This window comes from Mercenaria mercenaria, chromosome 13 (assembly GCF_021730395.1).
Source record: "Mercenaria mercenaria strain notata chromosome 13, MADL_Memer_1, whole genome shotgun sequence".
Taxonomy (NCBI): domain Eukaryota; kingdom Metazoa; phylum Mollusca; class Bivalvia; order Venerida; family Veneridae; genus Mercenaria; species Mercenaria mercenaria.
Window position 1 is genome coordinate 66094579 of NC_069373.1, and position 144179 is coordinate 66238757.

Genomic DNA, 144179 nt, shown 5'->3' on the forward strand with positions numbered 1-144179 from the left:
TTTCATGATTTGTTAGAAAACTCTATTTGAATATAAACTGTAAGAATGATACATAATTTCAGTTAAGATACATGACGATTTTAATAAGGAAATGTACGAGTATTGCTGTTGCGGACATTGCATTTGCTTAGTAATATGTAGAGTCGTACTTTATCTTCCGAAATACCAACAAAATCATATGGCACATGCCTTTTAAGATTTATGGTCGAAGTTATGAAGATATTAAACAAATTTACAGTCGAATCGTTCGTTTGAACTCATGGTACAAGCAAAATGTGTTGGAGCTATCGGTAGTTCGCGCCATCGAAAATATACATTTTATAGGAATGTTGCTAGGACAGCCGGTGAGTTCGAGCTATATATGAAATTGCATATAATGTAATAAGCAAATGAATACAGTAAAGTATGTGGATTAGTATAATATTATTATGCATGTGTTATCAGCGATTTATACGGATTCCGATCATATAGACCCGCGATAACTTGAAATTTCAACTTGTCGTGCCGTAAATTTTATCGCAAAAAAGTCGAAAACTTGAAGTTTTAAGCGAAACTTGTCGCGCAAATTTCGACTTCTCGAACTAAAACTTAGCATGAAAAGTAGAAATTATCACAGCTTATTTCAACCTCAAGCGCTAAGATATTTTCTCAAACAGTTGCAAAGTTGAAGTTTATGATGCGACAAAAATCAAGAAAACGTCGACATGTCGACTAAATTTTTATGGCGAAAAGTAGAAATATCTTAATCTTAATTTTTCTGTTTGTGTCAGATCTTGTTCGCGTAACAAAGCTAAATTGGAATCACGGTAGGATAAAAGTACCACCCGAAAAAAATGGGCCAGCCGAAGTTTGTATATAATCTGGTTCCCTGCTCTATAGCGGTGTTCCCTTCAAAGTTTTCAAAGTTCGCAAGGGACCAGTCTATGTATTTGGCCTACCGCAAATAGACTAAAACTTTATAGTGTCACAATGCTCATCACGTGGTTTGCAATACATGTATAATAACTTTGTTCTTCGAAAAACACGGTTATGAAGACCTTAACTTGTTCTCGGCGAGCAAAACTAAAATTCTTAACAAATCCTAAACTTATCATGTGACTATTCCACCGGATATAGTCTTCGTTTTAAATCTGTAAATCTGAATACTTTTATAAAAATGTCATTAAGTCATGAAATTGATATTATTTACTCATTCAGTATCTTCGGCGTTTAGTTTCGACAAAAATTGCCATGAAGTCGGCCCTACCAAACAGCCTACGGTCCCAAACAGTCACGGAGTTTATCTTAGAATACAAGAATTGTGGGTAAACCGGATGAATATCCCATGCACATCCTGTCTTAGTATTCGTATCCGTTACGGCAAAATGTCCTGCATCGTTGTCACACCCACCGTAATTACGGTTTATGTAAAAACGTCTGTCAACATCCCACCTTCCTTCTCCAGCTATTGAGAAAAGATTATATGTGCCATGCCTTGTCAGGTCGGAGTAGCTGGAAGACAGGACCTGTTCAGGTTCAAACCAGTTGATCGCATCAGTTCCTTTTCCACCGAAGATCACGTGAGCCAGTTCGCGGTATTGGTCATAAAAGGCAAATTTGACGGACACAATATCTGTTCTTGTCCAGGCCGAAAGAAATGTGTCGTCACGGTAGTGCGGACCATGAGTGCGCTGCAGGGTTGCAGGTTTGACACTGGTTGTACCAGTACCTGTTTTGATAAAACAGAATTTAATGAGATGATCTGGCAAAGAACACCAATCAACATGATCATCTATCTACAATGGTACCATTATTGAATCGCCTTATCGTACGTGCAAAACTCAACATACGTACTGAGTCAATTATATGTTGTTTATTCGAGTGGCTACATAGAACACAGTTGCTTGAATGCTTTAAACATAAGCTAATGTAGGTACGGTAAGGGGAGGGGCGGGGGTAATGCAGGTGGGGATTATGGGATTCTTATTGAGACAATATTAAGAAACTAAAGTAATAAAATGAAAGTGGGAGGGATGATGTGGGAACTGGGTGGGCAAGTAATGTAGACAAGGGTGCGGGGGAGCAGATGGATACTAAGAGCTAAGATAAAAACAAAGTGGGGAAAACACTTCTTTTTTGAATGTAGTGGTTGGTGTAATGTGGCGGTTTGATGTGATGGGGTGGGTCGGGCGGTGAGTGTGAGTAACGTACGCGATGGGATAAGGGATACTGAGAAACCATATCAGGAAACACAAGAAATTAAAAGAAAAAATATTTATTTGCCTTTGGGCTAGGGTGTGATTGGGCTGGAGCATAAAGTAAGCGCCACTGTATTCCTCCTTCGTCTGCGGTAATAAAAAGTATATTATTCAAACTGATTTATATTAAAACATGTCTAAGTATAAAAAAAGTGTGACGATTTTATCAAAATAACGTCAAAAGTTGTGAAACTTAGATCACACTATTGGAATTAAGATAGCAAAGACAACTGTAAAGTATCTTTGACTTATGGTGTGAAGGTACTGACAAACAAACTTGCTGACATTTGCTAACAGACTTTTGTTGAAAAAAATGTCTTGGTACAAAATGGGACATAGTTTTATCAAAATGGGAGCAAGGCTTGTTGAACGTATTTGATTCATTTGGTCTTATAATGGCGAAGGGAGGTGTGCAGTCACATTCATTTCTGATTTCCCGTTGACAGTAGCGGAAAATAGCAAAGTAAAAAAAGGGCCTCAAAAGGACAGCAAACGTTATGGAACGAATGATATTACCACGGCAAAGCAGTGCGTGAAGATTCGTTCAGTTGTGATATGTAGTTACTGAGACATCATGTACATAATTTTGTTGGGAAAAAATGGCTATGCACGGAAATGGGGTAAATTTTATCAAAAGGAATACCAGAGTTATGGAACTAAAGTCATTTAGATGATATCGTCTGTTGACCGTCAGATGGTGCAATCAACCTTCTTTTATCATAATTATGCTGACGTACGAAGTTGTCATAGGGATGGCATGTGCGGAGTTTCATTTATTTGTGATGAATAAGTAAGCTCTGTGCTTGCTGAGAATCGTTAAAAATGTGTGTACACACGACGCCGACGATGTACTATCTGTAAGCATTTTATCCATTTTTAATATGTACTTTATTATCTTTTTGTGTGAATGTGATTGTCAGTAGGTATAAATAAAACAAAATCAATCGCTCAGATACTGTATGTTTGTATTAAAGTCGGAATCAAAATGTTCGAAAAATAAGGGAAAGTTTTAAGAGCAATATAAATTTTAATGGAAACAGTATTTCATATATATGCATAATATAAATAATATATTTAATGTATAACGCATGTATAATAGAATAACAACTCTGAGTTTGGTAGTGGACTGCAATTAACTTAGGTCAGAAAGGTCGGTTATTGTATTCAGAATAGATAACCGTCTTTATCAATTCAAACTTGCATGCATTTTTAAAGTTAAACTGTGATGTTAATAAAAGAGAACAGATATTTTTACAGAAATGTATCGCCAAGGAATTAGTATGTTGAAATACTGGTAGATAAAAGATAAGTAGCAAATAAAGTAATAGATGATATTACATGAGTGTCTTTTCATATTGAATTTATTAAACGAGTTGAATAAAATAAGAAAATGCGAGGCTCTGCCAACCATTTTATCAATTGTTTTCAACGAGCTTAATAAATTCAATGTGGAAAGTCACAAATGTAATATTCTTTTTATCACATGCTAGCCTTTCCTGACGAAACATCAAAAATTCTACTTTCTTTTACTATATAAACAAGTCAATTTGACCAACGTCTCATGTACTATAAATATCGTCGACGTCAAAGCTTTATTACACTAGTGTATTATCATTTTTATTTAATGGCTTTATTACACTCCCGCGACGTCAAACATGTGATGAAGTAAATCATTACATGTCTGTATTCTATTGTTTCTCTGATTGGGTGAAAACTGTTCGAAAAGTAATGAGTACATATCATATGAACTTATCTTGGGTTATAAACAGTACGAAAATAAAAATAGATCGAAGTAGGTGCTTGGAAAACCAATATCAACCTGATTTGGTCTAAATTTATTCCTTATTTCTTTATTAAAGTTACAATTGTAATAACAAGACTGACTATACATTTATTCATGTAATAAAACAATTATTGACTTTTTCATAGGTTGATATCAAGATTTATCAACCTATGAAAAAGTCGATAATTGTATAATAACAATTTTCACGGTTTCCAGAAAAGCAGAAACTATATTTCACAACAAAATATACTGTAACCAAATATAATTGTAAATATACATGTATGTAAATACCTTTAACCCAAGCGTCATACACATTTTGATTGTTGCCAGAATTAGCTAGGAAAACCATACGCCATCTTTTCTCTTCTAGATCCTTTGTTCTTAGGACACTTTGAGCGCTAAAAGCACAAAAGAAATTTCACACTAAAGGTATATTAAATCCAAATTTCATATTTAAAAAACATGAACATTGCTTCATATAGTTTATGTAAATATAAAATCATCACATTGCATTAGGTTCTGTATACCTTTGTGCTTGATATTAGAAAAAAGGGAGGTATTTACAAAATGCGATAGAATTACCAATAGTCCATGAGCCAGTCCCAGAAATTTTGGCTAGCGGTACCATCCGAGGGGATTAAAGCTCAATGCTATTTTTGGATAGGTAAACATCTGACAATTCAGAAACTGTGTGATAGCATTGCAGTGGTGGTAGCTTTTTGTGCGTTATTAGCCATGTAGTAACACCACCCCAAAATAGACTTTCATCAAACTTCCGTTATACATAAGTAGACTTTCTATTTCAAACTAATGGTTCTCTCTTATTTTGAAATATATTTACTTGGAAACTGATAGACAAACAGCTCAGTTTATGTATTTAATAGAACTGTAATTAAAATATTGCCTCTTTAGCGTTTAGTGGTTGCAATTACAGACAAACATAGACCAGTGCTTAAACATAATTAAAGAACACAAATATTGTTTCATAATATGCAGTTAGAAAGGTATTTTGGTCATTCTTGAACTAATATGACATGTTTAAATACATAGAGTATAAGGTAGTAGAATTCTACATATCACAAAACCAAGTTGTCTGTCATTGGCTGTTTTGGCGCTTGTAATTTACGGCATATAAATGTGCGTTACCTTTTGTTTGAAATTAATTAATACTTCTATACATGATATAGAATAGAAAAGTATGAATATCGTTAAATCAAAGCAATTTCTGAACTACTTTTGATATGTTAAATTAACAATTAGACAGTTATTCGCAGACCAATAATTTTTAATATCAAAGCCTCCTTGTTGTTATTGTAATTTACGTGAAAATACACGTGTAGACGGAAAACACAAAATATGCTGTTTAAACATGATATTTTACTGTCTGATCTGCCAAAAAGGTGCAAATTCATGCCTACTTCTGTATCAATGTTCTTATGCTTAAACAGTAAACATTTTTTTGGCTGAATAATACCAAATGGTACTTTTATACAGCCAAATACGTTACCATAAAATCAAGATTTTCATAATATTTCATATAAACATGTTAAAGTCGTTGTTATTTAGTATTATGTTTAGAAAAGAAATATTTTAACTAATCAATAAAATCATTCTTCAGTTAGATATCAAATGCCATGTTAATTCATTGAATGTAAAAGTATAATTTACGTTACAATATGTTACCTTAATCGGTAATATGCTACCGTTATTATTTTCAGTCTTTATCTTTCTGTATCATGTCATGTTTATTCTTTGTTTTCAATAAACCACATTTTCTATCACGGTATTCAACATACTAGAACATTCTTAGTTATGACTCTTCATTACTGTCTGAATCTTAAGATATCGTCAATATTGGTACGCGAATAATCTTCATCAGTTGCACTGGTTTCGTTTATGTCAACAAATTCATCAGGAACGATCTTTTTGTCATTCAAGTTGTTCACTAAGTGTTGTTCATCATCAAAGTCCCAGCAATTTATAACAACACCTGGAAGATAAAGACTATTCTCATGGGCATGTAGTCAAATATACACCTTTAAGAAAAGATCAAGGTTGTTTGATTTTGATATGGGTGGACGGATAGCTCAGTGGTTTGCATATTGGCCTTCCAATCCTGAGGTCGGGGGTTTGATCCCCGGCAGCTACTCGGGAATTTTCAGAAACGCTTTTCAGTGTTTCCCACCCAACTAGAGGTGTACTGGTCAGGAACCCAGGCGATCCTTGCGTGTGTCAGTGATAAACACTAGGCACGTTAAAAAACCGGGCTGTCTATTCGCAACGAGCTAGGCTAAGTTAGCCGGACAAGCCTGTATCTGATTTCTGATCTCTCTGTCATGGAGGCTTTGTCTCACTCTGTCCCTCTAGTCAGATCGCTCTGTGTCTGTTCTAGTAGAGGATGAATTATGCGCCCTTTTACATTTGAACTATGTAAAGCGCCTTTGAACGTGAAATTGATCATGAATATAGTATAATAGTAATAATAAATTATGAATAAGAGTAAAACTACAGACATAGAAAAACATGAAGAGATTGTATCAAATTTGAGTATATTATGACAAAGATTTCCTATTGCTTTTACAATAGTTACGCAGATATGAATAAGTAGCTGAAAGTTGACTGGACTGATATGGTGGCATCAGGGTCATGTCTATGCCGTCAGAACCATTAAGGATGCTGTCTTGGTTGCCATTCTTGTTGACAAACATTTCGTATCTAACCTTGTTGATGTTCCGATATTTTGGGCGACCATTATACTGCAAATATAAATGACTCTCCGTCTCCAAAACGTTGTCAAATCACACATGTTGACGTCCCAACATTTAGCTGTCTGAACATAACTGAGTTTTGTTGTCATCATTACTCATGAAATATTTCCAATTCTGTGGCTGTTTTGGTATTTTTGACCAGAAAACAGAAGTGTTAGTGCAGTTCCACGTCGTTTTCTTTCGACAGACTAGATTCTTTTGGAAAAGTATGTATCTGTAATGAAATCTACTATCAAAGCATCGTCATCAATGATGTACATTTGTAAGATACGTTTTCAATAGAATGGTATGGTAGCATATTTCTGCATTCACTTAAGCAGATAGTTTTCGCGAACAGTTTACGTGAAAATTTAAAAACTTTTCACGAAAAGAATCTCTTATTCTAAGTGGAAAAAATCACGATGGTGCGAACTACTGCATACGATAACAGATACCGAAATAACAGAAATAATAAAGGGAGTTAAAAAAATATGTTAATTTTGTAACCCATATGAAAGTCATAATAAAATATCTATACGTTTTAGACACTTCTAGGGGTGGTGGTTGGGGATTGAGGTTGATATAACACGCTTCATTCCGTAGAGGGGACTATTTTGGTTATCTTTATGCAGTTCAGTTCACTATTTTGACACACTGTCTCGTTAACAAGATAATATTTTCACGAAAACTTTCTCCTGCTTTCACGAAAGTTAATTCAATTTTTTGCGAAAAGTATTGGGGTTTTTTTCGGGAAAGTTCATAGAATGTTCATGAAAACTTTATGATTCTCGTATGCAGAAATATGCCACCATAGAATGGCTTGTTGTAGCTCGATACTTTCTTCAACGTAGTATAATAGTTTTGGCTTTGTCGGTCTTTGTCAGGAAATTTTTTAACTACATCATGTGTGTTCAACAACTAATATCACGAATAGTCCAAAACACATTTCTTTCAGCCCTTATCTGAGCCATTCCATTCTGCGAGCTGGTCACTTTCTTTGATTTTTTAAAGTATAGGCCGCTAGTGCCAATTTCTGCTTTGAATGGATACATGCCTTTTTCTACATCTGTCATCACTTTTTTACATCCGCATAATCGGCTTTGATCTGCGTAGGTTCAACTTCTTTGTGTGTGGATTTGCCTTCTGAAGTCATGTCTGTTTTCTGTTGTGTAGCTTCAACATATTTAGCTCGCATGTTCTGTGTCAAACAACACCTGTAGTATGATAAATATTGCCATCTGAAGCTTATGATGCTTCCCTTTTTCTTGGCATGAAGTTTGATAGTCTGTTCTATAGTAATTTACACATTCTCTGATGCTGTTGCGGCTGATCTAGACACACTGAAGCGAAGCCACGAACCCTCAAAAGCTTTTCTGCACAAGGGTGGGTTAATTCAAGATTTATTATTAGGAACAGATAGCGGAGCGGTGGTCTAGTGAATAATGTGTCGGCTCAATCCAGGAATCGTAGGTTCGAGAGCCCCACTGCGGTCACAACCATGTCTTTTCTAATGACACCAGTACTGGTTTTCCAGGAAGCGGTTTCGAGAGATACCAATATGCTTGAAGCTTTCATCACAATCGAGCTAAAACAAATTAGTATAAACTAACGGACAAGCAGGTAGATACATTGCATCGTTCAGATGATTGGACGCAAATAATAATGGGTACAACTTGTACATCTAGGTCGTTGACATTTGTGGCCTGTATTAATGCCAGTACATAATGAATAATATCAATAAAGTATAAACAGAAGTGTGCCCTTTTCTGTGATCTCTCTCTCTCTCTCTCTCTCTCTGTGACACTTTTGAAGTGTTGACTTGAATTGTCAGCAATTTCCTTTACTTGTTTACATAAACATCGGTTGGAAGTCAAATAATTAAGGTTGAATATATGTGTCATCTGTTAATAAGTAAGTGTCAGGAGATTTTTAACATTTAAACTAAGAATGATTCTGTCCCTATGTAGCCATGGTGTTCCAATGAGTATCTATTTGTTTTCTACCTGTTTAAGGCGCATTTCTAAAATGTATTTCAGTATACATACATGTATAATTATGTTCTTGAACATTTATAATTGATTTGTACAGATGTTATTGTCACGTAAAACCCGCACAACTATTGAAATGAGATGGTGATTCACTGTATTCTAGTAAATATATAGTTCAACAACACAAATTATGTATAGTTATTATAAAATGTTATAATTTTTTCCCGATCTGTGCAGGACATATTTTTCCCTTCAAAAATTTCAGTTTTGTACATTTTGGTAACATAAAACTTATACGGAGATTACATCATGGGAAAGTTCCTACCACTGCAGAAAAAATAGTTATAAGAAACACTATTCAGTCTGTACTTTCAATTATATTGAAGAATCATAAACATCTTGGTCATTGGGTTATTAGTACAAGTAAAATATCTATAATGTTGGTAATAAAATCACTGTTACGTAAATTACACTAATTAAAATGTTAACGGGTACGTGAAAGATGTATTGTTTAAAAGCACATTCAATTCATTGTTATACATGTATAAGAGTGTTAATAAACTACAGACTGCACTTTTTCTTAATCATTGTGTGGCACAATTTCATCGTCTTAAATGTTTTTAGGAAACATATTAAATGTCACGTAAGTTACAAAAGCCCTAACGTTTAAACGGCATTCATGTAGGAATAAAAAGCATTCGGTATGTACTTTCCGAAAGTCATAATGTTGAATATTCCTTGATTCCTTAGGGAAGGCAGGGGGAAATGGTACCTCAAGGCGTAACATTTATCGGAATAAAATCTAATTATGAGCTATAATTATGCTTATTAGTTGTCCATGCCATTAAGTTGTTCTTCATAATCATTATTTTAATTAACATTTATTCAAAGAAGCAAACCAAAAAATGTTTAAAATTAAGGGAAAATTTTGTTTGTTTTTAAATATTTGTTACAAATACATCAATTATTCAAACTGAAAAACATGTTTCATAATTCCTATGTCTACATTGGATATATTTTAGCTCAGCTGAACTTGTATCTAAGTGTAGGCATATAACAGGATGATATCACACCAAAAGCTACCATCGATACATTGCTATCACACATTATCTTACTCCAGGCTTGTATGTCTTTCCAAAAATCGCTATAAGAATTAATCCCTCCAGATGGTACCAACAAACCCTATGGCTCATGTACTATTTTAAAATAAACATATGAACCGCACCTCGAGAAAGCCAACATAGTGCATTGGCGACCAGCATGGATCCAAACTGTTCGCTTAGGCTTTCTCTTATTGCAACAGGATTTGAAAGCGAACATTATGGATCCTGACCAGACTGTGGTGTTTTACTTATATTCAAGGGCAGTAATCTAAGAGAAATGCATGGTTATGTGGGTAAAGAAAATTGAAATTTGAATCACTATTCCATCGCCTCTATGTGGTTGAAACCGTTCAGTGACGCATAATTCTTTATTTTGAGGTAGCAACCCAGCTGGCTCACCAAAGATTACCAAGCCTGTAGTAATGCCTACAGGGACACCCCGAGGCCTTTTCTACAATTCAAAGCTTTAAAATAGCCGTAATACAAAATTGAACCTGTGTGTCATAAAACCAAACAAAACAGAACAACATGGCCCAGTTTTTAAAGACAAACCTATATTTTACATGTATGTTTAAAGTTTTACGTCAAACTAACATATTTTGGGACATATGACAACTTAAAAGCTTTAATTGTGGAAGAGAAAGACCCCAGGTGCCTTTTCTTGGCATAATTTAATGATCTGGCGACTATCTGATAGAACCATTGACCTTCTGCAAGCCAGCCGGACAGCTCAGATGATGACATTTGCAGAGCTCGAAACTACACGGTCAAGTGCTTTGATGCCAACAACTTTAACCAGTTGTCCGCGGGGGTACCTTATTAAGTGTTCTAGATGACCAGTTATGTTGTCAAAAATATTTTATTTTTTTTAAACTGAATTGAACTTTAACGATTCTGATCTATATAATGTAATATTCAATAGGTTTATTATTAGAAACTTACTTGTAAAATAGTGTTATATCAGTGTAAAAATGTCAAGATAATTGCTGAAAGTATTGAGATAGCTATCTTGCTAATAAATGGCAGCTGTGGGCACTTATGCAAAACATTATCAAGATACTAATGTAAATTATCGCAATAAAATTTCCAGGAAACTTTCGACTATTGAGAAAGTATTTTCAGAAAACTTTACTTATCAAGATAACGTTTTTAAGAATCGCGATTGCTACCCAGCTATCACGAGGCAGAAATATGCCTCCATGGAGAACAAAAATGCTAGTCATTTAAGGTCTCGAGCAAGAAAAGGGATGCGCTAAACACAGCAATCTTAACAAGATTATCGAGCTGCAATTTAATCTATCAATCTTTATCCGGGTCTGAATACCGTAATGCAAAACGAATTTACGCAGTTTGAATTAATATTTAGTTTCGTGTTCGCAAGGTCATGCATTAAACATTAAATATTACGATGGTTTCAAAAACGATAACAACTACAGCTATTATACCCTTATTGTGCGGATATGCGCTCCATTCATTGCCTACGTGCGTAGTAGCTTTGCACACGGCTCGAATACGCGAAATGTTCACACCTGTAGCAGTTGGGTTTAGGTTGATAGGTTACTTTGTCGATACACAATATTCATACGCGGATGTTGCCCAATAAAATACATCTTTGGTGTCGGTGTTTATTGTGACTCAGTGTTTCAATGGGGCAAATATATTAAAACATAATTATGTGTCTTCTATTACTGTTGATTTAAACGTGTGTCTAATGCACGGACAGCTGGAATGTGTTCTTGAATTAAGATTGAGTATCTCTAGCAATTCCTTCAACGTTCTAACTATCTGAAAATTCAAGCTGCATAATTCATTTTGTTATAAATCTTTGTACTGAAATAATTTGATGAAAAAAATACTGAGAACTGAAAATTAAGCTTTTTAAGATCTTAGTTAAAATCATTAATGAATACCGGAATTGTATCGTGCCAGAGCGATCGAGCTGTTATTTAAATTCGCAAATTCTTTTGAAACTTATGATGTTCATTTCGTATGAACAGCAAAAGGCAATGCGCGAAAGTTACGTCAACGCTTCTAGTGATAACGGGCCGCTGTTTGATGAACTATAATGGTAAAATTAATATACTCATAAAATGTAGTATAAATGTGAAAAAAATATATTAACGCTGAAATATACCAGGAGAACGCATTCCTTGCCGACTAATTTTAAACATTTTCAAGGGAAGGCCCCACAATCCCGGGATATGGAAACCCTCTCCCTCACATACCACACACTTGCAGCATCGCTGCTTTGTTCATAGCTATGCTGCTCATATCTTGCGCACAGTTCAAAATTATCACAGTACACCCCTGGACACTGTCCTATTTATTTTTTCAGAATTTTTGCTATAAGTTTTTCGACAAACTGTTCTTTTACTTGTAAAGAGTTTTCTACTTTTAAAGTGCTGATGTTTAAATGAAAAGGAAATCTAAGAAAATATCTTGATTTTCATTATAGGTATCTTATTGCATGCAGGGACTTTTGCTACAATCGTCCCAAATTTTTAATGCACCATCTTTTAATAATGGATACTATGTTTAAGTTGAATGTTTTAAACTTGTATTTGAATGAATATACTACTTCTTCTAAAAATGACCGTGATTTTCCATTAAATAATTGGATGTATTAGGAAAGAATATTTTCTACCTTAAGTTGCGTTTGAAAACCAAGTTTTTTGTGTTAGATAAACAGTACCTAACTCAGACTTCATATAAACATTATAAATACATGTACAAGCTTGTACCATTTAGAGAGTTCAATTTGTGCATATTTGTCAGAAAAACTTGGTTATTCGAAATCTTATTAATTGACTATATAACAGTATACTTATTCAAATATGGCAGCCTTTTTGAAATACGAGGTGACCACCACATTGAAAGCCGAAAAAACTGTTACAAGTGGAATTCGTAATACATGGAACACATAAGCTATCATAAAAACATAACTTTTAAAATATAGGAAATATATTCACAGGATTACAATTCGCCATAGACTAAATTGGATCATTATGTCTTTAAAATGAGTTTTGGTTCGCTTCACTCGCGTATAAGCACTATAATTATCAGAGTGGGGAGTGGGATGATGGAGCCGTCAGTGTAATGTTGCTGTAAATGAGAAAATTAAGGGGTAAACTGATGCACTTTTTTTTACAATTTTCCGGCAAGAACATCCATACCTGTCTACCGCGCTAGTGTCAGGGGTTAGGACGGGTGGCGGGGTGCAGTTTCGTATTTTGGCCAAAGGTCGATTTTCTGAATAAAATGAGTAGATTGATTTTATTGAATTTATAGACATTTATATTCAACTGGTTATTTATGCTAATTATATTCATAAAATTCCCGCGAATGAGAATTTTTTGTGTAAAATAGATGAATGCATAATTCAAGTTTTACGGTCTCCATCGGCCGGGGCTGAAATATTTGCCTAAGGCCCAAAAAGCGGTCTAAACTGGAACGGTCATCAATTCAGGTAGATTCAGTTCAAAGTTGCGAGAAAAGTAAACGGTTATAAGACACTTTTCCAATTTTAACATTTACTTGCAATTCTTACGTTTTGTCTCTTACTACAAAAAAAATATTTGCAGGTAAACTGGGACAGAATTTAGCAGCTCGGTAATTTGAACCATTTTAGTATCCTAATTTAATGTCCTTAAACCAACATGAACGACGTAATGAGCAGATTGAAAACGACATGAAATAAAGTGCTAGATATATGAAAGAGATTATCTCTGCTTTTGTCTGATTAATTTAAATCTGCTTTTCCCCAAACAAATATCAAAATTATTTTTATGATTTTTTTTCGCACTGGTATCAATAAGTTTTCTTTTATTAATTTTTCTATCCCTTGCACTCATGATCTCTGGATATACCCATCTGTACCTAATGGACGAACCCAAACACGTACAGCAACATCACCTCTCGTGGCACTCAAATAAACAATATACAGATAAATGTTTATATTTTCAATGTATTTTGTATGCCGACCTTTCAAATTCCTTAGCATTCGAATATGGTTTAGTAATATAAGAAGTATTTTCCAACAAGTATACTCAAGGATTGAATATTATTTCTCGTGCGTTTATTCAGGTACTAATGTTGCATCAATGTTGCTTATATAACATTCTAAAACGACCCGATTTGTATTTCTATCAAACAAAGAAGACTGAACGTCTGTGTTATTATGCAGCACACATTCGGTGTCTGTACGTCACGGTTATTACGCGGTATATTCTTTTTCTTAAATGGAATATATTTTTTTATTACATGAGTAATTTTTTCATATTGAATTTATTGAACGAGTTGAATGAAATAATAAAATGTGAGGCTCTGCTAACGCAAATGTAATACCCTTTTTATCAAAGTAAATGTTTTGACAGAAAATGTATGAGTGTTTTAAATTTTTCATTTTTTTTTTTTTAAAAAAAAAAAAAAAAAAAAAGAATAACATGGTTAGAATTTTGAAAGAATTAAAGCTCATATTTGTTTATATTCGTTGTACAATTCGATTTGTTGAATAAACCTCCGACAGAACGTATGAACACTACAAATGTGAAAATACTGAAATACCATTAACTAACTTTAACGACTTGCAAATGTAATGAGAAAATAGTTCTTACCTGTTCGAATACTGAACAATCGCAAAAAACAAAATGAAACAAAACAGGTTTGCGTATTCCCGTGCCATCCTTACAATGAAGTATGGAATGCACATTGATCAACGGCAATGAAGAGTTTCCTTTTATACATCATAGGCTGTTCCCACGCATTCATGTAACAAGAAACCTATGCTAAAATTAGATAAATTTTCAAAACGCATTCATTAAATCAGCTAGAATACAGTAAATTAAAAAAAAAATGAATAGTTGTGTGTTAATTTTGTTACAGTAAAACCTCAATGATACACGGTCTGATAAGGATAACTTATATGGCCGTCTTTCTTAAAGTTTCATTGAGTTTGGTTCATGAAGACAAGATTTATGGCCCTTTGCAATTATACATATAGTACACATCGAGGGCTCAACGCGAACCTAGTCTAAGTGTATATAGAAATAGAAGCAGATAGACTAGTTTTCCGTTGAGCCCTCGACATATAGCACTTTTATTCGATTATTGTCCGTCCGGAATCGTTTGTAGAATTTCAATAAAGCATGATAGTAATGTTAAATTATATACAGAAACCAAAATGGGATTTGAAAAAAAGTCGAATTGAAATGGATGTTCGTGTGGGCAGGTAGGTTGTTTTAGAGTGATTTTTGTGCGGGAAAAAGGGAAAAAATGACTGGGAAAAAGACCCCCCCCCCCCCCTATAAAATGGGGGGGGGGGGGGGCGGGGGTAATGTTATGGGTGTACGTTCATTTTAGTACACGCTTTTTGCTTCAAATAAACCTTCATCAGCGGTAATATACTTTGGATGTCCATGAATGAATGGTATGACTGAAAATTTCAACCAAACCTGGAAAATCTACTTAGATCACATCGAAACCTTTGCAAAAGATTACATAAAACTGTGCTCATAATAAGGTATGACAAGTGTGCATGAGACATGTGTAGGAGTAAACACAGTGGGACACCACTTTGGTCTACATGCACAATAGGAGAGACATAACTATGCCCAGTAACTGGCTTTTCCAAGGCGGTGCTCACTGTGTGCATTTTTTTCAGGAGAAGTTTGGCATGCCGCAGGGCGATATTTCGAGACCAGATTTATAACTTTTATGTATTAAAGAAATGCAGTATATAAGCGTCAGGTAGAAGTTCATCTTACATTCATTCATAAGTTCAAGATGGAAAATAACTCTGTAGTATTCGACACAATGGCGAATTCCTTTAATGCTGAGCTGAAGGAGGCAGTCCGACACATCACAAAGTATCATCAATGAAGCAAACGTAGTAGACTACATCTTGGAATTCGGAAGAAACTTGGATGGAATTATTCACAGCCTACATCAAGAACAGGACAAGTTTGACCCTAGACTTCTCAAACATACCCGACAGTGAATATTTGATTGATGTGGAGTGTGCCTTACGTGATTTTCTGACTGCAAAGAAGTGTCTGTATGTGAAGTACGAGGACATAACAAAATAAGGACAGACTTGGATATGAGGTTATCTGTAGGGAAAGTACATGCTTAAAAATACATGAGTACTTATCATTCTGATATAGAACTCGAGGTGGTTTGTAGCACAGTTTGGACCCAAATTCGGATTGTACTTGTAATATCAAGACGGAACCCAAAATGATGATGGAGTGATCAAGTCTACGTAAAACATTCTAACTTTATTCTGTGATCACCACGTTCATAAAAAACTGGAGATAGAAAAATGTATTTGTAATTACTTACACGATCTTTGAAACATAAACATTTAATAAAGTGTAATAGTGTACTATATCAACATTGTTTTGTTTCGTTGTTTTTTTTGTTTGTTTGTATTTCAATGAACAATTTCCCACTTAACTTTTATTTCAGAAAAGGTAATGCTTGATCTATCTCTGAAACACTAGCAGTAACACAAGAACTATTTATTTGATTTACAGATAAAAACCTAGGGGTTTGCACTGCAGCTGATAGTCAACATTGCGCACAATTTTGACGAGAAACAGCCCATATTAATAACAGTTCCATGAGACATTTTATATTTTGTATGCTTAAGGCATAAACAATGTACCTGTAACACTTTACAGTCGATAAAACAGACTATTCTCCGAAACAAGCATTTTTTTGCAACCAAAACACGGTGCATTTGATCTAAAGCGTTGTGCACATTTATGATACAAAACAGCTTTTCCAATAACTACACAGGTTCAAACATTCTGTAAAATACACCAGGCATTGTTGATTTAGTGTGTGCAAGGCTTTTAGCACCAAAAAAAACAGTAAAACAGAGAAGTATGCGAAACAACTGTGACGTTCTTGATCAATTTACAGCGTACACATACTGACAGTGCGTGGCAGTCACAACTGCATTGAACAAAGTGAAAGTAAAAAGTTCTCTCTGAGTTTTGGAGCTTTATGGAATAATTTGGAGGATTTGGAAGTAACAAAATGAAAAGGTAGGTGGATTTTATGTCAGTGAATGACATTATCTTGCTTTGATAAGTTTGTAGGGGGAAATAAAACTTTATTTTGACTTTTTTCGCGCAACGGCATGTGTGCAGAATGATGCAATTTCTGTAAAATTTTTTGGGGCTCATATTTTGTTAACGCATGGATGTAAAAAATATTCTTTTTTAGGACAGGAAAGCCTGTTCGCTAGCGTAATGAATGCATGCAAAAATCATGTTCTGAAACACTTGGTTATGTATTTTTTTACTCTGAAAAATTGTTGAAATTCATGTGAAATGCTCGCGAAAAGGGATGGTTTTAAAACGTAAATATCTTTTATTCATTTCCCTTCAATGAAAATTCATGATTGATGCTCTCTTTCGAAAGCTAAACCCTTTCTTGTTTCGATGTAATTTGGCATAATTTACACGACTGTGGTATATTATTTTTTTTGCTCAGAAGTGACTTACCGTTTTGTAAAACATAACATTTAAGGGCGCCATTTGCAAAGTTGCAATTTTCGACCCTCGTAGTTTTCTATTGCATAGATGTAAAAAACATTTCTTTAGGACAAGAAAGTCGGGTTCACTAGCGAAATGAATGCGTGCAAAAATCTTGTTCTGAAGCACTAGGTTATATATATTTTTTTAACTCTGAAAAATTGTTGAAATTCATGCAAAATGATCGCGAAAATGAGTGATTTTGAAACGTAAATATCTTATTCATTTCTCATGTAAATTCATGATGTTGGTCTCATTCGATAGCTAAACCCTTTCTTGTTTTGATGTTAAAAGGGTCAGGAATTTACAAAAGTGTGGAAATATGTGATTTTTTAGCTCAGAAGTGTTCATACCGTATTGTCAACATAACGGAAATGCGCCATTTGCAAAGTTGCAAGTTTCAGCCCTCGTAGTTTTCTATTGCATGGATGTAAAAAATATATCTTTTAGGACAAGAAAGCCTGTTTGCCAGCGTAATGAATGCATGTAAAGATTTCATTCTGGAACCTTTGGTTTAGAAATTTTTTGGGAAAAATAAAAAATTGTCAAAATTTGTGTAAAATGCTCGCGAAAAAAAAGTGATTTTGAAACGTTAATTTTCTTATTCATTTTTCAATGTAAAATTCATGATGTTGGTCTCATTCGATAGCTAAACCCTTTCTTGTTTTGCTGTTAATTTGTCACAGTTTACAAAATTGGAGAAGGACCTGATTTTTTGCTCAGAAAATGACACACCCACGGTAAACAACAATGGCCGCGCCGTTACAACAAAGGTGCAGGTTTGGGAGAAAATTTTTTGCAAAAAGTAATAAGATATGAAACTGAAAATTTAATACAATGAGGTTTAAAAGTATTGGCTTTTAAAATGAGACCATTTTCATCTTTCTGCGATCAGTAATAAGTTCAAAACATTGGTTTGAAATGCCCCTGTCATTCACCATTTCTCGTCTTTTTTTTGCATTTTCAGGGGAATAGGTTCACGTAAGGTCGCTACGTCATCACTCACGTCATTTAGGAGCTGGACATAACAATAACAATATGGCTTTCAACGGTCAAAAGTATTTCTGTGAAATAAAACAATTTTATTGTGTTTGTAGACGGAGGATCGGAAAAAAACTTTATGAGAAAATACATCTCAGAATGTCTGCTGTTGAAAACTACCAAGGAAGGAGGCGGATGCATGATACAGGAGCTGAAAAAAAGGTAGGTGTATGTTTTCATCTGTCACTGCTCAGTATGTTGATTGTGATTTGAACTTTTGAAGTGGCTAAGCTTTCTTAGATGCTCAGTTGTACCTAATAAATATACTTATAGACCAGATTCTGTCGCATTTCATGTATATAAAAAATTAATAAGCACTTTGACTGAATAAATCTTCAAAAAAGCAATGATAGAATGATGTTTTGCTTATATTTTTTTCAGAGCAACATGTCCAGGCCAAGATGCTAAATTTTTTACAACAGCGATTTTTTTCCTTCTTTAATAGGGTCCGTAAAACGGACCCTTTCCCAATTGAAAATAATGACCATTTTTCCCAATTTCATACCAAATTATTCCCAAAAATGACCTACACCCGACATCATGAAATTCGCTGATTATAGAAAATATGTTCCGAATTTTAATCGAGTGTTCGTAATTTTGACCAAAGGGCAAATATTCAGTTAAAATTCAGAACATGTTCTCTGTCATCACAAGCGCGAATTTAATCAATCGCACCATGCATTGTTTTCGGTAACCGGTTTCCACGATCTTTTTCTGTAGAACCAGTGACAAACTGTGCGAACAATGAGTCACAACAGCAAATAAAATGTTCAAAGGCTAACAAAACCCAAGCTTGCTGGCTGCAAAGCCTTGGGGAAGTTCAGATTCTCAGGGCATCTTCACAGCTGTTCTGACTGAGGAAACGTCCGTTGAATGGTCGACATCGGTGTCGTTTTCTGTCAGAGTCAGGAGGAACTTTACAGTAAGTGTAACTCCGGTTGAATTTGTGCCAGAGAGTGTGGCCTTTAAAACAACCATCGTATCTCAGAGTCAGGCCACTGTTTCATGTTGTGATGATCAGACACTAGCTTAGTGTAACTCAATTAAAAATCAGGAAAGGGGTTATTGTAATTTTGTTACAAAAAATTTCCCCAATTAGGATGAAAACGACGCTATTTTTCCCAAATCGTCCGGACGCGGACGCTTTCCCAAAATGGCAAAAAAAATCGCTGTACAAGCATACTGAAGAAGTGTGATGCATACTGAAGTGATGTGTGTGTGTTCCACAGCAATAAATTATGGAAAGAAAAGCAGGTATTTATTTTTACAAAATAATCTCTATTGAATTTTAGCAAACATAATGCCTTTTCAGCTTCATCACAGTGTAAGGTTGTAGAAAGTTGGTAATAAATTTAGGCAAGTGTAAGGCAGATATGAACTAGTTCAGCTTTCAGAAATGTTCAGAAAATATTTCTAGACTTAATTTTATCACATTCATTGTGTGTAAAAATACATAAGCACTTTTGCAGAATGAGTTATCAAGAAGCACTGATTTTCTAATGTTTTGCTTATTGTTTTTTCAGAGCACTACAGTGATTTGCACAGGCCAAGATGTCTCAAGTTGTACATTCAAACAGAAGTGATGGGTGACGGGCTTTTACTAGCAACTTGTGAAAAAAAATCGGGTTTAGATCTAGCTATTCATTTAACAAAATATTGAATAAAAAAAAATACAATACATTTCAGCTTGATGCTTGAACTTTTTGTTATATTTTCTGTCAGTATCAAGTGTCATTTTACATTTGATTTGTGTGATTCACAAAAAAAAATATGAACAGTGAGTTACAGATGCAATGATAGATTTTCCTCAGCATATTTCTTGAGAGAGAGAAAAAAAATAGATTTTCATTTCAACAAGCATAATTTCATTTCAGCTTCATATGTTTGCATTGAATTACTTTGTTAGAAAATTTGAAATGCTATTCAGTCTTATAATTTTTCTGTTACAGGTAGCTAGAGCAGAGACCAGATGCTGTGATTGATGCAAACAGGGAGAGACGTTTTACAATTGATATGATAGACTCGGATATTTACATGTATTGTTTTGTATGATGAACTTTGTGCGTGCAAGTGGCTATGCCCGTAAAAGAGGCACACTTTTGCTTATTGTGTTTGTTATCTTTTTAAAAATATATAAAGTAATGGTAGTCTCCGAGATGTTGTTTGTCTGTATTATAAGAGTCTAGTAGCCTGTCCGCAGTCAATATTTTGCCAGCTTGTTTGCTAAGTACACTGTCCCTATGAAACATTAAGAAACACTGGCATTCACCAGTGTGAGTAAACATGTTCACTCATGCTGGTAGTGCCTTTGCTTATTATGTGTACTTGGTAGACAGGTATGGTCTATCACATCTCGGAGATCAAGCAAGGGTCGTTGGCAAAGATAAAATGAGACGTGTTATACTACTTAACAATACTTCTGAGATACTATGTAAGGTAGATACTCCTTCAAAATTTCAACACTTTGAACAACAAAACTTGATTTCTGACTGATCATTTTTCTTGAACGTCTCATTTTATCTTTGCCACTGTGCCCTTTTATATATCCAACCATAGGCTACTGCATCGAAATTGCAGTCAAATCTCTGGTACTCTTGGTATAATGAAAATATTATAGCACTTACAAAGTATAATCTCAATGCGATAACTTGAACATTATGTAAAACCCTTACAAAATCCTAGAGATGTCTCTTATCAAAGTTAAACCCAAGTAAGCTGTAATGCAAAAACATTGCAAGATCGTATCAAGCTATCGGAATGTCAAAATATGACCATAAGGCTATATCAGAGATTTGAAATGCTTTTCGATGCAATTTGTATGATGTTGGAAATTTATCCTACATCCAACCATTATCCTACATGATGGTATAATTGTATCCTAGTCCTTACCTGATGTTGAGCATTTTTTCCTCCCTTATTTGGATTTCTGATCGGCATGGGTTAAGTGTTAATGCTGGTTGTTATGACCCGACTATATTTGGCGAGGCAGCGAAGCCGGTATACGGAATTGCTTAACCCGACGCTGCGAGGATTCATGGACAGGGATTAAATGCTCTTGCCCCGCCAAAGGGAAGGAATGTTTCTCATTGCAGAGTTGGTGCAGCTGTTCTGCGCAGGCGCTGAATTATTATCCATTGGAGCGCACGGCAAAATTACTCATTTTTTTGCATGTCCGCACGCATTTAGTGTATCAAATGCATAATATACTGACTAGAGGTTAGGGTTAGTATCACCATGGTTACAAAATAAATACATTTAAGATGTTTTCTTTCAAATTTAGTTAATCCAGTATATACCGGAGTCTGTAATATATCACAGGTGCACCAACTCTGTATTTAGTCACAGCCAAAGGGAAGCACGACGTTCCTCTAATGAGATGTGAGAATACACTCTTTGGTTGCCTAACTGTCCGGACGCCGCAGTTAGATGTACGGGGAAGGGCATCGAATGTCTATCCATGTTACCGATCCCTAACTTCTAGGTTTGATCAGGCAATGAAATCGTATTACCCCTATTATAATGTTGGAATTTGTCCTGATGCGTCACAGGATAGTAATTATTTTCTCACTATCCTGTTGCTAAATCAGTAGGAAAACAAACAACATGATAATGGAATTTTGTCCCGATGCATTTTTTCTCCTACAATCCGTGAAATTGCCATCAATGCAAAAGGTCACTATGCTTTTTCCTAATACCCCCCGGCAGGATTAAAAAAAACATAATGCATAACATGATGTTGAACATTTTCTCCTACATTGTTTTCTCAAACGTACGTTGTCTTTAGCCTGGTTAGGGGAAACTTCTCCTGGATGTCTAAGTAATTATATCCTTGTATGCCCATTGCCTTTGCATTACAGGACAAATTTGACAAAACAGTCGAGCTGATACATGATAGCGTCAGATATGATTTTGTCCTATTACAACATGATGATACATTTGGAATGTCAAAGCATTGAACCCAGCCTTTAAGGTCTGGTAGGAGAAACTTCTCCTGAATGTCAAAGCAATTGTGTCCTTGTATGCCCATTGCCTTTGGTCAATACTGTATGCTTGAGACATTTCATACGTCGTCAAGTCTCACAATAGAGAACATGACCGCCCTTTTCTGCTCTATCGAACTTGTGCATTCCAAGGGCGACCTTAGTCAGATTGATTTTGTCCTCCTATCTCAACGTGATGATACATTAGGAATGTCAAAGCATTGTATCCTTGATAGACATTCAAGGTTTTATGGTATTACTAGCAATGCTGATGCTCATAGCTTAGTAGTAAGTACAAGCAAAACGATCTTGTAGGGAAACCTCTCTGAATGTCAAAGCAATTTTATCCTTGTATGCCCATTGCCTTTGGTCAATAGAGAACATGGGCCGCCCTTTTCCGCCCTATCGAACTTGTGCTCTCAAGGGCGACCCTAGTCAGATATGATTTTGCCCTCCTATTTCAACATGATGATACATTAGGAATATCAAAACATTGTATGCTTGTATGTACGGACAGATTTCCAGTTTACATTATATGTAGAATTTCATGTTTGCTCAAACAGCATCAGTGACACTATACGATTCTGTTGATGTGGGAGGACGATCCCCCTAAGGTGGTCCATACACGTTGTTTTTAAGTATTTAATGAAAACTTGGCTTTGGGACCTAGGACTATGTCAATCTTTGCCAGATCAAACCATTTCATGTTGTCACACAGCTAGCGAGAGCAATGCAAAAACACGTCCGCTCTCGACGGCTGTACAATTGGTCATGTGACCACTTACAACTTGAGGAAAAAATGCTTGACGCTGATTGGCTAGTTACTTTTTGTGTAGACTCGTCCTGTGGGACAAAACTAATTTGAAAGCTATCAGCCAATCAAATCGTTCGTGACGTCACAGTTTGTTATTTTTCGGCAGGCGAGCCTTTAAAAGCGGCTGCACAAGCTCAGTTGTTCAGGCGGATTTCACCAAAATTTCAAGGTGTTTCCGCATCGTTTGTTTTAATTTTTTTTGTTAAAATGTTCAAGTATGGATTTGAAAGTGTTATTGTGGTATGTGCAGTACAAGACAGATGAAGAATGCCTGGGGTGAGTACTATGGCAAAGTCGCGTCGCTCTCGAAATGCAATGTTAGGACTTGGTTAGGACATAAGATGGCAACGCACATTTGCATAGCCCATGCCAGGTCTTGGTTCGGCTAGAACTTTATCCGGGTTTCGATCAATTGAGAAAAGTCCCGGGGTTCGGCGTAACCACTTAGGTGAGGATTGTCTTTCTATACCCACAACGGAAAGGGCGGTTGAGCTCCTGTCCCGCAATAGTGGTGAATAGCTTAAGACAGCCGGAGTTCTCCTTTGCTTGAAATGACACTCGAGTTGATATTTTACTCTCGAGGTCGTCTGAGTGTTCTACTGTTTGAGTCTTGCATCATTTTTGATGCTGCGTTCCCATATTGCGGTAGGCCACGGTCACCTGTTGATCGTTCAGTGCTTTTGCAGATCGCCAGAAATGCGATTAGGCAATTAACGAACCACATTTTTTCTTCATCTTTTTTGCAGTTAGGAGCAATGACAAATTGTTTGAAACGGGGAGCGACGGGACCTTAGCAACCTTAGTTAAGATATATGCTAGTTTGTCTTAGTGTTAGTTGTTAAGTCTTAAAGTTGTGCACAACTTATTGTTGCTAAGAATGTGTTTCTCTCCATAGGGCTTTGTCACTTTTATCATTGGTTGTGGAGTCGGCAAGGGGCATTTTCGAAACCTTCCTTGTTTAGTTTAATTTAAGAAACGACTCTTGCTTTTCCACACTGCACATGATAACATAAGTGACATCAAAAATTTTTGAACTTGGCAAACATAAGCTCTTACTTGTAACTGAAAAAAATTAAAGCTTCAAATTTAATGTTGTATCAAGTGTACAGCTTTATTTGGCATTTAACAGTGCTATAAAACGATGCAAACTTTTCCTCTCTTCTCTTGCTCTTCAAAACAACAAAATCAAATTACTAATGCTAATGGACGAACGGCAAACCGATATCGCTAGAGTTTTGGGGTAAGTTTAGCAAAACAAAAAAGGGGCAGCCAAAGGTATGGAGGTGTCGTTAGACCAACTTTATGCTATGGTAGGGTGATGTGCAGTAGCATAGGAACCGTCTTTGGCCATCACGAGGCGTTACAAGCTTGGTAAAGTAGGAATCTCCCCGTCTAGTGACAGGATTGGTCTTTTGATGTCCGCTAAGATTGGGCTAGTGGGTATACAAAAGCTCTGTATGCCAAAGGGTGCCCACTTATGACAAGCTTGCAACGCCATCCTAGTACAAAAACTTAATTTTTAAGGCCGACTCTGGTGTATGTCATGTCAAAATTTCGAAACTTTGGCAAACACAAATCTCTTTTATATTTTCAAACAATCAAAATCAAAAACACTAATGGACCGAACGGCAACCGAAAGTTCTCATTCATATTGACTTTTGATAGATTGGCGCGGGTAAACTGTCAATGCTGGCTTCGGCCCGACTCCGCACTTTGTAGGCAATGAAGCCGGTGCGGGGAATTAGTTTGCCCGTCATTGCAATGATTGTCTGCAAGATATAACATGCCAGTGCCACGTTCATTGGAAGGGCTACGCTTCTGTATTGAGACGCCCACATACACCTTTGAATAGCCATGTCGTTCAAGCGCTGCGGCAAGTATCGGGGACTGGCATGACAATGTCTTGTGGAGATACTGATCTTGTCAGTTTGAAAGAGAATTTGGCTTTTACTTCTTCCTATATTTTATTCTTTAACATACTATTTGGCATTAAAACGATCAGCGTGGGTCAAGCGTTAATGATGGCTAAAGCCCGACTCTGTGCTCCAAAGGGAATGACGCTAGTACAGGGAAATTACTTGGCTCACCATTGCTATGTTTTCTGTAAGATATAACAAAGCCGTGCCACGTTCATTGGAGGGGACACTTCTCTATTCAGACGTCCGAATACACTGAATGCCTTGTCGTCCCAGTGCCGCGGGAAGTATTGGGGACTGGCATTTACAATGTCTTGTCGAGAACTGATCGTTCAAAATTTCAAAATACTTCTTCTCTCTGTTTCTTCTATCATTTGGCACTCTATCCCAAATTTCTTTTAATGCTACCTTGTTTCGAGGCCCTGTGATCTAGAGATTCTACGCATACCACTTTGGATTCTCAGATGACAGTTTGGTCTCGAGACAAGCCAGTGACAAGTCTGGATAAATGCAGAGTCGAAAGAAATTTGGTACTGTACATTTTTCTAAATGTGATATTGCAATGCTGAACGAATACGTCGGTTTATACCTCAGGCCGATGTCTGATTAGCTTACTGTTGAAAAACGAAATGTCAGTTCATATTTGAGAATCGGACACGATATTTTCACATGCCGAAGACCCTTGATGCCTAGTTTAGACAAACTTAAAAACAAAGTAATCACTGCTTTTTTAGGTGATTAGCAAACAGGCTTTTTTTTTCTTACCCCGACGAAATTGATATAACACATACAAGGCTCATTATTCATGCCAACGTTTTCTCTAGTATGAGTTGACATTGCCTATTATATTTTTCAAGGCGTGAACGTATCTATAATGAAAAAAGTTTAATCTAAGGATTCGTGACGCGTCTTTGTACACCTGTACAAAACATGTGACATTACCGGTCTGGATTAGGACATTGTTTCAAAATCTGTCTAACCTAAGTGGGATTGCTATGTTTACATTACTATATGACAAAGTAAGACACGGCACGTTTACATGTTCTAAATAGTATAGATAGCAGAAATCCAGTATTGTTGCTCATTTACAGTTTGGATACTGAAGAGACAACATGACTCTAGAAACCCTAAATCAAGCATTTATGGAAGTAGAAGCTAAAGCAGTATATCCGATATCTGTTAGGATATCTGAAAGAGGAGATGAACTGGAGCAAGTCTCCAATAATCAACGTATGAAGCAGTATATTGAACAGAAAGTCCAAGAAGAGTTGCCGAAACCAAATTGGTGGATTCCAGGCATAGGAAAATCAGTAGATGGTGAAACTGAAGCAGACCATGAATATGTTCAAGAATACAAGAAGCAAGAGCACAGAAATAAATATACTAAGAAGACTGTGCGTATAGTAGATCCAAGAGAAGGAATGTCGTATACTTCCAATAGAAGAAAGTTCTATATATTCAAAGCAATGGTGGATCCAGCAGATCAAGACTTGAAGTTAATGACAGAAGATTGTCTACAAAGCTTAGTAGACTCACAAGAAATATTATATATCTGTTACCCCCTGTAATAGATGATATGATACACGGATAGGTACAGTTTGTCTGTCGATATAGAGAGACTACACTCCACAAAAAGATATGAATTTTTAGAGTTTGGCAAAGAGATTCATATCATACCAAGTACAAAAATTATTGGCAAAAAGCTGCCCAGACATCAAACAGACTTTATAGAGAAAGGAAGACCATGGGCTCCTGCAAATCAGTATAGTACATTGTCAAAAGAAGCAATATCTGTTGCTGATAAACCTAAGAAGAGGATAATCGAAATCTATGAAGATGACGATGAAGAGACTATCAACAAGAAGTTGAGAGATCTAAATGATAATCTGAACCATAGGAAGATTATTATCAAGCAGAATCTAGATGGTAAGATGGACGTAGAAAGACCAGAATAACTTACAAAGTATTATTTTCTTATCCCAGAGAAGAAATGTGAAACGTCACCTCATGAAATCAAGGATACTCCTAAACCTAAAAAGAGACCAACTCTTAAGAAGAAGAGACTAAAATTAGATGAACCAATTCCAGATCCAGATGAAGTATCAACTAATCCCCCCATCATTTATCAAGGATTGGGGGAAGACATTCAAAGTATCAGAAGAAGACATGGCTACCAGGGAAATATGAGAAGCCATCCAAATTTTTTTGAAATGAATTGTAAAATATATTGAAATAATAAAAGTATCAATCGGTTTTAAATCTCACTTTTACACTCGATCTTATTTTGCCATTGCAAAGCAGCACTTGCCCCTTTGTTTTTATCTGATCAACACAATTTTCGAAAAATGTGTGACCGCAAGGCACCAGGTTTATGATCTTTCTGTGCGGACAAGCAATAATGCACAGCATCATTTCGTCCCTTGCCTCTTGTTTTGGCTTCGGACAGTTTTTTCTTCTGATGAGCCAACAGTAGCTTTTTCCCTTTTCCCAAGCCGTTTTCGCTCAATGTACTGCTGGTAACTTTTGATGGAAGGCCTCGTGTAAGGTTTCCGCTTGTGTAATCCCGGGAATGCCTCTTATCGGACTTTTCGATTTCGTAGTCATGGTCGGATTGATGATATCTGGCAACTCCTTCACTTTCGTCCGTCGCTAATCATGATGGTTTCCTGTTAGTGGTGAGTTGTTTTTCTTCGCTTTGTCCATTTGTCTGAAACAGAAAAAATAAATGAACGTCGTTGAACCGTTTACAAAAATTTTTAAACATTGTCAATTCAACAAGTTTGAGTCGGTATTTGCTTAAAACGAAAACGTCTAAGTATCGGTTCAATTTTTCAAATTCGAACTCTCAAATCTCAAAGGGATCAACTCACCAAATTTTCTTCCCTCAACAAGTATTGGTTCTCTAACAGAAATCTCGCAGCAGCTATTACGTCCGACATTTTCTGTTTCGTTCGTTCGCCTCCCCAATTTCGTCCTCCCACAAATTTCAGTTTGGGAGGTGGTTGACATGCTACTCTGAATAAGGAAGGGTCTCGTCGCGATCCAAGTTAATACAAGTTACACCGTTTATCGATGTTTTCGATCAATTTTTCTGGGCTCTTCTTAGGGCCTCTTCGTTGTAAAACCAAAAAATGTTTCCATTTCTTTTGACGGCTCCCTTTCGTCTTTAAATTGACACAGAAAAATTGCGGCCCCTTCTGTTCATCTTTTTGAACAAAAATGAATTAAAAAAACCTTCCGCGCACCCCTAAAATCAAGCTGGAAAGTTTTTTAACCAATGAGAATTTTCGCATTTAAACCCACCCTACTTTTTTTTGACAATCAAAAGCGAGGATTAAAAAATTTTTTATTTTTTGGGGGGTACGAGGAAATCGACCCTTGAGCTTCATTCTATCAATGAAAATCATACTATCAACTATTAAAAAATTTCCGAAGTAATTTTAAAATTTTTTCAGCATTGAACCTGAGACAGAGGTTCAAACTCCGGGACAGCTGTTATCCATCCCCCAAGACATTAAGACAAGACAGAAAAAGACACTGTTGCCTCATGAATGCCCGGGATAAACCTTGAGGAAAAAATTATGGCTTCCTCCAAGAATATAATGGGACTTTTACATATGTTTTTTTTCGGGCGACTTGGGCAGACCCCGGCAATGAACTTCGAATCTTTGTAAAACCATGAACCCGATTTGCAATGGTTTTAGGGACTACATCTGTTCAATTTTTTGGAAAGAAGGGGAATTCCTTAACTTTGGGTAAAAAGCGGGGGTTTGTACTGCAGTGGCAATGGGTTTCATGTTCTCATTTTTGATCATGGAATAACAGACGGTTCATCAGGACGTTGATTGTAAAAAAAAAACTACAGACCTTCCCCACGTTCTTTTTTTCATCAAACCCACGAAAAAATCGACCAGTTTTAGAGAAAAAATTTTGCGCAATTGGGTGCCTAACTGCAAATAAAAGTTTAAACAACGTGGAAATTTGTTTTTTTTTTTGTATTTTAAAACCCCAAAAAAAACGACTTCACACAATTTGCTCAATGCTCAATGCTGACAGTCGATGCCTTTAGTTTTTTTTTAAAAAACAAACCCCAACCTACCTACCTAACTTTTGCAGTCCCCCTGGGGGGCAAGCCCCCACAAACCGTTTTGGTTTTGGAAAATTCGGCCCCGCAAATTTTTGTTTTTATTGCTTTAGAAAAAGATTTTGGCCCTTTTTTCCTAAAAACATAAACATTTCTGTTTTTTTTTGTCCGGCCCCTTGATTCTTTTTCCCTAAGTTTTAGGAAAAGCGATTTTCTGATTGTACGAAAAAACGGGGAAAACACCCTCTACGGTAACATGCGATATACACCGAATGAGATATACTATGGGTTTTAAAAAAGTGGGGGCTTTACACGTGCCAAACGTCTGACTTCGGTATTTTTTGAACAACCCCCTTTTTAACTTTTGGCTTAAAAAAGCGTTTTCACATAAAATTGTTTTTTAAAACCCAACTCTTCACATCAGAAAAATGTGAAAAAAGTAGGGATAAAGCATGTTTTTTTTTTGTGTTATAAAAACTGCAAAAACCCCCAGGGATTGGTTGGTGCCCGGCCCGTTTTGGGGAGGGGGACCAACGATCCCCAAAAAGGTTTTATGTGGATGTTTTTTAACACGAAATGAAAAATCGCTAACGCTATTCCCAGCAAAAACCCGTAAAAAAAATAAATGAAAAAACAAAATCACTAAAAATCCCCTTAATTTCCACGAAATGCGCGGGGGAATTCCGAGTTTTTTTTTACGTTATCCCCTTTTTTTTTTTGAATTACCCCTTTTTGGGGGGGCCCAAGACCCGTTTTTTCGCTTTGCCACAGAACCGCTAGATAAAAGGTGGTTAAACCCAAAGCGAGGGGCGAGAACTCTCTGTTAACCACGTTTTCCTCCTGTTAAAAAACACTCCGAAAAGGGGGGCCCCGTTTTTATGCTAGAAAAGGGGTTTTTTTTTATTTCCAAAAATGTACCTTTGAATGAATAAAAACCTCTTTTTCCCGACAAAGCGAGGGGGCCTGAAAAAGGACCCCGGGTTGAGGGCATTGCCTTATTTCTTTATTTTTTACCATTAGGGTATACGTAAACCTAATGGGGTTTTTAGGGGTCCTTTTTTTTTTGAGATTTTTGGACTAAGCTTACTACATAGCTTTTTTTGGGGTAAGTTAAGGCATGGTTCTAGTCACTGGGGGGTTTTGTCAATGCTGCTTTCTAAAAAAGAATTTTTTGTTTAATAACTTTAGTAAAAAAAGATATTGCGATCAAATTTGGAATTTAGGGAAGCTTGCATAGGCCAGGTTTTTTTATTTTTTTATTGTTTGGATCAAGGCAAAGGGTTATTTTTTTATTAAAAAAAGGTTTTTTCCCCAAACTTCATTTGGAATGATTTCGCAGCAAACCCATAAATACTGTAGGCACTTCATAGAACCAATGTTTTTTTTTTCATTTTTTGGGCAGTTTTTTAAGGTAGGCATTAAAAACTAAATTAGGAAAAAGGTTAAAAGACGCAGTTCAAGGGGGAAATTGGAGCCCCTTTTAAAAAGAGAATTCGCTACTTTTGTGCTTTTTTTTTAGGCAGATAAGCTTCTTAGAGGTGAAAAAACCCTTTACTCGTTCGGGAGAACTAATTCACTGAAATTTGCTTGTATCTTGCATATTGCAAAACAATTTAATGTTTTTTTATTTTATAAATGAACTCCTTTTTCAACGTTAGTTTTTTTTGCAGTCTCAGTTTTTAAATTTAAATTCTGATTTTTTAAGAACTAAACATGCCCCGCCTGTGTAAAAAAGGGTTTTTCCTACCCCAGGGGCTGTGGAAAAGAAAAACCCCAGCGTTTTTTTCAGGATTTTTTTTTCCAAGAAGTCCCCAGGGTTGGGAAAAAAAGCTGTCTTACCAGGCAGGGCATGTTAGCCCATTAAAAGTTCAAAATAAATCGGGTGACAAAAAAAATTTTTGGTATTTCTTTTGGATTTTGTTTATATTTAACTATCACGTCTAATAGTGGCCCGACAATTGACGTAACCTAGGGCACGCTATTTTAAGGGATAGACGAAAAAATCATCCCCCGGGGCTGCCCGCACAAATTTTTTCTACTTCCCCCCCGGGTAGACAAAAAAAAATTTCATTAATGCAACCTGTTTCTTCCATTCTGCGTTACGTTTTAAGGGAACCTCAGTGTCTTTCCCCAAAAACTTGACGATACATTATGACCTTATCGAATTTAAGGCTTTGAATTTTTAAAAATTTTTTTGTAAAAGATGTTTGTTTTTTTTGCAAAAATTTATTAATGGGTTTTTTTGTTTGGCCCCTTTTTTGCAAATAAACCTTTTTTTTTTTCATGGATCCCTTTGAAATTTAAAAAAGGGGCGCGACAGAAATTATTTGTATTTAGTCGTGCGCTAGTTTTTTTTTCCTTTGTATTTTTTTAAAGCATTTGGGAATGAAAAACGGGGGAACTTCGTTTTTGGATTTTTTCCAGTTTTTCAGAAATGTTCCACGCGTTTTAAGTTAATATTAACGACTGTTTTTGACGCCCAGGGGATAAAAAATTTGTAAAAAAAAGCAACGTATTGGCTTGGGTTTATTCGAGTAAACGTCACCAGAGTCCCTTTTATTTTAGTTTTTTTTTTTGTCGGCTGCCTTTGTGGAATTTACAAAAATAAAAAAATTTGATATTTTCTGTAAAAAAAAAAGAAAGAAAAATAAAAAATAAAGAATGTAAAAACCCCATTCGTATCCTTAAACCCAAAAAAATTGAATGTGTTAGAAAAAAAAAAAATTGAATACATTAGAAATTTGACCCACTGGATACTGGAATGGAAAAATATTAAAATTTTTTTGAAGTTTTTCAAAAATTTCAATTAGTTATACTAATTACATTCCCTTTATTTAATACTAGATCCTGCAAGAAAGAGAAAGATTTTTAGTAGTTACCATAGATTTCAATTTTCTTTTCCTATTTTTTAACTAGGGGTTTCAATGGTCCAAAACTCCAAAAACCGCATTTTGCTTTTAAAAAAAACGCATCTTGCGGTTTTTTTAAAAACCCCAAAAATTGGGGGCCCCAAAACTAAAAATGCCCGGGGTGGAACATTTTTAAACCCTTTGTGCGTGAAAATCAAACCGCATCATGCGGTTTTTTTTTCCCCGCCCTTTAAACCCGGGTGCAGTATAGTACGGTAGATATTGTTTTTCTTCGCCAGTGAGAAAGCCGTTTTTTCTTTTAGGGGGATTTGCTTAAAAAAAGGAAAAAAAAAAAAAAAGCCCAGCTAATATCAAATAATGACAAATTAAAGAATGGACATCGGAAACTTCCGATTTTTATTTTTTCAAAAAATCAGCATTGTTAAAGGTTCAAAAAAATACAAAAATGGTAAAAAATAAAATTTTAAAAAAAGGCATTATAAATATATTAGGATATGTAAAAAACCCAGTACGGGGAATTTGTATATTTTTGTTAAGCCTTCTGTAAACTTCTACCATTTTAAAACCAAAAGAGGTTTTCAGATAATTTTTTTAGTTCTATTATTTTGACAGGTTGCTTTCTGAAATTTTCATCGCATCTCTTGAAATGTAAAAAGGCCTATTTGTTAAAGCATAGGTTTCTTTTCCAATGACTGGTTGCTGAAAAATTTTTGGGGGAAATTTTCGGTAAATGTAGTTTGAAAGGGGAATTAGGCTACCAGTAATGAGGTTAACCCCGGGGAAAGGGGCAAATGTTTTTAGATAATGAATGAAATCAATGTCTGCGTAGTTCCTCCCTGTCCTGTTGTGTAAGGAGTTTTTGTTTGTTGGGGCATCTCCCGGTACGAAACCCGGGAATTTGGATGGGTGGAATAACTACTGAAACCCGAAATACAGGTTAGATCTAGAAATTACAAAAAAAATATTAGAAGTTTTTTATTTTGTATTTCCGAAGTTGGCCCGATTTTGAAAATGTTTAGATAAAAAAAAAATTGTGTTTGTTTTTTTTAAATTCCTTTTTAAGGAATGTATGAGGGTGAGAGATAACAGACGGTAAAAGGGGCGGGTTTCCCCTTCGAATCACAGGTAGAAAAAGAAAAGACCACGTGAGAGCTCCCCCCTAGCTATGAATATAAAAGGTGTAAGAACAGAAAATAATGGAGGTTAAAGCGTCCTAAGAGTCGTCAAAAGATACAGGATACAATCAAGCTAACTAACACGAGGGGGGAGCTCGAGTGTGGTTTTAAAATAAGAAATGTGCCGGGGGAAGTTGCACCAATTTTCTACGAAAAACAAAAAAAGAAAATTTAAACGTTCTTTTAACGTTCAGGAGATATTACTATGATAAAAATGAGGTTTTTTCGCGTTGGCCAAAAAATTTGAACTGTTTAATGGTGAAATTCATTTTGAGGAAAAGTTTAAACACCATTTTTTTTTTCAATGAAATCATTTTACAGGAAAACGTAAGAAAAAAAGACCCAGATGAAAATGAAATATACAAAATGCAAAATTTTTTTAAACTTTTTGAAAGATTTGATTTTAATGCCGATGTTTTAAGTTTTTTTTTTTGGTTTCAAAAAACCCAATTTTATGATGGAACCTTTTTATACAAAGAATGCTACTTAAACCCCCGGGTTAAAAAAATTAAAATCGTCCCTTTTTTTTTTGCTTCGTGTTTAAAAAAAGCAAAAAACGTGAACCAAAGTGTGTAAAAAAATATCGTTTCCCCTTTGCTTACAAATCAATACATTTGTACTTTATTTGATATGACATACGACCCGTGTATGCTTGGAAAATTTCTTGTATGCATAAACAGGCTTTGGGAAGATGTCTTTTGGCTGGAAAAAACGACAAGTGTTACTTAGAAACACTTAAGGATAAATTTTTTTTGGTCCCCAACAAACATTGTTTTTGTTCTTACTGCATGTGCATGTTTTAAACGAAGCACCACGTGTAGATGCGATTACGCAGCAAAATTTTTTCTAAGTGTTTTAAAACATAACTTCATATGTCAGACTTGTAAATATGAGTTTAGAAACGCCCAAAGGCACGGAGCGGAAAATCAAAATTATTACAACATGTTTACAAAATGTGTTTTGTTTAAATTAAAACTATTTGTTAAAAAAATAACAAATGTGTTGACAGAAGTTGTTATTTGTATTCATTCCTTGTAAAAATTTTTTTAAACCCAGCAGCCGTTTCACAATTATTTTTGGGGAATAAATTTGTTTTTAAACGAGTTTGGTAGAGGGACACACAAAACACAGGGGAAGTAAGGCCTGGATACGTAGGGTCCCTTTAGCCTTTAGACTTAAAAATATTACAATTTTTTAAGTTTTCCGAAAAAAAAAAGCCAAAAAGCATTTTGAAAAAAAAAATTTCCGCGGCATATAATCTTTACGTGTGTTATAAAAAGTAAAACGCGGGGTTTTTTTTTACATTATTTCTAAATAAAATTTTTTGGTTTTTGTTTTCCCTGATTTTGAAATAAAAGTCTTGAATCGTTTTTTAATTTAGGTTTTTCTTTATTCTTTACAAGTTGTTTCAGTTATCTAAATACCTCACCCCTTGGCAAAAGTAGCACAAAAATAATGATATGCTCAACTATGATGTTCAAAATGGACGCAAATGGGGGAAAAAAATTGTTTTGTTTTAAAGGGACATTAAAAACAAATATTTTTCTAGAACTGGTATTGGACGAAAAAGTAAGTTTTTAGAAAAAAGCAAACATAATTGACAAAACTGGTGAAAAAAAATTCAAGGAAAGGTTGCATAAGTCCGGAGAGGAAAAAACACGAATTCCAAACTAAATAGCCCCCCTCTATGAAAATTTAATTTGTGAGATTTTGAAAAGTTTTTCTTTGAGTGTAACATTAGTGTTTTTAAAATAAATAGTTTTGCTTCTCTTCATACATAAAAATTTCTTTCTGGATTTATAAAAAAAAAATTATACTGGGACTTTTTTCACAATTGACATACGGGCCTTATTTTTCTGTATTTAAATGAGGGATTGCTTTTTTTGTAAATTTTTGAGTTATTGAGGTAAATGTCAGATTTACGCTTGAAATACTATATATTTTTCTGTATTTCATAACTTAAAATTCCATGTAAATTTCATTAAAATTCTGTTCAGTTATAAAGAATAGTTGATATTTTTTAACTTCAGTATTTATGTTTGTTATCCCCAAAACCATATAATGGGCCTCATATTGTCCAATTTAATTTCGCGCCAAGTAGTTAGATTTTCCCGGCTATATCGTGAATCCCGTGTGAAAATGACAATAGTCATAGCTCACGGCTTAGCCGTGAATCATGAAACTTTATTATTTGGCGGGACATTATCCTTTAAATAGACTGGGCTAGATATGCCCTTGCGCACACCACCTTACGACTTTATAGACGAATCTATGTCTGGAAGTATTTTCTTGCTAGAAATTTATGCTCGATCGAGATAAGAAATTTATGTTAGGATTTTGCTATTATGATTTTTGCATTACGATTTTTATTTGGTTAAATTTTGTTCATTCTACAGGATTTCTGTAACATTTAACTTTTTGGCACATGATTTGGCTAGTTTCGGTATGTAGGATAATAATTTATTAAATTTTCAGGACTTTTGTAAATTATTTAGGAAGGGAGTGTAATTGTTTCGTTTATAAAGATGTAACATTTATACTGAATTGGTTTCGGCATATTGTAAAGCATGTTTCCAAAAACTTATGTCAAACATTTTGTTAATTATGGAAACGCATTACTGCATTGTATTGTTATGTATAAATCTTTATGGCATGTCTAGTGCCATGTTGTAATATATTATTGTAATTTGTAATGTGTGCAGTCTATAGCACATTAATTAATGGTTTTTTTTTTTTTCTGTTGTAGTGTATGGCATTAGATATTATATGGATGCCAAATCTCAATATATCGTTTGGATTTGCTTTGAATTTGATAATTTGTAGTTGTAATTTATAGCTTGCAGTTTATCTTGTCCGTATCTAAATGTTTCATAATTTTTACTTTTATTATCTTTTCATACTTTAACTTTAGTCTTTTAAGTAAGTAATTTTTTGTAATAATGGAGTAAGAAGTGAGCGTCGTATTTAATAATGTGACGTCTGGAACTTAGTAGCATTGCACATATATTTTGTATAAGTAGCACGTATTTATGGGGCCTAGGTGTATGGAGTACCCAAAGGAGCAGCTTTATGCCTGACTTATTTGTTTTGCTATGTGCTTTACCTTATGTTATAGATTTTAGCATTCTTCCGTCCAGACGATTTTTACTGGTGATGTCATAAACCGGAAGTTCAAATGCCTCGAGGTTCACTGTCTTCAACTCGCCTGGATGTGATATTCCCAGCGCGGAGCTTTCGTCCCTTGGTTTGTGCCGTAACAGCAAAGACGATGATTTTTGTTATCCTTTTTTTTGAAGGGTCAGCTCAGGGATGCAATCACCTACCACCTTAGGGAAGCCAATACGGTATCAACGTATTCACGGTTTAAAGGGACTGTATTTTGAATTTAGAAGTTGTTTTGTTTGGCCTACTTAAAGTTCACAATTACATTAAAGACTGTGTCCCGTCAGATTAGAATGGAAAGAAGTTTTAAGAACTTTTGTATATTGAGTTACTGAACTTTCTTTCTTTTTTCTTCTTATAATCTGTTTTTTTTTCTTTTAATCATATTTCAATGTAAATAATCATCTTTTGTAAATAAATTGTAAATAGTTGTAAAAGGGTTGTTGATTTGTTCTGATGGTTACTGTCGCGGTACGGCCTTTCCTGTCACAATGGTGTCAGAAGTTGGGTTTGGTCGACCAGACACAGTAGCTATTCGAACATTATTAAACACCATTCAACGGCAGCAATATTTGTAAAGATTTCCTCTTTTTTTGTTTTTTTTTTTCCTATTGTTTACACATATATAAATAGTTTTTATTCATTTTCAGAGTGACGTCTTACCTCAGACAAGACAAGACAGTTCCAGTAGCTTCAGACTAACAGGCTTTAGTGTCACAGACTAATAGACAGTTGTATACGGACACTTGGGATTCTGGGGTTGAGTTCGTTCCTTTTTTTTTCTTTTGGGTTTTTTTGGTCACTCTATGGATTAGCCACCATAATCTGTGCTGAGAGTGATCCGCCCTTGACAAGGTGATGTATCCTATCACTCTTAAATTGTGCGTCGCCTACTGCTCCCAGTTGTCTATTTTGTATTAGTGTTTTACTGTATACATACAGATACTGTATTTTTCTTTGTGTGTGTTGCAAGATTTGTTTTACTAGCATATACTTTTACCTACTTTTAAGTTTTAATGTTCTACACTGTTGTGTCTATACCTATACTTTATCTTAGGATAATAAAGCACGTTGATTTTTTTTGTTTATTTTGTTAAACTAAAGTGTTAACACCAGTTGACTTGATATTTGATAAGGTATAGGGTATTGTTGCTGCTACTGTCACTGTACTTTGTTGATTGTTGCCTAGGCACTTGATTGACACAATAGTCATGGTTGCGCCACTTAGTGTATTATTTTAGTGAAGGGGGACGCTTTGTGTAGTAGTACGTAGAGTATAGTATTTTGTTTTGGCTCCAGTGGTAACTGTAGTGCTTTAGTGTAAACTAGTGTAGTCTAAGTATTCCATCACATTGTTTATTTTAGTGTCTCAGGTTGTTATGTAGCTGTTGTACTGTACTAGTGTTATATAGTGTTAACGTAGTGAATCATGACTAGTGTAAGTAGAGTTATCGGAATGTAGGCAAGGAGTTAGGTTATGAAGGAGAGTGGGATTACGTTAACTTTGTTAAGGGAAGAGCAGGCTAGGGAACGTGAGAGGAAAAGACATAGTAGATTAGATGAAGGAAAAAAAGGAAAAATTGTTAGAAGCAGAGAGAGAAAGGATAGGGAAAGATTAAGTTATGAAGCTAGGTTACAGAATGAAAAGATTGAATATGAAGACAAAGTAGTTTAGAGGCAGAGAAGAGGAAATGATTAGAAGCCAGAGGAGAGTAAGGTTAGAGTTTGAGGTAGGTTGCAGAAGGAAAAGATAGAATATTGTAACGTAAGTTAGAACAGTTAAGTTAGAATGGATAAGGAGAGTTAATGTTAGCTAGGAAGTTAGAAACAGAGAAGGAGGAAGCAGAAAGTAGGAAATTAGAATTCAGAGCATAAGTTTAAGACAGACTTAGAAAAGGATGAGTAAGAAAAAGGGGAGGTTAAGATGTCTCCCTTTGATGAGAAAATTGATTTCCTGGATGCGTCTTGATTGTGTACGAAACGTACGCTTTGCGGGATTTGGGATAAAGAGATTATGGTCATTAACTTACCGTTCCTTCTAAAAGGGTTAGGCAAGAGAGGTTTTTGATAGGTTCCGTTGGAAGATAGAAGGATTATGATAAATGAAAGCGCCGCCTTTGCTACGTCAGTTCGAACTCACTGACGAGGCTATATGAAAAAGTTTAGAACTGAGAGGCCTCGGGATAATAGACCTTTGTGATGTTCTAGCCAGAATAAGTAGAATTTTAGTTGGTTGGCTTAGATTGAGTAAGTAGAAGGAAAACGTCGAAGGATTGTTAGATTTTTTTCTTAGGGACCAATTTTAGATGTTATGTAATAGAGTAACTATACCAGAATTTGAGTTGTATGAGGTTATTAAGCTAGGGATGTAGCAGATGATGCAGATTTGTTTGCAAAGACTCGTGGAGGTCCAAGTATGTCGTGAATCGAACCAATAAGGACCGGAGCTATAAACCATATGAAAATTACCTCAGAGGACGTATCCTATTAGTCGTAATGTAGGCACTAGTTAATAGAGGTAGTAGCAATGTTTGCTAATAGAGGTAGAGGTTATCACCCTTTGGTGTACGGAAGTGTTTTAAGTAGTGGTCGGAAATTGGGCTTAATTGTTTTACTGTTGGAGTGGAAAAAGTACGGCGGTAACAGTTTGCTAATGCAGCAGCAGAGTTAGAGGTAGAGCAGGAAAGTAGTAAAGGGGAGGAGAATAGAAATATAGGAAGTAGAAATAGAGGTAGAGGGCCGTGGACCGAATAGGAGTAGTGGTAGAGGAAAGATATAGGTTAGAGATAGGGAGTTAAGTCAAGTAGGGTCTGAGAGTGGAATTGCATTATAGAACTAAAGTGATGTTGAGGAGTTAGGTATGCCTTAGTGTAAGTACATGTCCTCCAAACCCTCGTGGTTCTTGTATTGTAGGGATTGTTATCGCTATGCGACGAGCAAGAGATTCCAAGATGGCCATTTAACTGAGAAGAGAAGATGTAGGAAGATATGGACCCAGAGAGTAGAGAAGAATCATCCATTGAGATCTCAGGAAGATAACAGGTGTTACATGTGTGATAGTGATGATACGAACTTAGTAGAAGCAAATCAGTTTTTAGAGATAACGCTAGATGTAAGTACATAGATGGGAGTCGAAACTAGGCTAGAGTAGCTCGAATAGATATTGATTGTCCGTATTTCAAGAGTAAGTAGAGGCGTTGGTTGTAGATTAATCCTAACAATGATGTTATAATTGGTAATGTAGAGGGAGCTGTAGAACCTCAGTTTGTAGTTTAGCGTCAGCAGTAGTAACTAGGGCGCAAGATCCTAGTAAGATGCAAGTAAAGCTTAAAGTTCCGTCTCAGATTTTAGATGTATTAGAGAGGAATTCTTAAAAGCAACAGAGAAAGGATAGCACGTTAGATTTGTGTAGGAAAGAAGGCTGAGGAAGGTTACGATTTAGCAGTGTAGAGGTAAAGTTCAGTTAGATTTGAGTAGATTAGAATGTTATATTGAGAGTATACCGCCCAGTATTTAGACAAAAGAAGACAGTGATTGTACCTAAAATGTCTTAGAGAAAAACTGTGATGAAAGTTGCACATGATTCGTTACTGTCAGGCCATTTAGTATAAGAAAAATAGTGTTGGTATTAGGCGAATTTTATGGCCAGGAGTAATGGCAGCAGGTAGGAGGTTACTGTCGTTCACTTGTAGCTATTGTTCAACGTACTATAGCTATGGGTTGAGTAAGTAAGTTCCGTTAGGAAAAATGCCTTTGATTGATACTCCGTATAAGAGATTGCTTCGATATCGTTGGTTCCGATCGAAAACTATGACCTGATAGGATAAAAAGTAACTTTTTGGACTATGGTAGGATTATGATACTAGATATCCAGATGCTATAGCCCTACCTAGTATTGGAACTGAGGAGAGTAGCAGAGGCATTAGTAGATTATGTACAGTAGATTAGGTGTGCCAGAGAAATGCTTACCGATTGTGGATCGCAGTTTACGTCGGGGGGGGGGGGGGGTGGGGGGACCTTATGGACAAGAAGTAGTAGGTTATTGTCATTAGGGCAGTTAACTACACACCGTTATCACCCTATGTGTAACGGTTTAGTAGAGTAGTTTAACGGTAGTTGAAGCAAATGTTGAAAGCCGTATGTGTAGTGGAGAGCCTAGAGATTGGATAGGTATTTGAATGCTATGTGTTTGACTTACGTGATGTTCCGCAAGAAAGTTTGGGATTTTCTCCCTTTGAGTTACTTTACGGCAGAACTATCGTGGACCACGATAACTGTGCTAGAGAGTTTTGGGCTGTTTAAGACGGAGAATGATGAGGTTAAACCATTACCAGTATGTTATGGATTTGGAAAGAAAAGTTGGAGGATACGTGTAAGATAGATCGCAAACAGTTAGCAAAAAGTAAGTGCTAGATACCAGAAGTATTACAATGAAGGCTAGAGATAGGAGGTTTAAGGAGGTATTAAGGTACTTGTATTGTTTCATACGAATCATATTAAGTTGTTGTTACATAGGAAGGGTCCTTACGTAGTAGTAGAGGTAGTAAATAAGACTAGATTACAGGATAAAGTAGACGAAAAAGTTTGAAAAAACAGTTTCATGCAAAACATGCTGAAAACAGTACTGTGAAAGGAAGGATGATAGTAAGTCTCCCTACAGATAAGGGTATTATTAGTAGGTTGGAGCAGCTATTGTAGAGGAGGATCAGAGAGATTATGATAGATTAGATCCGAAGAAAGGTAGTGATGAGTCTTTCGTGTAGAGAGAATGGATATTGTTTTGTTGCCTATAAGCAGGGTACAGAAAAAACGACTAAGATGTAGAGGTAAATCCTGGAGTTACCAGTAGAATGTAAGCAGGGAAGTAGTAGATTTGTTAGACAATTTCTCCAAAGGTATTGACAGATATTTATTTTGGTATGCGTACTTCTATTGATACTTTTTAAGTTATCTCAATGTCGGCCGCCCATTGCAGTCCGCTCACAGATTTGACGAAAAAGGTCAGCCAATTTGTAGAGTGGGGTGAAGTCAAGGAAAAGGCTTTCCAGCGTTGCAGATTTTAGATCAGGACTTTATATATTGAGAGTAGATGCTTCAGTTTTAGGTTTAGGCTCAGTATTGCTTCAGGAATAAGTGATTGGAAAGATATTACTGTAGCGGAGGCTAGTAGAAAATTGCTACCTAGGGAGCAAAAGTACTCAGTGTAGAGAAGGAGTGTTTAGCGATAGTATGGCAGTAGCTAAGTTTAACACGGTATTTGTTCGGTAAGGACTTTGTATAAGAGCAGATAAATCAGCCGCTCACTTATTTGAATAAAGCGAAACTTTGCAATTCCGGTGATTGAGATGGGCATTGGCATTTAACAGCCATAATTGGATAAATATTTAGGAGCAATTCCTGGTAGAGAAAATGTAGGCGCAGATTATGTGAGTAGAGTTAGACGGTGGCTTATATTATATGGTGTACAGTTAATGACAGGTGTGTTTTTCTTTTGTGTTTGTAGATTTCCCAGTATGTCATTGTGCTTTCAATTAAGAAAATTATGAATTTTCTTTTTAAGGGGGGGTCGTGTGTCACAAAAATTGTCATACGGGCCTTATTTTATCTGTATTGTAAATGAGGTATTGCATCTTCTTTTGTAAATTTTTGAAGTTATTGAGGTTAATGTCAGATTTCACGCAATGAAATACTCTCATATTTTTCTGTATTTATACTTAAAATTTCCATGTAAATTTCATTAAATTTGTTCAGAATAAGGAAAGTTGATATTTTATAAACTTCAGTAATTATATGTTTTTATTCCCCAAAACACTATAATGGGCTAAATTGTCATTTAAATTCGCGCCAAAGTAGTTAGATCCCGGCCGCTATAATCGTGAATCCGTGAAATGACAATAGTAATAGCTCACGGTTAGCGGGAATCCCATGAAATTTAGTATTTGGGCGGGACTGTATCCTTTAAATAGAATGGGCTAGATATGCCTTGCGCACAACACCTTACGACTTTATAGACGAATCTATGTCTGAATTATTTTCTTTGCTAGAAATTATGCTCGATCGAGGTAAGTAATTTATTTGTTAGTTTTTTGTATGATTTTTGCATTACGATTTTTATTTGGTAAAATTTTTGTTCATTCTACAGAATTCTGTAACATTTACTTTTTGGCTCATGATTTTTGGCTTGTTTCGGTATGTCAGGATTATTTATTTAAATTTTTCAGACTTTTGTAATATTATTTAGAAAGAGGAGTTAAATGTTTCGTTTATATAAGATGTAACATGTATTACTGAAATTTGTATCGTGATAATTGTAAAGCACTGTTTCTTAAACTATGTCAAACATTTTTGTTAATATGGAACGCCATTACTGTCTGTTGTATTGTATGTATAAATCTATATGGCAAGTTAGTGCCATGTTGTCATTTATTATTGTAATTTGTAATGGTGTGCCAGTCTATCGCACATCTATTAATGTCTGTTGTAGTGTATGGCATTAGATATTATATGGAGCCAACTCTCATATAACGTTTGATTTACATTGAATTTTGTTAATTTGTAGTTGTAATATTAAGCTTTGCGTTTATCATGTTCCGATATCTATATTGTTTCATCATATACTTTTCATATCTTTTTCATACTTTAACTTTAGTCTTTTTATGTAAGTAATTTTTTTGTAATAATGGATGTATAAGTGACCGTAGTTGTAATCATGTGGACGTCGGGACTTAGTTAGAACATATATTTTGTATAAAGTAGCAGTATTAATTATGGGAGCCTATACCGGGACGGTATGGTGGGATACCCAATGGAGCAGCTTTATGCCTGACTAATTTGTTTTGCTATGGTGCTTACCATATGTTATTATTTTTAGACTTCTTCCGCCCAGACGATTTTACCTGGTGAATGTCATAACCGGGAAGTACATTGCCCGAGGTTCACTTGGTCTTCACTCGCATGGATGTTCTGATATTCTCACGCGCAGAGCTTTCGTCCCATGGTTTGTGCCGTAAACCGCAAAGACGATGATTTTTGTTATCCTCTGAAGTCAGCTCAGGGATGCAATCACCTACCACCATAGGGAGCCAATACGGAATCAACGTATTCACGGTTTAAAGGGACTGTATTTTGAATTTAGAAGCTGTTTTGTTTGTGCTACTTAAAGTTCACAATTACATTAAAGACCTGTGTCACGTCAGATTAGAATGGAAGTATAAGAACTTTTGTATCTAGAGATACTGAACTTTCTTTTTTTTTCTTTCTTATAATCAGTTTTTTTTTCTTTTCACATCTATTCATTGTAAATAATCATCTTTTGTAAATAAATTTGTAAATATTGTAAAGGGTGTTGATTTGTTCTGATGGTTACTGTCGCCGGTACGGCCTTTCCTGTCACAATTATATAATATAATTTGTGTTTTCTATTATTACATGTCAAACAAGATTTTAATTGACGCTGAAACTGCCTTGCATAAAATGACGTATAAACAAAGAAAGCAAATATCAGACATATTCTAAAAGGCCATGGAAAATAATTTTCACTGAGAAAAGCTAGAGTTACCTATCTTGCTGAACAGTTACTTGTGCCGTATCAAAGTAATATATCTGCACATTTTATGTGTTGACAAGGCTAATGAAAAATGAAATAGTCTTTTTAAACTTATATAACAAACCAGAAACGAATTTTAGTGTTATAAACAAATTTCAAAACATACATTTTTAACAACGTGTGAACATATATATACGAAGGTCGTTCACAAAAAAAACGTAAAAAGATACCGTCACTTCAATACTAACCAATAAAAGACGTCTTAAACTTATATCTTTCTGCAAAAAAAAACATGTATCTGCTACAAAAGTACAAAATCTAAAATTGTTACCTTGCATAATATTTGCTTTGTTATAGGAAGGGGTGCGTATATGCAAAGTTGGACATGAATCAACGAGGTATATTTGGGAATGAGTGATTCTACATTTTAAATTAAAAAAAAATAGGTATATCTATGTGAAGTCATATTTGGAAATGTCACAGTGACACTACATTGGTGTCCAACAATAACAGTGGAACCTTATGTTTACTTTTGAGTTGCTATTTTTTATAATTATTCACACACAAAAAATCCACGTAACTAAATAGAGCATAAATTGATTATTTTCTACATTTTCTGTATCGTGTTGAGAAACGCTCCTTATCTTTAAAACAAGATTATACACATTATATCGTCGTTAATCAGATCAAAAATATTGATTGAAGGAGTTCCATTTAAGTTGGAATTAAAAAGATATCTTGGAATGAAATAGGCACTGATCTCCAGATTTTACCTAAAATGATCTGCCATTAGAATTGAAGTTTGGTCATATTATGAACATTGCAATACGAGTTTTTGTTTCTAAACTATCTTAAAAATGCCAAATCTAAAAAAAATGCCGGCGTCGGGAATCGAACCAGAGCCGCTGCGGAAAAAAACAAAACTTTTCAGCTGTCTTTACCAGTACCGCCACGGAGGATTATGTGTTTTAACGTGTTATTTATAGATATTTATAATTAAGGCAGTTTACCTTGAACGCTTTTTGATTTTCATTGTAAAAATTAGTAAAACTTAATAATTCTCATGTTTTCCATAACATATAGTTTGTCAGTTATTAAGTTTCAAAGCATTCTTAAATAAAACATTAATTTCTTTATACCTATTTTTTTCTTCTTTTTTTTTTTTTTGTGTTGTCGTGCGATCTGGAGGTCAGTGCCTTTAATGCTAAGTTACATAAGAATTGTCTGTATAATGCGTCTCAGAAAGTAAACCGTTCCGGATGACTGAGTCAATCCCCACCTGAACAGCTCAGCGTACATCTGCGAAACACCCCACAGAAAAGGGCACTAGAGCAGTTAATGCCTCGAAAACAAAAAATATTTCTGATCTACTTCCCACAAGCAATCAGTTTATAAAGTTTTATTCTCTAAGTTTAGGCTGCGGATATTGATCGGAGAAGCTTTCTGTCAGTGTGAACTCGAACGTAATATTTGTTATGTCATTATATTACACAGAAAACTTCCCTATCATTGAAAATAATTGTATTGATGCCTTTTTAAGATTTGCTATGGATCACTGTTTTCCTCCAACAATACTGAATCTTCTACCAACTGGCATAAACATTTGGCTCCATTTACCATTGTATGTCGCCCAAAACTTTCACTCTGTACAGACAGCATTTCAATGTTCTCCTGCATGTAGTTTCGAAATATCCGATGGACATAAGCCTGAAATAATATAAGTTGAGAAAGTTATATTTCAGAAAGTTTTTTGCATTATTTGCAGGGTCCACTATAAAATGATTTAATTACCTCTCAGGAACAGCCTGAATCAAACCGAGTCTGCTGTTATGTTGTTTGGTTGCGTTTTATGCTTCCAAAGGATTTCATTGATATATTAAATAGCTTTTACATAGTGTTTCTACCAGAAATGTTTTATTTCAGTACTTTGTAATTTCTTTATAACCTCCCTTATTTGGTGTATACTTTGTAAAGTAGGATTGCCATGATCAATATTAAAAGTTATAAGAAAAACTAAAGAGATGAAATCACTGACAAAATAAAATAACAAATTTGCATACCCGCAGCGATTCCGTTGGCAGCATTTTCTTTTTAAGGGTTTCGTTGATATTACATCTGCGCATAAATAAGTCCTATAAAAAATGACAAACAGTTACGCCTTATTAATGTCTTTCATTTCCATAAATAAAAAAATGTCACAGTTTCTAAATTTTTGCGAAGTAATCGAGTATACAGACTAATGAAACAAGAAATTATAATAGAATTGCGTTATTATTGCTTATTGATATTAAAAAAAGAAACATACAAATATAAATTAATGCAAACTTAATTAAATCATCTCGATGAAGTCACGACGTCGTTAACATCGTTGAAATATGATCACCGTGCGCTGGATAAGTGTCGAGGAGGCGTAACACCTGATTGTATGATCATTAACATATCAAATTTGCAGTAAAGGTAGTAGAACGGTTCGAATCATGATGGTTTAATTCATGTTTTGCTTTATTAAAGTATACACAAGAGGGCCATGATGGCCCTATATCACTTACCTGAGTTTAGCTGCTTGCTTGAACAAATGTCTTTGCTTAAGCTTCACTAACAAAAACTAGGTGAGTAGGTCATGGTAAAGATTATTCAAGATAACTACTGAAATCTGTTTGAATATTAAACTGGTGGTACATACCAAATATCAAAGCCCTAAGCCCTGTGGTTTTGGACAAGAAAATTTTCAAAGCTTTTCTATATATAAGTCTATATAAACAATGTGACCCCCGGGGCGGCGAGGTATTTGACCCTAGGTGGATAATTGGAACAATCTTGGTAGAGGACCACTAGATGATGCTACATACCAAATAACAAAGCCCTATGACCTGAGGTTTTGGACAAGAAGAGTTTTGAGTTTTTTCCCTACATAAGTCTATGTAAACCATGTGATCCCAGGGCGCAGCCATATTTGACCCTAGGGGGATAGTTTGAACAATCTTGGTAGAGAATCACTAGATGACGCTACATCCCTATGACCTGTGGTTTTTAGATTTTTGAAGTTTTTTTTTTTGGTTGCCATGGCAACAAGAGTTCTGTATGGAATTCAATTCTTTGAACATTTTTAAAGAAGACCACCAAAAGAAACTCATCAAAATTGGCCTGGAGGAGATGTTTTTTAAAGGAAAGTGTGGACGGACGGAAGGCGGACGGACGTACGCCGGGCTTTGTGCTCAGGTGAACTAAAATGCTAAAGACAAAGTCTACGTTATTTTGAAAAGCCCTTGTTCCAACGTCACCCGCCTAAGAACATTTGCGCATACGTTTTGTAAGCACTCAGCTTACGATCTGCATCGTTCGTGGGAAATTGTTATGACCTCGATATATATATATACTATGGAATCCCGGTGCGGCATGCTTTTTGCTTATTGATTTTTGCTACTTGCATTTTATGTTTTGCTTTTTGCGTTTGCTTTTTCGAAGGTTGTGTTTAAGATACAACATAGTAATATAATTGTATGTACTATTTCTTTTTTAGATAAAAAGCACAATCAATCTGACTGACGTGCACGATCTTATTAATGTAGCATTTTAGGAGACTGAAGCACAATAAGCAAAACACAAAAACAAAAACCATAACGCAAAATGCAAACAGCAAAGAGCAAAACGCAAGAAACAAAGAGCAAAACGCAAGAGGCAAATAGAAAAACAAACCATATTGCAACGGGATTCCTAAAATATGAAACAACAACAAGAATGGCAAAACTGTCACAAAACAGCCCCGGCACCTGCAAGAGTGACAATGACTATCTGGCTGGCTATCAAACTTAGCAAAGATAATATACCAATAAACATTCTGACTAAGTTTGGTGAACATTGAATTTATTAAGTGGGCATGTCAATTTTCACAGTTTTAAGTAATTCAATAGCCATAACTCAAAAGTGACTGTGAGTAGCCGGCTGGCTATCAAATTGTCTGAGATATTATGTCCATAAATATCTTGAATAAATCTAGAGAAGATTGGATAAGAACTGCTCAAGTTAGAGAGCAGACACTGTCAATTTGCACAATTTTAAGTAATTCAAGGACAATAATTTCAGAAAGACTCGGAGCATCCAGCTGTTTATCAAACTAGGCGGAGAAATTATACACGTATACATTGTGACCAAGTTTGGTGAACATTGGATAAGAAGTGCTCAAGTTAGAGAGCGGACACCGTCAATTATCGCAATTTTGACTAATTCAGTGTCTGTTACTCCAGTCCAGCTGGTTATCGAACTTGGCCCAGACATTATGCCTATACATTGTGACCAAGTTAATGGATATTGGAAAAGAACTGCTCAAGTTAGAGATAGGACATTTTTAGTGGACGCTGCCCGCCGCCGCAGGTGTTCCAATAAAATAAATACGTTCCGTTTCATGTGCGTATAAAAAGAACATAACAAAGGTCATGTCGCACATGATTTTCATGGAATACTATTGAGTTCACTGCCTCAGTTTAAGATCTCATTCATTTCATATTTTAATAAAAACTCGTGTAGATGTCTTTATAGCTTTTAGTTAAGGTGTATGTTATATAGTAAATGACAATAAGAAAAGTTCAAAACGAAAAAAGCAAATAACGAAACGAAAACATCAAAAAGCATGTCGCACCGGGATTCAATAGTTTGACGCCAGAGAATAAAACAGCATCAATATGACGGAAACTGCGAGTTGTACGCAACTCGTACAGCTAATATTTCATGTACATATCTTATCTTCGTTCTTTTTTCATTTATTCTAAAAATAAAACTATGTTTCGGCTGTAATGTAAATGTATTGTTATGTTGTCGCTAGTTCTAGTGTTCCAGATGTAAATAATTTCAATCGCCTGTGCATAAAATAATTTAACAGAAATTTTATTCAATTTTTCATAAACGTATCATTTATTTTCATCGAATGGTGTGAAAAAAAAAATACCATTAGCTACACCACTTGTAAAACGTTTTGTTCTAATACCATTCGATGAAAATAAATTTATTATAAAAACTTGAATATTCTCTATATATTAGGAAATAAATTGCATTTCTTTCTTTTTAGTTTAGTTTTTTAATTTTAAAATTTGCGCTCTGAGCTTGAGTCATGTATGTGACAAACAGTACAACTATGCGTAATATTGTAGTGCGCCGGTAAATCAATCCTACTTTCGTTTTCACAACACATGTGCTCCTCGGTGTTTTACAATACATATGCGATATTTTAGTGTCAAATATTTAATAACTCATCGGCTTATGTATTTTTATATAAAAGATTCACTTACTGATTACAAAATCCATAGTTTAAGCCTTAATTATCCAGTTTTTCCATGTTAAAACACTTCAGTTTATTGTGTCGTCCGCCATATTTATGCTGTTTAGGCGTGACGTCATACACGTGCAGGTAGTTATTAATTACGTCATCAAGTTTCCTAGATCTAGTACATTTTTCTAGTAGGGGGTTCCTGTCTATACTGTTTGACGAAAACTTTTATTATTTATTCGTATATTTTAGCGCACATTCAACTACCACTCCTTATATTGTACTTTTATATTTATATGATGATTGTTCGCAGAAATATTATCTTTTTACTGCAATTAAGCCGTGCACATGTACGTCTTTTCTATTGCTGTTTGAGGTGTCGGAACTGTTTGAAATACTTTTGCGCCCCTTTGTTAGATTTTTTTTAACTATCTCAAACACTGTTGATTTTGTTTGAAGTACCCGTATATAAGGCGGTATTTACTGTTTGACAGCACTCCGCAGCCAGTAAAATCTTGGGCATAGCTTTCTGTAGAAATTTGTTTCAGCACTATAAATCCATTATAAAATACCTTAGTAGATATCTACTTATTTGGTAATAATACGTTATATTTAACATAATAATTTTAAAGCATTAATAGAAACACTTTGTTAGTTCTTAAGGTTTAGCTTTCTGAATCTCGTTTGGTAATTTTTCGGAAACTTTCTGCAGTTTTCTTAATTTTATCGTAGATAAAAATACCAGTGATTTATAGGATTCTTAAGGTAGTTCTGCACGTTTGATAAACCGGAAGTGATGGCGTAACGTCATTTTTCCGGAAAACGTAGAATAAAGCCAGGATTCGGCGTACGGAAATGAAAACCATTTTATGAATTAATGGCAACCCGTGAGTAAATGTATTTCAATGGCATTGTTACTATCTCTCTAAAGTTAATATGTGATATCAAAACATCTGTGACGTTTAAATAATTTAAAATAATGTCTTAAATTGTCTTGAAATGTGTGTTTCACTTTAAGTTTGGTCAAATAGCTCAAAAATAAGCACATGGACCTATACATTTTATTTTACCATATTATAGACCATATATTTATTTACGACTGTGAGAAGTTTCATTAAAATCTACATTGTAGAAAAATTTCTATTGATGAAAATGATATGAAAGATGTAATTTTCCTATAGACTCCCATTATGAAAAAATGCGTGAGGTCCAAATATTTCAAATCAGTCTAGCAAACAATCAAGCACACGACCCTATCATTTTTATTTGTTGAATTTTCTAAGTATATTCTGAAGTTTTGAAAAATCAGGGTTTAATCAAATTCTACATTGTAGAAAATTTTTCGATCCAAACGTGCAGAACTACCTTAATTCTTGTATTTAGTAAGCCACCGACACCTCACTTGAGATTTGAATAATGCTATTGTTGCTTTGAATAGTTGTTTGTTGCCGACATTGTTAAATTTCGGTATTTTACTAGATCTAGTCAAGTATCTTACCATTAATAAATTTCATAAACCGTTAGAGCTCTTACTTATTTTCTTGAGTTTAGCCCTTATATTAATTTCACCCATAGCTGCGGAGTCATTTGTGGTGTTCTGTGTCCGCCCGTAAGTCCATTTTTCATTTGACACTCTGTCAGAGTTTTAGCCAGTTTTAGCGTTGTCCGTCTGTCTGACTGTCTGATGTTCTGACAGTAAATGTGCCTGACTGTGTGATTTAGTAGAACCACACATCCGTCACTGCGAGCGTTACCAGCTCGCAACATTTTTGGTGGCAGCGGTGGGATCCGTTTTTCAAGTCGGATCCAGTGATACGAACTCTACACTCCATATACTTGTCTAAAAACGCTACCATGAACAATATAGAAGCTGTTGACAGTGAGCACACGATATTTTTCAATCAGCAGAAAGATACAGAGTTGCAGACAGAGACTCAGTGCAGACAGTCAGGTGAAGACGATACCATGTCCGTTGATTCTTATAGGTCCGTCAACAGAGAGGACACAGGTGTTAATACATCTTTTGTGTGTGGACCTCATTCCGATGACAATAATGTTGAAATGTGTAGCATGTTGAAAGATATAACAGGTTGTCTTAAAGATATGGCTCAAGAAATCAAGTCCCTCAAACAAACCCAGGGGTCAAGTGATAAACGTACTACTTGTCCTAATCCAGAAGGTCGCGATCTAATGAACACACGTTTTGACTCGAATCAAAATGGTCAAGCCGACGTACCTCCCGAGAGAAATTTTCACGAATACCGTACCAACCAAGCCAGATTTTTGCCCCAGAGATGTATTCCTCCTCATGAAAGGCCTTTAGATAATGTAAAGTCGCAGTATCTGACAGGTGGTTTTAGACCACGTGTTAACGATTTTGCACGTGATGACGATACAAAATGACCATAAAAAATCTTTGATCTCAAAGTTTGACGTTAAAGCTATGACGTTGGGTATTATGCAAAACACATTGTTTCCATATAGTTAAAACGTGTACCTTTAAATATGAAAATAAATGGATGTAAAAATGTGTTTCCAAAAAATGAACTTTGATCTTGCTCTATACACATTACGAGAAAATGTGTACAAACCAATATTTTCTACTCCTATGATAGATTGCTGAGTTATGGAGACAAAACTAACGTTGTTATCCTTCTACCTTTGAGCTACAGGTCAGAACATGACATGCTGTCTTGTTACTGGGAACATTTGAAATAATATCCCTTGATAGATGACAGAATATTGGACGGAACAAGACAATCTGCCCTCTAAGTGTGATATAGACCTTCTTTCATCTCTTGGTCTTTTAAGATACACTTCGTTATGGTTATGGAAAACATTTAAGTCAAGTAATATTAAAATCCTGTGATGAATGGCAGGGCAATGGCAAAGACACGACGAAACTGGTTCTGTCGATATTTGACCTCTTTGAACTTTGACCTTGACTTACAGACTTTAGTTTTGAGCTTGGAAAGTCGTCTCACAACTCGGAATTTGTGTTAAATGCGTTGATGAATAGCAGAGTTACGGAAAGGACACGGAACCAATCTGTTAACCTTCTACCTAAGTGTGACACTGTCTGTCTTTTGTCTCGGTAGAGTTATGGACCAGACGATAAACAGACCCTTTTAAGTATATACATGTACGTCAAAATAAGACATTAAACCTTAAAGGTACAGTTATGTGCTATATGGTACGACAAGTTGTTTTGATACTGGAAATAAATCCGCCAAATAATATTTCAATATTAAAGTCCTTTATCAAATGTCAGAATTCTGGATCGGTCACACAAAAACAGTCTTTTACTTTTAAGTGTGACCCTTGACATTTGATTTACGCGCGTGGGTTTTCCATGCGGGATTTGGTTTGGGTTTTTAACAGTTGAACGAAGTAGTATTTAATCCCTAGATGGACTGAATTATTGACCGGACACTGTGGTGAAAGGATTAACGGAATGTCAAACGGACGTAGCCTATTTATGCTACTCTTTTGTTTTTCGGAAAAAAGCAAATGTAAAACATGAATATCTTACCTGGCATGGTTTGAAGTCATACCTCACAATGAGCAGCTTCTAAAAATAAATTCATCCATAAGTTATGAAAACAATTTTTCTTATTCTAGTGGCATGTTCTTCAATCATTTCATGTTACCGTAACTTTTAATAAATCAGACGATATCTAATGGAATTTCAAAATTGTGAATTTCAATAAAATAAAACTTAAGTATACCGCATCTCTGAAAATGATGATCAACTTTTTGGACTCTGCATATCTGCTGTTGATATTCTTCCACACCGCCCGTTTCAGACTAGCCCTTGACTAAATAAAATAGAATCATTCTAAATTAGTTGTTAGCAGATAATATCATAGCTTAGTAATCTATAAATTCTGTTCGTGTTCAACGATATTTTAATCGGCTTCTTTGTCGGCTTAAATTTGTACATTTCAGGTACAACCTACATTAAAACATGCATCTAGAAAAGGTCCACTTACATAATGTCCACAGAAATAAACGTCGTTTGTATGTTAAATGATAAAACTGATAGTTGTAATGTATTTCAATACTTAATTCAGATTATGACATGTATTTTGAAAAAGTTGATATGCAAAATAATTATAGATATGATTCTCAAAATAAAAAGCGCACTAGAATTGTTCTACAAGGGGCGGTAGGAAAATATTCGGACTTAATGCTCTTTCTCAAAACCCGTTCAGTATTTTTCAAATGTATGTTTTATTCTTTTTCGAAGTTCCTAACTACGTCTATACACGTTTGTGATCTTCGTGGGAGCTGCTTTGTATTCCCTCTGCAAACCATGAAGTAGACCTACTGCTGAGAAACCAAGCCGTCCTAGTCTTATAGTTGTTTCCAGCGAACATTTATTCAGTTTTTGAAGCAAATAAAAGTCGCAGGGGGCAAGGTCTAGGTTGTGTGGAGGATGGGACAACAATTGCCACTTGAAGAATTGATAAGTTCTACTGTAGATGAGGCAGAATGAGAGGGGGTATTGTCATGCATTTTTCTAGGCTAACCTGGGACGCAGCTTTTTCTAGCAGTGATAGTTTGATCTTCTGGCATGATATGAGCCAGTATTATTTCACTTGAATCCCAAAAGGCAACCAGCATTACGTCGCCTGCAGATGGAGACAGCTTAAACTTCTTGGGAGACGGAGAACCCGGTTGTTTCAACTGCTTTGACTAAGCTTTTGTTTCAGGCATGTGGAAAGACAGGCGAATGAACAGTCCGATATTTTCCGATCGCCCCTCGTACTTGCATAAATATTATGAAAAAAAAATACATTTCTATACCTCTGTCATCATCAAAATAGTTTGGGCTGATGCATTTTTACGAAATTATATATGCATAGTGACGAAAATAATTTCATAAGGTTTTATTAGTAATACCCTCTCTATCAAATAATATGTCATTCCTTTCCACCTTCTAAACCGTCCAGTCAATCCGCACAGATGTATCAACATGACAGACAACCATAGAAGGAATACAGTCAGTATGCCGTAATCCAACGCACGTGCTGCAGTAATTGTTTTGACTTTGTTCATTGTAGGTTCAAATGTGTACTCAACAGTTGTAATAAACACGGCTACGTAAAGCAGAAGCAACATGAAGAAGACAAGCGCTGTCAATCGGCCGAACATGTTGAATATATGTGCATACTTTACATAAACAGAATTGCTCACTATCTTTTGAATATCATCCAAATGTTCGTCTGAAACCTGAAACAAACAAAAGACCTTTGAAAAATTTTAAACGCTCACTTGACCCTGACCTTTTGACCTTGCTTCTGGCAAGGTTTGATGAAGCTACATCAGGCAGTTCATTAGAAGAAATCGTTCTTTTTCTGTTTGAAGTTCTTACGGTACCTAAGTACAGTCAAGCGGAATCACTTAATATAATATTAGGGAAGGTCTATGCAAGAATGCTACAGACCACACTTAGTGAAGTCTTTACAATGTGTGTCCATCTGTACCACTGTTGGTCGCAAAATGCATTCAAGCGAAACCATCGAAAAAAAAAGCATGTTAAATGCCATAGACCAAGTTAAGTGTGATTCTCACAAGCAGTTTCAAAAATAAACATATTAACTCCATTAACGCCAGATTGATAATGGGCGATGGATCATCAAGTTCAGGTGTGTTAAAACTAGACTATTTCACTTGTAGTAAGACACTAAATGTTCGGTCTTTTTATACCATCTATTGCATTCTATGTTCAGCCAGACATGCCTTTAAAATGTTATGCAGGATGTCAATTAGTCATAACACATTTTGTAAGCTACAAAAAGAATGTATTATTATATGGTTTGATATACAATTTAGTTTACAATGAAAGAACTATTTGCTTGAACTTACTTAAGCTAATTAATTGATAACCGAAGATAGTGTGTAATCAAGCTACAAATAAATATAGGATATTACGTGAGTTTCTTTTCATACTGAATTTATTAAACGAGTTGAAAATAAAAAGCGAGGCGTTTTATCACATGTAAGCTTTTCCTACTGAAACATCAAAATTTCTTCTTTTATTACTTATAATAGACCAAGAATTAGTAAATTCGATCAACGTCTAGTATACATAAAACGACGTCAAACAAATATCCTCTATTTATCAAATGTTTGACGTCACGGGATAATACACTAGTGTAATAAAGCTTTGACGTCGACGTCGTTTATAGTAAAGGAAACTTTGGTAACACTGACTTGTTTATATAGTAAAAGAAAGTAGAATTTTTGATGTTTCGACAAGAAAAGCTAACATGTGATAAAAAGAATATTACATTTGTGACGTTCCACAATTCAACTTTCCACAATTCAACATGAAAAGACACTCATGTAATATCCTCTATATATTTCAACGAGTGAACACTACAATTAAATATTTTCACAAGTGGCGCAGCCGCGAGTGAAAATATAAATTATGGTGTTCACGATTGAAATATATTTCGATCTTACATTGAAACAAACAAATTTTCCATTTTATGTATTTTCAATGGTTTTAAGCAAATTTTACAGTTTGTCCTACTTTGTTATCCAATCAGAGGGCAAAGTTTTTAAAAATATTTGAAAAATATATCACATAAAATACGTTTTGCTTTTTATGGCATAAAATATGTCACGTATTTTCTCTCGATAGTGTGAGGAATGTGACGTCATCGGCCGTAACACAGGGGCGGGATTTATGCAAATAAGCAGGTTATGGAAATGAGTTGATCAAGTACAGATAATTCAAAGCAAACACAGAAATGAACTTTATTCAGCATGGCTAAATATCCAGTGAAAACTGAAAAGAACGGCTGAACTAGTATATATCAAATGCAGTTTGAATAAATGTCTGTCTCTCTATCGAATTCGTTTGAAATAATCAACTAGACTGAAAAAGTGTGTAGCCCCAATTTAATGTCAACCTACCATAAGCAGTTCCACCAAAAGTTCACAAAATACAAGTACAGTCACGTAACAAATGAAATTTCACAATTTTTTTACCAGTGTGCGTAACTATCATGACTTTCTGAACACCTGCTGGTACGTTCACAGTTAATACAGATTCGCTTTAATTTGGTAATTCTGTTTTGGTGCTTTCCGGTTTCAACACACTAGAAGTAACAGGTTTTTGCAAGTCATGTTTTTTCTCTTTACTCTGCAACTTGTTCAAGTCTGGTTTAGATTCACTCCTTTGTAGATCTGGCGGCAAAATGGGTTCCAGATCGCGAGAATCATCAGAGTTAAGAGGAAACTGTTCACGTTGGTACCGCTGGACGGCAGAGGATACATGTTTGGAGCGACTCATTACTGTTTTTTCTGCGTATCGTTGATTGTACAAAGTTGTACAAAGTGTAACTCTCCCGGAATGGTTGTTGATATTCCGATTTCCGATAGCAATATCTGCTTCAGAAAAGAAATTTTTCATCATCATTTTCATGTCTTTCTGCGCAATGTGATCTGCGCTAAATTTAAACTTTAAATCATTTAATGGTTTTCTGTAAAACAAACCAGTTCTAGGTATCAAGTTTAAGTAAGTCTCATACAACCTATAAATACTATAATCAACACTGTTTTCTTGGTCGTAGTGTACTATTGGTTCCAATAGGCCGCGAGCCTTTTTTGACTGTTTAAGTCCACCTTGAGCATTTTTTCTTATTCTTGGCAGGAACTTAACATAGCGGCGATTGTTTACACTATCATAACCAAGAAGAAACTGTTCAGCGAGAAGTCCCGTTTGTTCTTCCCCTCCACGTAGTCCAAATACTTTGCCGTTGTATAAAAAAACACGGCATTGCTTGAAGTCCTTTTGCACTCGACATTGAAAACACTCCTGTTTCCCAGAATTTCTTTTCGTCGTCCGCTGTCACGGCATCGGCACTCTTTATTTCTAGTCCCATTCCTTGGTTGGTGAGCTCTCTCATATGAGAATCTAACGTTTTTCGAAATTCCGCGAATGTGGGATCGTCCGTTTTAAACAATTTTACATGCATCGATTTCTCTGTACGTAAATAACGTTGAATTCCTGCTGCAATATTTTGTAAAATTGCTGGCGGGTAGGGTTCACCGTTCTTCCGCTTAATTTCACAAAAGTCCATTTCCAGGTAAGACTGAAAGTTTCCGATATCCAGAGGAATTGGAAAGCCCGGCTCCGACGCAGTTTCTGGTTGCAGGTTGCGATTCTCGGCCCATTCTTTCCACACATTTATCGCCCATATATTACTTCGAATCGTGTTGGCAGGAACAGCGTTCCTCTGCTTGTTCTTGATATCTACTGTAGACAGCGGCTTCTGAAATGTACCTGCAAAGAGAAAAGAATACTTACTTAATTTAACCTGCCACAAAAACGGCACGTGAAACGGTTTGTGGTAAATTCATTGTCATTCCGATAATTATCTATTTTAAGTTTCATGAAATTCTACCAACTGGCTACTGAGAAATGGCTGCGGACGTGGATTTTTCATTAAATCAAAGGCAATAACTAGTAAAATTGACTAATCAAAAAAAATGACGGGCATCATCGCAGTTTATTGTTCAATATTTATTTTAAGTTTCGTGAAATTCTACCTGCAAGTTACTGAGAAATGGCAGCAGACAGACGGAAGGACACATGCTTTCATTAAATCAACGGCAATAACTCTAAGGAAATTTGACCAATCCAACAAAAAAATGATGGGCATCATTGCAGTATGTTCGTCCATTTTAAGTTTCATAAAATTCTACCCGCTATTTGCCGAGAAGTGACTGCGGACGGAAGGACGCACGGAGGGGCGCACAGACGGACAAAGTACGCCATTTCAATACCCCCTCCCTTTCATCGGCGGGAGATAATGAAACATTACAAATTAGAGCAAAAATATTGCTAGAATTTCTACCTCTTGGACCGGTTACCAAAAAGCAATAAGTTAAAAATTAAATAAAAATATACATACGGTTGCACACTTTTGCTGGGATGTTCTCTTTGTTTTCTGCTTGATTACTAGTATCATTCTTGGCGTCGTAGAATTGTGGCGTGTCGACAGTAAGGAGCTGCGAAACAGTTACATCATTTTGACCAAACGGAATTTCTTCGAAGAAAAAATTCTTATAAAAGTAGTCATCGTTCAGTAAATCTAACTGATAATCCAGCTCAGTTTTGTGTTCTGTTGAAACTGTCTTTTCTGCCATATTTTAGTTACTTTCGACATGTGCATATACATGTAATACCATTCACGAATTAACACTGTAAAAAATGAATCCTGGCTATTGGTATTTGATTGACGTTTCAAGACAACTTTTTCCTCTCTAGACCTGTCAATCAAAATTCTTATGGGCGGACGTTTATCACTTCAATGCGTACGCCGACATGGCGTACGTGACTTTTAGCACAGGCAAACTGTAAACTAGTTATTGGTCATATCAAATTTTATAGAATTTATTGCTGCGCTCCGCTACGCTATCTGCGCTATGCTTGCAATAAATTCCATAAAATTTGATATTTGACTAATAACTAATACATGTCCATTTTACCCGCGCAGCATCACGTGAAATGCATCATGACGTTATAATTTCATTACGTAACGATATCTATGGTGTATAACTGTCAAATAGTTCTATTACATTTCCAGGCTTCTTTTAGATTCTATAATGATTGAACGTATATCTTTATGATCTGTAAATATTTGTGTACATCTGTATCTTTATTGAAGTATATATTTTGTATAGAATTTTCTATTAGATTTCTATTCATAATTCATATTCTTTCGCATTCGAGTGTAGTTCCGTACCAGTGAAAAATATCATTTTTCATGACCGCGTAGCGCGAGTGAAAATATGAACATTTTCTCACTTTGAGGTGAACTATTCTATATTCACGAAAAACAAACACATTACGAACACGTTGAGATATGCATTTTGCAACAAATTTAATCTCAGCACGGGAAACAGACACACGTAAACGAACATGACGTCAGACGTGATGTGACGTTAGAAAGACGCACACGACATAAAGTTCCATTTTATTTTATTTCTTGCTGCATAACGTTTTGAAATTCTCATTAAGTAAAATAATTTGAATCAAGAATTATACTATAATGAACAACGTGCGACTACAATTTTCAACCTGTTTTATGTTACAAATGATTTAAAATTTATACACAATGTACAAGCAGATCGGCAAAGCTATAGCATTTACTGTGAGTGATATGCAGTGAGTGATATGGATTATATCTCACTGATAAATCACAGTATTTCATCAGTTAGCATAAAATACACATTTATATATAACTAATTCATACTCAATATATCATTTATGGAAATAAATGGACACGTCTGGCTGGCAAAAACGGCTAATGGTACTTTGCGGAACGGAACGAAAAGGAACGGAACAAGTTAAGAGGCACCCCACGGGGTAAAATCAAAATGTAAAAAACAATGCTTTAAAACTAATCAGACCACCATCTCTGATAAAAAAATAACCTATCGCATTCGATTCATTGTCCTGGTTAGTCGCATGTTAGTGACAAATGAAGACTGTTCTTCTTTTCACTTACAGTTTAATTGTAGCTGTAACTCTATGTACAATCTACAGAATTACAAACTGAGAATGCGTGTCAATGCTTGCAAAATGTATGAGCTGCAGAAGCAGTGCACGAAACTAGTCAGTTGATTGTCTGTGGCACAAGCTAAAATCACATCAAGTAAAATATTTCTTCTTCCGTTCCGTTCCCTTCCGTTCCACAAAATACCATTACCTATATAGCTAATGGTACTTTGCGGAACGGAACGGAACCAAGTCAGGAATAAAGCTCAGCTGCATCTAATAAAGAATGACTAATCTTAATATGTTATTAACATCACCAGAAGTTAAATCATACTGTGTCAGATGTAATCCTTACTTGAAGATTACAGAAAGAAAATTCTTCTTTTCACTTACATATTGTAGGTGTATACTTGTTACTCGGATTCAATGTACTATCTACAAAATTACAAACTGAGAATTGGTGCCAATGCTAGCAAAACGTATTTGTTGCAGAAGCAGTGCTTGAAACTAGTCAGTTAGTTGTCTACGGTACAAGCTGAAATCACATCAAGCAAAATATTTCTTGTTCCGTTCCGTTCCGCAAAATACCATTACCTATATAGCTAATGGTACTTTGCGGAACGGAACGGAACCAAGTCAGCAATAAAGCTCAGCTGCATCATATGTAGAACTGACTAGTCTGAATATGTTATAAACATCACCAGAAGTTAAATCATAATGTGTCAGATGTAATCATTTCTTGAAGATTATAGCAAGACCGTTCTTCTTCTCACTTACAGATTGTAGGTGTGTACTTGTTACTCGGATTTTATGTACTATCTACAAAATTACAAACTGAGAATGTGTGCCAATGCTTGCAAAACGTATTTGTTGCAGAAGCAGTGCTTGAAACTAGTCAGTTAGTTGTCTACTGTACAACCTGAAATCACATCAAGTAAAATATTTCTTCTTCCGTTCCGTTCCCTAAAATACCATTACCTATATAGCTAATGGTACTTTGCGGAACGGAACGGAACCAAGTCAGGAATAAAGCTCAGCTGCATCTAATGTAGAACTGACTAGTCTGAATATGTTATAAACATCACCAGAAGTTAAATCATAATTTGTCAGATGTAATCCTTACTTGAAGATTACAACAAGATCATTCTTCTTTTCACTTACAGATTGTAGGTGCATACTTGTTACTCTGATTCTATGTACTATTTACAAAATTAGAAACTGAGAATGGGTGCCAATGCTTTCAAAACGTATTTGTTGCAGAAGCAGTGCTTGAAACTAGTCAGTTGGTTGTCTGCGGTATAAGCTGAAATCACAACAAGTAAAATATTTCTTGTTCCGTTCCGTTCCGCAAAATAACATTACCTATATAGCTAATGGTACTTTGCGGAACGGAACGGAACCAAGTCAGGAATAAAGCTCAGCTGCATCTAATGTAGAACTGACTAGTCTGAATATGTTATAAACATCACCAGAAGTTAAATCATAATGTGTCAGATGTAATCCTTACTTGAAGATTACAACAAGATCATTCTTCTTTCCACTTACAGATTGTAAGTGTATACTTGTTACTCTGATTCTATGTACTATTTACACAATTAGAAACTGAGAATGGGTGCCAATGCTTGCAAAACGTATTTGCTGCAGAAGCAGTGCTTGAAACTAGTCTGTTGGTTGTCTGTGGCACAAGCTGAAATCACATCAAGTAAAATATTTCTTGTTCCGTTCCGTTCCGCAAAATACCATTAGCTATATAGCTAATGGTTCTTTGCGGAACGGAACGGAATCAAGTCAGGAATAAAGCTCAGCTGCATCTAATGTAGAACTGACTAATCTTAATATGTTATAAACATCAACAGAAGTTAAATCATACTGTGTCAGATGTAATCCTTAATTGAAGATTACAACCAGATCATTCTTCTTTTCACTTACATATTGTAAGTGTATACTTGTTACTAGAATTCTATGCACTATCTACAAAATTACAAAGTGAGAATTGGTGCCAATGCTTGCAAAACGTATTTGCTGCAGAAGCAGTGCTTGGAACTACTCAGTTGGTTGTCTGTGGTACAAGCTGAAATCACATCAAGTAAAATATTTCTTGTTCCGTTCCGTTCCGCAAAATACCATTACCTATAAAGCTAATGGTACTTTGCGGAACGGAACGGAACCAAGTCAGGAATAAAGCTCAGCTGCATCTAATGGTTATTTATTGATTTGTTTTGGGTTTAACGCCGTTTTTCAACAGTATTTCAGTCATGTAACGGCGGGCAGTTAACCTAACCAGTGTTCCTGGATTCTGTACCAGTACAAACCTGTTCTCTGCAAGTAACTGCCAACTTCCCCACATGAATTATCAGAAGTGGAGGAGGAATGATTTCAGACACAATGTCTTTTATCAAAGCGTCACGGAGAACATACGCCCCGCCCGGGGATCGAACTCGCGCCCCCGCGATCCGTAGACCAACGCTCTCCCTACTGAGCTAAGCGGGCGGGCTGAATTTAACTTAGAACTGACTAATCTGAATATGGTATAAACATCAACAGAAGTTAAATCATAATGTGTCAGATGTAATCCTTACTTGAAGATTACAACAAGATCATTCTTCTTTTCACTTACAGATTGTAGGTGCATACTTGTTACTCTGATTCTATGTACTATTTACAAAATTAGAAACTGAGAATGTGTGCCAATACTTGCAAAACGTATTTGCTGCAGAAGCAGTGCATGAAACTAGTCAGATGGTTGTCTGTGGTACAAGCTGAAAATATTTCTTGTTCCGTTCCGTTCCGCAAAATACCATTACCTATATAGCTAATGGTACTTTGCGGAACAGAACGGAACCATCAAAGAAAAGATCCCACATTCACCCCCCACGTCATTACAATGACTGGCTCTAAATTTCCAGTACTGTCTACAAAGTTTTACCCCTGAAGGACAAATCGCCAAACTGAACAAACTAAAACAAGATTTCACATTCATCGATGACATCATTACGATGAGCAGCTCTGATTTACAAACACCGACGACAGAATATAACCCCTTAAAACGCCCTATTGATCAGTGCATATTGTAATGTTTGGTGTGGGTCTTAAGAAGACCTGCATAGTGTTATGGAAAACTGTTTTAGTTGTTTTGAACCTTGATGGCCTTGAGTAGTCGTTAAAGAGTTAGCTCCCTTAAATAGTTTCACGCCATTTGCAATGCTAACCTCGGCGAGTTGATTTTTTGTAATTTAGTCCATTTATGTGGCCCTTTGGTGTAAGTTATGTTTCTTTTTGTTTTTCCACTATAAAATGTGCATGTTTACGTTTAAAAGGTAAATTAAGATGAGCAAATTTCCGCATTATTAAACGCTATATCGCATTATATTTTTATTCTAGCTAAACTCTGTACCCTACGGTATATAAATCGGTCCGGGTCATTAGATCATAATGCACTAAATGTTACTAGAGATTGAATGGTGCTGTTTTAAAAGATTCGGTGTTAAATTACTGTGCCAACGTCCTGGGGTCTATGAGCTTCATTCCATCCATGTTTTATATGGAATTAGAAGGAAACCACCTAATTTATGTGGAAAATAGCCCCTAAAGATCAAAGAAAATGCCACATAAACACCATATGTTGGCACGTCCGTCCGTAGACACAATCTTGTGCGCACCATCTCTCCTCATCCCCTTGACACAATTTAATGAAACTTCACACAAGTGATCAGTAACAACAGTAGTTGTGCATGGGGCATGTTAGGTTCTTTCAGAAAAAAACTTGCAGAGTTATGGGACTTTGTTGTTTGTTACTATACTATATACATCTAGACACAATCTTGTGCGCACCATCTCTCCTCATCCACTTGACACAATTTAATGAAACTTCACACAAGTGATCAGCAACAACAGTAGTTGTGCATGGGGCATGTTAGGTTCTTTCAGAAAAAATTTTTGCAGAGTTACGGGACTTTGTTTTTTGTTACTAAACTATATACATTGACACAATCTTGTGCGCACTATCTCTCCTCATCCCCTTGACACAATTTAATGAAACTTCACACAAGTGATCAGTAACAACAGTAGTTGTGCATGAGCCATGTTAGGTTCTTTCAATGACAAAATTTGCAGAGTTATGGGACTTTGTTTCTTGTTAACATACTATGTACATACAGTGCATATGCAGTCTTGTGTGCGCCTAATCTTCCAAACCCTTGCACACAATTTGATGAAACTTCCAACAAGTGATCAGTACCAACCCTAGTTGTGCATGGTGCATGTTACGTTCTTTTAGATAAATATTCTGCATAGTTATGGGACTTTGTTTTTTGTTACTATACTGTATACATACAGTCTATATACATACAGTCCACATAATTATGCAATCTTGTGTGCGTCAAATTGCAATGTACTGTGTCAGTGGGGGGGGGCATGGGAGGGGTACATTCATCACCTTTAGTGATAGCTCTAGTTACACGCAGGAAGGTCTAATACGTGTCAGTTGTTCCAGTAAGTATACTTGTAAATTGTAATGACTTATTTTTATGAACCTTATATTTATGAGTGGTATGTTTTTGTGTACTTTCAGCATTCACTCATTTTAATTAACCTTTAAACGTAAACATGCATATTTCATTGTAGAAAAACAAATAGGGTCATTACTTACACCATAGGGCCGTATAAATGGACTAAATTCGCCCAGTAAAGCAAAGCAAATGGCGTCGAAACTATATAAGGGAGCTAACTCTTCAACGACTAGGGAAGCCCATCAAGGTTAAAACAACTAAAACCAAAGCATTATGTACGTCGTCTTAAGACCTGCACCAAACATCACACTCCAGAATATAGTAAAAAAAAAAGTACACAACTGAAAGCACAAATTGAAATACGCATATTCTTTTGCTGCAAATCATCCATGACCTGAGCCCCAACGCAAATTGTTACAATAATAATATGTTAAAATAGGCTTGAAAATTACGAAACCACCCGTTAACTACTATACGGAGTTCCGTTATTATATCATCAATTCACTTAATTGAAGTATTTGATAGTCCTATTAGAAATAAATTTATCATGTTATTAATTATTCGACAAAAGTATCTATTAAGCGATCGGGTATCAAAATTCTACCGCATTTCTTCATTTGTGTAATTAGCGAGTACGTTTTGCACGTGACTGAATGCAATTAACCTTTGTATCAGTCAAACTGACAAACAAACTAGCCATATTTTTCACGGATTGGGGACTTGGAAGTGTTCACGATGTTAAAACAGATTTTGAAACCATACATGTATGTTCTTAATAAATACAGTTACATTACCAGTTAAAATAACTTTCCTTTTCATCTGACTGAAATTCATTAAGAGACCACTTCTTAGCAGTCCCTTGGGTGGTCTCTTAATACAACGTCGACTGTATACGGAATTCCATAATACCATATATTAACTCAATTAAATTATTTTAATAGTGTCATTAAAATAAATCTATCCTGTTCTGTTCCGTTCCGTTAAATACCATTACCTATATGGGTATTGGTATTTTGCGGAACGGAACGGAACCAACTTAAAAGATATCACATTCAACTGTAACTTCAGTATAATGACTTGCTTTTATTTTGTAAAACTGCTGACAAAAGTTTGCAACACTTTTGACATTTTTTTTTCATTAAAACGCTTTACAAATGAATGCATATTTCTGTACTATAAACCACCCATGGTGTACGTACAGCAACAGTATTTCGTGTCAAAGAATACGTTTTTGATTTAATACAAGAAATTAAGTTGAATAAACTACATAGATATGCTTCCATAGTTATTATACAGATCTAATTCGGTTCCTGCGACGTTTCTGCGGGTACTTGTTTTAGTTATGTGTTAAGGATTTAAGAATATTCGACTCGTATATTATTTAATCAAGTAAAATGGACACTATCGTTTTTTCAACTTACTTGATGAACATATTTCATTACATATTTAAATAAAAAATCACCGAAAATATGAAAAATGGAAACCTGTAAGGCCTGAAAAAGTTACTTGTTTCCGCTAACGGCTCTGAAAAAAAAATAGGGCAGGTAGGTAGACAAACTTTTTTTTGTGAGAACTACTTGAAGTTTCTTGTTATATCTTAAACTTTATTCAGAATGTAAAATTTATTTAAGTGTTCCTATATTGTAAAAGATAATTAAAAAAGGGCATCTTTGTACTAGTTTCAGGGGTGTTAACGGAAAACTTTGAAAATCTTCTTGTCCAAAACCACAAGGCATAGAGCCTTAATACTTGGCCTGCGGTATCATCTAATGGTCCTCTACACAGATTGTTCAAAATATGCCCCTGGGATGAAAAGAGGCCCCATCCCGGGGGTCCCACGTTTTACATAGACTTATATAGAAAAAAACTTAAATATTTTCTTGTCAGAAACCAAAAGACCTAGGCCTTTGATATTTAGTATGTAGCATTCTTTTGGTTTCCTACCAAAATTATTCAAATTAAACCCCTAAAGGGGGGGGGGGGGTGAGAGAGGTCCCGCTTTGCGGGTCTCAAGTTTTACATAGGAAAAAACTTTTTAAAATCTTCTTGACTGAAAATTCAAGGCCTATGCTTTTGATATTTAGTATGTAGCATTGCCTAGTGGCTCTCTAACAAGATTGTTCAAGCTATGCCCCTGGGGGATGGGGGGGAAAGATGCCCCGTCCAGAGGGTCAGTAATCTTCAAGTAATGATTACATCTCGCACATTATGATTTAACTTCTGGTGATGTTTATAACATATTCAGATGAGTCATTTCTACATTAGATGCAGCTGAGCTTTATTCCTGAATTGGTTCCGTTCCGTTCCGCAAAGTACCATTAGCTATATAGGTAATGGTATTTTGCGGAACGGAACGGAACAAGAAATATTTTACTTGATGTGATTTCAGCTTGCACCACAGACAACCAACTGACTAGTTTCATGCACTGTTTCTGCAGCAAATGCGTTTTGCAAGCATCAGCACACATTCTCAGTTTCTAAATTTGTAGATAGTACATAGAATCTGAGTAATAAGTATACAACTACAATCTGTAAGTGAAAAGAATAATGATCTTGCTGTAATCTTCAAGTAATGATTATATCTGACACAGTATGATTTAACTTCTGTTAATGTTTATAACAAATTAAGATTAGTCAGTTCTACATTAGATGCAGCTGAGCTTTATTTCTGACTTTGTTCCGTTCCGTTCCGCAAAGTACCATTAGCTATATAGGTAATGGTATTTTGCGGAACGGAACGGAACAAGAAATATTTTGCTTGATGTGATTTCAGCTTGTACCACAGACGACCAACTGACTAGTTTCAAGCACTGCTTCTGCAACAAATACGTTTTGCAAGCATTGGCACCCATTCTCAGTTTCTAATTTTGTAGATAGTAAATAGAATCAGAGTAACAAGTATACACCTACAATCTGTAAGTGAAAAGAAGAATGGTCTTGCTGTAATCGTCAAGTAAGGATTGCATCTGACACATTATGATTTAACTTCTGTTGATGTTTATAACATATTCAGACTAGTCAGTTCTACATTAGATGCAGCTGAGCTTTATTCCTGACTTGGTTCCGTTCCGTTCCGCAAAGTACCATTAGCTATATAGGTAATGGTATTTTGAGGAACGGAACGGAACAAGAAATATTTTGCTTGATGTGATTTCAGCTTGTACCATTGACGACCAACTGACTAGTTTCAAGCACTGCTTCTGCAACAAATACGTTTTGCAAGCATTGGCACCCATTCTCAGTTTCTAATTTTGTAGATAGTACATAGAATCCGAGTAACAAGTATACATCTACAATCTGTAAGTGAAAAGAAGAATTTTCTTTCTGTAATCTTCAAGTAATGATTACATCTGACACATTACGATTGAACTTCTGGTGATGTTTATAACATATTCAGATTAGTCATTTTTACATTAGATGCAGCTGAGCTTTATTCCTAACTTGGTTCAGTTCCGTTCCGCAAAGTACCATTAGCTATATAGGTAATGGTATTTTGCGGAACGGAACGGAACATGAAATATTTTACTTGATGTGATTTCAGCTTGTACCGCAGACAACCAACTGACTAGTTTCAAGCACTGCTTCTGCAACAAATATGTTTTGCGAGCATTGGCACCAGTTCTCAGTTTGTAATTTTGTAGATAGTACATAGAATCCGAGTAACAAGTATGCACCTACAATCTGTAAGTGAAAAGAAGAATTTTCTTTCTGTAATCTTCAAGTAATGATTACATCTGACACATTGCGATTGAACTTCTGGTGATGTTTATAACATATTCGGATTAGTCATTTCTACATTAGATGCAGCTGAGCTTTATTCCTGAATTGGTTCCGTTCCGTTCCGCAAAGTACCATTAGCTATATAGGTAATGGTATTTTTCGGTACGGAACGGAACAAGAAATATTTTACTTGATGTGATTTCAGCTTGTACCACAGACAACCAACTGACTAGTTTCGTGCACTGCTTCTGCAGCTCATACGTTTTGCATGCATTGACACGCATTCCCAGTTTCAAATTTTGTAGAGTTACAATTATATTGATACAGCTACAATTAAACTGTAAGTGAAAAGAAGAACAGTCTTCATTTGTCACTAACATGCGACTAACTAGGACAATGAATCGAATGCGATAGGTTATTTTTATCAGAGATGGTGGTCTGATTAGTTTGAAAGCATTGTTTTTTACATTTTGATTATACCCCGTGGGGTGCCTCTTAACTTGTTCCGTTCCGTTTCGTTCCGTTCCGCAAAGTACCATTAGCCGCAAAAACCAATACAATTTGTGTTGTTCGACATTTGTTTACTATAACAGACAGCTGTATGTTTGCGAAACAGAACAAATACATATTTTTGTTGTTGCCTTACATATATATATTAATTAACGAGGGGCCTCCGTGGCCGAGTGGTTAAGGTCGCTGACTTCAAATCACTTGCCCCACATCGATGTGGGTTCGAGCCTCACTCGGGGCGTTGAATTCTTCATGTGAGGAAGCCATCCAGCTGGCTTACGGAAGGTCGGTGGTTCTACCCAGGTGCCCGCTCGTGATAAAATAATGCACGGAGGGGCACCTGGGGTCTTCCTCCACCATTAAAAGCTGGAACGTCGCCATATGACCTATCATGTGTCGGTGCGACGTTAAATCCAACAAAAAAAAAATTAACGATAAAATAACACTTAATATAACACCTGCGATTAATGTCCCTGTTGTCATGTTTCGGCAGAGTAACTCGGAGTTACTCCTTTTTACTGGAGACCGCCATTTGGGTTGTTCCTAATCCCCATACCGTGCCCGTACCGTACATTCATATTGGACAACTTTCGGTTTTCAGATTATAACACACTAAATAGTTGTTGTTCTTCATTCTATATAAAATTGACCTATTTCCAATGACCGCAGCACACATCAGGACCCATTTTAAATGTCTGTAACTTACATTTTCTTGAAGAATATTGTCAGTGCTAACTAAAAATCAAAAGAAAAGTGGGGGTCATGTTTGATGCAAGAAAAATAATTTCAGTCAAACATACAAACTGCAAAATCAGCTAAAAAATGAGACCCCAAATTATACTGGTGGTGTATGATCTAAGTTTCCATGAAAAATTTTGTCATGTTGTTATTTCATTATGAAAATGCTACCTACATGTCAAACATAGATCTGTCATGTGATTTTAGCAAAAAAATTGCAAAGAAAATAAGGAAAATAGCTCTACAGAGCAAAAAAAACTGAGGACTATTTGTATCCGCCATTATGCGACTACCATTTTTTTTCTCGCAATTTTTCTATTTAGTGTCTGTATGCCTATAGGATATAATACACTAAATAGTTGTTGTTCTTTATTCTATAGAAAATTGACCTATTTCCAATGACCGCAGCACACATCAGGACCCATTTTAAATGTCTGTAACTTACATTTTCTTGAAGAATATTGTCAGTGCTAACTAAAAATCAAAAGAAAAGTGGGGGTCATGTTTGATGCAAGAAAAATAATTTCAGTCAAACACACAAACTGCAAAATTAGTTAAAAAATGAGACCCCAAATTATACTGGTGGTGTATGATCTAAGTTTCCATGAAAAATTTTGTCATGTTGTTATTTCATTATGAAAATGCTACCTACATGTCAAACATAGATCTGTCATGTGATTTTAGCAAAAAAATATTGCAAAGAAATAAGGAAAATGGATCTACAGAACAAAAAAAAACTGAGGACTATTTGTATCCGCCATTATGCGACTACCATTTTTTTTTCTCGCCATTTTTCTATTTAGTGTCTGTATGCCTATAGTTCACCGAGTGTGGCGGAAACACACGACGAAGAATATGTATTTTCAGACATATTTAAGGGACTGTTGTTGTGGTCTTAGCCGATTTCATCATGTTTATGATATGTATATAATTAAATGTCATTTTGAAAATTATATCTTAAGGTTCATTATGTTTGCTACTAATAGATGATCCAGTTTTTCGTCAAATTTAAACATGTAGTTCACAAAGGGAGTGGATATAACCACATGTTTTCTGATATTATTCTTTTCCGCCAAAGCTAGAATGAATGCATTAAATAAAAAAAATATTTACTTATGTTTAGAGTAAAAATATAGCTAAGATGTTTTAAGTATTTGACCGTATACATTTAAGAAATGAAATGATTTTTTCGGTGTTCATGCGAAACGAACGACAGAATAGGATCGGCAAATTAAATGCGAAATGAACGACAGAATAGGATCGGCAAATTAAACATGAATCGCGCGCTGTTCATGTTTAATTTGCCGATCCTATTCTGTCGTTCATTTCGCATGAACACCGCAAAAATAGTTTCATTTCTTATATTTTCATTATATTTCCTTTCCATTTGTAAACAAGATAATATTATAAATTGCACATATTTTGTGGCATTTAACATTAAAATCAGCTTCCCGGCCATTCTGTTCACCACACAGAACAACTGCGACGTCATCTAAGGAACGTTCTCCCTGACTATATTCGGATGTCGTCAAAACAGCGGTCGGTTATCACCAAGCAGCGATGACGTAAATTTCGCGCCTTTCCTTTTGCTTTTCATACGAAATGATATACAAGTGTGACAATAAAAATCGGAAAGAAATCGGAAAGTGGTTAATAAAACTAGAATACGCTTAACATGAAAATTTATGTTGTTGTATACTTTTTTGTGATTAACTTAATTAATTAAATGTCATTATCAATCTTCACAGTTGTCATATTGCCTGTCTTAAAGGTGTATCTGCACGGCCACTATATAGATATGTTCACCGTCTGTACATGAACGTTCTCCAGATAATAGTAGGCCAAGTAGATGGGCAATAACTCGTGCTTGCTACTACACTCGGTTTTTTTTTTTATTCAGTTGATGCGGCGCACACGTTACAAATTTAATATAAAGAGTTAGAATTCCTTTTTTTTTATGTGGTATAATAGCAACCAACTGGTCATTACTTTGTTTACAATGTTCGAAACGTTGCGTTTTGACATGTTGCGAAGACGCTTACAGTCACAAACATAAAGCGTCTTCTAAGCTAAACTCTCAGTGCACGTGCCAGAAGGATCTAATTTATATTTGATAATATAGTTTCATTTGGTCTAAACTTAAGCAAAGAGAAAAATCTACCGATATGATGTAAAATAATTCAAGGGGCTACATATTTCCCCTCTGTGAAAAAATGTCTCCAGACATTTCAAAATACTACAACAGGTAGATCTGAAATAGGTTAAACTCTATGTACATCAATCAAGACTGGACTTTCTGTATTGTACCACTTGAACTGCGAAAATGAGATCTGCAATTAATTTGCTATGTTAACTTACCGCAGAGGGATCGATTAGATCGATTCCTATGGAAGGCTGGTGCAACATGCTATTTGCCGAATGCTAAATGACAAATTATTAGTGCAAAATGCTATTTGCCAAATGCCTAATATCAGGTATTGAATTTCAAACGGTAATCGTACTTGTCAAACAATAAATGCTAATTGTTTATTGAGAAACTCAGAAATGTCAGTGCTTATTAAAAAAATGAACTGAATATATTAGTGTATGAATGTGAACCCTTTAAATATTCATTGACCTTTATAACATATCTTTGAATATATTGAAACTTTGTTCTAAACATCTTCAGAGTGAACAGTTTCTGTCCTATGTTCCCACGTCCCAAGGCCGGTAGAACATGTTATTGTTTCAAATCAAACTGACAGACTATTATAAGTCTTTAAATCATTAAAAAATAAATTCATTAGGTTAAGAGATCATATGTCAAAGATTGTGATGATTAGCATTTAGCTTTTAGCCATTAACATTACCTATTTGACCTTTAGCATTAGGCATTCAGTATTAAGTAAATGGCATAAAGCATTTGGTATCAAACATTAAGGACCTGCCATTAAGCAATAAGTAACTGCCATTTTGCTTAAGTTATAGGCATTTAGCATTAATTATTCGGCATTTGGCATTTGACAATAAGCCTTGGGCACCGGCCTTCCACAGATTCCCTATAGATATGGCTTGCTCTGCATATAGAAACACATTGTGTATGACTATTTAATGAATTATCCTCGTCAATGATTTCTCGAAACATATAATTTATTAGCCTCTGATCAGTTATCCGTAAGCTATACCCTCTGCGTACATGTAAATTAAAATACTGCAATTAAGTTAAGACAGAGCCCTTTGCAATATTTTGCGTAACCGATAAAACCATAACCCGCCTTTAGTAAGTATAGGTTGATAAATGGGAGAGCGGTGCCTTTGAGTGATAATGGCCCTGGAAAGGTGTAATAGCCCGAGGGCTTTAGCCCGAGAGCTATTATCTTCTTCCAGGGCCATTATCACTCAAAGGCACCGCGCTCCCATGTATTTACCTGTTTATTACATGTTTACCTATAATATAGTAAGAAATGGGTTTTTTGTGTCATTTATATGGATAGGCCTACTTGCGTCTTCTGGCACAATAAATTTCAGCTTTTCAGTTTCTATATTATTTGTATATTTACTGTATAAAATCAAATACCTGGATAGTTTTACTTTCTTGCTTATTGCATAATTTAGGGAGAAAAATACGCTATTTCACGAAGAATACACGATGTTACGCTCCAGATGATAAAATTAAACGGAAATATTCCCTGTTTTACCTCCATGAAACGGGATGACGTCATTTTTGTTTACGGACGTTAATTTCCCGCGCTAACGCCAGGGCCATTATCGATAATGGCCCCGGGGCTTATTATGATAATGTGATAATTCACGACGCAATGCGATAATAGGAGAATTTTCATCACAAATTTGTTATCATTTATAGGTACTCATGTAATAATAGCCCGTAATTGTATTCATGAATACTTTTGACAGTTTAACTGAACTTGATGCTTTTAAGCATGTAGAAACAAATTATTGTTTGATTTATTAGTATGTAATATATTGTTCAAAACTAAAACAACATTTCTATACAGAATTCTAAAATGAAGGCCTGTAAAACCAAAGAGGATGTAGTCCCTGAAATAATTTTTTATCCGTTTTGAAAACGTTTCAGCACTTTAAAAGAGTGTTATCTAATCCAGTCGGCCAATCCATATCTAGCCATCATTAAACCAATATTTTTTTTTAATTATAGGTCTGGATAGATATCGTAAAATGATGTTGGACCGGTATAGTTTTGCTCACTGGTTTTAAGTTGGACCGATATCATGTCTCGGTCCCGGTCTGATATTTGAAAAATATCTGAACATTTTGCCATTTGATATGTCGAATATACTTTGTACATTTAGATGTATTAAACATAAAATACCAATTGAGAAAGGCAGATTTATGAATGTTGAACGAAACCTTAAACATTGTCATTTATGTATCTGTGGACTTTTGGGCGGTAAGTTTCACTATCTTTTTATCGGTTCTCATTATACTGTTGATAGGAATAAGTATTTAAGCCAGTATTCTTTCAGAAATCGAAATGCCATATAATTTTCATAACTGATTAACAGTGAAGATAAAAAATACTTTGTTAAAGTTAGCAATAGTTTACAAGAAAATAATGTTACTTTGTACTTCTGCCTGGATTCTGTTTCTCTGGTTCTCGTGTGCCTCTCTGGATGGTTGTACGAAGGAATTTAATTTGAATCATAGGGGACACTTGGGTATCGGTGGGGACAGGACCCTCACAGATGCTCATTGTTTTAATTGCAGAATACTTGCAATATCATTTTGTACTTTGTTGTCTTAGGATTTATCGTCTTATTTGTATTTGTAAATGTCTTATGCCCGCCCTTCAAGGGCCATTACTTGGAATAAAAACTTGAAACTTGATATCGATCACCTTAAATCCGTCACTGGTCTTACATTTTTCATGATGTCATAGTAACAAATTGTCTTATACTCCGTCTTTTACGCAGTTCACTAATCACCGACATTGAAATCGGCGTGCAAGACAGCTTACATTTATTATTATATTTAAGTTTCATTTCTTACGACATGTGGCCAAATACTTGACCTTTGTTTAACATATATGAATGGATGACATTTTCAAACATATTTTACACACATTACACTAATCGTTAGGAAAAATAGTGTGGAACATATTTTATATCGTACAGACCTACCCGCCAATATTTCGACCACTTACCGCTGTCTATCCGAGATCAAGTGCGGAGAATGATCAATGGTAAAGTGTAATGCTGTTCAAAGTGAACCTTGGATTTAAAAATAACGCGAAATGTTCCTAGCACCGTCTTTTCATTACTAATTTAACATTTTGGTGGAATACATGTATCTAACGTTACTGACAAAATAAGTAATTAACACGAATCCAGTCAGTTTAGATAAGATACTGCACCGAAATGGGGAAAAAAGAAATACAAAAACAACTTGATCAGATAATTCCGAATTTATATAGATTCTTTACTCTTATTTTCTATATCCACTATAATGAAGTTTTTGTGTTGTTTTCTCAAAAAATATTAAATATGGCGTATGTCATTTTAATTCCGTGGTTTTCGATGTTTTTAAACTTATGTTTAATGTTTATATAAAAACTGACTGAACCAAACTGCCGGGAAAGCATGCGCTAATTTGATTATCACCATTCTAATTAAATGTCACTATACTTCAGTGCAGCGAGAACGAATACATGTCGTGTAGAATTTCTTATGTTTATTCAGTTATAAAAAGCAAGAGAAAAAACAAAACAAAACATCTATAAAATCGAACATATATTACTCATCAATTCATTTAAATATATATATATCATTAACGTATATATTTACAACTTTCCCTGTCTCGCGATGCTATGCTACTATAATCGTAAATGTATTAGCCAGAATCCGAAATATTCGTAAATATATTAGCCAATAAATCTATATATGTGTTCGACTGTTTCCGCCACACTCCGTGAAAACTGAAAGTTGCCGAATATGAATGTACGGTACGGGTACGGTATGGGGATTAGGAACTTGTTTCGTTCCGTCGGGGCGCCAGAACGACAGAACGCCAAGACGACGTTTTTTAGGGCGTTGTTTATAAGTGTCGTTCTTTCGTTCTGTCGCGTTGCGTTCTTCGTTATATCGTTTTTTTTTTTGTGGGGGGGGGGCGCCAGAACAACAGAACGCCAAGACGACGTTTTTTAGGGCGTTGTTTATAAGTGTCGTTCTTTCGTTCTGTCGCGTTGCATTCTTCGTTATATCTTTTTGGCAGGGGCGCCAGACCGAGGGAACGAAATAACACTAAAAGAGGAAAACGTCGTTCTGTCGTTCTGGTTGGGGCGCCAGAACGACAGAACGAGACAACGCCAAAAGAGGAAAACGTCGTTCTTTCATTATTGCGGGGGCGCCAGAACGACAGAACGACACTGGCAGAAATCAGCCACCATAACTCATAGATTTTACTATCTTTTTCTTTCATTTCGATGGATTTTTAGTCACACAGACAAAATTGAGGTTTTGTGGGGACTCTTAAGGTTTCGTGGTGGAGGAAGTTCAAGCTTGACCTGATTTGCATTGTTTCATGCGCCTTGGGTGAAACAATCAGGGATCAGAGATAATCAGGGTTGGACAAAGGATTCAAAGTACATGTATATGAAATAAGTCAACGACCTTAGCATTCGGCCAAGGATACCTTTTTTGTACTTTATATTATTATGGAATTCCAGAACAAAAACAAAAACAAAAACAAAACAGAATATACTTTCCACGTTTTGTTCTTTTTAGAAAAGACAGTAAATTATGTAATAGCTAATCAAATCTCACCTTGAAACCGTTTCTCCGAATTTTACGCCGGCTCGTGTCGTCAAACAACAACTTGAACCTTGATAACGAAAGCCATCTGCAACCTATCTTGTATTTGGTCAGTGGAAATTCTAATGTAAATCCATTGTTCTCTTAAAGAAATAATCAATTAAGTTTAATCATATATATGTATGTACGTGTAGTACCTTCAGTATTAGCATTGTATTAATTAATAAAGTCGTCAACGTTTCTACCTTTCTTAAGATTAAATATACGGCACATGAAACATTCAAATTAGGTTATGAAATAGTTTGAATTAAACGGATCTCTTTAATCAGGAACAAATAGCGCAAGGACCTACACATTTTATTTAAGAAAAAGAAGGTCAATATACAAATTAACTACTGTAAAATATTTCCTTAAAATCTACTCTGTAGAAAAAGTTCTGTATACGAAAATATCATCAAATTGTGCTTTTCCCATCCACTCCCATTACGAAGATTTGATTACTGTATGTATTTTTCAAATCAGTATAGCAAAAAATCAAATACACGACCCTATCTTTTCACTGGCATATATTTATGTTCTGAAAAATAAGACGTTTTTATATTTTATATTTTTATACTATATTCTAGATTGTAGTAAAACAACTGATCGGAACGTGCAGAGCTAAAAACAAAAAACAAAATAGTATACACTCTCCAGACGTAAGGAAAAAATATCTCCATTTAAAGTTATTATGTAAATTATCATTCTCTTTACACTAGAAATTAGTTGAATAGAAACAATATATGAGTTGATTTTGTAGATCTGTATTTTTCATGCTCATGCAAGAATAAATATTTTCATCTCTGGTGAAAAAGTATTGCAGAGAAAATGTAAAAATTTATCTATAGGGTGAATGGCGAAAAATTATGCAGCCAGAAGAAAACTAGAACTTTATCTATGGATCCATGCCATAAAAGGAATATCTACCATGAAAACATACGCGAATCGTACATAATTATAAATTGTTTTCTTATAATACACCTTACAGACAGTACGATTAAAAAAAAACACACCATAGACATCCAGATAAAAATCTTTGAAATATATGTAAATGCATATAATTCTCAAAACCAAACATATTTATAATAATTTAACAGAGCCGCATAAATATTAGTATCTAAATATTTTATCACCAAGGAAACTATATGATCAAAGGAAACGTCAACTCTGCTTAGACCCCTTGGCTTATCATACGCAAATAGTTACGAGAACGAGAACGATTTTGTGACACTGTATTAACATAGTAAAGCTTATGACAATTTTCAGACATACCAAATTCCGACATCTTACATGAGTCAATTTTGCCTGATTTTCTCCTTTTAAACTTTTACGTTTCGTGTGCTGAGCGCGAAACTGTGTAACTGTAATAAAGAACAACATACAATAGTTTCGCGCTCAGCCCTCGGTTTGCATTTTAGCGAGTATATGAGGAGTTTAACACACAAAATTTCTTCACTATGGCCTATTTTGTGAAATAAAGAAAGGGCCATAATTCTATGAAACTTTCAAGCATATCGTTTAAATGGTGTTTAAGGTGTTGGACACATAAGATTTTTCTATATATTCTATGTAGCAAAACTATCAAAGGGCCACAACTATGGTAAAAATAGTCACAGCAAAAGTTCCTTCCTTAATTGAGGAGTTGGACAAGTAGTAGGGTCAAAATATCACTTTGTTGGTATTTACTCCTATTTGTTGTTTTCCCCACTTTGGTCTCATTGTTTTAATCCGGAAGTCTCATTGTATTCGAGATAAAACGAGAGTTGGCACAATATTTCAAGAGGAAAGGCGGGTTTTGAATTCAATGCAGTATTTTATTATATTACATTGTTCTGTAAATAAACAGTTTATAGCTAAACAATCATATACATTTTAAAGGTAATTTGCTGACTTGCTGACATATTCTTTAAGTGTACAGTTTTTGATATTTTGGCAATTTGATTATGTTTTGTAATGTACATGAATCGTAATTTAAGATGGCGATTTTGTTGGAATTCTATTTTACTTCTTTCTGTAAGTTGTGATTACTATTAACTTACTCCTAAGATTTTATTAACATGCATGGCACTATAAATTCCTTATTACCATTAACAGCATCAGCACAGCACCAGAAGCGAGTGTGGAAGTTGTCCAGTCAGAGTTGTGGCATTGTGTTTATCCCAAAAGTCTGGTGGGCCATGTAAATTATATTGTATTGTATCATTTGATTATGTACATGCATAGTCATTATTTTAGTTCATTTTGAGATGCTTCTATCTTTTTTGAAGGAAGGGACCACTGTGCTTAAATATATTTCTTCATGATGATTTATGACTGAATTAAATAAATACACATGTAACTATTAATGCATCCAGTAAAGTAATTAAGTTTATAACAATTTTATAACAATGCAAACTGTATTGATTGTCTAATTTCAGAACCAGATATGATCAGGGTACAGATTGAGAGCATTTGGAAGTGTTTTGTTATAACAGATTATAGAACAATAAAGAAAAGAAAAACAGACCACATATTTCTTCTACTTATAATTGGTAATAAGTACTAAATAAGACCGAGTATAACATTTAATTATTAAATCAGTTCGGAGAGGAATTTGTGCTGAACTCTGTGATTTATTTATTTATTTATTTTGTTGGGTTTAACGTCGCACCGACACAATTTTAGGTCATATGGCGACTTTCCAGCTTTAATGGTGGAGGAAGACCCCAGGTGCCCCTCCGTGCACTATATCAGGACACTCGTTAACAGTATATGAACCAGAATCTTTATATAATAAGTACAGCGTCAGATGTACTCAAGAATTCACATATATGGAAATGTTGTGTTTTAGACTAGAGATTCGCTGTGCTTCTTACATCATCTAAATGTTTAAAGTGAGATATAACTTTAAGAATAATTTGTGTGTCTAGTAAATCTTCATTCTACCAGAACACACACATACACACACACACGCGCGCACACACACACACATATATATATATAGTAGAGAGAATTTATACGAACTAAATCACCACCACAATATACCAGACCAATTACGGCAAAGCGCCTAGCAGTACAAACGAACACGCACATGCCACAGCAAGTCCACTAACCCAATAAGATTAGTTTCGATGCTGCTTTATATACGAGCCCGAATTGTACTACACATTCGTACTGGTTCAAAATTTGCATATATATACTCAAATCTCTGTTTTCATGTCTCACAAATCAGTAGTGACATTTTAGTCTTTTTAACTGAATGGGACCAGAGAAGCTATATTTTCTCTCTCTGAAAGTTAACTGGATCTCGAGGATACGTTGAATATATATATAGATAATTTGCATTAAGGGATATAACTATATTCAGAACAGTTGACTTTCCCATACGTGAGATCCGCTAGGATACAAGTTCGCATTATAAATTATTATATAGTAGAGAGAATTTATACGAACTAAATCACCACCACAATATACCAGACCAATTACGGCAAAGCGCCTAGCAGTACAAACGAACTCGCACATGCCACAGCAAGTCCACTAACCCAATAAGATTAGTTTCGATGCTGCTTTATATACGAGCCCGAATTGTACTACACATTCGTACTGGTTCAACATTTGCATATATATACTCAAATCTCTGTTTTCATGTCTCACAAATCAGTAGTGACATTTTAGTCTTTTTAACTGAATGGGACCAGAGAAGCTATATTTTCTCTCTCTGAAAGTTAACTGGATCTCGAGGATACGTTGAATATATATATAGATAATTTGCATTAAGGGATATAACTATATTCAGAACAGTTGACTTTCCCATACGTGAGATCCGCTAGGATACAAGTTCGCATTATAAATTATTATATAGTAGAGAGAATTTATACGAACTAAATCACCACCACAATATACCAGACCAATTACGGTAAAGCGCCTAGCAGTACAAACGAACAGGCACATGCCACAGCAAGTCCACTAACCCAATAAGATTAGTTTCGATGCTGCTTTATATACGAGCCCGAATTGTACTACACATTCGTACTGGTTCAACATTTGCATATATATACTCAAATCTCTGTTTTCATGTCTCACAAATCAGTAGTGACATTTTAGTCTTTTTAACTGAATGGGACCAGAGAAGCTATATTTTCTCTCTCTGAAAGTTAACTGGATCTCGAGGATACGTTGAATATATATATAGATAATTTGCATTAAGGGATATAACTATATTCAGAACAGTTGACTTTCCCATACGTGAGATCCGCTAGGATACAAGTTCGCATTATAAATTATTATATAGTAGAGAGAATTTATACGAACTAAATCACCACCACAATATACCAGACCAATTACGGCAAAGCGCCTAGCAGTACAAACGAACTCGCACATGCCACAGCAAGTCCACTAACCCAATAAGATTAGTTTCGATGCTGCTTTATATACGAGCCCGAATTGTACTACACATTCGTACTGGTTCAACATTTGCATATATATACTCAAATCTCTGTTTTCATGTCTCACAAATCAGTAGTGACATTTTAGTCTTTTTAACTGAATGGGACCAGAGATATATATATATATATATATATATATATGATCAGACAATCACTCCACAAAGTAAACGAAGAGTGGTTCATAAAATTTGAACTTACTTGTGAAAGTTATCACAAACTTTTAGAAAAATTTCAATCGGCACAAAGTCAAGTACAGAGGACATGTCGACCCACCCGCTTAGCTCAGTAGGTAAGAGCGTCGGTCTACGGATCGCGTGGTCGCGAGTTCGATCCTCGATTCATGTTCTCTGTAACTATTTGATAAACGACATTGTATCTGAAATCATTAGTCCTCCACCTCTGATTCATGTGGGGAAATTGGCAGTTACTTGCGGAGAACAGGTTTGTACTGGTACAGAATCCAGGAACACTGGTTAGGTTAACTGCCCGCCGTTACATGACTGAAATACTGTTGAAAAACGGCGTTAAACCCAAAACAAACAATCAGAGGACATGTCAACAACGATACGTTTGGGATACAGAAAAAATCCGGTGATTCAGACGAAACTAAGTAATATATAAAGATTATAGTAGTAAATGAAAACTTTTAGTGAATGCAAAAGTTTCAAGAAATAATTTAAACTTCAGGTTTACCACTGACCGAAGAGACAGTAATTACAGACTGGTCTACACTTAAAATTATTTTGATTTGACTTTACACAGTGAATCACTGATTTCATCAGTCCGATGGAATTGTGTTCATTATATCATACAGGTGGTGAGTGAAATGTAAAATTAATGTTATTGTTTTTTTCAAAATTGGGAGTTGAAACCTTACAACTGTTTAGTATTTTAGTCATCAGTTGGGATTTTTGAGTGATTTGAATAAAGTACTGGTGCAAAACAAAGAAAATTCAATCGAGTTGGTGTGCTATTGTAAAATCTAAAAATAAAGACAATTCACAAGTCACATTAACTTGGTAAAAGGGATTTTAACAGTATTAAACTAATTGGTGAAGGATTCTGCATGATGAATCTTCTATCTATCTCTTTTCAAACCAAATTTTAATCTCTTAACTCTATTGAAATAGCACTCAAAGTAAATATTTCTTTTGAAATCCAGATACTTAGCAAATAAAAGATATATTCAACAAGCCAGTACTTTGATATTATTTATAATCAGTTGTATTTATTTTTAGCCTTGTCCTACTTTTGATTCAGTTTCTGGATCTCCAATTATTAGTTTAGGTACACATTTTGGGATTCCAGTAATTTTCCACATACCCATTACAAGTAGATTTTTCATTGGTCCAGTGGTGAACTAATTTTAGTATAAATTAAAATTGGTCTATTATTAGATATTTTCAGAAAATCTGTTTGTGTATTATAGGTTGAAAGTCAGTAATTCTAATCCTTCTTTGTTTCATATAAAAACGACAACTTCAGGTCGTCTTTACGTATCTTAATAGAACATTACTTTTTCCTACACCTATTTTTCATGAAAGTTCTATCATAAATTATCGAAACAATGAAAAGAAAATAGGGGGTTGAATAGTTCCTAGTGAAATGCCAGTTGTGGTCTGCTACCCTAAAAATGGTGCACATTTGCTCTTGTCCGCACAATAAACACATACTTCTGGTTTCGATCTGCAAAACTTACCATGCGGGTGTATGAACATGAAAACCGTCTCATTTCATGCAGAATGTATTCTAGCAGTGAATAAAATGTGAAGCACATTTTCGACCGAATTACTGACCTTATTCCTATAATACAGTGTTTGTGTTTTACATTAAAGTGTGGTACCTAGTATACAAAGTTCAAAGTTTATACTTTGTATTCATGTAGCCTTATTTGATTTAAACATTATTATCTAATAACAAATATTTAATATTGATTATATCCTGAACTTTTGAATTAGAGAAATACATAGACAATTTTGGTAAATTGTATTGATAAAAGCTGTTTTTCCCATATAGTGAATAAATTGAAAATTGAAGATATATAATATCTTGTGTAAAAAAGTACAAGGAAATATATGACTGCAGTTCTATTCAGTACAGAACTTTTAAGATATTTAGAAAGGTATTTGGTCTACTTAATATATTATTGTGGTTGGTTTAGAAGTAGTCTATTTATTACATCAGTAGCTTAGTATAGGAATAATTGTTTATGGTAGTTTATGGTAATTTTTTGATTGAGAGTCCTACATTCCAGAACATTGTTGAGTGACAATTAGAAATACTTAAGGTTACTGAAGATGGTTCACTGTCTATTATAAATACTTAAAGTAGTTCACTATATATTAGATATGTAAGGTAGTGGTTCATCATATATTAGAAATTTAAGCTGGTGGTTCACCATATATTAGAAATTTAAGGTGATTCACCATATATTAGAAATTTTTCGTTCTAAGAATATCGACATTCTTCGGGGACGAAGGTAAGGGTGATGTCACCTATAACACTTGGAAGTATGAAATTTTGTGCTTAAAAGAGGAGGAGACATACCCAGAGGAAACAATTTTATTAGCCATTCGGAGATCGGTAAGGGGTGAAGCGGCCGACATAGTAAGAAGATTAGGAACCAAAGCGTCTGCTGGAGAAATTATGACTAAATTCCACAGTAATTATGGACAGATTTATTCAGTGGAAACTGTTTTAAAGAAATTCTATGCTTGTGAACAGGGATAAATGGAATCATTTGCAAAATACTGTGCAAGAGTGAAAGAGCTGTTTACACAGGTCATTGAACTTAATGCGTTGAAACCGTCTCAGCAGAAAATATTGATGAGCGTCGTTTACCAAGGTATGAAACAGCCTTTGAAACAGATGACAAACCTTAAGTTTGAAATCGCAAAGGATTTTGATACTTTTACGACTGAAGTGCGGAAAATTGAAAGCGATCTCTCAACAACATCTACAAAAAAGAAGAAAGGAGCAACGACTAAATGTCTATGACAGGACGTGATGGAAGCACCAATTTCAATAAAAATGGTCCTGAATTAGTTGGATCATCCAATGAATTTAGCATAAAACTGAATAACATAGAATCTGTAGCTCTCCTAGATACTGGATCTTGCATTTCAACAGTGAGTGAACCATTTTATAAAAGACATCTAAACAAATTACCACTTCATCCAGTACAGAATATTGTTAACATTGAATGTGCCAATGGAGAAGGACTTCCTTTCTTAGGATATACTGAGACTAACTTTTCAACAGATGTTATTCCAGAACTTAAAGATCAACCATTCCAAAATTCCGGTTTTATTTAAATTATTAGGAACAACAAGTGTTTTAAAGGAACTCACTGCATATTGTCAAGAGAACTTTGGAACATTTTTTTTTTTTTTGCAGAAAGCTTCATTGAAAACTCCCTGGTACTTAGCTCTAAGATGTATTACTTTAAGGGAGAAAGAACTGAACCGGAAAAAGACAAACTTGCAACTACGGACACAGTACACATTGCGCCAAAATCCATACTTTGTGAACTACAACCAGTAACTGTAGACGAAACTGTTTATGACCGAATAGAACACGAGTCCAATTTCAAGAAAATCTTCAATGTTACCACAGAGTCATCACTTACACCAGAACAAGACCAGAAAGTTAGAGAACTCTTAAAAAAGCACATGGACATTTTCTCTAAGAACGAAACAGACATTGGCAGCTGCGACAAGGTGAAGCACAGAGTTGATCTCATTGATGAAACGCCTTTCAAACAGCGGCACAGGAGAATTCCGCCTGGTATGATAGATGAAGTAAGACAACATATTGAGTAACTCCTAGCAAGTGGTGTTATACGTAAATCTAAGTCACCTTGAGCCTCTAATGTTGTATTGGTAAGAAAGAATAATGGAAAACTTCGTCTCTGTGTAGACTACCGAATGCTTAACAACAAAATCATTAAAGACGCTTATTCACTTCCGAGAATAGAAGAAATTTTCGACGCACTGAAAGGAGCATCATGGTTAAGGACAATTGATATGAAGTCAGGATACCATCAGGTAGAGGTAAAGGATGATCACAAAGAGCAAACAGCTTTTCCTGCCAGACCAATTGGATTTTTCGAGTGGATAAAGATGCCCTTTGGATTAAGTAATTCCCCAGTCACATACCAACGATTAATGGAGAAATGTTTAGGTGACTACAATCTAAAAATTTGTATCATTTATCTGGATGATTTGATTAATTTCGCAAACAGTTTTGAACAACACCTTGAAAGATTATATTTGGTACTTCAACGATTAAAGAATGCAACCTAAAATTGTCAGCTGACAAATGCTTCTTCCTGAAAAGACGTGTGAAATTCTTAGGCCATGTTGTGAGTGAAGAAGGTATTGAGACCGACCATGCAAAATTGAAAAAGTGAGGAATTGGTCAACACCAAGTAATGCAGACCAATCAATATCGTTTCTTTCATTCACAGGATATTACAGACGCTATATCAAGCAATTTTCTTCCCTAACAAGACCACTAACAGACCTCGTACCTCCAACGACAACGGAAAAGAAACAGAAACAAGGAGAACAAAAACCTTGGCTTTGGGGAGAGGAACAACAGAGAGTTTTTGATGACATCAAGAATAAATTGACACACACTTCGATACTTGCATACCCAGACTTTACATTTGAATTACATACGGATGCAAGTTGTAAATGACTTGGGGCAATACTCTACCAAAACCAAGACGAAAAGAAAATGGTAATAGCCTATGCCATCAGGAGCCTGTCACGGTCAGAAAAAACTACTCCGCTTTTAAAGGCGTATGCTAGATAAAATTTTCACGAGGCAGAAATCGCACGACGCACCGATTACGACACCGTTTCCGGTAAAGTTGCACGGTTTCGGATAATCGGAGCGTTTAACGCTTGATCAAAATAAGTCAAAATGATAGGATGTACGTTTCGGGACGGCGTGACAACTTTTGACTATCACTGTCCCGTTACGTCCAAGTTTATTCTGAGTAGTTCTGTAAGGACATCCCCAATGAAAACGTACGCAAGATAAAATGATCACGAGGCAGAAATCGCACGGCTCATCGTTTCCGGTAAAGTTGTATGGTTTTGGATATTCGGACAATCGCTGCGTTTATTTTTGATGCTTGATCAAAACGAATCCAAATAACAGGATGTAAGTTACGGGAGCGTGATACCTTTTGACTGTCACTGTCCTGTCACGTCCAAGCTTTTTCTGCGTATTTATGTAAGAAAATCCCCAACAAAGTTTGTGGGAACGTTTTCTGGTACAAGTACATATGAATGTATTTGTAAAGATAACAGGTCTGATCATGAATTAATGTTGACATTAACGCATAAAATTGTCTCGCTGATAATTTTGAACGTATGTTTTGTGCTTTGTTACTGTCATTTTAGTGTCATCGGCGGAAACCGGTGTCGAGGTAGATATCTCCTCGCACTTTTTTCATATCATATTTCCAAAGATTTTAGTCTCTTATTTACAGTTGAGTTACATTTAACCCATTTGACGTTTCTTTATGAATATTTATTTTTAATTTATTGGAGTCTGACAAGAATTTTAAGACCATTTTGGATTTTAACGGATTTTATTTCTCGGCATGAACATCAAAAACCAGTATCATAAAGGGGCAATATTTCAAAATGATATTGTGAAAAATTTAATTCGGTGACCATCCATTTTCTTTTTATATTTTAAAAGTAAACATTATATTCTGCTATTCTTGCAAGTTTAATCAAATTCCTTTATGTAGATTTGTAAATATTAACTGCTGAAGGAAATATACAATATTCCATAATTATGACGTTTTTTTACCTACGACAACACACAAGTATCATGCAAGTATTTCTTGAATTGCATTAAAATTTCTTTTTGTTTTTAAGGGAAGTAGTCATGTCTTATGAGATTTGACTATCTGTTATACTTCATGAATCATTTATTTGATTCCTTGATGTTATATGCTATGGCAGACACGCTCTAGATTTCAGGATACACTTGTACCCTGGTCATGCATTATAATCTGAAATAAAATGAAAACGAAGTTGGTGACCCCTATTTTTAGGTTACTTATAGAATGAACTAACAATATATGAAATATTAACAAAATCTGTTATTGGGAAAAATGGTGAAATTCTAGCATACGCTTTTAAACTTGAATTTCTGGCTTTAAAATGAGCTATAACAGAAAAATTCTCTGATTATTTGACAAACAACAACTTTACAGTTTTCACCGACAACAATCATTTAACCTACATCTTAACGACAGCGAAACTTGATGCAACAGGACAAAGGTGGGCTTCTGCGCTTGGAGCATACAATTTTGATCTTAAATACAGAAGTGGACTAAAGAATGCTGACGCAGGTGGGATGTCAAGATACCTCTAAGAACAACTACAAACTGAAGATGGAGAAAAACTTGTACTAGAAGATAGCACTGTAAAAGCGATATGTTCTTCACAAGTTCAAGCACTGATAGAGGTTATACCATATTGCACGTTAAATCTAGTAGGCATTAGAGACTGTCAAGGAGAGCCTTTTGTACAAATAGAGTCAAGAGAGATAAGAAAAGCCCAAAGAGAAGATAATATCATTGGCAAGTGGTATCGAGCAGTACTGGACAGAAAACTACCTGGCAAGACAGTCACATTTCAAAGGGAAGACTTTATTATGAAAAGAAATTACAAACACTTGACAATGATTAGAGGAAGATGGACAGACAAGAGATCACTGTGCCATTTTTGAGTGTTCCAAATTTCAAGACTTATTGACTAGCTCAAGGTCAAATTTCATTTCTGTACACAACACTGTGCATGTGGTTCAAATTCAAAGCTGTAGCTTGAGAAATGTGAAAGTAGGTCACTAGATCAATTTCAAGGACAAAGTTCTTTGTACACAAAACTATGCATGTGCATCAAGTTTAAAGGCTGTAGCTTGAGAAATTTGAAAGTAGGTCACTAGGTCAATCTTAAGGTCAAAGTTTAATTCGGTACATAAAACTATGCAAGTGGTCCAAATTTGAAGGCTGTAGCTTGAGAAATGTGTAAGTAGGTCACTAGGTCAAAATCAAGGTCAAATTTCGCTTCAGAACACAAATCTATGCATGTTGTCCAAATTTGAAGCCTGTACCTTCAAAAATGTGAAAGTAGGTCACTAGGTCAATGTCAAGGTCAAAGTTTGTTTCGGTACACAATCCTATGCATATGGTCTAAATTTGAAGCCTGTAGCTACAGAAATAGTAAAGTAGGTCACTAGGTCAATCTTAAGGTCAAAGTTCATTTCGGTACATAAAACTATGCATGTGGTCCAAATTTGAAGACTGTAGCTTGAGAAATGTTAAAGTAGGTCACTAGGTCAAAATCAAGGTCAAATTTTATTTCGGAATACAAAACTATGCATGTGGTCCAAATTTGAAGCCATTACCTTCAAAAATGTGAAAGTAGGTCACTAGGTCAAAATCAAGGTCAAAGTTTTTTCTGGTGCACAAAACTATGCATGTGGTCCAAATTTGGAGGCTGTAGCTACAGAAATGTGAAAGTAGATCACTAGGTCAAAATCAAGGTCAACTCATGTCAAGGTTCATCTTGCCACTCAAAAATATACATATGGTCCAAATTTGAATGTTGTAGTTATTGACAAGAAGATTTTAAAAGCTTTTCTCTATATAAGTCAATATGAACCATGTGACCCCGGGGCGGGGCCATATTTGACCCTAGGGGGATAATTTGAAAAAAACTTCTTAGAGAACCACTAGATGATGCTACATTACAAATATCAAAGCCCTAGGCTTTGTGGTTTGGACAAGAAGATTTTCAAAGTTTTTCCCTGTATAAGTCTATTTAAACCATATGACCCCCAGGGCGGGGCCATATTTGACCCTTGGGGGATAATTTGAACAATCTTAGTAGAAGACCACTAGATGATGTCACATACAAGATATCAAAGCCCTAGGCCCTGTGGTTTTGAACAAGAGATTTTTCAAAGTTTTCCCTATATAAGTCTATATAAACCATGTGACCCCAGGGGCGGGGCCATATTTGGCCCCAGGGAAATAATTTGAATCATATTGGTAGAGGACCACTAGATGATGCTTCAGATCAAATATCAAAGCCCTAGGCTCTGTGGTTTTGGACAAGAAGGTTTTCAAAGTTTTTCCCTATATAAATCTATGTAAATTATAGAAATAAACAAAGGGCCATAACTCACTCATAAATTGTTGAACCAGTCTGATTTTCAGAGGGACACAACTAGGGTACCAATACATCATTCTGACAAAGTTTGGTCAAAATGCCCCAGTAGTTTCTGAGGAGATGCGATAACGAGAAATTGTTAACGGACGGACGGACGGACGTTCTAACGAAACGGTCTTTATGTGACTCCCCCATTGTTCTCTCTATTGTTCTAACAGTCACATAAAAATAAAAATAGTCACATAAACAGAACGGAATGAACGACATCAAAGAGACAGTACCGTTATGCAGTCACTTAACCATCATTTCGCGGGCACGGACGGACGGACGCAATGACGGACGGACGGACCACGGACGCAGAGTGATTTGAATAGCCCATCATCTGATGATGGTGGACTAAAAACAATCAGACAGTTGGTACTACCAGAAATGTACAAGAAAAAAGTTTTAACAGGATTACATAGGACATCCTGGACGGAATAGGACAACCTCACTACACTGCTCTTCTACTGGCTCTGCACCTCAGTGGAACGAGACAACTGGATCAGTCAGTGTGACAGGTGCTTACGAAGAACATTATCACAACCCATCCTTTAGAACATGTAACAACAAACTTCTTATCACTAGAACCTTTTAAAGGGGGAATTGAAAATGTCCTTGTAGTCTTGTAGTCACTGATCACTTAACAAAATATGCTCTAGCCATACCATGTAAAAGTCAGACAGCAAAATCTGCTGAGTAGGTCCTGTATATCAACTTCTTTGCAAATTAGGACATACCGACAAGGTTCCACGCTGATCAAGGAGCAAACTTTCAGTCTCAAATCATTCAGGATTTGTGCAAAATCATGGGAATACAAAAGCCGAGGACCACCCCAAATCACCAACCCCCTCCACTAATCTCCCCCCCCCCCCCCACACACACACCCTTTTTCTACTCCTTCCCCCCCCCCCCCCCCGGCCATCTCTATCTATATTTTGCATAAAATTAAAATGTACTTGTTGGATTTTTGAAGCAACCCGTCTGTAATATTTTTCCATTACAGCCTCTTTTTGTTGTGGGCCTACTTTGCAAATGCGTGGCTCTGAGGCTGTGTTTGTGGTGCTCTGTGCTTCCGAGAAATCTACCCTTACCTATCATCTTCTGAGCGGTACAATAAAACTCTTCTAGATATGCTTGGCACTTTAAACCCAGAGCAGAAGAAAAATTGGAAGAAATATATACCATCCCTCGTCTATGCCTATAATTTTACCGTACATGAAAAGACAAAAATCTCCCCTTTGAACTAATGTTTGGCAGAGAACCAAGACTACTGATATATTCATTATTTGATACAGAAACCGAAATTAACAACAAATCAACAAAGGAATACCTTCAGGATCTTAAACAGAGACTTAAAGAGACCCAAGAAATTGTCAACACAGTAACAGAACAGTCCAAGATTAGACAGAAAGAAGTTTATGACAGAAGAGCAAAAGCCTCCAAACTAGAAATTGACGACAGTGTTTTAGTGAAAACATTAGCCTTTGATGGCAGACATAAAATTGCTGATAGATTTGGACCAGAAACCAACAAAGATGTCAACCAACCCAATAGAGACATCCCTGTTTACGAGGTGAAGTTACACGGGAACCATCTTCTTCCCAAAAGAAATGTCTACAACAATTCGAAAAAGGAAGAAGATAAACATATGAAGATCAGACCAGTTCCAAAACCAAGAAAGAAGACTTCATTAAAAGATGAAATTAAAAATGACCCGCAATCGGCCCGTTGCAAAGAAGACAAAGAATTAAAAAGAGTAAATAGAGATAGAAGAAGAGAAAACAGAGTACAAAGTGACGTCACAGACTCAGAAGAGGAATCAGGTGAATATGTCTCACTGACATATAGAGGGGACACCCTTAAACCTGACGCTTAAGATAGAGATGAGATGAAAGGAGGAGAATATAGAGAAATAGAAAAGGAAGTAGAAACAGATGATAAAAATAATGAGGTGATGATAGAATCTGTCAGAGACACTGACAGTGCGACATCAGTAAAAGAAGTAGACAGGGACCCAGTACAAGACGAAGAAGATGAAAATGACACAAATGTTGAAGAAGAAGAAGAAGAAGAAAGACCTTGTTTAAGGAAATCAGTCAAGCCCAAAAGGCTACCTGCTTGGTCTAAAGACTACCATTTGTACCAACAGACAGACAGGTCAGCTGATACAAAAGTCACAACTTCAAAGAACTTGGTGTCATCAGGTTTACTGGATAATCTGCAACCAGACTTGGTTCATTAGATAATTAAGACTATAATGAAATGATTTTACTATTTTATTGATTTTAACATTTATTTTGTGTTTCAGTTCTGAGAATGTGCATCAGTAACATTGAAATTGTTATACTGGTGCTACGATAGACATTGTGATTAAAGTTCATTGTGTAACATGCAACTATTTCTACCAACTTAGTGATGCTTTGAGGATTTTGTATTTTCAACAAGATAGTACAAAGTGTATAATTCAAATATGTTCATCAAATATTTAAGATACATTTTGTAATATGTAATTTAATGTAAATAGTCACTTATTCTATTGCAGTTTCGCTTCATTCAGAAAGTTATAACTATCCACCTTTTAAATTGAGAGACACAATTTTCAAAAGGAGGGAAAGAGCAAGTAAGTATTGTTATTACCGATCTCTTATACATTTTTCTATACATTGTATTGTATGCTTGTTATTTCCCTGTTTTATATATGATTATAGATGTATTTCTGTAACAGTAGCAGTCTGTGAACAGTAGTCTGTAAAGTGGCTTACATTGTATGTAGTCAACAGAGTGAAATGTAGTCTGTGGAGAGGAGAAGTTGTTTCCTATAAAGTATTTGTTAAATGACAGGACTTTATTTCACAGGTGGGGGAAGTGTGTAAAAGGGTCAAAATATTGTTGGTATTGTTTCCTTTTTGTTGTTTTCCCCACTTTGTTTAGGAAAAACCCACTGAATAGCACTGTATGTATAATATATATTATATAGTTCCATTAGTCTCACGAAGATCGAAATATCTACCCAAACAATCTCATTATTGTTTTAATCCGGAAGTCTCAATGTATGCGAGACAAAATGAGAGTTGGCATAATATTTAAAGAGGAAAGGTGGGTTTTTAAAATAAATGCAGTATTTTATTATATTACACTGTTCTGTAAACAAAAGATTTATAGCTAAACAATTACATACATTTTAAAGGTAATTTGCTGGCCTACTGACATATTCTTTGAAGTGTACAGTTTTGATATTTTGGCAATTTGATTATGTAGTGTAATGTACATAATTTGTAATTTAAGATGGCGATTTTGATGGAATTCTATTTGATTTCTTTCTGTTATTATTAACTAACTCCAGTACTAATGATCCTAAGATTTAATTAACATGCATGACACTATAAAATCCTTATTACCATTAACAGCATTTGCCCAGCACTTGAAGTGAGTGTGGAAGTTGTCCAGTCAGAGTGGTGGCATTGTTTCTGTCCATTTTTGGTTTACAGATTCCAAAATTCTGGTGAGCCTGGTGTGATCAAGTAAAGTAATTCGTTTTCAGTTTATAACAATGCGAATTGTATTGATTTTCTATTTTCAGAACCAGATATGATCAGAGTACAGTTTGAGTGCACTTGTTTGTGTTTTGTTATAACAAATATAGAACAATAAAGAAAAGAACAGACCACATATTTCTCCTTCTTATAACTGGTAATGAGTACCAAATAAGACCGAGTACAACAGGACATCGAAGATTTTTTTCTATATTCTATATAGCAAAACTATCAAAGGGCCATAATTACGATGAAATAATCACAGCAAAAGTTTCTTCCTTTATGGTCATCTGCACATCAAGTTTGTTCATCTGTTAAATATTGATGTAAATCAGGCTAAATTAGTGTGGGGGGAGTTGGACACACAAGATTTCGGGACGGACGGACTCAGTGACAGCAGCAACGCTATATGCCCCCATATAAATTTGGGGGCATGATCTTAAACTTTATACACGTCTGAACAAAAAATCTTTCTATGTCTTTGATCATCTTTGTTTATTCGTACACATAATAAAGGTCATTGTTTACCTTTCCATGCCGATGCACTCGTGAATACTATGATCTTTTGTTATACTATGGATATCACCTGCATGTGACACTCAAACGTAACCCGAAAATTGTTATTTTGATATGCAATACAGAAAATAAACCCAATATGCATGCACGACAAAATCAGCTAAATATCTGTAAACAGTGAAAAGCGCTGAAGCGTCGGACGGACAAATATCGCCTAAACGCACTCCTTATAATAATGCATATAATAATGACGTTAAATGTAACTTACCCACATTTTGATCTCTGTGCCAAACTGAAATTGCACAGAAATTGTTTGAGTGATACAATATACCTTTATATTTATAAAAGACAAAGGTACACAGTTATCGATTTGTTTAAAAAGTAGTTTTTTTAATCATAATTAAGAAGAAAGTCAATAATTAAATAAACTTTGCTAAGCAGAAGACAATTTCTGAAGGTAAATACAAAAATACATACAGTAACCATTGAATATTTAACACATACATAGTAATCATAAGCAAAAGGACACGTCACACAAATTTGATCCAGGTGCCCTGACTAGACAAAATCTGTTAATGTGTAACGAACCGAACTGCTAGGAAACTGCAAAGACCTGGTCATTTTCCTTCTTACATCTGTTACAGTTGTGACAGGTCAAAATCGGACCACAAAGTCAAGGTGGGGACTTAATTAGTAAGGAATCACGAATCTTTACCTGAGCTTTTTCAAAGGCGTGTAGTTCAAAAGAAGTATTTTTTTTCAAATGTTTTACATAATTAGGAAAGGATTATTTAACCCCTGTGGTGATTTCAAACACCAGATACTCAACATGAACAAACATCGGCTGAAGCTACCAGTAAACGGTAAAGCATAAGAGGGCTTTCAAAACAGAATATTTTAAAAGCATACTTTCATTTTGTAATTGTTTGTAACACATACACCTCTGAATTTTTCTAGATCGACACAGCTTAAACAAACATGGTCAATAATAAATGCAATATGTCAAAAGCAAAACGTTGAGATTTCACTGAAGGTTTTGATTTATACCTCATATATCTACATAAAACTTGCATCCCTTTGACAGTCTCTGGTCTGGCATGAACAAACTTTTTAGGAATTTACAAGCCAATACTACATGTTTAACATATTAGGTTAAAACCCAAGTACTAACTTTCAGAGACAATGAAAGTTTAAGTTTTTCTATGTAATATTTTGTAAGCCGCTGACCCGTTTTCCGCGAATACTTAGTTGTAGTCGACAGGATGTAAAAGTAACTACTGTTATACATCAATACATGGAAAATGAAACAATGCTGATGTGACCACTTTTCTGATGTATTTACTAGAATCTACTATATATAGGCTCACATTGAAAGGGCATAAACCAAAACCAACTTTTGTCACAAGCCTAAATGGCATATTGACATACAAAAAAGACGATAAATACCTATTTATAGTATTTTATTGTAGTCATAACCAACATTTACTGCTTCTAGCTGTAAAGTTTTTGCTCTTAGAAAATGGCCATAGTGTGCAATTTATTTCGAAATAATACGGAAACATAAATTGAGACTGAAACGCAACTGTACCAGACCATAGAAAGTGACTTGTAAAAATAAAAGTCTTACCGTTCCATACAAAAGCATCAATGATTTGTATGTGCATTTCTCTTGCATCAACACTTGTAGCGTTTATGTACGTGAAATTCTTTAAAATCTCTGGAACATCGCATTGTTCTATCTTTATTGGGATAATAGTGTAGTTTTGGTTTATACTGGCATGTAACGCTTGTTCTATTTCATGCATACAGAATCGGCTTTGAACAAACTTCTCCGAGAGTACCACTAATATGCTCATACTCCTATTTATCGAGTCGTGTATGTTTCCGATTACCTGTTGTCCTGGTAAAAAATCCCGTTCATGATAGCAGCACTTTATCCCTTCTCTTTCCAGATTGTCAACAATAAGTCTTACATCCTCCGCGTTGTCTTGAATGTAAGATATAAACATGTGATAGTCTTTAGTATGTGGCAAATTTGGAATATTCCAGTCCTCCTTTTCGCTATGAATCCGACGTTCCAAATGATTTATTTCAGTATCTTCCACTTTATCAACATTTACACATGTAAATTCATTTAAATCGTATCCGTTCGCCATGTTAATATAGCCCAGTTATTCTATTATATTTTCGGAAAACTCCAATATCTAAAAATAGTTTATGTGTTTACTTCTCTGTGCAAGGTCGTTCAAATTTCAAATCAAGGAATATCTGGGACATATCTGTTAAACAATTCTGTTTAAAAATGACTATTTTAACTTCGGCAATGAAGTTTAAAAAGTTACTGCTGATTGAATCCTTTGTATGTTTAATGGTAAGTATATTTTAGTTGTGTTCGAGTAAACAATCTGTAGGCATATTTTAGTACAATATGATATCATACATCAAAATGTTTGTTGGGGTAAACGGAATTCAGGTGGATACTAGATTCAAGCTTTTGTGAGGCTCCAAAAGGCGGGTGGGCATGTGATAAAAAATAATAATGAAAGCAAAATGTTGTTTGAATTACAGATTAACGTAAATCTGACTTAAGGATTCGATGGATATTTGAACATCACAAAATCACAGCAAAAAAAAATTGTTTTACATGAAAATCGCACAGCATATAAAACAAGTACTAGATTTTTCGATATTCTAAAATACAACTGTCAATTTACTGTTGGATTCTTGAATTCCCGAAAAGGGACCACATTTAGGGGTCACCCTTCTGAACAGTAAAGCGCCCCGTTTGTTATTAACCACGCACACGTGACTATAACCCTTATAATCCCCTAAAAACCCTTAAATACTGCTGCGCAGCTGCAATGCATGAAATGTACAATTCTCCAAGATGGCGGTCCCCCAGAATCCCCAATGTTCGACGCTAAAACCCTTTTCCCACGGTACGGTACCGTATTTTTCTCCTAAAAGGTAAACGACCACTACAATCCCCCCCCCCCCACTTTATCCCAAAAGGAGTGTAGCCTACCCTATTGCTCAATATGCCATCCAAATATTAGAATTTTGAACCCAATGTCAATAAAAACTCAAAAAAAAACCCATCTTATGAATTTAAGAAATGTGGAAATTTGTACGCCATTATGTAAAAAGAAACCCAGAATCAATGGCGGTCAGTTCAACGCACTCGTCCCTGGGCAGTTCCAGCCATTTGGAAGTTTAACCAGTACTAAAAATGCAAACATCCGCAAGCAACTGACAACTTGCAATTTGCCTACAAGGCAACTCCTCCCTTGATTCGACCTACAAGGTCAATCACAAATCCCTCTCTGTCTACCCACATGGCAGATTACAACGTCCCCTTAGTCTACCTACAAGATAGACCACAAATTCCTGTCATTTCCAGCTTACGAAGCAAGAAAACATCTCTTCAACCCCCATTGCAGCATGTAAACATGAACGCCTTTTCCCATCTCTACTGACTGTAAAGTTTCACCCCAATTCCTAGTGGTGACTGCAAGGACCCGCTCCACCTCTTCGTTCAACAATATCGCCACTGCTGCCGCTGTCATACCAATGAACCAGGGTGCGGAGATAACAGTGCAGATGGATCTTCTGCTCCCTTGGCACAATTCCCACACACTGATAAAAGAGGGATGCGAGGAGCTCCGAAAACTCTGCTTCCTGCCGTCCTCTGCAGTGCAGCACAACACATGACGTGGCTCCAACAGGCCCAACGCTGTTTACTAGAAATCCCTTTGGACTGCCCACTCTTCCAAGGACCCGGTGATCCAGTCCAATCTCTCCCAAACCTACAACTTCTGGCCACTGAAGTAACTCCTGTAGTTTATCGACTGTTGCTGGCCTACCCCCCCGCTGCGTGCCTTTGATGTAAACCTACAGTGGTCACTTTCCCCTGGCTTTTTGGGAAGTTGACTCTTCCAGCGAAGGGTAGGTGATTGGTTCGCAAAAATTCGCCACTGCACCACAGAGATGGACGCAATTGCTCTGATCCATCGATTGAGCAGACCCTGCAACTCCCAAAGGTTTTGTATGTGCTAACCTTAGCTCCCTTCCCACCCTACCCAATGTGAAAGTGGCTATCAAAGCACCTTTCATTCCGTCTGCCGTCTTGTATTATCCCAGCTATGGGCTCAGTACAACTGAGCCCCTTTCTCTCCCTTCCGCAGAACTCTCTGCCTGCTCCACACTTCGCCCACTCCTGCTACCTCAACATCCATGGCCTCGACTCGGAGTTGGTTCCCTCGAGGGAAACTTCTATCCCCTACGATGATTCTCCGCCTGTGACTGCCTCCGTACGACGGGGACTTTCTTCACCGACACACTGGCTCCCCCCTCTGGGCTGAACACAGTCCCCACAATACGATTGCCAGACTGAGCTCCGCGCGTGCCCTCCAGATTGACAACCCCTCCTTCTGCCGATTCTTCACTTTCGGGCATCGCGTGCTCTACTTCCCTCTCGCCCCCCCCCTCTTCTGGTGCTGAAGACTCTTCTCGCCCTCAACTCTGTCCTCCTATTAGCAGAGGCAAATAACCAAGAACAAATATGCTCCCTCTGATCCAGGAGCTGGAGTACCTCCATCAACCCCACCCAGTGGAACACCAGAATGGTGGGGTTCAGTGGGAACAGCGATAAGATTTCTGGGACACAAGCCCCGTTCCCTCGATACATCCTCACTACCCTCCTCGTCCAGTCATCGATCTGCTTCTTTCAGTCGCCTGGTGCCCTCTAGCAAATTCAAACGTCCCATAAAGTCAGCTGGAGATCCCCCTGGCCCAACAATTCTGGTGGCTAGATACTCAGTGCTTCAATCCTATCCTAGTTGCCTTCCTCCCGCCTGCTTTAATGTCTATTTGGTAGGGTAGTGGAAGTTAAAAGCGTGAGCCTTGGGGTATAAAATACTCCTTGGAGCACCAGGATATTGGCACAACTTTCGTGACTTACTGCTAAAAGCGTAGAGGTTGCAGACTTTGCAGAACCAGCAGTTTTTCCCCTTGAGGGTCCCCAAACACTGGCCAACTCCTAATTTACTTCTACCTGCTGTTTTGACTCTGAGTATGACTGGTAGGTAGTTTTGCTACAAACAACCTACACTTACTTCCATCATCCCACAGGAAGCTGGAAGGTCACGCTTCCCTACACACTTCGTGCTCTACGACTGCCTCTGGCTCACGTTCTGGGTTACCCATCCTGCTACGAGCAGGAGTCTCCCTGATGGACCTCCAACCGCCTGTAAAACGGGATTGGATCCCCCTTAGCTGGACATTCTCGTAATTGAGCGTGGGGTTCCAATCTATCAATTCCTGCAAGTCCTTCATCAGGACATCTGATGGTGACCTTTCTGGTGGAGGAGATGCACTCGCTTCATATTCTATCACCCTCTCTATGCCTGGCACGGTTTTCAACCTTATATCACTAGTGCAGTTCTTTGACTCGGATGACTCCGGCTCACGCCTACGTACGACCCAGATTGTCCGATCTATCCATGCACGACTGGCTAGTTGGTAGTCCTCTGCATCCCTCGCCACTGTCCTCAGCCACTGGTTATTCCCCCCCGTCGGGCTATATCAACCTGACCACCGCACCGTCCTCATCTCCAAAGAACACCTCCTGATGAGAGCATCAGCCTCCTCCCCAGAATCCTGCAGGGCCCATCAAGCCACCCTGCCTATCTCCTCCACTAACCTATCGTAAAAATCGCTTCCCTCCATTCCTGAAACAAAAAATATCATAACCTATCAGTCACATTACGAATGTGATCATTACTGAAGGATATCATATCAATAGAATCGCATTACGAATGCAACCCTTGCATAGAATTTACTGGCCTCCCTTCCCGCACACCCTACATTTATACTTATCAATTTCTAATGCCTCAGTTGGCGTAATATTGACACAGGACCCATGATACAACACCTCACAATCTTTCACACATTATCATGAACCGCCCTTGCCAAGGTTTTTTATAGCTACAATGTAATTGTGTGTCATATCATCATCATCTCTACCCCTTCCGGCTCTGCCTTCCATTTCTTTACCCATGTTTGGTAAATTTCGATCTCTCCCAAAGGCTTCAGCCTATCAGATGGCCCAAAAACCAGAGTTCTTCAATTTAACCTATACCATAGGCCGAAATTTCTTCTCTATGACGCCGGACCTTCCATGGCGATGACAACTTCCTGCACTTCCCCTTAATGGTCGCAGTGTCTATACATACATTACTCTCCCTCTTCGTATACTCTTGTGGGAATTTAAGGTCATAAATACCTCTTCATGCGCTTTAAGGACGTCTTCAAATTATCCTAGTACATCATGAGCTCTCTAAATCTCAGAGGGTTAACTCTGTAACATAATCGTCTGGATTTACCCCTTTCCCCTTTATCCCCTACAAGGGGAAACATCAAGCCTGCTGGAGTATTAGTCTCTCGTCCCAACATCAACCCTGTTTGCAGTGAATCCCGTACTACGGTTCACTGACGCTCTCAAGTGCTCCAGCAACTGCTGTGGTGAAGTCACGGTTCTGGTTGCTTGGGAACATCGTCGCACTTGGTCGATTGAAACGCTCGACCTGGCATTAGATGCTGGGCGGTATTGCGTTGTTCTTGCCCTTATGGATCTCTAAAGCTTTCATATGGCTGAAAAGTTCCCTTAAAAGTTCCTACCCTGATCAGAGTGGATCTGAAAGGATACCCAAATCTCGAGAAGAACTCGTTCACTGCTGCACGGCAGTGACTTCCACTGTTTGCGACGGCAAGGGGACACATTCAACCCCGCTTTGTAAACTGATGACCCATCATCAGAATGTGTTCATTCCCTTGGTGTCTTCGGCAGTGGACCATAAAATCGATTGGACCCTTTCCATTGCAGCTCCTGCCTGAAACTCGTTTGAGGACACTCCCATATGGGCCCGCTTTCTTGCTCTGTTGCAGGCATCACAACTACTGACAAAGTCTCTAACATCCCCCGACAAACCATCCCAGAAAAACTTTTCTTTCACCTTGGCTTTGTCCGTGCCACCCCCTGATGCGCTGCTGAAGGGAGGTCGTGATTCAGACGTATGGCCTGGTCCCTCAAGCTAATGGTACGCCCAAATTTCTTGTCGCCGTCCTTCATCCATATATAACGCACCATCAATCAGCTCAAAGCCTCCTTATTAAGCCAGTACGATTTCGTCGGGACCTTCTAAAAAAAATTTCCCCCTTGGCCTGGCTCCTCTCCAGTCTCCAACCACCAACAACCGGCCAACTTCTGGTCTTTGGCTGCTCAGCAGACTTCCTTCAACTTTAAAATCCCCAGCTACATGGGCCATTTTCATCCTTCACCATTACCTCTGTAACAACTACTTGGTGTACTCCATCCACCATCAAAATCTCCAGATGTACTACATCATCCTCATCGCTACACTGTAAAGAACACTGAACTCCTTCGCTTCTGGGATCTACCGTATCGCTCAAAGGTTCCCCACCACAGGATATACTCTTGATCCGCCATCGTGGTACATAATTTGCCCACTCAAGGATCCCCTCCTGTGGATTTACTGGCATCTTACTCGTATGACGGCTCCCCCCCACAGGTTTATCAGAACCCCCTTTCTGAAGAGTACGCGTCCGCACTCTCAGGAATTCCCCCACCTATTGATTACTACCATCATCTCGGAGCACCGGCGTATTTTTGATCAACTCTTGATCTCCGCCCCATTGGGTACCCCTACAGAAGTAACGCTTTCCTCCTGACTCATGGAATGGCAACTTCTCCCCACCCAAACTCTTGGTTCTAACCTCGGCGTCCTTCAAATCCCTAGCCCCCCCCAAAAACCAGAGGCACAGCTTCATCAACATCTTCAGTGAACTTTTCCCAGCTATCGTGCGCCTTCTCGCAATACTTGCCCCCTCCGCACGGCAATTCGCTTAATTCACCTCAGTTCTGTAGGTACCCCACAAATCACTGGTATTTGGTGGAGTGACAACGCATCAGCATTGCAGTGCTTGCGTCCGACCCTGTGTTGCAATATCATGTTATATTGCGAAAGCTCCCCCAAACCATCTAGCTAGCTGACCTTGTGGCTCCTTAAATTTCAATAGCCACGTGAGACTGGAATGGTCTTTTTTTTTTTTTTTTTTTTTTTGTTGGATTTAACGTCGCACCGACACATGATAGGTCATATGGCGACTTTCCAGCTTTAATGGTGGAGGAAGACCCCAGGTGCCCCTCCGTGCATTATTTCATCACGAGCGGGCACCTGAGTAGAACCACCGACCTTCCGTAAGCCAGCTGGATGGCTTCCTCACATGAAGAATTCAACGCCCCGAGTGAGGCTCGAACCCACATCGATGAGGGGCAAGTGATTTCAAGTCAGCGACCTTAACCACTCGGCCACGGAGGCCCCTTGGAATGGTCTGTCCGCAGTACAAAAGGCCTACCTAAGAGATAGTACCTATATTGTCTTGTGAACCGTACGACGGCCAAAACTCCTTTCTCGTAACACAATAATTACGTTGCTCCGGTGTCAACAAATAGCTACCATAAGCTATAACTTTCTCCTGACCGTCTTGTACCTGTATTAGTTCCCAGCTACCGCTATGTTCGAAGCAAACAGTGTCTGAATGAACGCATCTCTATGGTTAGGAAGGGCCAACACTGGAGGCTCGTTAATGCAAGCTTTAAGCATCAATGCCTGCTGCTGGCTCCTCTCCCACACAAAAATCCTTCCCCACCACCTGTATATGGCTCATGAGTGTCGCAAATCCTTGACAAACCCTTTATGGAATTGGCGAGACCCATGTACCTTGAACATCCTTGGCATTCTGGGTTGGCCATTGCATCACTCCTCAATGTCCTTTTCCGCCATAGCCAATGTATCGTTACTAACGATACGCCCAAAAACTCTACTTCATGTGGAAGAAAAACACTTTCGGTTTAACTTTAGACCGTATTTACGAAATCGATCAAGAACTTCGCAAGTTTTTAAGTGGTCATCAAACGTTTTCTAGAACCAAAATATCATCTAGGAAAGCCCGAACTTTTCCAGTTTAAACTGGGGCTACGGGGGATTCAGAAATCTTTTGAAAATGTGGTGGCGCATTTCACAACCGAAGCCTTTCACATGCTCAAAAAACCATATTGGGAACAAACGTAGTCTTGTGCCGGTCTTCTTCCTTTTCTTCACCCGCCAAATTTTGCAAAAAGTTGGCATCCAGCTTTGAAAACCAGCAACTTCCGCCAGTGTGTCCAGGCAATCACGACCAAGGGCAAGGGAAACACATCTTTTACACAACACTGTTTAAGGCCCTGTAATCGACACACCAGCGAACAGTTCCATCCCTTTTCCTTATTAACACTGGTGCTGAAGCCCCTTCAGAAGTTGATTCCTGAATCACCCCCGCCTCAAGCATCTTCTTCAGATGTGCTTCTTCCTCCGCCACAAAGCATTCAGGCGTACGACGCATGAGCTCTTATCGGTTTGGCCGTTCCAGTGTCTATGCTGTGCTGTATCCAGTGAAGTTCCCAGGTCGAATTCACTTGTTGCAAAATCATCTTGATAATCCAAACCAAAAGCTTCGAAGCTCGCTTTTCTGTTTATCATCCAGGTGTGGTCGTTGACTTGGCATATACATCTTTCAGGTGACCCCGGGACCTTAACATTTTCATCATCCTCCCCTGCCCCCAACGGAATGCACTTCAACTTCCACTTTTGGATTAGTACCTCTTCAAATGGATAGGCACTTGCTACTTCCAACCCCTTCTTCAGCAACCGGAACTTATCGGAAGCATTTACCCCCACAGTGTAAACATTACTTCCTTGACTATGCACAGTCTTTGGGACAAGAACTTTTAAACCCTTTAACTGGCTCTATCATGAACTCTGCATTGCACGATTACGCTGCACTTGACTTGCATCACAGAATTTTGCGGCACAACACTCCTCTTACACACAGTGACCCTCGCTACGAGCGGTTCGCCACTAGCCTTGTCAACATTTAGGTGCAAATCTTCTCCATCAAAGTTAAAATTATGCCTTTTTCTCATGTCAAGAACTGCTTTACTATGCACCCAATTTAAAACCTAGTAGCATGTCTTGTGCATTTGGTGCTTACATATATAGTTTCACGTATACCTTAGACCCAATTTGTAGTCTAACGGCCCGACCACCAAACATACATGGATAACTCCTCCAGCTGTCAACAAATTAGCATTTTCACAGTCTTTGGCTTCACTTTCAATTTTTATACACCCCTTCAGAGATAATGGTAACTTTTGCTGCTGTGTCGACGATAGCTTCAAAACCCCTGTTTCACCACCCTTTTACCTTTATTTGTATTTAGATACAGACGACAATTGGAAAAACAGTTGTGGTTACGATTCATCACTTTTACCTTCACTTGCTTGTCCGATGCTTCAACTGGTTCCTTATCCGTTGCAGAAGCAGTAGCTCCATCCCCGCCCATCTCTGGAGAGCTATCTGATTGACTATCATCAGTCTGTGTACCTGGTTCGAGCAAATATTTTCTAACTGACTTTTCGAAAGCTACAGGGGGGTCAAGATCACTTGAATTATCTGTACTTGACTCTAAATTTGTGGGTTCCCGATTACCTCTCTTACGGCCCTTTACTTTGTGGGTCTGGGTGGGGCCGTTCCACCCGACCCTTTCCCATTTAAATCCTGATTACTGGTCGGTTTATCTTGCTTCTCTTTACAGTCCCCCATCAGATGCCCATTCTTGCCACACTTGAAACACTTTAAATCCGGGCAATTTGGTTTTATGTGCCCCGGCCCCCCACATGTAACTTTGGCTTGACCCGAAAACCCTCTACCACGACCTCTACCCTTGTCCGCTGGTCGCTCCACCGTAACTTTTTAGTATTGGCTCCCCAGGTCATCCCCCCATCTTCTGCACATCCTCTTTTGTCAAGTTTGACTCCTTGTGCTTGTTTCAAGTACATGGGCAGCTTCCCCATTTCCCTGTCTCTCGTACACGAGATACACGTGATTTCCATACACCGCCTGGTGAACATGTTGATACCACTTAACATGTTTCCCTGGCATCCTCTATGTTGCGATGTCGCTTCACGCAAGCATCCTGCGCTGCCGCTTTATCGTGTATTTAGCACAAAACCTTGTAACCACTTGCTGGTTTGCATACTTCTCAGGCAGTTCCCTAAAGGTACGGGTTGACAAAGTCAAAGCCATCCGCCCCAAACTTCTAAACTTCATCAACCCCCCGGCACGCTTGCTGAAAACGAACATTTGCAGTTTCTGCCAACTCCTTTGCGCCAAACCCTTGCTCAAGTTTTTCATTAGACGTCTGTACGACAGATGTCATTACTCAGTAACGTGGCATAAAATTCCGCAGCCTTGCCTGACAAACACCAACACAAACAATTTCTGCACTCCTCCTCACTCCAGTCTAGGCATCGGCATACCCCTCAAAATGCTTTTTAAATGCCGTCCAATTGCCCTGCCATCATACAACAGATTCTTTGGCACGCCCCGTGGGGTACTTTCGTTTGTTTTTTCTTGGGCACCGGATTTCATCATCCGTACTTCAAACGATTTAGTCACTGTCACTTTCTTTTTCTTCTTCAATTTTTCTTAGCTCCTTTGACTTCTCTTCTCTAAGCACCCTCCTCACTGTTTCCAAATCAATTGAGGTGTATACGTACACGCTTCAGCGCTTTAAAGGGCAGCCCCGGGTTGCCCTTGATCTACCTTTATGGACAGATGTATCTGCATCTGTCATATCTGGGGCCGTTGTTTCCTCTTTCACCTCCACTGGTGCCTCCATAAATTTTTCCGCCAGCTTTACAGGGTCTAAATCCCGCTGAGCAGACGTCCTTCGCACGAACCGCACTTCTCATTTTCCTCAAAGTCTATGGCCTCCAACATAGACTGAGTGACCTTTCCCCCGAGGTGCGCCTGTAATTTCTTTTTAGAAATATTGCCATCCTTCCGCAATGCCTATCTTTCCGCCAACTTTACACCTTACCGGGTATCGCCATTAAACCATCCTTATCTACGAAAATTTTTTTTGTCTGGATTTTAGGATCCCTTTCAGCTGAAGATGCTGCCATTGCTGTTAAGATTTGTGACAGCTTTGGGGTCTTAACCTTTATCGCACTTGAAGGCCCTGTACTACTAGTAATTACGGTCTATATTTTAGCTAGGACTTTAAATTTCTCTTCTTGACCGTACCAATCACTAAATTTAATGTAAGTATACGATACTCACAAAGGGGATACAGTTGTATAAATATACAATAGCTTCACACACTTGACTGGCTAAGAGTAAATTTACCAAACTACACTTTCATAACACCACTCTACCAAAATGCAAATTTAACAAATTTACACCTAAAAAGATTTCGATACCCGTAATATACAAAAACTTACAGCGTCTTGCGAAAACTCCAAAAAAAACCGATTACTTTTACGAACCAAGTAACCGAACAGTTTCCCCACACGTCCACGAATCGACAAATGCTGTTGTTGCAAGTTATTACAAATAACTATCGGTTACCTATTGTAAGTCTCAATATTTTTCCACAAAAGCAATTTACAACAAACAAGTTACAAAACAAATATTTTATTTTTCCATTTAAAAATTAATACACTGAATATATATCGCTCTCACAAAATCTACAAGCACACACACTAGATAAGGACAAGCTAGTTCACACCATAGCAAGCAGTGACCACACCCAAGAGCACCCCGAAATTAGTAAGATTATAGAAGTTTTTATTAAACCCAAAATACCAAAATAAATGCGTGCGGGAAAGAACACCATTTAGCAGTTATACATAAAAGCACAGATGGTCAGACAAGTGCAAGTATTACAGAACAGAAGAAAACTATAAGCTTTATTTTTAGTTAAAAAAAAAGAGCACACGGTTAAATAAAACTACACGCTATTCAGTTACAACATTTTAAAATTTAAAAAATTTAAATTTTTTATTTCTACCACCAAAGGATAACATCAAGGATACAAGATATCTTCAAGCTGTACGCCAGGGAATACCTAACTGCTATGATAAATGATCACTGAATTTTTCACAAAGACTTATTCACAAGATAAAAGTTCACTTGTCACTAAATTGCTATAAAAACTTTAAGAAATTACACTCTTTCACTTTCACTTTCAAGAAGGAAGCAGCTGAGCACCAGTCTCAAGCGCATGCGCAAATAATCCCGCGAAATTTTTACGGAAATGACCCGGAAACTAACGAAGTCTCACAGACCACAAAATCATCAAAAAACTTTTCAAAACAACTGCCAAAGTCACGAAATCTCGCCGACCCTTTAAACAAACGACGCTTTAAATGTTTTTCCCCGTTCGATTGACTCCGGATGCCTAAAATTTGGAATTACAACTTCGCGCGCAAACAAGGGCCCCCTTTTCTCTGACCCGCACTGCCGCGATTTTCAACAACCGTTTCCAAACAAATTCCACACCCAGCACCGAAATCAATCCTGCCGACAACGCCAATAAAGCGCCCCGTTTGTTATTAACCACACACACGTGACTATAACCCTTATAATCCCCTAAAAACCCTTAAATACAGCTGCGCAGCTGCAATGCATGAAATGTACAATTCTCCAAGATGGCGGTCCCCCAGAATCCCCAATGTTCGACGCTAAACCCCGTTACACGGTACGGTATCGTATATTCTCCTAAAAGGTCAACGACCACTACACTGGCTAGGAGGGAAGTAGAGAACGCGATGCCCGAAAGGGAAGAATCTGGCAGAATGGAGGGTGTTGTCGATCTGGAGGTCACGCGCGGAGCTCAGTCTGGCAATCGTATTGTGAGACTGTGTTCAGCCCATAGGGTGGAGCCAGTGTGTCGTGAAGAAAGTCCCTGTCGTACGGAGGCAGTCACAGGCGGAGAATCATCGCAGGGGATAGAAGTTGCCCTCGAGGGAACCATCTCCGAGTCAGAGGCCATGGATGTTGAGGTAGCAGGAGTGGTCGAATGTGTGGAGCAGGCAGAGAGTTCTGCGGAAGGGGGAGAAGAGGGTCTCAGTTGTACTGAGCCCATAGCTAGGGATAATACAGAGACGGCAGACGGAATGAAAGGTGCTTTTGAGCACAGTGTAGCGCCTTTAAAATCTTACCATTTGCAAAGAAATGTCGCAAATCTTCATTTTGATGCATTTGCAACAATGTACGAGTGCTGAAATTTCGAATAATTTGGTTAAAAATCGTTTTCAGGCATTTTCAAAAGTTGTTTATTTTATTTCTTTACAAATGAAATTCTTTTTTAAAGGGGGACACCTTCTTGAGAATATTTAATGTTCAGGACAGAACGGGACAATGTGTTTAAACATGTATTGGACAGAGATTGTTGGTAAACAAGTTGTTCGTTTACCAGTAATTGTTAGACGTTCAATTTACAATTCTTTATAATAATTGAGCCGTGCCATGAGAAAGCCAACATAGTGGCTTGCGACCAGCATGGATCCAGACCGCATCCGCGCAGTCTGGTCAGGATCGATGCTGTTCGCTTTCAAAGGCTATTGCAATTAGAGAAACTGTTAGCGAACAGCATGGATCCTGACCAGACTGCGCGGATGCGCAGGCTGGTCTGGATCCATGCTGGTCGCAAACCCACTATGTTGGTTTTCTTATGGCACGGCTCAATTATCATTGTTTATGGAATAATCATGTATGTTTCACGAACGTCATTATGTTCATTTGTAAATGACAAACTGTGAAATATTGTATATTACGTACAAATAGAAAATTGACAGTCCTGAAATTAAAAAAAAATGCAAGTTTTTCGTTGATTCACTTATTTTTTCTATTGGTCCGCCAAACGTATTTTGACAGATTGCCATTTGCAATCGTATCTCAGGGAAACGACTATTGTAAGCAGATGTACATAATGACTTTCATGAAACGGGTATGATAAATCTATAAAAGGAGAATAATAAACCGTAAAACTAAGTTCTAACAATTGTTTGTAAGCGAATAACATATTTACCGACATTGTATTTATTCAATATATGTTTTCCCGTTGTGTCCTGTACTGTCTTTTCGAAAAGGTGTCCCCCTTTGAAAAACAATTCCATATGTAAAGAAATAAAAATAAACAATTCTCAGAATTCATGAAAACAATGTTTAATCGACTTATTCGACAACAACAAGAACATCGCAATGCAGAGCAATATACACACGAAACAAAGTCAAATGACCTTACATCTCTAAGTCTGACCTTCACCTTGAAGCAAGCCATCCGAAATATGCGCTCTTCACGTCGTCTTGATGTGGTGAACATTTGTGCCAAGTTTTTTGAAATCCTTCAAGCATTTTAAGAGTTACAGAGCAGACACGGAACAAAGTCATATGACCTTTGACCGTCACATAGATTGCTTCTTGTAATTAAATGTTATGGCTAACATAAACATATATTTAATAATGCGTGCAATTATAACCTTTCGACTGTATGGGACTTGTTACGGATAATTGATTTTACTATTTTAAGCTTTTCAGTGAACTGTTTTTTACACAATATCAGTCAGCTCTTTACTGTTTTCAGCTAAATTTTCTGAAAAAAATGTGTACCATACGTTTCGCGTAATACAAGAAATGTTATGAGCCGAGCTCAATAGGTCTCGAAGTGTAGTATACATGCTTAAGTCATCAATTTTTCGAACTTGTTAGGGAAAATGATTGCTTGTTTGGTTAAATATTAGCTTTGAGTATTTATGCGCTACGTATTGTTTTACTTTTCTTGCATTTCAGGTGTTCAGTGAAAAAATTTTGTGTAATGAGCAATGCGGCGGTTTTAACGTTTGCCCTAGAAATAAACCATTTTGTTCAAAGGCCGGATGTGTGTTTGAATGTCAGCAGCCGTTTTATGTGAATGGAACATATTGCGTCTCAACTTGCGGCGACTGGTTTGTGAAAAATCAGCTTTGTGTGCGACACTGTCCTGATAAATGGTTCATAAGAGAAACTCTTGAACTAATTGGAAGCCAGGTATATTTGGAAAAACATTGCATATCATCATGTAGTACTACTGAATATATGTTTGAAGATACATGTGTTCGGGCATGCCCTTTGAACTTTATTTATAAACAATCAAGTCTGTAGTTCTCAGTGTGCTGGTGATAAGCATCTGCTACAGAATTTTTCTATCAACGCTGTAACATACCATGAATGTGTTGGACAATGCCCACAATTTGTCGATGGTATTTACTGCACAGAAGAATGCGGCACAAACAAATTTGTTTTAAATTCAACTTGTGTTGACAAGTGTCCTGATTCACACCCTCTAACTTCAGGAAACGACTGTGTACAAAAGTGCCCAGATACTACAGTGTACTTAGAAAACAACACTTGTCTTACAAATTGCACAGAAGAAAAACCCTTTTACAGGAATAAAACTTGCACAGAGACGTGCCCCGAGACATTTTATATCACTAACCGCAGCGGAGTTATGTTTTGTGAGTATATGTGTCAGGGAGGAGAATATACGTATAAAAACACTTGCTTACATTCGTGTGCCGATGATGGCAAAAGAAATTACTATCTATTTTACTATCACCAGACATGTTTAGAAGAATGTCCTGCAAATTACTTTTCTAAAAAGAATGAATATTATCTTGTTGGAAAATGTGTGGCTTCTTGTGCAAAGGATGAGTTTATTAACAACAATACATGTGTTGAAAATTGTCCAGTAGACACGTTTGTGATAAACTCTTCATGCGTAAACAAATGCCCGGCAAAGTTTCCTATTAACTGCTTAGCAGAAAAGGGTGAGAAATGCAATGGAGATGGCCCTCGTCCACATACATTATCTCAGAAATTATGTGTGTCAAGCTGCCCAAAGAATACGTTCATTTTTAGCAATGCGTGTGTAAAAGAATGTCCGATTTCCTACCGAGTATCTGAGCAAGAATGTGTATCTGAATGTCCAAAAGACTTTCCTCTTGTTCAGAATAAAACTATTTCATATAAAACATGGATACGATGTTACTATTGCCTTTCTGGCTGGGAAACAACTACTCAAACGGACCATATCCTCGAATGCGTTTCTGAGTGTCGTGAAGGGACAGTGAATTTCAACTCTACATGTGTCTATGAATGCCCGTACAATTATCGGTATATCGAGAACGGAACATGTCAAATGAACGCATGTACTAAGCAGTATATGTATAATGACTCTTCAAACATAATTTGTACTGACTCGTGTGGGGATGAATACTTTATTTACAATAACACGTGCGTGAAAGAATGTCCAAATAATGTCTACATAACAAATAAAACGTGTCATTTAGATACATGCAAAACAACGTACATGTACAATACTTCTTCTGTAATAATTTGCACAGATGACTGCATAAAGTACGGATTTATCCATGATAAAGCGTGTGCTACAAAATGCCCGTATTACGTTTTTAATGGTGCGTGTGTGTTAAATTGTCCAGAAAGTCATGCTTTAATGGTAAATCAAACCCGCAAGATACACTGTGACTATGAACAAAAGAACTGTAACAAAACAGTTAGTTATACAGAATGTAAGAATAAATGTCCACAACCTTTATACAAACACAAAGATCTGTGTTTAGATGTATGCCCAAAATCACATTTTGTTTTTGACCAGACATGTGTAGCAATGTGTCCACAATCGCACCCTTTTCATCAACAAATGAATGTGAAAGGTAACAAGACTAATTCACCAGATGGAAAAGATCAACAACTGTTGTCACAAGATGTTAAGTATTTCAATGTGTGTGTTGTACAATGTACCTATCCACGCTATCTCCTTGACAAAGCAACCTATTCATGTCTAGATACATGTCCAAATACAACAAGATACATACATTCAAATGTGTGTACCACAGGTTGCCCGAAAGGAAAACTGTCTAATGAAATTAAGAAAGGAACGGAATGCATCGACAACTGTCCTTCTAAAAAACTCCTTTTTAATAAAACCTGTATTCAAGCATGTCCTCAAAATACATACAATTACAATAATTCTAAATGTGTTTTTAAATGTCCAGACTCGCAGCCTTTAGGATTAACAAGTGGGAAATGGCGCTGCATTAGAAGTTGTGAAAGTTACGAACTATTCAAAAACGGAAAGTGCATTTCTGAGTCAGACTGTGAAGAACCATACTTTGCTTTTGAGAATACATGCGTGAATACCTGTCCAGAAGGTTATATCTGGGTCAACGGATGTGGTAAGAGATGGAGTCAGACCGAAACTATAGTGACCGTAGTGACACTCAGTATATTTATTATTCTGGCTTTTTGGTGCAGAGTAACGCTGAAAGAATATTTCATTGTACTCTCAATGATAATTATCAAGGTAAGGATTCTTTTTGATATTTTGTTCTGTTTGGAAGGATTTTATATGCCTAAACATACTATAATACCAATTTCGACTCGACATGTAACGTAAATAAACACATTTTTAAAAGGTATTAAGAATTTGTATTCCAGTATATATTACACTATATGTACAAGAACCAGCGACAGCAACAACTTATCATGGTCAAACTTCTGAATTTGCTTCAACATAGATTTGTTGCTGTTCTATATATATACAATTTTACCATTAGGTATATTGCTTTGAAATCACCTGATCCTGATATTGACATTATTATATTAATGTTAACATCACTGAGTGCGGAATGTGTAAGTTGTAGAATGTGTAAATATAACTTGCTGTTTTCCCTAAGATGATTAATCATTAAATTGATAAACTCGATGAATTTCCAGAATTTCAAATATAACTGCAACAGACAACCCTACTTCCCAAATCCCTTGATATTCAATTCTCACACGAATCGTTTCACACCACTGATTCAAATCGAATCTATTTCGATTCATGCCATTGAATCCATTGCGCCCATTTCGAGTTAATTACACAGTCGAGTCGCTTTCGATTCCCACAGTTGAATCCATTTCGACTTACAACATTCAGTCCATTTCGACACACATTGAATCGATTTCGATTCACACTATTGAATCAATTTCGACTCACATTATTGAATCGATTTCGATTCACATCATTGAATCGATTTCGATTCACACTATTGAATCCATTTCGACTCACATTATTGAATCCATTTCGACTCACATCATTGAATCAATTTCGACACACATTGAATCAATTTCGACACACATCATTGAATCCATTTCGACTCACACTATTAAATCCATTTCGACTCACATCATTGAATCCATTTCGACTCACATCATTGAATCAATTTCGACACACATCATTGAATCCATTTCGACTCACATTATTGAATCCATTTCGACTCACATCATTGAATCAATTTCGACACACATTGAATCAATTTCGACACACATCATTGAATCAATTTCGACACACATTGAATCAATTTCGACACACATCATTGAATCCATTTCGACTCACATTATTGAATCCATTTCGACTCACATCATTGAATCCATTTCGACTCACATCATTGAATCAATTTCGACACACATCATTGAATCCATTTCGACTCACATTATTGAATCCATTTCGACTCACATCATTGAATCAATTTCGACACACATTGAATCAATTTCGACACACATCATTGAATCCATTTCGACTCACATTATTGAATCCATTTCGACTCACATCATTGGATCCATTTCGACTCACATCATTGAATCAAGTTCGACACACATCATTGAATCCATTTCGACTCACATTATTGAATCCATTTCGACTCACATCATTGAATCAATTTCGACACACATTGAATCAATTTCGACACACATCATTGAATCCATTTCGACTCACATCATTGAATCCATTTCGACTCACATCATTGAATCCATTTCGACTCACATCATTGAATCAATTTCGACACACATTGAATCAATTTCGACACACATCATTGAATCCATTTCGACTCACATTATTAAATCCATTTCGACTCACATCATTGAATCCATTTCGACTCACATCATTGAATCAATTTCGACACACATCATTGAATCCATTTCGACTCACATTATTGAATCCATTTCGACTCACATCATTGAATCAATTTCGACACACATTGAATCAATTTCGACACACATCATTGAATCAATTTCGACACACATTGAATCAATTCCGACACACATCATTGAATCCATTTCGACTCACATTATTGAATCCATTTCGACTCACATCATTGAATCCATTTCGACTCACATCATTGAATCAATTTCGACACACATCATTGAATCCATTTCGACTCACATTATTGAATCCATTTCGACTCACATCATTGAATCAATTTCGACACACATTGAATCAATTTCGACACACATCATTGAATCCATTTCGACTCACATTATTGAATCCATTTCGACTCACATCATTGGATCCATTTCGACTCACATCATTGAATCAAGTTCGACACACATCATTGAATCCATTTCGACTCACATTATTGAATCCATTTCGATTCACATCATTGAATCAATTTCGACACACATTGAATCAATTTCGACACACATCATTGAATCCATTTCGACTCACATCATTGAATCCATTTCGACTCACATCATTGAATCCATTTCGACACACATTGAATCCATTTCGATTCACACTATTGAATCGATTTCGACTCGCATCATTGAATCCATTTTACGCGGATATATCATTATAGTTTTTATGAGACAGATCCTAAAAAGAACAATACCAAATAACCAGGTTTGCCAGATATTAAGATTAATCAGTACACTGTCAAAACTCGATCCATTCTGTGATATGTTATACTATGATATGTGTAATTTGTTAGCCATAGTGCAATATCACAGTATATGCACTGTTTAAGATTGAGTCGTACTGCACTTTGTCATCGGACATTGTGATTAAAGGTGTTCAATTTGTAGACACAGGCTAATATTACATTAAAATGGATTTCATTTTTTTATTTCCCTTTAATGGTACACTAAAAATAAATGCGTTATCGTTATCGATACATAAAGAGGAAATGATATATACCGACATTATGCAAAAATTGTTAATACAATTGTAAAAATAGCTCTTAATTATCTAAAGAAATAATACATTAATATCATCAAACCTTACACAAATTACAAGGTAGTAATATTTGAAGGGTATATATAAAGGAATCAAGTAATTTTCTTTTTGTTATGTTTCTTTCTAACTCTGAAAGTTGCAGATACGACACCAAATAATGTCACTTCATTGAGTCCTTCAAAGTTTGCTATATGATGAGACCATGAGTTAAAAACACACACAGTTAAAAACACACACAACAGTATCACTCCACTGAAGCCTTCATCATCCATAAAAAGAAATAGGTTATTATGGTCGTTGATCGATTTTATAGCCACTTTTTGTTGGGAGAACATTTCATTTTCGCTTTTTAAATGCACTCAACTCTTTAGATAAACATAATTATGTAGTAGTCAACTAGTGGATTAGTACCTGATTAAAATGATTGTTTGATTTATCGTATTTTCAGGCAGACGTGTATTGCAACATGAACAGCGATGAGAGCCTTGTGGCGGAATATGATAACCAAAATGAAGACGAACAACCTTTACTGATAGAGTTGGATGAACATGAAGAAACTTAATAGGCATCGTGGAAAAAATAGTTCTAACTGTAGAGTTTTTACTAGAGTTTATAATTGCTACATCTTTGTCGCATGTACCTTCCCTGATTAACATAATGTTATTCCACAATCTATAAAAAATCGTACTTAGTGGAAACTGTCCAGCACGATATGGAGCAAGGTTGCTTTTAATAGAAAGCATATAAATATACGCCAAGATGTAAAACATGTATTCAGCAATGATACAACTGAACTTTTGCAGCAGTTAAAATCTGTTAAAACCAAACATATAATTCATGTTTGCGCGGCGGATAAAACAAAATGTCAGAAATGCGTCAGCAAGATGCAACAGACTGTTTTGAAGACATATTCTGGAGACATATAATGTATGTTTGAACGACTAAAACATATAAACATATAAAATGCGTGCAACCCAATTGATCCAGCGGCCATGGAAATTCATTATCAAGAATTTCTTATACTTGTGGCTCCTTCACAAAATCGAGATGACTGTAACATATACGTTGTCTTGTGTAATTTATGAAGTTGGGGAATAGCGAAAAGTCATTTTATAGTTTTTGATGTTTATTAATATAATATATCCAGAATAAAATTAAAGATGTTGTCAGGTCTAAAGATTCTAGCAAACTGATACAGAAATACAGAGGTATAGAAATATAATTATTTCAGCAATTTCAAAGGCAGCATTCACATGACATATCCAAGAAACAAACATATTGAATCAAAAGATTTTACAATAAGGTGTTAATGATACATGTCAATCAACGTGGAACCGCCTCGGTAGCCTAGTGGTAGAGCATCCGCTTCGAGTGCGGAAGGTCGTGGGTTCGATCCCCGGCCGCGTCATACCAAAGACGTAAAAAATGGTACTAGTAGCTTCCTCGCTTGGCGCTCAGCATTAAGAGGGTAGTGCTAGGACGGATCAGCCCGGTGTCGGTATAATGTGACTGGGAGGGGTATCATGTCACGTGTCTACGGCGTGATATTCCAGTGAGGCAGCACTATAAAGTTGGGCATTGTGCTCACTGCTACAAGTAGACACCGTCGTTTATATCACTGAAAAATTGTTGAAAAAGACGTTAAACCCGAACACGCACACACACACACGCACACACACACACACACACACACACACACACACACACACACACAATCAACGTGGAAAATAAGAGACTTTGAAGAACTAACTATAAAACTGAATGGAGAGATTTGGTAACAAGGTGACATATACCATCACTTTGACCTTCCTTAACTCTTTGAAGTTTGAGACCACCCAAAAGTCTACAAAATATGCATACAAAAAGTATAGACGTGAATATTACAAAGTCACATAACATGACAGCTTTCAGTTACATTTAAACAAAACGTCTGGTCACTCCGGTAGAGACCGTACTAGAGAGGCGAATTGTAGGCGTTTAAATGGCAAGGTATAGATAAATCTGTAAGATATGGTGCGGTTCAAAAATAAAGTCAGGCACTGGTGTAGAAAATATTTACTTAAATCAGTTAAAACATTTCAGAAATTTCAGGTGATAACTTTCTCTGTTACATAGTGATAGCATAGCATGAACTCGAAAGTACTAAGTTCACTCCCCTAGAAAATGGTCAAGAAGCCCATTGCTCCATAGACGTAACGTATGGCTCCACTCCTGATGCAAAGTTAATATCTTTTCCCGTAAAGTATACAGAATGGCTACAATAAGCTTCAAAGATGCTAAATAATCTTGATAAATGGAGGCTAAGTTTAACAGTTTCGAGGCTTAAATTGGATAGGACCTTCGTAACTGAAAATCCTGTCAGTCCTAGCGTTAAAATCTTGCATGAATTACCTTATTCTAACCGCTGATTCTAACTGCAGTATTTAGTTACAGTTTAATAGAAGAAGTGGAAACCCACAGGTCGCCCAACATGACATAAATAAAAATGTTTCAGGCTCGGTTCGAGAAAAAGGAGATATGTTTGTATTGCGGTATACATTGAACCTTCAATGATACACAAAGTGCAATTCCGTGAAAAGCGGCGTATTATACCCAGTTAAAATAATGGGTTTTCCCTAAACGATAAATGGGCAATACTAAACAATCTGGAGAAAGGGGATCTGAGGTTACGGAGCCTTTATATCACTGAACATTCCAAAAGATTCATGACGTGGTGGAACAGTATCCAACGCTATTAAAGCTGAAATATTGGAACCAACAAGGCCGACATGTTCAAGCTAAAAATAATGTAAACAGTATACAAACAAAACATCAGTGTCTTGCTGAACGATCTGAAGAGATCGAAATGAAGTAGCTCTGATTGAAATGTACGAGGGGACATTTTACGATCATATATAACGTCTATAGCGCAATGTACCAAACACCTTTATAAAGAGTGAACTTAGTACTTTCATGTTCAGTAGTACGGTGTGCGAATCGCCTCTATAGTACGGCCTCTGCCGGAATGACCAGACGTTTTGTTTCAATGCAATTGAAAGATTTCTTTTCGATTTTCTGAAGGAGCGGCAAGTGCAAGAAATTCTATATTTCTTATACAGACTTTTATCACGTATTTATAAAGACGACCACAGTTGCCAGTATTGTTGAAAGTTCCAAGAGCTTTAATTGTAAAGCTACTCCTATTTATTTTTTCATCTAAACTGAGACGTCTTGCGTTTGAAGGTTTATTAATTCTCCATGACTGCTATACTTAATTAATAACCTCCCTTTGATCACCCTCCCCGCAGAATGCATCGGCAGAATCACCACAAGCTCCCGCTGGAACTTCTTACTCGAATATGAAACATAGACTTAAAGTCCATGTCAATTAAGTCTGTTGGCGCTACGGCTACCACGCCGTTTGTGATCTTATTGGCTTTGAGTGAAAAGTGCTGTCTGTTTTATCACAGTTTGAACAACCAGTTTCCTTGCATCACGGGTAAAGCAGCAACATCAGGAATTTGTGAACCGTTTCTGTATTATATTGTACAAGATACTTAACTATTGACTTAACATGCGTCCAGCATCTTTAAAGTTTTTTAATCTAGCAAAGTCAGACCTCCGTCATTGGTTCTTATCACGAAAGGTCTGTCGTATAGGCAATGTAATAGGAAAGGTGGAAACTGTGCACAGGTCCCCCAACATGAGAAAAGTAACAAGAGCATCGCCTACGGGTGCCATCGCTTGTCTGCAAGTGCTTGTCAGTATGTAAGAAAAAAGTCATAGTTCAGAATTTCTAAGTACAAAAAGGGCCATACTTTTGACAAAATGTATATCAGAGTTATGGGTCTTAGCCTACATAGTAACCTTATGATGACGAACAAGTGTGCAAAGTTTCAAAGCTGTAGCTCTTATAGTTCTTTAGAAAAGGTTGACCTAAATAATAAAAATAACAAAGAAACTCAAATTTTTAAGTACAAAAAGGGCCATAATTTTGACAAAATGCTAATCAGAGTTATGGGTCTTAGCCTACACAGACCCCTAAAGATGGTAAATAAGTGTGCAAAGTTTCAAAGCTGTAGCTCTTATAGTTTTTGAGAAAAGATGGACCTAAACAAAAAAATTAACCAACGACGACACCGACGCCGAAGCCGACGATCAAGTGACAACAATACCTTGTAGATAGTTTTCAAAAATCAGACGAGCTAAAAATGTCGCATGTCAGTTCCACTAAACTTGTTCATGAACGCTAGTGCTAGTGATACTGTCCACGCCCTCTAGTCCCGGGTTGAGCGGAACTCAATATTTGCACATGTTACAAAAACAATTAGGCATCAAGCTATTTGTGCTTCACTGTTACCTTGCAAAAGTATAGCGTACAGCAGCTATGCCATAACCTGACGCATCTGTTGGTAAACTGAATTTATCTTCTCTTCCAATAGAGGCTGCACTGATTTCTGCTTAAGCCTTTTAAAAAGACTTTGAACACGATTCATTCCATTTAGATTGCACAACAAACTTCCTAGTTAGATTTAGTGACGGTTCAACAATTTCAGCGCAATTCTCAATGCCAGTCCTTAAAAGGTGTACAAGTCCTATAAAACTTTTTACTTGCCTCTTGGTTTGAGGAACTGGCAAATTCAAAATGCATTCTGTTTTTGCGGGATCACATCTTGTCCCTTCTTCAATTGCAATATACCCTAAGAAACTAACTTGCTTTTGGAAGAATGTGCACTTTGTTTCAAATTTGCTGCTCTGAACCTAGAAAACACTGTTCTCAAGTTCTGGTGAGTTAAAATCTTTATCGTAAATGATAACATGATCCAATAACATAGATTGTAAATCTCCTAGTACAAGTTCCATTTCACTCTCAAAAGTGGTACCTTCATTACTGTACATAAAATACATCACTGAAATGTGACACAATCTGTTTTATCCATAGGAGTGACAAAACCATCTGTTTTCTTTTCTTTAACATGAAATTTGATCTACCGATAACCAGAGGCTAAGTCTACAGTGTTAAACCACTATTCCGATATGACCCTCTCTGTCTGCTGCAGTAAAGGGCCCATCACATTACTTACCTCAGTTTCAAATTTGAAACTACCGTGACCTATGATTTCAATTTTAGACCCATTGGCTGCATAAAAATTGGAATTTTTACCTGCTCTATTCTAGGTTTCTTATCGCCCATATTTTCACAAGCCCGCCCGCTTAGCTCAACAGGTAAGAGCGTTGGTCTACGGATCTCGGGGTCGCGAGTTCGATCCTCGGGCGGGGCGTATGTTCTCCGTGACTATTTGATAAACGACATTGTGTCTGATATCATTAGTCCTCCACCTCTGATTCATGTGGGGAAGTTGGTACAGAATCCAGGAACACTGGTTAGGTTAACTGCCCGCCGTTACATGACTGAAATACTGTTGAAAAACGGCGTTAAACCCAAAACAAACAAACAAACATATTTTCACAGGTAGTGCGAGAGATAACGCTTACAGAGGAACCAGAATCAAAGCACTGACATTTTAAGACTTTCGATTTATACATGAAAATACATACCGACATACCGTTGATACTTCTTTTATAATCCTAGTTTTGGCTAGTGTTGAGGTTTAGGATTTCTTATTTTTAGCAAGATCAGGGTTTTACACATTGATCTCGACTAAACTTCTGGTCAGTGAACAGTTCGAAGTTTCAGCCTATTTTCATGGTAAAACTAGGCTGAAACTTCGACTTTGAGACACGTGGAAACTAGTTTTCCGAATACAATACAATAATGGACATGTTTTCGCAACGTGACCCACTTCCCTACATCTGAAACATACTGGACCAGAACAGTCTGAATCGAATCGCTGTCCTTGATATCGATATCTACGTGAATTGAAATTTCTACTATTACAATCTACATTGTGTTCCAACAAATATTCTTGATCACTAAATTGACATAGTGGCATAGTTTTTGTCACCAGATGACCTAATAACGAATTCGTCCGAGATTTTATCGAGGGTAATATTCTGACCAAGTTTCATTAAGATTTGGTTAAGATTGTAAACTCTATAATGTCAACAGTCAAATTATTGACGACGAACACAGAGTGATCACGATATCTCACCTTGAGCACTTTCATGACTCTGTGCTCAGGTGATCTAAAAATGGCATAATTCATGAAATATTGTTGTGACAGTTATGGACCTTGTGTCATATGATGTTGGTGACGTTGTGGAACAACCTTTTTATGTTTTAATCAAATCCAATTAATTATGACTGAGAGTAGAAGTGCATCAAGACTTTAACCTGAAATTCCAATTGAAAAAGGGGCATTATTCATAAAATATTGGTGCGAGAGTTATGACCCTATAATCATATGATGTAGATGATGATCTGGAATAACTATTTTAAGTCTGAATCAAATTAGTTCAGTAATATAAACAAAAACATAGTGCAAGTGCATCAAAACTTTAACCTGAAATTTTAAGTAAAAAGTGGGCATAATTCATAAAAAGACTGATGTGAAAGTTATGGTCCTTGTGTCATATGATAATGCGGATGATGACGAGAAACAACAGTTGTGTAAAATATTTTAAAATTGGACCTGCTGTTTCTGACAAGAATTATTTTATATGTTTCCAATATATACATAATGGGGGAAAATGGCCACATTCCCTGGCTACCATATTTTTTGACAATTCAAAATAATTTGAACAATATTGGTACAGGGACACACAAGGGCCATTTGTGTGAAATTACTTCAAAATCGGTCCAGCAGTTTCATACAAGAAGAATTTTCAAGTTTTCATTATATTCATAAAGGGAAAAGTGACCACGCTCCCTGGCGGTCATGCTTTTTGACCAATCGGAATAATTTGAACAAGCTTGGTAAATGATCACACAAGGCCCATTTGTGTGGAATTATTTAAAACTCAGGCTAGCAATTTCATACAAGAAGATTTTCAAAGTTTCCACTATATACATATAGGGAAATAGACCACGCCCTCTGGTGGCCATGTTTTTTGAGGAAACAACCTTGGAAAAGGGTTTACACAAGGATCATTTGTGTGGAATTATTTAACAAGAGGGCCATGATAGACCTATATCGCTCACCTGAGTTTAGTTGCTTGCTTAAACGAATTTCTTTGCTTAATCTTCACTAACAAAAACTAGGTGAGTAGGTCATGGTAAAGATTATTCAAGATAACTACTGAAATCTGTTTAGAAATTAAACTGGCAGTCCAAACTTCTTTGCTGTAGCTTAAAAAACAAGAAAGTAGGTCAGTAGATCCGGGTTAAGAATATTAAAGATGAGCATTGAAATCGGTATCAAAAGTCATAAACATGGTCCAAATTTCTACGCTATATCTTCAAAAACAAGAAAGTAGGTCAGTAGGTCATTATTAGGACAATTCAAGATGAATATTGAAATTTGTATCAAGCATTATGCTTGTGATCCAATTTCTTTGCCACTGCTTCAAAAACAAATAATTCTATGTAAAACAAGGGACCACCCGGGCGTGGCCTATACTGACCCCAGGGTCATGATTTGAACAATCTTGGTAGAGAACCACTAGAGCATAACACATACTAAATATCTAAGCTCCGTGCCTTATGGTTAAGACAAGAATTATTTTTAAAGGTAATACAGATAAGGTTGTGTATGTTTTAATAGTTTCACAGCTTTCCCAGGGAACGTACATGCTCCCTTATTCCAAACTCTTTACATACTGTCAAAAACAATTAAAACGATATTTTGTTTAGGAAAATGTTTTCTTTATTTTTACATTTTTCATACTTTAGTATAAATTTAATTTAACAAGAGTATCTTTCTACAAAACAAAGATCAAAGACATCCAACAATTCAAACTATTTTACATGTTTTAATAAATGCATAACAAAGTGCATGGGTGTATAGCCATTTTATGACCAGTATCATTATATTATGAAGAAATAATGTGCAATAATTTAAAGACAGAAGAATAATTATGACCAATCCATGCTGAAAAATTACCCATAACTTCATTAGGTCAAAAATAAGATTTTTTGTTTCCCATTTCAAACAATGTGTGCTCAAATGTCTGCGGAAAAGTTCATCTGTCTGGTCAGTCAATGACCCCTCCCCCACACCACAGACTTTGTGTTGGTTGGTGATCATTTATTTTCTATTGCACACCTTTTTTTATAAATCACTTATTTCGGCACAAAACATATAAGAAATGGGATTCAAAAACTCCTATTTGCCAAGTACCGGTACTATATAATCATTTAAACCATTACAGGTTTCAGTTGCCTTACTACCAAATTCATATCAGAATTGTCAAAAGATATAATCTTTTCAGTAAGAATTCTCATTTCTGTTGATGAGAAAATGTCCCTATAAATACAAAACAGAAAGGATCAAAGTACTTTGGGTTTACTTCCAGGATGCCAAGGACCTGATTTGTTTCAAAGGGCTTACAAAATAAATTGATGCTTTCCAATTCTGTTTGGTGCAATTGTTTTCCTATTTCAGAGCCACATATCACAGTAACTTTTCTAGTATAAAAACAAAATCAGTTCCTTTTTTTAAAAAAAAAAAGTTCAATGTGAATGTTTTTAATGAGTTGTCTTTCCTTAAAAAATATCACGGAATGACCCAACTGTCAATTATGCATGTATATTGGCAGTTTCCGAAGACAGGACTTTTCACATGTTCAACTAAAGTTAGCACTTCTTGCCAGAAAAAACAGTGACATCATAGATCACTTACTTAAACTTCTAACATGTGTATTTGCAAAAAAAAAACAATCAGTTTTCGACATTATTTACAGACAACATGATACAAGTGGGTGGGTCATTTTAACAAGAAACCTATGCAAAAAATTAATAAATTTTCAAAACGCTTTTTTTTTAAATCGCTAAATACATAAATTAAAAAAAAAAATGAATGTTGTTTTAAAAATTTTGTTACAAAAAAAACCTCAAATGATCCCGGGTTGTAAGGAAAATATATCCCCGTCTTTTTTAAAGTTTATTGAGTTGGTTCATGAAGACAAGTTTAGGGCCCTTTGAAATTTTATAATATATAACATCGGGGGCTCAACGCGAACCAGTCAAAGTGTATATAAAAAAGAAGCAGTAGCTATTTTTTTTTTGGGACCCTCGACATATAGCCTTTTATTCGTTTTTTTTCCCGCCGGAATCGTTTGTGAATTTAAATAAAGCATGATTTAAATTTTAAATTTTATAACAAAAACCCAAAATGGGTTTTAAAAAAAAGTCAAATTTGAAATGGATGTTCGTGGGGGAGGTATTTTTTAGAGTGATTTTTGGGGGGAAAAAGGGAAAAATGACGGGAAAAAGACCCCCCCCCCCCCCTAAAAAATGGGGGGGGGGGGGGGGGGGGTATTTATGGGTGTTGTTCTTTTTAGTACACCTTTTTGCTTAAAATAAACTTCATCACGGTAATAATTTTTGATGCCCATGAATGAATGGTATGATGAAAATTTAAACCAAACCTGGAAAATCTATTAGTCACATCAAAACCTTTGCAAGTTAAATAAAAAACTGTGCAAAAAAAAGGGTATGACAAGTGTGCATGGACTTGTGTGGAGTAAAACCGTGGGACAACTTTGGTTAATGCACAATAGGAGAGACAAAAACATGCCAGTAACGGGTTTTTCCCAAAGGGGGTGCTCCTGTGTGCATTTTTTTCAGGAAAGTTTGGCATGCCGCGGGCGATATTTCGGGGACCAGTTTTTATAATTTTATGATTAAGAAATGCAGTATAAAGCGTCAGGGAAGTTCATCTTCATTCTTTCAAAAGTTAAAGATGGAAAATAACTCGTAGTATTCACACAAGGGCGATTCCTTTTAAAAGCTGGTAAAGGGAGGCAAGTCCGACACATCCAAATACAATCATGAAGCAAACGTTTAGACTACATTTTGGAATTTGGGAAGAAACTTGGTGGTTTTATTACAGCCTAATAAAAGAACGGGAAAAGTTTGAACCTAATTTCAAACTCCCCGACAGTGATATTGTTGATGTGGGTGTGCCTTATGTTTTTCGACTAAAAGAAGGTCTGTATGTAAGTAGGGGAAATAACAAAAATAGGACAGATTTGGATATGGGTTATCGTTTGGATGTCTGTTTAAAAAAAATACATGATACTATCATTCGATATAGAACCGAGGGTGTGGCACAGTTTGGCCCAAAATTTCGGATTGATTTTAATATAAGACGGAACCCAAAATGTTTGATGGGTATCAAGTCTACGTCAACTTTCTAACTTTTTTCTTGTCCCACGTTCATAAAAGGGAGAAAAAAAAAAAGTTTTTTTAATTACTTAACGATTTTGAAACAAAAAATTAAAAAAAGTGTAATATGTCTATATCAAATTTTTTTTTGTTGTTGTTTTTTTTGTTTTTTGTTTTTCAATGAACAATTACCCTTACCTTTTATATCAAAAAGGTAATTTGATCTACTCTGAAACACTAGCAGAACACAAGAACCTTTTTTCTGATTTCAGATAAAACCTAGGGGTTGCACTGCAGCTGATGTAAAATTTGCGCAAAATTTTGACGGAAACACCCCATTTTAAAAACAGTTCCATGAACATTTTTTTTTTTTGTATGCTTAAGGCATAAACAATGCCCGAACACTTTCAGTCGATAAAACAGACTATTCCAAACAAGCATTTTTGCAACCAAAACAGGGTTGCATTTTGATCAAAACGTTGTGCACATTTATGTTTAAAAAAAAAACAGCTTATTTAAATAACTCACAGGTTAAAAAATTTCGTAAAATACACCAGGCATTGTTGATTTAGGTGTGCAAGGCTTTTAGCCCCAAAAAAAACGTAAAACAGAGAAGTATGGAAAACGTGATTTCTTGATCAATTTACAGCGTAAAATACTGACAGGCGTCGTCACAACTGCATTGAAAAAAGTGAAATAAAAAGTTTTCGAGTTTTGGGAGCTTTAGGGAATAATTTGGGGATTTGGAAGTAACAAATGAAAGGAGGTGGTTTTTTTTAGGAATACATTATCTGCTTTGAAAAGTTTGTAGTGGAAATAAACACTTTTTTTTTGATTTTTTTCGCGCAACGGCATGTGTGCAATGTTGAAATTTCTGTAAAATTTTTGGGAGCTCATATTTTTTTTAACGCTGGATTAAAAAAATTTTTTTGGACAAAAAAGCCTGTTCGTAGCGTAATGAATGCATGCAAAAATCAGTTTTGAACATTGGGTTATGTATTTTTTTACTCTGAAAAAATTGTTGAAAATTCTGTGAAATGCTCGCAAAAAGAGGGGTTTTTTAAAAACGAAAATTTTTTTATTATTTCTAAATAAAAATTCAGATGATGCTCTTTTCAAAAGCAAAAACCCTTCTGTTTCGAGGTTAATTGGCAAATTTACACGCTGTGGAAAATATGTTTTTTGCTCAGAATACATCCCGTATTGTAACATAAAGAATGCGCCTTTTTGAAAAGTTGAAAGTTTCGACCCTCGAGTTTTCTTTTGCATAGTTAAAAAATTCTTTTAGGACAAAAAAAGTCTTTTCACTAGGTAATGAATGCGTGCAAAAATCTTTTCTGAAGCATGGTTAATATTTTTTTTTAAACTTAAAAAAATTGTTAAAATTTCATGCAAAATGATCGCGAAAATAGTGATTTTAAAAACGTAAATTTTATTCATTTCTCAATGAAAATTCATGTGTTGGTCTCATCGATACAAAACCCCTTTTTTTTTTGATGTTAAAAAGTCAAATTTTAAAAAAGGGGGGAAATATGTGTTTTTAGTCAGAAGTGTCTCCCGTATTGTCAACATACGGTAATGCGCCATTTGAAAAGTTGAAAAGTTTCAGCCCTAGTTTTCTATTGCATGGAGTAAAAAATTTCTTTTGGGACAAGAAACTGTTGCCGGTAATAAATGCATGTAAAGATTTCATTCGGGAAACCTTTTGGGTTTAGAAAATTTTTTGCTAAAAAAAATTGCAAAATTTGTGTAAAATGCTCGCAAAAAATAAGTGTTTTTAAAACGTTAATATCTTATTCATTTTTCAATTAAATTCGTGTTGGTCTCATTCGATAGCAAAACCCCTTTCTTGTTTTGCGTTAATTTGTCACTTTTAAAAAATTGGGAGAAGGCCCTGATTTTTTGCTCAAAAGGGACAACCCGGTAAACAAAAATGGCCGCCCCTTTTCAACAAAGGGTGCGGGTTTTGGGAGATTTTTTGAAAAAAGAAAATAAGATATGAAACTGAAAATTTAATAAAATGAGGAAAAAAGGGTATTGGTTTTAAATGAGACCATTTTATCTTTCTGCGTCAGAAATAGTCAAAACATTGGTTTGAAATGCCCCGTCTTCACCTTTCTCGTCTTTTTTTGCTTTTCAGGAATAGGGTCACGAAAGGGCCCGCACGCTCACTACGTCATTTAGGAGCTGGACATAAAATAACAATATGGTTTTCAACGGTCAAAAGTTTTCTGTGAAATAAAAAAATTTTATTGTGTTTGTAGAGGGGATGGGAAAAAAAAACTTTATAGAAAAACTTTCCAGAAGTCTGCTGTTGAAAACTCCCAAAAAGGGAGGCGGATGCATGAAACAGGACTGAAAAAAAGGTGGGTGTATGTTTTCACTGTCACTTCAGTATGTTGTTTGTGATTTAAAATTTTTGAAGTGGCAAAGCTTTTTAGTTGCCAGTTGTACTAAAAATATACTTATAGACCAGATTCTGTCGGCATTTTTGTTATAAAAAATTAATGCACTTTGACTGAAAAAATTTTCAAAAAAGCAATGATAAATAAATTTTTTGTTTATATTTTTTCAGAGAAAACATTCCAGGCCAGATGCAAAATTTTTTTACACACTTTTTTTTTCCTTCTTTAATAGGGCCGTAAAACGGACCCTTTCCCAATTGAAAAAAATGACCTTTTTTCCCCAATTTCATACCAAATTTTCCAAAAATGCCTACCCCCGAATCATGAAATTCGTGTTATAGAAAATATTTTCCGAATTTTAATCGGTGTTCGTAATTTTGACCAAAGGAAAAATATCATTTAAAAAATTAAACATTTTCTCTGTCATCAAAGCGCGAATTTTTAATCAATCGCCCCATGCATTTTTTTGGGTAACCGGTTTCCACGTTTTTTTTCTGTAGAACCAGGGGACAAACTGTGCGAACAATGAGTACAACAGCAAAATAATGTTCAAAGGCTAACAAAACCAAGCTTGGGGCTGCAAAAGCCTGTATTTAGATTTCAGGGGCCCCTTCACAGCCTGTTCTGACTGGGGAAACGTCCGTTGAATGGTCGACATCGGTGTCTTTTTCATGTCAGGTCAGGAGAACTTTACAAGAAAATTTAACTCGGTTAAATTTGGCCAGAGTGTGTGCCTTTGCAACACGTTATCTCGAGTCAGGCCACTTTTTCATTTTGTGATGCAGAACCCAGTCTAGTGTAACTCAAAAAAAACCAGGAAAGGGGTTATTGAAATTTTTGTTACACAAAATTCCCAATTAGGATGAAAACAGCTTTTTTTCCCAAATCGCCGGACGCGGACGCTTTCCCAAAATGGCAAAAAAAAATCGTGTACAACTATAAGAAGGGGAGCATACTGAAGTGATGTGTGTGTTTCCCACAGCAATAAATTTTGGAAAGAAAGCAGGTTTTTATTTTACAAAATAACTCTTTTGAATTTTAGCAAACAAATCCTTTTCAGTTCACACGTTTTTGGTGTAAAAAGTTGGAAATAAATTTAGGCAAGTGTAAGGCGTATAAAACTTTCAGCTTTCAAAAATGTCAAAAAATTTTTAGATTTAAATTTTATCTATTCATTGTGTGAAAAAAATACAAAGCCTTTTTTTGCAGAATGGTTTCAGATCCTGATTTTCTAAGTTTTGCTTATTGTTTTTTCAGAGCACTACTGATTTGCACGGGCCAAGATGTCTAAATTTGTACATTAAAACAGAAGTGATGGGTACGGGCTTTTACTAGCAATTTGTGAAGAAAAATCGGTAAAATTTGCTATTCATTTTAAAAAATATTGAATTAAAAAAAAATAAAACCTTTTTCAGTTGTGCTTGAACTTTTTGTTATTTTTTCGTCAGATCAAGTGTCATTTTACATTTGTTTGGTGTTTCACAAAAAAAAATTGACAGTGAGTTCAGTGAAAGTGATTTTCCCAGATATTTTTTGAGAGAGAGAAAAAAAATGATTTTCTTTAAAAAGCTATTTCATTTCAGCTTCTATGTTTGCTTTTAAATTTACTTTTGTTGAAAATTAAAAATGCATTCGTTTATAATTTTTCTTTTAAAAGTAGCTAGAGCAGAGACCAGATGCTGTATTGATCAAACAGGGAGAGCTTTTTTCTTGATATGATAGACTGGTATTTACATGTATTGTTTTTATGAGAACTTTGTGCGGCAAGTGGCTATGCCCAAAAAAGAGGCCACTTTGCTTATTGTGTTTTGTTATTTTTTAAAAATATAAAGTATGGTAGTCTCCGAGATGTTGTTTGTCTGTTTTAAAAGAGTTAGTAGCCGTCCGCATCAATATTTTCCCTTGTTTTCTAAGACACTGCCCCCTATAAACTTTAAAGAAACATGGATTCACCAGTGTGAGAAAAACATTTTCACTAAAGCGGGTTTGTGCTTTCTTTTAGGGTTTACTTGGTAGAAGGGGTCTATAAAACTGGGAGATCAAGAAAAGGGCGTTGAAAAAGATAAAATGGCTGTTTACTACAAAACAAACTTTGAATACTTGTAAGGTAAACCCCTTCAAAATTTAAACATTTTGAACAAAAAAAATTGATTTTGATCATTTTTTGAACGCTCATTTTTTTTGCCACTGTCCCCTTTTATTCCAACCATAGGCTCTGCTTTCAAAATTGCAAAAATCTCTGGTACTTTTGGGTTAATGAAAAAATATTAAGCACTTACAAGTATAATCTAAATTCGTAACTTGAACATTTATGAAAAACCATTAAAAAACCCTAGAGAGTCTTTTATAAAGTACCAAGAAAGCTGAATGCAAAATCATTGAAGACTGTATCAAGCTTGGGAAATGTCAAAAAGACCAAAGGCATACAGAGTTTAAAATGCTTTTCGATGCAATAGTTTGAGGGGGGAATTTATCCTAATCCAAAAAAAAAAATACTTTTGTTTTTAATTTTTTTTCCTTTTAAATTTTTTTCCCCTTTTTTTTTTTTTGGGGGTTTAAAGGGTTAAAGTGGTTGTTAGCCCACTATATTTGGGAGGGACAAGCGGGATACGGGAATTGCTTAAACCCCACCTGCGAGGTTTTTATGGAGGGTTTAAAAACTCTTGCCCCCCCAAAAGGGGAAAAATGTTTTCATTGCAGAGTTGGTGCAGCGTTCTGCGCAGGGCTGAATTATTTTCATTTGGGGGCACGGCAAATTTCCATTTTTTTGCATGCCGCCGCATTTATGTATCAAATGCATAATATTGACTAAGGTTAGGGGTTGTATCACCATGGGTTTCAAAAAAAAATAATTTAAATTTTTTCTTTCAAATTTTGTTAATCCGTTATACCCGGAGTCTGTAAATATCAAGGGTGCACCAATTGTATTTGTCACAGCCAAAGGAAGCACCTTTCCCTTAATGAATGTGAAATACACCTTTGGTTGCCTAATGTCGGGCGCCGCAGTTGATGTACGGGGGAAGGGACGAATGTCTTCCAGTTACCGACCCTAAATTCTAGGTTTGATAGGCAAAAGAAAAGTATTACACTATATTTTTGGGAATTTTGTCCCGATGCTCACGGGGTAATTATTTTCTCACTATCCTGTTGCTAAATCAGTAGGAAAACAAAAACAGATAAGGAATTTTGTCCCCCATGATTTTTTTCTCCCACAATCCGTAAATTGCCATCAATGCAAAAAAAAAAAAAAAAAAAAAAAAAAAGGTTATGGCTTTTTTAAAAAAAAAAAAAAAAAAACCTCGCAGGATAAAAAAAAATAATCATAACATGATGTTGAAAATTTTCTCCCACATTGTTTTTTATCAAACGTACGGTCTTTGTTGGTGGGAAAATTTTCCGGGTGTCAAGTAATTATATCCTTGTATGCCCATTGCCTTTGTTACAGGACAAAAAAGACAAAAAGTCGACTGATACATGATAGCGTCAGATATGATTTTGTCTTTACAAAAATGATGATACTTTGGGGTCAAAGCATTGAACCCAGCCTTTTAAGTCTGGAGGAGAAATTTCCCGATGTCAAAGCAATTGTGTCCTTGTATGCCCATTGCCTTTGGTCAATACTGTTGCTTTAGACATTTTTACGTCGTCAAATTCACAAAAGAAACTGCCGCCCTTTTCTGCTCTTCGAACTTGTGCATCTCAAGGGCGGGCCTTAGTCAGAATTTTATTTTGCCTCCTTCTCCGGATGATACATTGGAATGTCAAAGCATTTTACCTTGATAGACATTCAAGGTTTATGGGATTTTGCAATGCTGATTCTTAGCTTATGTAGTACAAGCAAAGCGATCTTGGGGGAAAAACCCCTCCTGAATTTTCAAAGCAATTGTATCCTTGTATGCCCTTGCCTTTTGGGCCATTTGAGAACATACCGCCCTTTTCGCCCTATCGAATTGTGATCTCAAGGGCACCCTAGCAGATAGATTTTGCCTCCTATTACAACATGAGATACTTTGGGAAAACAAAAACATTTTATGCGTATGTACGGGGCAGATTTTTCCCGTTTACTTTTTTTGTAAATTTTAGTTTGCTCAAACAGCATCAGTGACACTTACGATTCGTCTGATGTGGGAGAGACAGACTCCTAAGGGGTCCATACACGTTGTTTTTAAGTATTTAATGAAAAACTTGGGTTTTTGGGGCCTAGGACTATGCAATCTTTGCAGATCAACCTTTTTTAGTTGTCACCAGCAGCGAAGCAATGCAAAAACACGTCCGCTCTCGGGGCTGTACAATTTGGGCATGTGACCCCTTTAAACTTTTTAAAAAAAAAGCTTGACGTTTATTGGGTGTTACTTTTTGTGTGACTGCCCGTGGAAAAACAATTTGAAAGCTATCAGCCAATCAAACGTTCGTACGTCACAGTTTGTTATTTTTCGGCAGGGGGAGCCTTTAAAACGGGTGCACAAATCAGTTGTTCAGGCGGGTTTCACCAAAATTTCAAGGGGTTTCCGCATCAGTTTTGTTTTAATTTTTCTTGTTTAAATGTTCAAGTATGGATTTTAAAGTGTTATTCGTGGTATGTGCGTACAAGACGATGAGGAAGGCCCGGGGGGGAGTACTTGGCAAAGTCGCGTCGCTCTCGAAATGAAAATTGGGGGGGGTTGGTTAGGACATAAACTGGCAAGCACATTTGCATAGGATGCCGGTCTGGTCGGCTAGAAATTGACCGGGGGTTTGCAATTTAGATGTCGGGTTCGGGTAACCCTTAGGGTGAGGATTGTCTTGTATACCCACAACGGGAAAAAGGTTGGCTCCCGTCCCCGCAATAGGGTGAATACTTAAGACAGCCGGAGTTTTTTTTGCTTGAAATGACACTCGAGTTATATTTTTACTTCGAGGTCGTCTGAGTGCTACTGTTTTAGTCTTGATCATGTTGATGCTGCCCCCCTTCCGATATTGACGGTGGAGGTCACCCGGGATTTTTTGTGTTTGCAGATCGCCAGAAAGGCGATGGAATTAACAACCACATTTTTTTTTTACTTTTTTTCTGTTAGGAGCAATGACAAGTTTTTTGAAACGGAGCGAGGGACCCTTTCAACCTTAGTATAAGTATATGCTAGTTTTGTCTTAGAGTTTGTTTTAAATCTTAAGTGTGCACAACTTATTGAGCTTTGAAGTGTTTCCTCCTGGGCTTTTTCATTTTTTCATTTGGTTGTGGGTACGGCGGGGGATTTTTTGTATCCTTCCCTTTTTTAGTTTAATTTAGAAACGACTCTTGGCTTCTCACACTGCCACATGAAACTAAGTGACATCAAAATTTATGAACTTTGGCAAAAAAGTTTACTTGTAATGAAAAAATTTTTAAGAAATTAAGTTTTATCAAATGTACAGCTTTTTTGGCATTTAAAGGGGTATAAAGTTCAAACTTTTCCTCTCTTTCTTTCTCTTCAAAACACAAAAAAAAATTACTAATGCTAATGGACCGAACGGCAAGATATCGCTAGAGTTGGGCTAAATTTTGGCAAAACAAAAAAGGGCAGCCAAAGGTTGGAGGTGTGTTGCCAACTTTATGCTATGTAGGGTTTTTTGCGTGATAAGGAACCGTTTTGGCCCTCAGAGGGTTACAACTTGGTAAATAGGGAATCCCCGTTTTTGCAGGGCTGGTCTTTTTATGTCCCCCTAAAATTGCTGATCGGGTATAAAAACCGCTCTGTATGCCAAAAAAAGGGGCCTATATGACAAACTTGCACGCCATCCTAGTACAAAACTTAATTTTTTGCCCGACTCTGGTGGTCTGTCAAAATTTTTGAAACTTTTGGGAAACACAAAACTTTTTATATTTTCAAACAAACAAAATCAAAAACACTAATGGGACCGAACGGCAACCGAAAGTTTCCCTTCTATTTACTTTTGATAGATTTGGGGCGGGTAAAATGTCAAAGCTGGGTTCGGGCCCCACTCCCCCCTTTTTAGGCAAGAAACCGGTTTCGGGGGAATTAGTTTGCCTCTTGAAATGATTGTCTGCAAAATATAAATCCAGTGCCACTTCTTGGAAAGGGGTACGTTCGTTTGGGCCCCACATACCCTTTGAAAAGCCATGTCGTTCAAACGCTGCGGCAATTTTGGGGGCTGGCATGCTGTCTTTTGGGGAAACTGATTTGTCGTTTGAAAGAGAATTTGGCTTTTACTTTTCCTATATTTTATTTTTTAACATTTTCTATTTGGCATTAAAAAAGATCGCGTGGGTCAGCGTTTTTGAGGCAAAGCCCCACTCTGTTCCCGTAGGGAATGACGTAGACAGGGAATTACTTGGCTCCATTGCTATGTTGTCTGAAGATAAACATGCCCGTGCCACGTTCATTTGGGGGGCGACACTTTCTATCAGACGCCGAAACACCTGAAAGCCTTGTCGTCCGGTGCCCCGGGAAGTATTGGGGGCTGGCATGAAAATTTCTTTCGAGATACTGATCGTTCAAAATTTCAAATACTTCTTCTTCGTTTCTTCTACTTTTTTCATCTACCCCAAAATTTTTTTTATGCAACCTTGTTCGGGCCCCGTACTAGAGATTCTACCATCCTTTGGATTTTGAGACAGTTTGGTCTCGGCAAGCCAGTGACAAATCTGGGTAAAACAGAGTCGAAAGAAAAATTTTGGTAAATGTACATTTTTCTAAATGTGAATTGCAATCTGACGAATACGTCGGTTTATACCCCAGGCCCTGTCTGATTGTTACTTTGAAAAACGAAATGTCTTCTATTTTAGAAACGGACACGATTTTTACATCCGAAAACCCTTGGCAGTTTAGACAAACTTTAAAAAAAAAAGTAATCACGCTTTTTTAGGTGATTAGCAAACAGGCTTTTTTTTCTTACCACGCAGAAAAATTTATTTCACATACAAGGTCTTATTCATGCAACGTTTTTTAAAATGAGTGACTATGCCTATTATATTTCTCAAGGGTAACGTTTTTTAATGAAAAAAATTTAATCAAAAGGGTTGTGACAGCGTTCTTTTTACCCTGTACAGAAACATGAGAAACCCAGTCTGGATTAGGCTTGTTTTAAAATTTTCTCCTAATGGGATTGTATTTTACATTACTATTGAAAAGTAAAAACCCGGCACTTTTTCATGTTCTAAATATAAGATAGCGAAATCCCCAAATTTTTGTCTTTACATTTGGATACTGAAGAGACAACATGACCTAAAACCCTAAAACAGCTTTTTGGAAGTAGAACTAAAGCAGTTTATCCGATATCGTTAGGATATCTGAAGGGAGAGAACTGGGCAAGTCTCCAATAATCAAAAGTATGAACAGTAATTGAAAAAAAGTCCAAGGGAAAAGTTTTCCGAACCAAATTGGGGGATTCCGGCAAGGAAAAAACATAGGGTGAAAGAAGCAGACCATGAAAAAGTTCAAGAATACAAGAAGCAAAAGGCAAGAAATAAAAATATAAGAAGACTGTGCGTAATAGTCCAAAGAAGAAAATGTATATTCCAAAAAGAAAGTTCTATTAAATTTAAAACAAAGGTGGGGTCCAGCAGCAAGACTTGAATTTTAAAGAAAAAGATTTCTACAAAGCTTAGTGCTCCAAAAAATTTTTATAATCGTTTCCTTAAAAGTGATATGTACCCGGATTTGTACGTTTGTCTGCGATATAGAGAGACTCACTCCCCAAAAAGATAGAAAATTAGAGTTTGGCAAAACAGATTCATATATACCAAGTACAAGAGAATTATTGGCAAAAAAGCGCGAGCATCAAGCAGACTTTATGAGAAAGGAAGACCAAAAACCCTGCAAATCAGTTTAAAACTTTTCAAAAAAGCCAAAACTGTTGCTGATAAACCTAAGAAGAGGTAATCGAAATCTTGAAAATGACATGAAGAGATATCAAAAGAGTTGAGAGATCTAAAAGAAATCTGAACCTAGGAAGATTTTATAACGAATCTAGATGGAAGATGGAACGTAGAAAAGACCAGAATAAACTTACAAAGTATTATGGTCTTATCCCAGAGAAGAAATGTGAAACAGTCACCTCATGAAATCAAGGATACTCCTAAACCTAAGAAGAGACCAACTCTTAAGAAGAAGAGACTAGAATTAGATGAACCAATTCCAGATCCAGATGAAGTATCAACTAATCCCCCATCATTTATCAAGGATTGGCGGAAGACATTCAAAGTATCAGAAGAAGACATGCCTACCAGGAAATATGAGAAGCATCCAAATTTATTGAAATGAATTGTAAAATATATTGAAATAATAAAAGTATCAATCGGTTAGTCTCACTTTTACACTCGATCTTATTTTGGCATTACAAAAGCAGCACTTGCCGTTTGCTTTTATCCGATCGACGCAATTTTCGCAAAATGTGTGACCGCAAGGCACGAGTGTACGATCTTTCTGTGCGGACAAGCATATGATGCACAGCATCAGTTCGTCCTTTGCCTCTTGTTTTGCTTCCGACAGTTCTCTCTGATGAGTCAGCAGTAGCTCATTTTCTCTCTTTTCCCAAGCCGTTTCGCTCAACGTATTGCTGGTAACCGTTGATGAAGGCCTCGTGTATGGTTTCCGCTTGTGTAATCCTCGGATGCCTCTTACCGGACTTTTCGATTTCGTAGTCATGGTCGGACTGATGATATCTGGCAACTCTTCACTTTCGTCGTCGCTAATCCTGATGATTTCTGTAAGTGTTAGTTGTTTCTTCGCTTTGTCCATTTTGTCTGAAACAGAAAAAACAAATGAACGTCAGTTGAACCGTTTACAAGAATATTACATTGTCAATTCAACAAGTTGAGTCGGTATTTGCTCAAACGAAAACGTATAAGTATCGAATTCAATTTCAAATTTCAAATCTCAAAGTATCAACTCACCAATTTCTTCCCTCAGCAAGCCTTGGTTCTCTAACAGAAATCTCGCAGCAGCTATTACGTCCGACATATCTGTTTCGTTCGTCGCCTCCCTAATTTCGTCCTCCCACAAATTCAGTTTGGAGAGTGGTGACATGCTACTCTTGAATAAGGAAGGGTCTCGTCCGCGATCCAAGTTAATACAAGTTACGACGTTATCGATGTTTTCGATCAAGTTCTGAGCTCTTCTTATGAGGCCTCTTCGCTTGTATAACACAAATGTTTCCATTGCTTGTTGACGGCTCTTCGTCATTAATGAGCACAGTAAATCTGCGGCTGCTCTGTTCATCTTTCTGATACAGAATGAGAGTTAAAACCATCCGCGCACGCTATATCTAGCTGAAAATGTTTTGACCAATGAGAATGTCGCATTTAAACCACGCCTACTTTGTATTGACTAATCAGAAAGCAGATGGATTGAAAAGTTATTTTTTGGTGCAGTACCGAGGAAATCGACACTTGAGCTTCATTCTATCGAATGCAATCATACTATCAACATACTTATAAATTCCAGAAGATGAAGGTGAAAGTTTTCAGCATTGAAACACTGAGACAGAGGTCTCAAACTCTGGACATGCTGTTATCACATCACGACGAAGACATGTACGACAAGACAGAAAAGACACTGTTGCTCAGTGAATGCCACGAGAGATACATTGAGGAACAAATGTATGGCTTCCTCCAAGAATATGACATGGGACTTTTACATATGCTTTTTCTGGCGGACTTGTCAGATCCGGCAATGAACTTCGAAATCATTGTATCAACCTATGATACCCGATTGCTAATGGTATTACTGGACTACTATGCTGTTCAATCTTGGAGAAGTGAATTCCTTAACTTTGTGGTAAATAGCGAGAAGGTGTACTGGCTAGTAGGCAATGGGCTGTTCATGTTCTCATTTGTTGATCATGGAATAACAGACAGGTTCATCAGAGACGTTGATTGTAAAAAACATTACAGACCTATGCCACCGTTCGTGTTTCATCAAACACCACGAAGAAATGCGACCAGTTTTAGAGAAATTTATGCAGCAATTGGCATGCCTAACTGCAGTAAAAGTATATCAACGTGAATATTTGCCTTGTTGTATTTTAACGAAAAAGACTGACTGTCACAGCAATTTGCTCAATGCTCAATGCTGATCAGTCAGATGCCTTTAGTTTGTAAAACAGACAAACCCTAACCCTTACCTCACCTAACTTTTGCTAGTCCCTCCTGGGACAAGACACCAGCAAAGCCGATTTCGTTTTGGAGAAATTCGGCCCTGCAAATTTTAGTTTGATTGCTTTAGGAAGACAAGATTTATGGCCCTTTGTCCTAATACATAATAACATTATCTGTTTTCTGTCCGGACACTTGAGTTCTTGCCCTAAGTACTTATAGGAAAGCGATTCTACTGATTGTGACGAAAATCGGGATCGATCCCTCTACGGTAACATGCGATATACACCGAATGAGATATACTATCGGATTTTAAAAAGTGGTCTTTCGACACGTGCACAGAGCGTCTGACTTCGGATATTTTCGAACAATACTCTTTTAACTTGTGCGTAATAAGCGTTCACATAACTTGTTCGAACCGCAACGTCTTGCACATCAGTACAAATATGTGAAGTAATGTAGGGATAACGCATGTTTTTTCGTGTTATAACATCTGCAGAATCCCGAGGGATTGGTTGGTGCCCGAGCCCGTTAGGGCGAGGGTACCAACGTATCCCAAAGGATTATGTGGATGTTATAACACGAAATGAACATGCGCTAACGCTATTCTAGCATAAAACGCGTAAAAACTGATAAATGAATACAAAGTCACTCAATGTCATTAAGTTTCCACGAAATGCGCGGGAATGTCCGAGTTGTTTTTTACGTTGACGTCATTTCGTTTTGAATTACCCGTTTTGGGGCCGAATGACGTTTACGCTTTGCCACAGAACGCGCATAGATAAAAAGGTGTTATAACAGCACGCGAGCGCGAGAATCTCTCTGTTAACACACGTTTTCTCTCCTGTTAAAACACATCCGAAAAGTGGCAAGAACATCAGTTTTATGCTAGAATGTTTTGTTTTATTCCAAAATGTACCTTTGAATGATACAACCTCATATTTCTGAGCAAGCTGATGGACTGTAAGGATTCCCGATTGAGGCATTGCCTTATTTCATGTTATAATGTTTACCATATAGGGTATATCTGTAACCTAATGGCATTTTAGGGTCCATTTTTATGTGAGATATTGTGACTAAGCTTACATACATAGCTTTCTTGGATAATGATGTAAGGCATGCGTTCTAGTCACTGGGGTTGATGTCAATGCTGCTGTTCTAAAAATAGAATTTTTTGCTCAATAACTTCAGTAAGAAATAAGATATTGCGATCAAATTTGGAATTTAGGAAGCTTGCATAGAAGCCATGGTTTTATATATATTTTTTATTGTTTGGATCAAGGCAAGGATTATTTTTCATTAGAAAAATGGTTTTTTCCTTATAACTTCAATTTGGAATGAGTTCAGCAGATCAAACCTAGTAAATACATGTAGGCAACTTTCATAGAGACCAATGTTTTTGTTTCATTTTGGACAGTTAAGGTCAAGGTCATTATTACTAAATATAGGAAAATGGTTAACGTACTGCAGTTCAGTAGGGAATTGGTAGCTTTCAAAGAGACTGAAATTCGTCTACGTTTAAGTGCTTTTGTAGGCAGATAATGCTTCTTAGAGGGTGAAAACCTTTATCTCGTTCGGCGGAGGATACTAATTCACTGAATTTGCTTGTGATCTTGCATATTGCAAAACACATTTAGATGTATATGTTATTTATATAGAATGAACTCCTAGTTCTAACGTTACGTTTATGCAGTCTCAGTTTATTCAAAGTTCTGATTATAGGAACTAACATGCCTGCCTGTGTAAGACGGGCTTTTTCCTACCCGAGGGACAGTGTGGAATGAAAAACCGAGCGTTATCGAGGATTTTTATCCAAGAAGTCCCCAGGGTTGGGAAAACAGCTGTCTTACACAGGCAGACATGTTAGCCTATTACGTTCAAAATAAATCGTGGTGACAAATAGATTTGGGTATTTCTTGGCATTGTTTATATAACTTATCACGTCATAATAGTGCCAGTACAATGTGACGTCACCTAGGTGCACGCTATTTTAGAAGGGATAGACAGGAATATCTATCCCAGGCGCGTGCTCGCACAAATGTATACATACTTCCCCGCTGGGTAGACAAGAAATTACATTAATGCAACCTGTTTCTTCCAAGTTCTGACGTTACGTTAATGCAACCTCAGTGTCTTCCAAAATCTGACGATACGATTATGCAACCTTATCGATTTAAGTGCTTTGATGTAACATTTTTTTGTAAAAGATGTTGTTGTGTTTTGCAGATATTTATTAATGGGTTTTATGTTGCCCTTTGTGCATAATAAACCTGTTTATTTTTCATGGATCCCTGTTGGAGTAAGGAGGTCGCGACGAGAACAGTATTTTAGTATTTAGTCGTGCGCTAGTTGTTTCCTTTGTATTTTGAACGCAATTTGTAATGAAAAAAGCGTGAACTTCGTTTTTGGATTTGCCACGTTTGCTAGACTGTTCCACGCGTTAAGTACTACATATTAACGACTGTTATGACGCGCCAGGTATAAAATTAGTGAAAAATAGCAAACGCTGATTGGCTGAGTGTATATATCGATGTAAACGTCACGCAGAGCTCCCTTTTATTTTAGATCTTTTTTTGTCGGCTGCTAGATGGAATTTACAAAAAATAAAAACATTAGATATTTCTGTAAAAAAATAAAGAAAGAAAAATAAAAATAAAGAATGTAACACACCATTCAGTATCCTTAAACCCAAAAAGTTGAATGTGTTAGAAAAAAAAATGATTGAGATACATTAGTAATTTGACCCACTGGATACAGTGGATATGGAAAGTCATTAATTTATGAAGTTTTGCAGAAGATTTCAATTAGTTATACCTAATTACAATTCTCTCATCAATACTAGATACCTGCGAAGAAAGAGAATGATTTATAGTAAGTTACCAGTAGATCTAGATTTCTATACCTATTCTAACTATGGGATGCGAACTGGTCCAAAACTCTCAGAAACCGCATTTTGCGGTTTAAAAGCGCATCTTGCGGTTTATAAACCGCAATATGTGGTGCCTAAAACTTAAGATGCGCTGGAACAGTTTTGAACCGTTTGTGCGTGAAATACTAAACCGCATCATGCGGTTTACCCGCCTTTAACCGGATGCAGTATAGTACGGTAGAGTATTGTTTTTCTATCGACCAGTGAGAAAGCTCGTTATTCATTTTAGCGCGATTTGCTAAAAACTGAAAAAAAAAACAACAGCCAGCTAATATCAAATAATGACAAATTAAAGTAATGGACATCGGAAACTTCCTGAGTTCGAGTTGTAATGGGATCGATCAATATGTCACTAGAAGTGTCACAGTCTCAAGATGCTTTAGACAGCGCCATTGTCCGGTTGGACGCGTTGATTAGAAATGTCAACAGAATGATTGTAGCCTATCCCGGATTAGTCCAAATAATTGTACTCGAGAGTTGAATATCGTCATACTTTTTTGACTGGTCGATACCCCCCTCCTCTAGGTAGACAACGTGAAATATTAGAATGTAAAATCGGTCTACCCGAGGTCTCATTATTTAGACTAATCCCGGATGTGCAAATATTTTGACCGACTTGTCAGAAGCCATGGAAGTAGTACAAGAGTTAAAAAGGTTTATAGATTATAATTGGGTTTTTTTTCTGTCAAACTGAATACATGGTGAGCGGGTAAGAAACCCCCTCAAAAATGCTCTCTAGACCCGGAGTCTAGAGGTCCGGTTTCCGGACCTCTAAACAACCCGTACTGGGCAGGCTAGAGGTCCGGTAATCAATATACGTATGTACTATTATAAACTGTAATACAGTACCAGCGTAAAAGGTAATTGCTGGTAAAAGTTATGATTAGTTGTCATAAAGTTGCCTTTATTACGTTTATTTTTGTAAATATTTTATGTATAATTAGCTCTCACTCGAGTTCGGTACATACTGAATATGAAATTTTAACAGCGATTTCCTGTAGTCACCGTTATTTATTTCCTCTGACTGTTATGCGTTTTGAAAAAGTAGCTAAAAATCCTATATGACAATGGGAAAATCGGAGTCTGTTATGACAAAGAGTTATCACTTGCAAAGGCCGTGCAGTCTGTAGTTCAAAGCTCAAATTATGATGTCAAAGAAGTAATCTTGAAACGTTATGAGCGTGTTCCTGAGGCAAATAGTACCAAATGACCCATGCTGAATTTGCCCGAGTTAAACAGCATTTATTTGATAGTTTCAGTACCTTAAAGAAGATTGTTTAATTTATTATATGCTGAGACAGCTTATGTTAACTTAACAATTTAAAAGGTGTATTGGCACCGAGACTTCATCCTTTTAACAGGAGGTGCAAAATTGTTCCACAATTTCTTGCACTTAAAGGTCCACGCATACAAATATACATGCACGTACGCACGCACGCACACGCAAAGCAAAGCAAGACGGTGCCCAACTAGTCTGTTCTTTGTGCCCACTTGTTTTATTTTTTGTTTACCGCTTTGTTTATGTGTTTCTTGATTATTAGATCCTAAAGTGTGAGGTTGTTCACTGTTCAAGGTTTTCTGACCATTTCTAAACGATGTTCCCATTTTCAGCGTGCCTTTTGTCCGTAGAGGTTTATATGTTATGTGTGTATATATATATGTATTGTGGTGTGCACTGGTATTCCGACTACACGTTTAGATACTGAATTAATTTTAAATATTTATTAAACATTTTAATTTGAACATTTTGTAAATTTCGTTTAATTCGGGACCAAAGGAGTAACAACGACTAAGCCGTTTTAATTGCCACGTTTACATCAACAGGCGTAAGATGAATCCAAAGCCAGGCGTAAACAGGCGTAACCTGGTTATAACAATGAGTACAAGTTGTCAAACAATACATATTTCTAAAGTAGAAATCAAATCAATATATTTTGCTAAAATGTGTTTTATATAATGATGTATGTGAAAGATCTTAAGCCGTATTTTTATATATAAAAAAAAGAAAGACCGATCATACACAAATCAACTGAATTGAAAAAATCTGAAAACATAACTTAGGTCATTAGAAATATATAGCGACGTTGAAAACAAAAAATCTTGTGTTTTATTGTTTAACCCACGATGAGTAGTCTCAATTCAAATTTCATATTTCTTCTTTGTAATTGCAATATAATACAAAGTCTCCTGTAACAACTTTGCATTTGTTAGGAAAACTTTTGTGAGACTAAATACTAAAACAGCGAAACTATTTGACACAGCGAGGTTTATTTCTCATGAATGTACCCTTTAAGCGTATATCCGCCACCGACCATCATTTTCAGAATGTGTTGATAATTGTCAAGTTCAAATATATTATGTAACGGGTATAATTATGACTGAATATTGAATAAATTTCTGTCTGCCCATATTACATTTCGGCCCGTATAAGTAAACACATTGCATGGACGGTTGTTTTAATTGTTGAAATGTCCTTTTTTACCCATTAAAATCACAGCATCCGGGATCATTAACTCTGTATCCGAGATCATTAACTCTTCTTGTTCACTTCATTGAAAACAGAATCCGGGATCATTAATTCTTTTTTGTTCACTTCATTGAAAACAGAAGCTTTTGTATACGCATCTACCCACTCGGTTGCAAACGACCTTTAGAACATATTTTATTTTGTTTTCCCATACAAATCACAATATTTTACTGACGTATGTAATTTAGAAATATTATATATTTACGGATAAACGCTGAATAGAATCTCTGTTTTGCAAATGCGTCTACCCGGATGAAATTTTATTAATTTTAATTCATATTTACCGGTTTCTATAGCTTAAGTGTCTTGTAAACTATGCAAAGCCTGCAATAGCTGTATCATGTAATGGATCTTGAGTATACATGCAATGAGATGTTGATATTAATTAAAACTAATATAGGCTGTAATCCCGGTTGAATGAAATATTTTAGAAGAACCTTTGCAAGCAAAGAAAATAATACCAGACTCGATTTAATTAAGTCTAATAATGGGAGGTAATGAACTATATAACACCCCTCATGCCCCCTCATACTGGCTTATTCGGAGTTCACATTGAATGGAATCCGCAACACTGAAAGTACGCCGGCCTTGCGCAACCAAGCAGACATAAAACATACTTAGTTTAATAAATTCTGACCATGGAGTAATGAAATGCTGTGCACACAATCCCTCATGCACATGAATAGTGAATAGTTTCTTTGTAATAGGGTCTAATATATTGTTCCCAAGTTTTGCAATAATTATCTTACTTGAAACAAACTGGCAGACATTTTGTGTGTCGAGTTTCTAAATATATTATAGGGATAGTTTACAAAGTTAGTCAAGAACAAAATAGTAAAGATATAAAGACAGTAAGTCTTGGTATAATTCTTTAAGCATTTAAAGATTACATACATTATGTAGTAACAATAAAAGAAACGTATTTATCAATAAATAAAATGTCATGGCACTGTGAGGAATTCTTCCCTAATCTGTAGTAAGTTTAAGCTTAGGAATGACCTCAAAATGGAAGCTTGGAGAGATAATGTGTGCAGTGTAAGAAGCATTTATGCAATAATTATTCCAGATATGTATTTGTCTGTCAAGCAACAACTTAAGATAAAAGGTGTTTCTTAACATAACTGGTTATTTAACTGAAGTGTTTAAATTCTTTATTAAAAACCCTTTCGCTGCCTACAAGACGGGTATACCCGTCCCACTACTATGTCAGCCTATTTGCCTACAAGACGGGTTTACCCGTCTTGGGATTTCCCAACATTCCAATCTATAAACAATGCAAATGACGTCACATGAATTTATCCCAGAGCAACCAATCATATCAAAAGAATGTTTTCCATCTGTGTTTGCTGTTGTATTTTTAGAATACTGTAGATAGGAAAGCCCATAATGACCTGAGTGACTTGTAAATTTCCACATTTCAAAATGGTGGACGGCGATTCAGCTGCTGGGTAAAGTAGAGAAAGCTGCTGGGTAAAGTAGAGAAAACAACTCCAATATTTCCTCTAAAGGTTGAAGATTCGATAAGGAAATTGGGTACTACATTTTGCTTTGTTTTCTAAATATTGATTTACAAACTAAGCAGATTCTTCAAAAGTTTATAGCTGTTTACGGTGATTCTTCCCCATCGAGCCCCTTCGCTGTCTACATTTAGGACGGGTATACCCGTCCCACATTTACGTCAGCATATTTCAAAGTAAAACAAGACTTTTTGTAGAATAAATTTGTTCATTTGTATACATTTATTATTTTTCTTTCTAAAAATTATAGGTTTTGTATACATTCTGTGAACAATAAAGCCTCTAAACTATTCTGTCAAAACCAAGGTGATTTCCAGGAATGTGCCTTGACAAATAAATGTACATAACGTTATTGGTTCCTCGGCAGCGAAATGGTTAACCCGAATAAAATACTCTAATGTAAAGGATATGAGTCTGCCCTGACCTAGCTGCACGTTGTTTTTTTATCATAAATTCTTACTTGAAACCTTGAAAACATAATATAAAGATGATAAAGGGACAAAGGGTCGCCTTTATATACGTTAGACCAATCTGAGATGTCGCCATTAAATGTAACATAGGATCCAAGGTCCTTATCTCAATTGATCCATTTAAGCTTTGTTGAACCGTAATATATTTTCACGCAAACGAATTCGTCACACATGCGAAAATTTCGTACGAATCCCTCACACACTGCGTGACAAATACGTACGAATATGTCACAAGTAGGTATTGTGAAATTTTCGAGCCCCATTTTT

At 36.4% G+C, this 144179-nt stretch overlaps 3 protein-coding genes across 4 annotated transcripts; 1 reads left to right on the plus strand and 2 right to left on the minus strand.

Annotated features, from left to right (window-relative positions):
• Positions 1-1116: 1116 nt before the first annotated feature.
• LOC128546236 (uncharacterized) lies at positions 1117-14608 on the minus strand. Its single transcript, XM_053522111.1, has 3 exons — positions 14472-14608; positions 4312-4418; positions 1117-1708 (listed from the first exon to the last, which is right to left on the minus strand). Exons 1-3 carry the CDS (start codon positions 14564-14566, stop codon positions 1194-1196), a joined length of 717 nt encoding a protein of 238 aa, XP_053378086.1. The 5' UTR covers positions 14567-14608; the 3' UTR covers positions 1117-1193.
• Positions 14609-43668: 29060 nt separating this feature from the next.
• Positions 43669-95654, minus strand: LOC123529661 (uncharacterized). 2 transcript variants are annotated; one of them, XM_053522110.1, is made up of 9 exons: positions 95482-95654; positions 94395-94971; positions 93036-93059; positions 76022-76152; positions 54153-54482; positions 52976-53065; positions 52780-52818; positions 46048-46119; positions 43669-45694 (listed from the first exon to the last, which is right to left on the minus strand). In XM_053522110.1, exons 2-9 carry the CDS (start codon positions 94921-94923, stop codon positions 45533-45535), a joined length of 1377 nt encoding a protein of 458 aa, XP_053378085.1. In that variant the 5' UTR covers positions 94924-94971; positions 95482-95654; the 3' UTR covers positions 43669-45532. The 2 variants fall into 2 exon arrangements, with proteins under 2 accessions (XP_053378085.1, XP_045166020.2); XM_045310085.2 differs by lacking the exon at positions 95482-95654 and having other exon boundaries at positions 94395-95056.
• On the plus strand, positions 95004-116918 carry LOC123529657 (proprotein convertase subtilisin/kexin type 5-like). The gene is made up of 3 exons (XM_045310082.2): positions 95004-95138; positions 108523-111094; positions 114234-116918. Exons 2-3 carry the CDS (start codon positions 109220-109222, stop codon positions 114345-114347), a joined length of 1989 nt encoding a protein of 662 aa, XP_045166017.2. The 5' UTR covers positions 95004-95138; positions 108523-109219; the 3' UTR covers positions 114348-116918.
• The last annotated feature ends 27261 nt before the right edge of the window (positions 116919-144179 follow it).

Bases quoted from the DNA above. Each gene is read 5' to 3' on its own strand.
- LOC123529661 (XM_053522110.1), bottom strand. From the start codon at position 94,923: ATGGCGAACGGATACGATTTAAATGAATTTACATGTGTAAATGTTGAT. The intron at 93,060-94,394 runs GTAAGACTTTTA...GTGCAATTTCAG, and splicing joins TGATGCTTTTGTATGGAACG to TTTGGCACAGAGATCAAAAT. The intron at 76,153-93,035 runs GTAAGTTACATT...TATTTCTTTAAG, and splicing joins GCACAGAGATCAAAATGTGG to AGAACAATGGATTTACATTA.
- LOC128546236 (XM_053522111.1), bottom strand. From the start codon at position 14,566: ATGTGCATTCCATACTTCATTGTAAGGATGGCACGGGAATACGCAAAC. The intron at 4,419-14,471 runs GTAAGAACTATT...TTGTGCTTTTAG, and splicing joins ATTGTTCAGTATTCGAACAG to CGCTCAAAGTGTCCTAAGAA. The intron at 1,709-4,311 runs GTATTTACATAC...TTATCAAAACAG, and splicing joins GTATGACGCTTGGGTTAAAG to GTACTGGTACAACCAGTGTC.
- LOC123529657 (XM_045310082.2), top strand. From the start codon at position 109,220: ATGTTTTGTGAGTATATGTGTCAGGGAGGAGAATATACGTATAAAAAC. The intron at 111,095-114,233 runs GTAAGGATTCTT...TCGTATTTTCAG, and splicing joins TCTCAATGATAATTATCAAG to GCAGACGTGTATTGCAACAT.